General features: G+C 51.5%; 10 protein-coding genes across 15 annotated transcripts in view; 5 read left to right on the top strand and 5 right to left on the bottom strand.

Annotated features, from left to right (window-relative positions):
* Nucleotides 1–1,807, bottom strand: part of SLC13A2 (solute carrier family 13 member 2) — a 24,033-nt gene extending 22,226 nt beyond the window's left edge. The window contains exon 1 of the mRNA XM_058675663.1: nt 1,512–1,807. Within this exon, the coding sequence (XP_058531646.1) occupies nt 1,512–1,613 (102 nt within the window). The 5' untranslated portion in view covers nt 1,614–1,807. The remainder of the gene's footprint in view (nt 1–1,511) is intronic.
* A 46,558-nt stretch (nt 1,808–48,365) lies between these two features.
* On the top strand, nt 48,366–53,545 carry SLC46A1 (solute carrier family 46 member 1). Its single transcript, XM_004594012.2, has 5 exons — nt 48,366–48,620; nt 49,049–49,901; nt 50,904–50,987; nt 52,210–52,366; nt 52,905–53,545. Exons 1-5 carry the CDS (start codon nt 48,393–48,395, stop codon nt 53,002–53,004), a joined length of 1,422 nt encoding a protein of 473 aa, XP_004594069.2. The 5' UTR covers nt 48,366–48,392; the 3' UTR covers nt 53,005–53,545.
* Nucleotides 53,546–56,350: 2,805 nt separating this feature from the next.
* Nucleotides 56,351–81,157, bottom strand: SARM1 (sterile alpha and TIR motif containing 1). 3 transcript variants are annotated; one of them, XM_058675533.1, is made up of 10 exons: nt 81,041–81,157; nt 71,823–73,194; nt 67,884–68,502; nt 65,186–65,398; nt 64,764–64,855; nt 64,449–64,684; nt 62,271–62,373; nt 61,990–62,179; nt 56,653–56,774; nt 56,351–56,541 (listed from the first exon to the last, which is right to left on the bottom strand). In XM_058675533.1, exons 2-10 carry the CDS (start codon nt 72,290–72,292, stop codon nt 56,412–56,414), a joined length of 2,175 nt encoding a protein of 724 aa, XP_058531516.1. In that variant the 5' UTR covers nt 72,293–73,194; nt 81,041–81,157; the 3' UTR covers nt 56,351–56,411. The 3 variants fall into 3 exon arrangements, with proteins under 3 accessions (XP_058531516.1, XP_058531518.1, XP_058531517.1); XM_058675535.1 differs by having other exon boundaries at nt 71,823–72,994; nt 81,041–81,149; XM_058675534.1 differs by lacking the exon at nt 81,041–81,157 and adding an exon at nt 75,554–75,765 and having other exon boundaries at nt 71,823–72,994.
* On the top strand, nt 75,917–78,864 carry VTN (vitronectin). Its single transcript, XM_012929463.2, has 8 exons — nt 75,917–76,104; nt 76,214–76,333; nt 76,419–76,778; nt 76,869–77,008; nt 77,222–77,378; nt 77,501–77,653; nt 78,133–78,474; nt 78,677–78,864. The coding sequence occupies exons 1-8, from the start codon at nt 76,041–76,043 to the stop codon at nt 78,787–78,789; spliced, it is 1,449 nt and encodes a 482-aa protein (XP_012784917.2). The 5' UTR covers nt 75,917–76,040; the 3' UTR covers nt 78,790–78,864.
* SEBOX (SEBOX homeobox) lies at nt 80,303–81,613 on the top strand. Its single transcript, XM_058676444.1, has 3 exons — nt 80,303–80,312; nt 80,898–81,061; nt 81,233–81,613. The coding sequence occupies exons 1-3, from the start codon at nt 80,303–80,305 to the stop codon at nt 81,611–81,613; spliced, it is 555 nt and encodes a 184-aa protein (XP_058532427.1).
* Nucleotides 81,614–82,403: 790 nt separating this feature from the next.
* Nucleotides 82,404–89,362, bottom strand: TMEM199 (transmembrane protein 199). 2 transcript variants are annotated; one of them, XM_058675539.1, is made up of 6 exons: nt 89,096–89,362; nt 88,124–88,197; nt 87,720–87,809; nt 86,762–86,804; nt 86,442–86,554; nt 82,404–82,807 (listed from the first exon to the last, which is right to left on the bottom strand). In XM_058675539.1, the coding sequence occupies exons 1-6, from the start codon at nt 89,304–89,306 to the stop codon at nt 82,781–82,783; spliced, it is 558 nt and encodes a 185-aa protein (XP_058531522.1). In that variant the 5' UTR covers nt 89,307–89,362; the 3' UTR covers nt 82,404–82,780. The 2 variants fall into 2 exon arrangements, with proteins under 2 accessions (XP_058531522.1, XP_004594068.2); XM_004594011.2 differs by lacking the exon at nt 82,404–82,807 and adding an exon at nt 85,773–86,140 and having other exon boundaries at nt 89,096–89,359.
* A 70-nt stretch (nt 89,363–89,432) lies between these two features.
* On the top strand, nt 89,433–98,417 carry POLDIP2 (DNA polymerase delta interacting protein 2). Its single transcript, XM_058675538.1, has 11 exons — nt 89,433–89,676; nt 91,298–91,379; nt 93,061–93,158; nt 94,164–94,260; nt 94,425–94,500; nt 94,609–94,716; nt 95,486–95,622; nt 96,340–96,366; nt 96,588–96,713; nt 97,440–97,519; nt 97,963–98,417. Exons 1-11 carry the CDS (start codon nt 89,516–89,518, stop codon nt 98,075–98,077), a joined length of 1,107 nt encoding a protein of 368 aa, XP_058531521.1. The 5' UTR covers nt 89,433–89,515; the 3' UTR covers nt 98,078–98,417.
* A 2,299-nt stretch (nt 98,418–100,716) lies between these two features.
* Nucleotides 100,717–106,858, bottom strand: TNFAIP1 (TNF alpha induced protein 1). Its single transcript, XM_004593903.2, has 7 exons — nt 106,798–106,858; nt 103,945–104,263; nt 103,309–103,478; nt 102,832–102,921; nt 102,706–102,758; nt 101,819–102,014; nt 100,717–101,434 (listed from the first exon to the last, which is right to left on the bottom strand). The coding sequence occupies exons 2-7, from the start codon at nt 104,147–104,149 to the stop codon at nt 101,198–101,200; spliced, it is 951 nt and encodes a 316-aa protein (XP_004593960.1). The 5' UTR covers nt 104,150–104,263; nt 106,798–106,858; the 3' UTR covers nt 100,717–101,197.
* Nucleotides 106,859–107,080: 222 nt separating this feature from the next.
* IFT20 (intraflagellar transport 20) lies at nt 107,081–111,882 on the top strand. Of its 3 annotated transcripts, XM_004593901.4 has the most exons (5): nt 107,081–107,189; nt 109,118–109,246; nt 110,724–110,809; nt 111,127–111,230; nt 111,563–111,882. In XM_004593901.4, the coding sequence occupies exons 2-5, from the start codon at nt 109,120–109,122 to the stop codon at nt 111,642–111,644; spliced, it is 399 nt and encodes a 132-aa protein (XP_004593958.1). In that variant the 5' UTR covers nt 107,081–107,189; nt 109,118–109,119; the 3' UTR covers nt 111,645–111,882. The 3 variants fall into 3 exon arrangements, with proteins under 3 accessions (XP_004593958.1, XP_058531523.1, XP_058531524.1); XM_058675540.1 differs by lacking the exon at nt 107,081–107,189 and having other exon boundaries at nt 109,115–109,246; XM_058675541.1 differs by lacking the exon at nt 107,081–107,189 and having other exon boundaries at nt 110,724–110,813.
* A 704-nt stretch (nt 111,883–112,586) lies between these two features.
* On the bottom strand, nt 112,587–120,858 carry TMEM97 (transmembrane protein 97). Its single transcript, XM_004593900.3, has 3 exons — nt 120,462–120,858; nt 113,265–113,409; nt 112,587–112,904 (listed from the first exon to the last, which is right to left on the bottom strand). Exons 1-3 carry the CDS (start codon nt 120,732–120,734, stop codon nt 112,660–112,662), a joined length of 663 nt encoding a protein of 220 aa, XP_004593957.2. The 5' UTR covers nt 120,735–120,858; the 3' UTR covers nt 112,587–112,659.
* Between the last annotated feature and the right edge of the window lie 4,093 nt (nt 120,859–124,951).

Below are 124,951 nucleotides of genomic sequence, written 5' to 3'. Positions count from 1 at the left end.
CAATCACAGGCTGGTAGCAGAGAGCAAAGCAATGTCCTTCCCAGGGTCTAAGGCCCAGGGCCCTAGTGGAGGGGCTGGCCTCTCACAGAGGGAGACTGTCCACTGGGCGGGATGGGCCAGGCAGCCTGGGTGGGCCAGGGGCAAGCGTAGGACCAAGTGCAAGAAAGGCAAGGAAGGGCTGGGGCTTCTAGCACTGTCTCAGGTTCCTCTGCAGCCTTGGGCAAGAGATCCATATCTTTCTGGGCAGTGCTTCTCCAGGAGCTGAGGAGGTTGGGTGGGATGGGGGTGAGGGAGACAGAATTGTTAGTCCCACCTGGCTTTCCTCTCTGGTGTAACACACTTACCCCAGCCTACCTGAAAATCTGTTTGATGTGGCCCTGGTGCAGAGATGATACTAGCTTTGGTTTGAGACTAAGGTTATCTCGAAGATCAGGTGCACCTTGTCACTTACAGGGTGAGGGGCCGAGGGGGGCTTTGCCATTACCACCTCAGCACTTCAGTCTTTTGGGACGACATGAATGAGACTGATTCACTTTCCTACCTGTGACCACAGGCTGTAGGGGATGGGGGGAGGAGTCTGTGCCAGCCTCCAGGAGGTAGGGGTGGGGAGCAGGCAGTCCCAACACTGGAGCCAGCCCACACCTCTGACTGCCATGTTGGCAGAGGCAGATTTCCTGTAAGGCTTGATCTTCAAGTTCTAGACTTACAGCTTTGTGTTTTTTTTCCATAAAGGAGGCCCAAGGTTTATAAGATCCAAATTCTGTAAAATCGAGATCTGCAACTGTGAATAAATGACTTTGCCTCACTTTCCCTACCTGTTAAATGGGACTATCAGATATGCCTCAGGATATAGGGCAAATGGTTGCTGGGTGCACCAGGCAGGGGGTGCAGTTAGGGCTCACATGAATGAGGGATGAAGTTACTACTTCAGCTGTGGCTGGGAGAGAGGCAAGTAGGCATAGTTGGCCCATGCCCAGCTCTCTCTCCGTCCAGTGCAGAGTCTTGGCACTGACCATTAAGGGGTCCCGCAGTACCTCAGCATATTTAGCCTAGAGGTCATAGGTAGTACCTTCTCTATGCTTAAAGTCATAAATTTCTAGAAGCCATCTTTCTCTGCTCTCCTGCCACCTGTCTCCAAACCCTGCCACTCACCTCTCCCTCTCTGTGGCTCCCACTCCCTCTCAGCCCCCAGAAAACCCAGTCTAAGGCAGATCAACCTCACGGGTCCCATTTCTGCATCTCCTTTATGCGCCTGGCTTCCTGTTTCTCAAGTAGTGTATTTCAAATGCACCCAAGCCATTCCTACCACACTCCTATGCTGGTTGCAAAGCAAAAGTTACCTTTGATGTCTTAACCCTTAGCCCCCAAGAGACCCAGGAGCTTGTAAACCTCGATCTGGGGTGGGAGGATGAAGAGCTTGTGTGGTGTCCCAAGGATGCCCAATCCTGAACCCAATGGTCTTTCCTTTGTGCCCTTTGGAGTTATCCATACCCAGAACCATAAATCCTTACCTTTCTGGGAACCAGGAGGGGCAGAGGTAGCAGGAGAACAGGCAGAAGGAACACAAACAGGTACATGCGGTAGGCCCACAGGCCCTGCCAGCAGGTGGCCATCGTGAGGGCTGGGAGGCTGCAGTCCAGGAGCCAGCAGCTGCAGGACCAAAGACACAAGGAGGCAGTGGGTAGCCTGGGGCAGGCTTATATAAAGCCGGGCAGGTGTTAACCATTGACCCACCCTGGCAATCAAAGAGTTTTTGGAGATTGGGAGGTGAGAGCCAGGAGGAGGGACCAAAAGGCGGAGTAAAGATCGGGAAGACTTTGCAAAGAGAGGAGGAAATATCAGGGAATAAAAGCTTCAGATTCCTTGAAGAAGTTAAGCCCAGAATTAACTCTTTGCATGCAGGCTGCGGAGGGCAGCTACCAGGGAGCAGAGGCGGGGACTGGAGAGGGATGGGCACAGAGGCGTCCATCACAGGCCCTACAGGGCGGGAGTCCACACCCTCCTCTCAGCGCAGCTGACCTTTTGAAAGCCAAGTTCTCAGGAGAGCCCTTTGTACTGTGCTCTGGTGGGGTGAGGAGTGGGGGCGTGGTCCCTGCCCTGCCTACAGGGGCATCCAGCCCTTTAGGAATTTCTGATCTAAAATGGGGTCAGCAAGATTTCCTCTGCTCCCAGATATCAAGAAAACAGTTGGAGTCGCCTGTTCTGCCTGATTTGTGCTTGCTGGATCTGCTCACCCATGCACAGAGAGCCAGCCACTGAAAGGAGGTGCTTGTAGTGAAGAAGCAGCTACGGCTTCCTGCCTAGGCTCCCCGAGGAGTCAGGGGTGAAGGTTCTTATAGACTGAGATTGGGTCTGAGAGGGGCGTGATCAGCTCATGGCCAAGTTCCTGGTCGGTCAGTGGTGCTCGTGACCTTCCTTAGACTGGTCAGTGACACTGTGCTCCTTAGGGAATTTACAATGGCCGGGTGGGCTCCAGTTGGTCTGGGGCTTATGTGAAGGTGGTTGTGACCTTCTGCCAGGACCTACAATTTTCCTACACGTACATACAGTGTCATCCCAGGATGACACTGGCCATCAAGGTTCTTAACTGCTGGAGAAGCAAATGGCTGCTCGAGTTCAGTGGTGAGACACTTGCAGGAGAAGCTGTCTCACTCCCTTGAGTGAAGTCCTTGAGATAAGGATGGGCAAGGACACCTCCAGCTAAGGGAGACTGACAAGAGGCTAGGTTCTGCTTTTCCATTATGGGGTGCAGTGTCCGTCTTTTCCTGTTTCTTATTGCTACTCCTCAATCCTGAGGGAATAGGGATGGTGGCTGCTCTGCTTCATGCTGTTCATGGGACCACGTGAGAGTGTTTTCAGGATCAGGGGGGAGCAAGTTGTTAACAAATTTCTTAGTCCCAGGCTTAACTGTGGAGACACTCTGTGTCACCAGAGTTGGCCTGGCCAGTCTCTGCACAGCGTTGTCTTGCAGAGGCTTCCCCATTCCGCAGCAATAGTAAAGGCAACAATACACTAGCATTCTTAGGCCTATAAGGACAGCCAGCGAAATTCTGATTTCTCCCACTGGAAACTTTCAGTCCCAAACCAAGACGAGAGGTCTTCCATCCATTGCTTCCATCAAATTGCTGCAAGGGCCAGAGCTGAGCTGATCCTAAGCCAGGAGCCAGGAGCTTCTTCCTGGCCTCCCAGGTGGGTGCAAGGTTCCAAAGACTTGGGCTAGTCTCTGCTGCTTTCCCAGGTCACAAGCAGGGAGTGGATCAGAAGTGCAGCAGCCAAGGCTTGAACTGGCCATTCTCCACTGCTGAATTGGAGGTGGAGCAGTTGAGACACAAACTGGTGCCCATATGGGATGCCAGTGCTTGCAGGCAGAGGATTTGCCTGTTGAGCCACCACACCAGTCTTATGGAATAAAATCACCTACTTCTGTCCTATCTCAAGAATAAGGATAGCAAGTCAGCATACTGTTGAAGACAAACTTGACCTAGCTATAAAGCACATTTTGGAAAATGGTAGACTTTTGTATACTTTTTATATCTATTTGTCTTGGATCCAAGATATATCAAAAATACATCTCTGTACTCTATCTGGGGCAACCAAGGCTACCAACATTTCTTTGTTACATAGTCAGTGTTGGTGTTTTTTTTTTTCCCTCCGACCTCCGCTAAGGCATGAGGCTTGGGTAAGGACTTCTGAGCTCAACCTCCCGAGCTAAGACACCTGGTGGCAATGGTATGTCTCTGAATTTCCTGGGGGAGTAACCCCTGCATACTGAAGCCTTGGTTCCTCGGCCCATGAAGCTGTTTTCATTGATGAATGCCTCAGGTGCAGAGCCTCAGATCTAATTTGCTAGGATATACCTGTAATAATTTCTTATCAGCCAAGTACGGGTTCCTCAGAGGGAACAAGGTGGCTGGATTAAAAGATGACCAGGTTTAGAGTAACCGTTCAGTTCTTAAGTAATATGGCTTAGTGTCTCCTAAGCAGCCAGTCAGTCATCTTCCTTTTACTGTACGGGCAGCAGTGCTCCCTGATGTGAATGGACTGTGGTGGACTGAGCACACAGCAGCTGTCGCACCCTCTGCAGTACGTCTCGTGCAGCTGCTACTCTTAGGTGTCATTGGCCAGCTGTCAGTGGCAGAGTCCAGATCTAATACCATCTTTTTATTTTTTCAACTTTGGGGTCATTACTTCTAGTTTTTCTTTTAATGATCATCTCTGTTTTTTGAGGTTTGCATATATATATGCATGTATATGTACAGTCAAGATTCTTACACCAATTATGTATAATGAGACCATGTAAAGCAATTCAGGGTGTACAACAATCATTTCTTCGCTTCAGTTTTGCTTTATACAATAGTCTGAGACAAAGTTGGGTTGCATATACGTGGTTGGAAAATGTCATGTTTACAAAAAAAACAACATACAGGACAGTTTATACTTTGTGTGCAAGTCACTTTGCAATACATACTTCTGTGTTGTATATAGGAGGAATATAGAACTAAAAATTTGGGGCCCTGCACCTACCTGGGGGGCCAGGAAGAAGCTCTGAGATTCCATATGGGCGCTCTGGTTCTAATCCCGGCTGCTCCACTTCCCATCCACCTCCCTGCTTGTGGCCTGGGAAAGCAGTTGAGGATGGCCCAAAGCCTTGGGACCCTTCACCCATGTGGGAGACCTGGAGGAGGTTCCTGGCTCCTGGCTTTGGATCGGCGCAGTCCCGGCCGTTGTGTTCACTTGGGGGGTGAATCATCGGACGGAAGATCTTCCTCTCTGTCTCTCCTCCTCTCTATATATCTACTTTCCAATAAAAATAAAAAATAAATTTAAAAAATGACACTAAAAATTTTAGCAGTCCAAGTTTATTCAACTATCCCACAAAAAAGCACAGTGGACAGCCCCAGCTATGCAAACTCTGCAGGGCTGGGATAGTAGACACTATTGTTATTTTTAGTATTGTTATTTTTAGTATTTTTATTTTTATTGTTACTTTCAGTCTGAAAATGTTGGCTCTTTCTCCTGGCAGAAATAAATCTCCTTAGATTCTTTCCTCTGGTTTTGCTGGACTGGGTTCCAGAAAAGTTGGGTAGCACCCCTCCTGGGAAATTTGATGTATGGAAGCCATATTACAATTCTGTTGTATTAATTTCTTGCTAATTGCGTAAATTACAAACAGTTGATTTGCTAAATGGCACTGAAGTAAATCCTGACCCAAGTGGTACTATTAGTCCAAAGTTTCTGACTGAAGAAAATTATACAACAATATTTATAGGTTAATGTTAAAGAGATGGTTGAAATTAATACTGTACATGTTATACATGTCAAATACATAGTTGAGTTTATAAAATAAGACAATGCATTATTCCCTCTATGAATATCATTACAAGATCAAAACCCCCCAGTATTTGTGACAGCATTTCAGGTGGAAGCAGTTTTACATACCAAAGCAATCTAGTTTCTTGCTGTGTGAAGTGTATAACTTAAAGAAATTTCAGAAATCACTCAGAAAAAAAGAAGAGTCCACTGAAGAGTGATAAAGTCAGTTTGTGGGATTTAAAATATTTCTTTTGTAGGGTCTGGCAGTGTGGCCTAGCAGCTAAAGTTCTCACTGGGATGCGCTGGGATCCCATATGGGCGCTGGTTCTAATCCCAGCAGTTCCACTTTCCATCCAGCTCTCTGCTTGTGGCCTGGGAAAGCAGTCGAGGACGGCCCAAAGCTTTGGGACACTGCACCCACGTGGGAGACCTGGAGGAGGTTCCTGGTTCCTGGCTCCAGATCGGCACAACACCGGCCGTTGCGGTCACTTGGGGAGTGAATCATCGGACGGAAGATCTTCCTCTCTGTTTCTCCTCCTCTCTGTATATCTGACTTTGTAATAAAAATAAATAAATCTTTTAAAAAAATATTTCTTTTTTAAAAAACACCCAGAATACATAATCTCTGTGCAATGAATAATATAAAAATTCTGGATGATGTTTGATCACACTACATAATTTAGAATGAAGTATATTACTGGTTGCAAGTTTTTATTAACTTGGCATCAATTTGGAAGCTAATGTTTACATTGAACTTTGCTGCATTTAGGACACAAGATCTCATTTTGTGATGGCACCAATTTTACTTAAATGTAGGACTATTTTTAGCAGCAATTATATTTTAAGAGGTCCAACTTGTAGAGAAAATATTTCAAATATCCTTTTAATATCTTATACTCACCAGTTACTATATTTACAGAAGGCTAAAGTCTACATAGAAATGATCTTTCTCTCCCTTCTCCCCAGGCTTTTCCTCCCCTTGGATTTCTGAGTTGGTGGGGGAAGTGCGGGCGTCTCGGAGGACAAGGTACTCAGGTGTTCTAGATGGCATGCTTCAAGGGAGAATAAAGACAACTGAGCTCAGGTAGGTTCCAGTGCCACAAGTTAGTTGTATGTTAAATAGTACCCTTTGACAAGCTAGAAAAGACGAGATCTCCTGGGGTGCCTCAGCAGTCTTGGTGTGTGACAGCTGAACAGCAGGAAGGCCATTTTCTTGTGCAAGAGGAGCCTGCTATCCTTCTAGTAACCATGAAGAACTAACTGAAGGGAGGTTGCGGAACTTAAAAACTAAAACATGTTTAATAGCAATTTACACTTAGGGAAATGATAGTTTAGAGCTCCTCTGTTCAGAGGTTAAAAAGGGAAATGGTAACTGAGCATGCTAAGGGATCCAATCAATACTCTGTGATGCTGCAGTCACACAGGCTCCGATTCTGGAAAGTGATGCTCCATGTGGAACTGCCATTGAGTCAGATGGGAAGACAGATGAGTTGGCAAATTCCTCAGATTGGCCAATTTTGTCAAAAGTTAGTGGGCCAATCAAAAATAGCCCTAATATATGAATTAAAAGTTTTGAGCTCATGAAGCAAGCTTTGGGATGAATAGATTTCTTTAATATATATATTTAAAAAAAATAACTTTTGGACTCGGCACAGTAGCCCAGGAGCTAAAATCCTTGCAATGCACATGCCAGGATCCCATATGAGCACGTGTTCATATCCCGGCAGCCCCACTACCCATCTAGCTCCCTGCTTGTGGTCTGGGAAAGCAGTAGAGGACGGCACAAAGCCTTGGGACCCTGCACCCGCACGGGAGACCTGGAAGAGGCTCTGGGTTCTTGACTCCTGGCTTCGGATTGGTGCAGCTCTGGCCATCGCTGCTGCTTGGAGAGTGAATCAACTGATGGAAGAGCTTCCTCTCTGTATATCTGACTTTTCAATAAAAATAAATAAATCTTTAAAAAAAAGATTTAGCCACTAGGCCATGCCACCGGGCCCCAAAAATAAATAAATCTTTTTAAAAATTGTTTTGGGGCCCGGCAGCGTGGCCTAGCGGCTAAAGTCCTCGCCTTGAACGCCCCGGGATCCCATATGGGCGCCGGTTCTAATCCCGGCTGCTCCACTTCCCATCCAGCTCCCTGCTTGTGGCCTGGGAAAGCAGTTGAGGACGGCCCAATGCACTGGGACCCTGCACCCATGTGGGAGACCTGGAAGAGGTTCCTGGTTCCCGGCATTGGATCGGCGCGCACCGGCCCGTTGAGGCTCACTTGGGGAGTGAATCATCGGACGGAAGATCTTCCTCTCTGTCTCTCCTCCTCTCTCTGTATATCTGACTTTGTAATAAAAATAAATCTTTAAAAAAAAATTGTTTTGAGGGGCCCGGCAGCATGGCCTAGAGGCTAAAGTCCTCACCTTGAATGCACCAGGATCCCATATGGGCACCAGTTCTAATCGTGGCAGCTCCACTTTCCATCCAGCTCCCTGTTTGTGGCCTGGGAAAGCAGTTGAGGATGGCCCAAAGCCTTGGGACCCTTCACCCATGTGGGAGACCTGGAGGAGGTTCCTGGCTCCTGGCTCCAGACCAGCAAAGCACCGGCCATTGCGGTCACTTGGGGAGTGAATGATCAGACGCAAGATCTTCCTCTTTTTCTCCTCTCTCTGTATATCTGACTTTGCAATAAAAATAAATAGCTCTTTAAAAAATATTGTTTTGAATATGTTAATGCTTTGAATAAGAAGAAGGTGTAGGGGGAAGGTAATACACCTAGCATTACTTGTAGTTTTAATCTTTACTTCTTAGGTAGGAAGAGGGCACAGACCATCTTCAGCACCTTGCTGTGAGTGCCACATATCAATCCTAGCACTAGATGTAAGTAAATCTTATATATGTACTTAGCATCTCATTTTTAAAACGGGGACACGCTCTGGAGGGCATAGTTCTAACAGAATCACCAAAGACAGTACTGCAGTCACACATCAGAACCTTTTACAACCTCTTGGTTTTAAATAGTTTGGTCTAGGATTGACACCAGTAACCCCATCTTGTTCTCCTGCCCTCCTTGCTATCTAAATTCAGTTCCAAAGCTCTCAACTGCTCAATTGTGTTTGTTCCTCGTGGCCGGGTTCGATATGACCTGGTTGTTGGGCTAGTCCCCTGTCAGGAAGCAAATGTCTGAAGACAAGAAACCAGTGTCAGCAACCCCTCTAAGGCCACACTGCAACAGCAAAGAGATTTGAGAAGGAATGATCCTTATGCTAACTTTACCTGAAGCTTATTGTCAAATTTAGCCCTATCTGTTCTTCACGCATGAGTCATCATCCAAAAGTTCCAGACCAGCATTATCCGGCTGGGAACTGTGCTTCTGTAGAATCTGACAGACAGTAGGTATAGCTCAAAGAGAAAAAAATATGTATATTAAAGCCAGCAAGTCATAACAAATAACAAAGCATACATACATAGATACATATAAACAAAATAGCACATATAAAATATGTATATATAATAAAATAAATATACAAATAACAAAACATATACACAAAATCAAAGCTGAACCAATCTGAAGCCAAGAGCCAGGAGGCAGGAGTTTCTGGGTCTCTTATATGGGTATAGTGGCCCAAGGCCTTGGACCATTCTTCACTGCTTTCCCAAGCCATAAGCAGGGAGCTTCTTCTGGGCCTCCCATGTAGGTGCAGAGTCCCAAACTTTGGGCCATTCTCTGCTGCTTTCCCAAATCACATGCAAAGCTGGACTGGAAGTGGAGCAACTGGAACAGGAACTGCTGCCCATTTCGGATGCCAGCAATGTAGGCAGAAGGTCATCCTGCATACCATCTCAGCAGCCCCTAGATTTTTATTTGTATTTATTTATTCTTTTATAATTTATTTATTTTTGTTGGAAAGACAGATTTACAGAGAGGAGAGACAGAGAGAAAGATCTTCTAACCGCTGGGTCACTCCCCAAGTGGCCGCAATGGCTGGAGCTGAGCTGATCTGAAGCCAGGATCTGCGATGTGGATATGCAGGTGCAAGGACTTGAACCATCCTCTGCTGCTCTTATAGGCCATAAACAGAGAGCTGGATGGGAAAGGGAGCAGCCAGAACATGAACCAGTGCCCACAGGGGGTGCTGGCACTTGCAGACCAAGGATTAGACTATTGAGTCATCTCAACAGTTCCTAGATTTTTAACTACAGTACCTATCTTTAGGAAGTTTAGATCCTATTAAGAAGTGACACTGCCACTCACTTACTGCAAGGCTAAGAATCTTTGAAATCAGGTATCCTGTGTATAATTTTAGAGATACAATTGTCTTCAACTCCATCCTGTTATGACGGGAACAGGTTCTAACTGAACTTGTGCAATCATGTTGCCACAAAGAAGCCAAAATTCTCTGAAAACATTTTATATTTTAAAGGAAGCAGATAGAGGGAAAGATGAACAGTTTTTTTCTTTTTTAAAAGATTTACTTATTTTTACTTGAAAGGCAGGTTTATAGACAGTGAGAGAGACAGAGATACAGAGAGAGACAGAGAAAGATCTCTCTGCTGGTTCACTCCCCAAATGGCCACAGCAGCCAGAGCTGAGCCAAACCAAAGCCAGGAGCTTCTTCCAGGTCTCCCATGTGGGTGTAGGATTCCCAAGGACTTGGGCCGTCCTCCACTGCTCCCCAGGCCACAAGCAGGGAGCTGGATGGGAAGTGGGGCTGCCAGATACAAACCAGAACCCATATGGGATGTGGGCCCTTAAAGGTGGAGAGTTAGTTTGCTGAACCATACCATCAACCCCAGTTTCATTTTCAAAAACTTTCATTTTCAAAACTGAAAATGAGAGAAGTCCCAAGAAAACGCTGTTCTTAGAAATACAGAATCAGGACCTGGTGCCGTGGCCTAGTGGCTAAAGTCCTCGCCTTGAACGCCCCGGGATCCCATATGGGCACCGGTTCTAATCCCAGCCGCTCCACTTGCTTGTGGCCTGGGAAAGCAGTTGAGGCCGGCCCAAAGCCTTGGGACCCTTGCACCCACGTGGGAGACCTAGAAGAAGTTTCTGGCTCCTGGCTTCAGATTGGCTCAGCTCCAGTTGTTGTGGCCGCTTGGGGAGTGGGCCATCGGACAGAGGGTCTTTCTCTCTTTCTCTCCTCCTCTCTGTATATCTGACTTTTAAATAAAAATAAATAAATCATAAAAAAAAAGAAATCCACAGATTTAATGAGTTCATTCTGTCTGCTGTAACTAATTTCTGTTTGATCTCCGTGAGCAGTTTTGAAGATCTCATAGTCCTTTTCCTTTTTTTTTCAAGTTTCTAGAACTTCTTATCTAATCTGTTGATCTTAGAGTTATCAGAAACACGTATTCAAGAACACTTATTAGAGCCTTCCGCAAAAGTTTTTAGAGAAGGATACAAACCAGTGGATGACAAGGACTTTAAAAAAACCATGGTTAAAATTATAAAACTGATTACTTGGCAAGGAAAGCCTTGTATCTTCATTCCACACAGCATTCTAGTATGCACCAGAAGGATTTTACAGAACTTCAGTCCCTAGTAGGCCTCAGGACCTCCTTCTTGTTAAAATAACCCTTACGACTGATAGCAACACAACAGACCAACCTACTTTCACATCATTTCTATGCCTTTTATATCAAGAATATGTTGTATTAACTTAATGTTTAGCATCAATTCACACCATGACAATACTTTCCCTCTAATTGGAAAAGCCAGATTAGCTACCACCTCTGTAAGGTAAAAGCCATAGCCTTGACATTGCCAGGGACTCCACTGGAAATCTCAGAATTTACAATCTCGAATCTTAGAAAACCTGTCAAAGAGGCCAAGAGACCTTTAAAGGTCCCAATGACACTCCCCAACACAGAGAGATAACAGCTATTTTTCCGTCAGATTCATTCACGGCTATAAGATGCTCCTGCAAATAGTTCACAACAAGTGCATTTCCACAAACAACCTTCACCCCTAAAGCTCAGCTCTTCCCAACCAGCCACAATCTGACAAAGAGAGTAGAGAACACAGGAGCTTATCTTAATAAAACACAGAAAATAAGACTTGGTCAGTAGCTAAGAAGGAAAATAAGACCCTTGAGTAGAACTGGCCCATAAAAATAGTTCATAACCTGGAAAGCTAGAAAAGAGAAAGGAATGGGCTCGGCAGCGTGGCCTGGTGGCTAAGGTCCTCGCCTTGATCCCATATGACCGCTGGTTCTAATCCCGGCGGCTCCACTTCCTCTCTGTCTCTCCTCCTCTCAGTATATCTGACTTTGTAATAAAAATGGAATAAATCTTTAAAAAAAAAAAAAAAAGAAAAGAGAAGGGAAGAGATTGTCAGCTAGAAAACTGACAATTACCAGTTTTAAAAAAACCTATTAAAAGGAGGTGCTGCAGCTTTTTTTTTTTTTTTTTAATATTTACTTATTTTTATTGAAAAGGCAGAGGTACAAAAAGGAAGAGAGACAGAGAGGTCCCCAAGCAGCCACAACGACCGGAACTGTGCTGATCTGAATGAAGACAGGAGCCCCAAGCCTTCTTTAGGTCTCCCACATGGGTGCAGGGTCCCAAGGCTTTGGGCCATCCTCCACTGCTTTCCCAGGCCACAAGCAGGGAGCTGGATGGGAAGTAGGGCCACTGGGATTAGACCTGGTGCCCATATGGGATCCTGGTGTGTGTAAGGCGAGGACTTTAGCCGCTTGGCTACCGCACCGGGCCCGGAGTTGTTTTTTTTTTTTTTTTAAAGATTTCACAGATGAAGATGATTTCCAGATATTTACTAACATATGTATAACGTATGTATATGTACATTTATAAAACCTTGCTGCTTTTACAGAGCATTAGATTCTGTATCATTGTACTGATTCTTTTTTTTAGGAAACACCATAAACAATATTTGAGAGTTACAGTCAATTTTATCACATACACATCAATCCTCTTCCCTTCAATGACTTCCTTGCATCTTCTGTGATGTGCTTAACCCTTCAGGGGGGTGAGAGTCTTGTCCTTTCCGGTAGCCAGGCTCCTTTGGGACAAATATTTTTGCAAGCAATGCCCTTTCTTTAATTAAAAAATGTTCTTTCTTTCATAATCTTCTTTACCAATGGCACACTATCATGCTTGTGATTCTTTTCTTTTTCCCATTCATTGATTTTCTTGACTTACATTTTGAAACGATCCTTTAAAAAGTCTTCAAATTAAGACATTTTCTAAATAAAAGAAAATATTACATTTTATACTGAATTACTTTCTTTTTTTCTTTAAAGATTTATTCTATTTTTAAATTTTTATTAAAAAGTCAGATATACAGAGAGGAAAATCTTCCATCCATTGATTCACTCCCCAACCAGCCACAATGGCCGGGGCTGAGTCAATCTGACCAGGAGCCAGGAGCTCTTATGCGTCTCCCATGCGGGTGCAGGGTCCCAAGGCTTTGGGCCCTCCTCTACTGCATTCCCAGGCCACAAGCAGGGAGCTAGATGGGATGAGGTGCCGCCGGTATTAGAACTGGTGCCCATATGGGATCCTGGCGCGTTCAAGGCGAGGACCTTAACCATTACGCTCTTGCGCCGGGTCCCTATCTGCTTTCAAGTCCCTGTTCGGGTGACACTTGTTCACTGTCCACGCAGCAATGGACTTGGTGCAAGGAGCTGATAATCACACGCATAAACTACTGAATGATGGTCAGTAGCTTCTTTATCTTTAAAAAATTATATATTTTTATTGGAAAGGTAGATAGAGAAGAGAGACAGATATAAAGATCTTTCATCTGATAGTTTACTCCTCAAGGGGCTACCAATGGCCAGAGCTGGGCTCATCTGAAGCCAGAAGCCAGAAGCCTCCTCTGGGTCTTCTATGCTAGTTCAGGGTCCCAAGGACTTGGGCCATCCTGCTCTGCTTTCCCAGGCCACAGGCAGGGAGCTGGATGGGTGGAATAGCTGGGATATGATTCTGGCGCTTGGAGACTGAGGATTAGCTGCTTGAGCTATTGTATCCCTTTTTGTAAAAACAAATTTAAAGCAAATTATCTATCAAAGGTTTACCTAAGTCATTTGAACCAAATGGTATTTGGCCTAGCATAATTTTTTGGAACTACTCTGAGTTGACTGCATAACAGCACAAAAGCTTGCATATACAAAACCTATTCTTCTTTTCATAAAACAACACTAGTTGCAGAACAATGATCTACTAAAGATATTTCTCTTTCAGTCTCAGGGAGTCTGAGGCTAAGTAGTGATGTTGTAAAACACCACCTCTCTCTCTCTCTCTCTTTTTTTTCATAGAATAAAACCAAAATATCTTAACTTTTCAAAATACACCCTGGTGGACTTTAAGAATAGAGCTCTGATCACCCATTGTTATTTCGGTGGGATCTACGAAACCAAGTTGCAAAGCAAGATTGCAAGCTACAAAGCAATTTCTCAAGGCAGTGCTCTCTCTCTAGCTCCAAAAAAGGAGAAATCCCTTTCAACCTAATGTTCGGGTGCAGCTCAACCAATTAGCACGGGGGCTCTCACCCTGGGAACCGAGAGACATTACCTGTGGCATCATCTTGGTGGGATGACCACTCACCGGACATCGCTCTAGATCTTAGGCTGAATTTAATCCTAGTTTCTTCTGCCCAGCAAACACCTTAGGTCAGCGACACCTAGTCAACAGTCAGCTACTTGAGGCTGTCTCTGAAACAAACACAGGTTAACAAGAGTGGACTGTGGGCCAGGGGCCAGAGTGTCCTTGGTGAGAATCCCACTTGAGACTATAGTCCCTTCCTGGTCACCAACTGCTGCTCAGCAATATCTCAAATTTGTAGGAGGTATTGCAGAAAACCTATCATTGACATTGGGGTAGTGGAAGATAGTTGGTGCTTATTGCAAAGCGCGAACAAGGAGCCAAGGCAATCACGGCTTAATTCCTTGACTTCCCGAGGGGTGGGGCTGTTGCAGGGAGCAGACAAGATCACGCCAGACACATCTAAGGTTTATTAAGGAGTCTTTATTAGCCAAGCTTGGTGATAACAGGGCTCACTAGAAATACCAAGTCGCAAGTCCATATGGCAATCCAATCAATCATAACCCCAAGAGGAACAAATGGTCTTTACCCTGAAGTCCATCCGTTAAGCTGAAGACCTATGTCCCAGCTTCCTCAACAATAGAAGCTATCCTGAGAGACATGCAACAAATAACCTGGACACAAAGCTGCAAACATTCACCTCTCCCTGGCTTCTCTGCCCACATTCCACTACTGCTAGGCTCCACCTCTCCTGGAACTCCTGATACTACACAAATTAGAAATATAAAGCATCTTAGCATTGCTATCTTCATTGTCCCACCAAAGCAGTAAACAGAGGGTGAGGAATACAGACACCCAGGGGCCATGCTTAGGGGATACCTGTCCTGGGACAGCCAAGAGTCAGAGTGCCAGAGCAAAGGAAGCACAGAACCAAGAGAGAGTGAGCCCCTCCTTATCATGAGCGTTAATAGGGGCTTGTGAGGGGAGTGGTTACACAACAGTGCAATGACGACCCCTCTCAGGTGATAGGTGAGAGTCACAGGTGGGCAGGAGGGAACACCTAGGTGGTGGGGCAGTGACTTCCAAGCTAGTGACCTTGGATTGCTGACTACCTCACTACAGGGTAAAGGTTCTTATAGGTTGAAATTGGGGCTGAGAGCTGTATGATTCATGTCCAAGTTCCTGGTCAATGGAGCTTGTGACCTAATTGGTGATGCTATGCTCTTTAGAGAATGTATGATGACCGGATGGGCTCCAGTTGGTCTGGGAGTTATGTGAAGAGGGCAGTGACATTGTGCCAGGGCCTGATACTCCCCTATACAAACTGTCCCTGGACAACACTGGCCATTGAGGTTCTCATCTGCTGGAGCAGCAAGTGACTCTTTGAGTCTGGTGCATAGGGCTAATCTGATCACTCCCCCAAGTCAGTGAATTCTTTAAGATAAAGGACAGGTAAGAATATCATGAACTAAGGGGGACAGACAGGAGGGTGTATTCTGTTTACATTGTGGGGCCTTGGTTTCAACCTCTGTGTTCTGCAAGCTCTTACTCTTGTGAGGCTCAACTTCTACATATTAACTGTTAATATGTAGCAGGTGTAGGGTCAATATTGGCTTCTTTAACTCTTCCTGGTTTCCCCACCCTCCAAAGGTTGTCTTGTATTTGGAAATACTCTCCATCTATCCAACACCAAACAAGTATTTAGCATAATTCCATTCTCAGCTATGGGGCTCAGCATACAGAGATGAAGTTGTTGTTGCCATGTTGCTGCTGTTAACAGTCAAGTTTGTTTTGCATTTAGAACAAGCTAGCCAGAGTACTGTTTCATGGACTATACAGCTCTACCCATGAGTTAGTGCCACTATTCCATTATACAGATGGAAAATTGAGGCCCAAAGACACAGGGCCAGCCAGAATCCAAGCATATTTGTGAGTGCTCTGAGGGAGGTCCAAACCCAAATGGGTGCTCCAGGTAAAAGAATGGGAAGGTAACCCAACAGGGCCTCAAGGAGGAGGGTGCCTCCGACTGAAGCTAGGGCTTGGTGCCTATGTTTGGGCACCCCATGTGATGAGGAAGTGAACTGGAGCATGGAAGTGAGCTGCAACAAAGGTACACACAGTTACAGAGCAGCTTGTGGCATGTGCAAGACGTGTAGGCACCTTGCCTCGTAGGTGCATACAGCAGGAGGTTAATCCGTGCTTTGAGTGATCAACAGGAGCAGGAGGCAGGGAACCAGGGAGACAGTTTTCTTAATCTGACCAAGGAGACACAGTTTCCTTGTCTGGCCAAGACACAGTGCGGTTAAGTCTGGGAACAGAAGATTCTGTGTGACTGGGACATGGGTCTGTGGGTGGCAGGACTGAGGTCTGGTAACTACATTCCCAAGGGGCACAATAGAAAGACTTGAGCCGTTGTCCCACCAAGACACTCCTGGGGACCAGGGGGGTATATGTGAGCAAGACCCCGGTTCCCTCTTCAGGTCGCTGCCAGGCGGGTATGGATCGACTTTGTCCACAGGGCTCTTGGCTCCAAGCCAGGCTGGACAGGAGACTCCAGAAACTCCCACCCCATTCCAGGAGGAGGTTCCTCCACTCCCACACAGCCGACCTGCCGCCTCCTCAGGACAAGCTGAGCAGAGCCAGGAATCCCCAGGCAGACAAAAGGTTTCAGACACCCAGGACAATATCCTAATTCTGTCTCACTTGGAGAAGACTCTCCTGTGACCCACGGCTCTGGAAGAGCTGCAGAAGAGCCAGGCTGACCCCCAGCAACAGCAGTCAACGCCATGTGTAAATGGCGTTACTCTCCACCCTACACCTGTGATGTAGGCTCGGAGCAGTGAACTTCCTTGTGGAGGGTCACACAGCGTGTGCACAAGTGACAGAGATGCAGATTCCCTTCTGTGCCTTTGGTTCAGTTCTCTGCTCTGAGCTTTGGCAGAGCTGGGACAAAGTTCATTGTTTCCAAGTTAGATGGCTGCCACATAGCTTTGGGAACTTGAGAGATCTTTCTTTTCCGAGTCTCTCTTTGGAGGAGGGGGTCGGGATCTAATGCATCCCTAGCAGGCAGGGCCTGTCAGTGACAACTTCTCTCTCAACCAGTGTTCTGAGGCTGGGAAGACGCCCTCAGCCATCACACTCATTGCAAGAACTCCCCCTTTGCAGCAGTCACTGTCTGCCAGGCCCTGTCATCTTAGTGAGTGATGTAAAGAGCTGTGATTCAAGGTCCCTTGAGGACTGTGAACAACTCAAGGCAGAAATGGGAGTCCCTTGCTTGTGCCAGATCTGTTCCATCTCAGGGAAGAATCTCATCTGGGAAATAACAACTTTGTACTCTGCCCACTGAACCTCCTGCAACAGGCCATGGGAGCAACTGGAAAGTTACGGGGAGAGGTGTGCCAAGTTTGATGGAGTCAATGAGTTCTCTGTTTGGTTGGCTGATAAGCTGAGATACCGTCGTACCTGGGGCACAAAGGTGGTTTTAGGAAGTTCACATCTGGATATGTGGAGGCCGTTGGGGCAATTTGGGCCTGAGTGTTCCTGGAAAGGCAGGGATGACCGGCTGACCTCCGGAGCTCCACGAGTAACAGATGGAAGCCATAACTGTTCAGTCGCCGGGAACGAGGACAGGGTGGGGACAGGTGTTAAACCCAGGGTTGCAAAACTGGGCAGAGGTGTTCTCACCGACAGCAAGCACCACAGGAGAGCAGGACCAGAACAGCACATGGGGTTCTTTCCTCCCTCCAGGCGGCTGGTGGCCCCGGAGACCAGGCATGCTGCTCACGGCTCGGAATCTGACTCTAGGAGCCCCACTTCTCCCTCAGGCCTCTGCGTCCTCTGCAGCTGAGCCCGCACACTTGGTCTCACACAGATACCCTAGCTGGCAAACTGCTTGGAAGGTTAGGAAAAGCCCCTACAAGATCCATTCTCATTCACTCATCTCACACCCCTCCTGCCTTGCCCACAACTGTTTTTAGATCTTCAGTGGGGACCCAGCATCTGCTACAGCCTGGAAGTGACCACACTCTTGCTTCTCTTAGGGGTATTTTCCCTGCTACCTCCTCCCTCCTTTGTTGCTTAAATCTTGTTTATCCTCTGAGTCTTACCTAAGACTGTACTTTACATTCGTCATCACAAGAACCACTTCCGAGCCTCACCACGCAGCAAGCTTCCGCGGGTCTGTGCTCCACTCTTGCTACAAATTGCAATTAAACACTTAATACAAAATGGACCTCTTAAGTGTGCAAGTATACAGCTCAGTCCTATTAAATGCGTTTGCACTGTTGCACAACCAACTCCAGAATCTTTTCATCTTGCAAAACTGAAACTCAACACCCACTAAACAGTTCTCCATGCTTACGTCCCTGGGCCCTGGCAACTACCAGCTCACTTTCTGTTTCTGAGTTTAACATTATGAGTTTAACACAGAAAGACAAAGAGATCTTGCACTTGCTGATTCACTTCCCAAACATCAGCAATGATTTGGACTGGGCCAGGCAAAACCAGAAGGCAGGACCCAAGAAATCCATCTGGGGGATAGGAATCCAAGAACTTGGGTGCTGTTGCATTGAATTCCCAAGAATGTTAGCAGAGAGCTGGATGGGGAGTGGAACAGCCAGGACATGAATCCATGTAGTGATATGGGTTGCTGATGCTGCAAACAGCGGCTTATCTCACAGTGCCATTATATATGTGTGTGTGTGTGTGTAATAAACTTTAGCCCACCCAGCATTGTTTCTGGGCTCTGTGGATTAGAGGAACATCAGACAACAACATTGTGGATAAAGCATAGAAACACTCCTCTGCACATACCATCTCCCAAACTTGGGAGATTTGGACATGAACAGATGAAGCTTCATATATGCTTCTTTATATATAAAGATTTCTTTATATATAAGAAATCCTCACATTTATGGGTTTTCTTTAGTATTGTTGTTACTGTTTTTGGCTGATGTTGAGACATCTGGGTATGCTTATAACTCAGCTGTCAAAAGAACCATCTAAGGAGTCCTCAAAGATCAAGCAGAAAATACCAACAAGGCTGCTAAAAAACCCACAAAACAGAGCAAGAAACTAAAACGGATTTGGCAAAGATGACAACATCATGGTGGAAGCAGAAAATAAAAAAATCCAGTGGAAGATCAGACAAAGCCGAAGAGGATTTGGAAATGATGTGATTAGAATGAAGATGCAATCAGAGAGACTTTCCAAAGAACACAATCAACTCCTGAAAGAACACTCAGAACTTCAGAATCATTCAGAAAAAAACCAAGAACAGTCTGTGGCATTTATAAAAGAAGTTGATATGCTGTGTCAAGATCAATGCGTTATTGTGCAAGCATTCAGAAAATTTAAAGCTCAGAAGAATCCACTGTGACTGGCCAGCAGTATCTTTTTATTGCCATACCTGGCTATTAATACCAGCATTGCCAAAAGATTTGATGGTGTTTGGAGGTATTCCAGAATTCTAGCTCTTAGCAAAAATACCATGTTGAATACTCTATTCACCTATTGGCAGGAACACTGGTGTGATGGCTGTTTGCAAATAAAAGGAAAAATTCTTCAGTTATTTTCAAAATTAGATTTTAAAAATTACATGAATTTTTTTTTTTTTAAGATTTTATTGTTATTGGAAAGCCGGATATACAGAGAGGAGGAGAAACAGAGAGGAAGATCTTCCATCCGATGTTTCACTCCCCAAGTGAGCCGCAATGGGCCGGTACGCGCCAATCCGATGCTGGGAACCAGGAACCTCTTCTGGGTCTCCCACGTGGGTGCAGGGTTCCAAAGCTTTGGGCCGTCCTCGACTGCTTTCTCAGGCCACAAGCAGGGAGCTGGATGGGAAAGTGGAGCTGCTGGGATTAGAACCGGCGCCCATATGGGATCCCGGGGCTTTCAAGGCGAGGACCTTAGCCGCTAGGCCACGTCGCCGGGCCCTACATGAAGCTTTTAATAGCTTTGAGAGTGTGTATGCATTTTCAATAATCTGCTTAATCAGATGCTGATAATGTGTTTGAAAATAGTATCTATATCAACAAATATGTTTACTGGGAGATTAAATAAGGAGAAATTATGAGAATTAACCACTGTATGTATAGACAAAAATAACAAAATGATGAAAACAATGACCTTAGATTTAAAAAAAAAAAGATTTTTTTTTTTATTGCGAAGTCAGGTATATATATATATAGAGAGAGAGAGAGAGAGGAGGAAAGACAGAGAGGAAGATCCTCCGTCTGATGATTCACTCCCCAAGTGACCACAACAGCCAGAACTGCACCAATCTGAAGCCAGGAACCAGGAGCTCTTCCAGGTCTCCCATGCAGGTGCAGGGTCCCAAGGTTTTGGGTCATTGTCAACTGCTTTCCCAGGCCACAAGCAGGCAGCTGGGTGGAAAGTGGGGCAGCCGGGATTAGAACCTGCGCCCATATGGGATCCTGGCACATGCAAGGTGAGGACTTTAACCGCTAGACCACCATGCTGGGCCCAACCTTAGATTTTTTTAAGGCCTCATTTCTCTAATAATATAGCTATATTGTTCTATTTTTGCTATTGTCTTCTGTACTCTTTGGGCTGGGTTTTTGCTGCTGTTGACCTTTTTTGATATTAATAATGTAATTGGTAAGCATTTTTTTCTTTTTTAAAAAAAGATTTGTTTATTTTTTGGAGAGGCAGGTTTACAGAGAAGGAGAGATAGAAAGAAAAATCTTTTGTCTACTTGTTCACTCCCCAAATGGCCATAACAGCTAGAGCTGAGCTGATCCAATGCCGGATGGGTGCAGGTCCCAGGATTTGGGCCATCTTTCACTGCTTTCCCAGGCCACAAACTAGAAGCTGGATGGGAAGTGGAGCCTCTGGGACATGAGCTGGAGCCCATATGGAGTGCCAGCTCTTGCAGGTGGAGGAAGAGCCAGTTGAGCTATTGTGCCAGCCCCAGCATTCTATCTTTCTAAATTCATCTAATAAGAGAGCTTACGTTTCTTTGCATTAACTAAGACTATACTTTCAGTAGTCATTTCTGTAGTTCTATTTGCATTAACTGCTGTGACACTGAGCCCAACTGATTTTACAGCAATATGGGATTCTTGACTTAAAAGGTTGATGTTTAGCACACAAAAAAACAGTATTTCCTGCAGTTGGGAAAGTTATTGATTACACAAATATTATCTCAAAAATACATGCACTGGCATTTCAGGCGTTACTCAGATTTTCTGAAATGTTTCTATATTCTGAAAGCTTAACAATGAAATATTACTTTTGTACTCAAGTCTTCAAGTTTCCTTTAGAAAATAGTAATGATTATAATACTCATATGACTTAAATTGTTTTATTGTTTAGACAAGAAAATCACCCTCCTTGTCTTATCAAAGACTTTAAAGGAAAACAGAATATATGGGCCCAGCACAGTAGCCTAGCGGCTAAAGTCCTTGCCTTGCACGCTCTGGGATCTGATATGTGCGTCAGTTCTAATCCCGGCAGTCCCACTTCCCATCCAGCTCCCTGTTTGCGGCCTGGGAAAGCAGTCGAGGATGGCCCAAAGCCTTAGAATCCTGCACCCACGTGGCAGACCCAGAGGAAGTTCCTGGCTCCTGGCTTTGGATAGGCTCAGCTCAGCCATGGTGTCCACTTGAGGAGTGAATCAATGGATGGAAAATCTTTCTCTCTGTCTCTCTTCCTCTCTGTATATCTGACTTTCCAATAAAAATAAAATAAATCTTAAAAAAAAGAACAGAATATGTAAATAAAACATAGTTTAGAACAAAGTATTCATTCGAGGGACAGGCATTGTAGCATGGCAGGAAGCAGATAGGAGCCCAGGCAAGCACCCTGCTATGGGGCACGGGCTCCCCAAGTGGAGCTACTGCTCTGTAAAACACCGCCCTGCTCTTGATACCTCAGGTGAAGTGAAGTCACACAGTCTGTCTTTTTTGTGAAGTTGGTCCGGATTCCCTTCCTTCTTAAGGCTCAATAACCTTCCATCGAACACACACATCAACCTTTGTTTATCCACTCGAGGGTCAGTGGACCCCTGAGCTGCTTCTATCAAATCTTGTGAAAAATGCTCCTACCAGGGTAGGTGTACCAATACTCTTTGAGATCCTATTTTCAACTATTTTTTAAAAAATCATTAATTTTTATTTGAAAAGCAGGCTTACAGAATGCAGGAGAGACAAATAGAATCTTCCATCTGCTGGTTCACTCCACAAATGACCATAATTGCCAGAGCTGAACTGATTCAAAGCCAGGAGCTTTTTCTGGGTCTCCCACATAGGTACAGGGGCCCGAGGACCTAAGCCATCCTCCACTGCTTTTCCAGGCCACAAATAGGGAACCAGATTGGAAGTGGAACCGCTGGGGTACAAACCAGTGCCATGTGGTATGCCTACACCAGCAGGCGGAGAAATAGACTGTAGAACCATACCTGCCCCTGCCTTCAATTTGTTTGGATATACATCTAGAAAGAACTGCAGGATCGTAAGATGATTTTGTTTTTTAGCCTTTTGAGGCACTTCCATACTGTTTTCCATAGCGGCCATACCGTTTTACATTCCCGCCAATGGTGCAGAGGGGTTTTAGTTTCTCACCTTCTTTCAGTGCAGTGAGAGAGATCTTCCATCCACCAGGGTCCTCTCGAAATGCCCACACTAGCTAGGACCACGCCAGGCAGCATACAGGAGCTAGGAACTCCATCCATATCTCCAAGTGGCAGGCAAGGACTCAGACACTTTTTAGCTGTCATTTGCTGCTCCCAGGTGTGCTAGCAGGATGCAGGATTGGAAGGTGGATTTGAGATTTAAATACGTTGGGGTTCTTTGTTGTTGTTATGTATTTTGAATACTAATCCCTTCTCAGAAACACGACTTTTTCGTAAGATGATTTATTTAATGTTATTGAAAAGGAAGATTTACAGAAAGAAGGAGAGGCAGAGAGAAAGATTCTCCATCCACTGGCTCACTTCCCAAATGGCCACAAAAACTGGAAGTGAGCCCATTCCGCCTTGAATGCGCCAGGATCCCATATGGCACCAATTCTTTTTTTTTTTTTTTTTAAGATTTATTTATTTTATTACAAAGTCAGATATACAGAGAGGAGGAGAGACAGAGAGGAAGATCTTCCGTCCGATGATTCACTCCCCAAGTGAGCTGCAACGGCCGGTGCTGCGCCGATCCGAAGCCGGGAACCAGGAACCTCTTCTGGGTCTCCCAAACCGGTGCCCATATGAGATCCCGGCATGTTCAAGGCGAGGACTTTAACCACTAGGCCACGCCACCAGGATCCATTTGGGTGCCAGTTCTAATCCTAGCAGCTCCCCTTTCCATCCAGCTCCCTGCTTGTGGCCTGGGAAAGCAGTTAAGGACGGCCCAAAGCCTTGGGACTCTGCACCCATACAGAAGACCTGGAAGAGGCTCCTGGCTCCTGGCTTTGGATTGGCTCAGCTCCAGCCGTTGCGGCCTTTTGGGAAGTGAATCATTGGATGGAAGATCTTCCTCTCTGTCTCTCCTCCTCTCTGTATATCTGACTTTTCAATAAAAATAAACAAATCTTTAAAAAAAAAGACTGGAGGGGAGAAGAGTATGTGCAGGGGAGGGAACTTGGGTAGGGAGACCCCAGTGTCTATTAAATGGTGTCATAAAACAAACAACAACAATAATAAATAGATCCTTAAATACACACACACACATATATATGTATTTGTGTCTGTAACAGGAAAACCGTATCCTGTTAGACTACATTTAGATGGGAAAAAAAAAGAAAAAAGGATGGCTATGTCCACCTGGGAGACACAGATGCAGCTCCTTGCTCTGGCCCAGCACAGCCCTGGTTGTTGTGGTTGTCTTGAGAATGAACCAGCAGATGGAAGCTCTCTCTCTTTTTCCCTGTTTCTCTGTAAACCTAACGTTCAAATAAATAAAAGAATCTTTACAAAATTAAGTATCCTTGGATATTTATTTGAACCTGATTTCACAAAGATCCATGTGCGAGGCAGCAGGTGGTCAGATTAACACTGCCTCCCATTCCTGGAGCCTGATTCCATCCCACCGGTGCCTTCATCCATTTATTCATTCACAGAAGGGTACCTGCAGGAGCCTGGACAAGACATTCCTTCTGTAAAGCAGAGAAAGCACTGGTCAGAGGGGAGGACTTGAAACTTCCCTATTGGTTTGTGGGAAGGATTAGAAACTCTAGGGGGAAGTTGGATAAACAGCTTGGCTCTCTGTGGGAGGGGTCGGGACAACCGGTACAGCCCTTCCCCAGCGTCCTGGGGCCTCGGAGTTTAGAAACCAACTGCCTCTCTGGAGTTCATTTTCTGTTTATTTGCCCAAGGGATCACCAACTGTTGGCAAACCCAAACAGAACTCCCTGTGCTGGAGCCTTCCCCCACAAGGCCAGTGATAAAGTGGCCCTCCCAACATATAACACATGCACTGGGGGAGTGAAGACTTTTGTGACACCCTCCACCCCCCACAGCAGGATTTAATCAGATGACCGTGTGGGACGCGGTTAACGGAGCTGGGCACCATGTAGTCGGATGGGGGAATCTCAGGTAACAAAAGAGGCTGACACACTGCCTAAAAGAGGGTAAGGCTTTTTCTGGGAGAGAAATGGGGCCTCCCTGTCCTGCCATGGAATCCTCCTTCCCTGCGTGGTGAGGAGTAGCTGCTGCATGGACAAGGCAGGGAGAGAAGGCCTGGGGGCCTGCCTCCCCCATTCTAATCCCGGGTCTGCTTCTTTCCGGTTGTGCCACCTGCTCTTGAGCTTCCTGGGCCTCAGTCACGTCATCTGTAGACGGGCACAAGGAACCCACCTAGAAGACTTGCGGGTGAGAAGAGCCAATCTCAGGCGAGATGATAAGCAAAGAGCACCCAGCACTCACTCAGCATGTCCCTTCCCTCTCTAACTGCACCTGGGCAGGAACTGCTCCCTCCTCCGTGCTCAAGAACACCTCGACTTCTGAAACGTGCTGCCCACCCCTACCTCTCCAAGAAACTTTGCTCCATTCCTCAAGAACAGATGACACCTGCCGTACCTGCCACACCTGCTGCCCCTGCCTCACGTCTACGCCCACCTTCACTGTCCTGTGCTGGACCCCTTTAGGACAACTTGGCTGCTGTGATTTTAGATACTGATCATATTTTAGAGGGTAATATATGTCCATGGCATGTCCCTGACTTGACTGTGAAACCCGGGGTTGCAGAGTGGTTCCTGTTCACCCTCATGTATTGGCAGCTCAGTGTGTAGTGTGCCCTGCAGCCCAGCACTCTTCTTGGAGCAAGTGTGAATGACCATGCAGGCTGATGGACAGACCACACGTGACTGACACATAGACCTATTGGGTCCCCTTATCAAGCATCCACCCTGCACTCCACCCATTCTCATGGACCAGTCTACATCCTTCATATCAGTAGAGATGTCAACAGAGCCCCTTTACTCCTTAGTGTATAAACTGTATTTATTTTTATTTGTTTAAAATGTAGAGCAACAGAGACAGACACGCATATACACACGAAAAGAGAAAGATCTTCCATCCACTGATTCCACAACAGACAGGGCCAGGCAGGCCAAAGCCAGTAACCAGCAACTCAATCCAAGATTCCCATATGAGAGGCAGGGACCCAAGTCCTTGATCTATCACCTGCTGTCTCTCAGGATGCACATTAACAGGAAATGAGATCAGAAGCAGAGTGGAGACTGGGTCTCAGGCACTGGGATATGGTATGTGGGAATCTTCACCGCTGTGCCAAACGCCTGACTTACGCCCTTACCATTGAATTTGCAAGCATTCAGGTCCCTAGGGCAGAAAGGTGTCTGCTCCCGACCTGGACCCTGCTCCCTTCCATCTGTGGGTTCTTGAGGATGCCGGAGGGTTCCCATCACAGAGTCCCTGAGCGGCAGAGCTGACCGAGGTCACAGAGGAGCCTTTCTAAAGGTCTCATTCCTGTGGCACGCCCCTGGGCTCACGCTCAGCCATCCTGCCCTATTAATTTCACCATAGGCATTCAGTCAGTGCTGCAGGCAAGCCCTAGCGGAGTATAGCCACACTCGTTCCTTACATTAAACTCTTGCCTAATTGCCCAAGAGTGATATTGTCATTGAACATTGGGCAAACTCAGGTCTCAGAAAAGGGAAACAATTGACCCAAGGCCTCACCCTCATAAATGGCTTTGTTGGTACATGCAGCTAATCCTTCAACTGCCAGTTCAGCACCCTTTTCTACCCGCCCTGTCGTCCTCCTTCAGAACATCTGAAAGGCTATACCCACACCCAGTTGAGACGAAAGGGTCAAGGTGAAGGCCTATTGGAGATGGAGTGGCACAGATGGTGGCAAAGGGCCAGAAGAGCGGCCTCCTGGAAGAATATGATCCTGCTTTGCATAGCATGCAAATAAGGTGTCCAAGAATGCTTCAAGACAGCTCAGTGGGACGGAGACTAGGGGAGCCAGGCCACCTTCCAGCCGGGGTCTGTGACATACCCCCTGTTGCACACCTTCTGCAATGCGAGTGTCATCCATATTCAACACTTTCACTTTAAAAATGGTGGGTGTTTTTTTTTTATTATTTATTTTGTTTGGTGGGGTTGCTCAATGGCTCAACTGGTAATCCTCTGTCTACAAGTGCCGGCATCCAATGTAGGCATAATGGGTTGACACTGCCTGAAATGCCCACATCCTATATGGATGCTGGGTTAAGTCCCCAACTGCTCCACTTCTGATCCAGTTCCCTGTTAATGTGCCCTGCTAAACGATAGAAAGTAGCCAAGTGCGTGGGCTCCTGCACCCATGTGAAGACCTGAAGGTAGTTCTAGGCTCCTGGGATTGGCCTGCCCCAACCCAGGCTAGTGGGGCCTTTTCGAGAGTGAACCAGCAGGAAGAAGGTCTCTCTCTCTCTCCCCACTTATGAAGCTCATTTTAAAAGATTTATTTATTTATTTGAAAGGCAGAGTGACAGAAAGTCACCTTAGGACTCTCTGTTTGTATCTTTGGTATAGCTCTTATCAGTTGCACACATTGGACTTTTTCTTATGTTTCAAAACACAAACTTAGACTCTATCTGGTCACTGATCCACTTAGTCTCTATTTATTATGATTAATCATAATATTTTTAAGATTTACTTATTTTTATGGAAAAGGCTGATTTACTAAGAAAAGGAGAGACAAAGAGAATGACGTTCCATCCACAGGTTCATGCACCAAATGGCTATAATGACTGGAGCTGAGCTGATCTGAAGCCAGGAGTCAGGAGCTTCTTCTGGATCTTCCACAAGGATGCAGAGTCCCAAGGCTTTGGGTCCTTCTCCACTGCTTTTCCCAGATCGCAAGCATGGAGCTGAATGGGAAGTAGAGCAGCCAGGACATGAACCGGTGTCTATATAGGATCCCTGCACTTGCAGGGGGAGGATTAGTCAGTTAAGCTATCATGTTGGGTCCTACAAATAATTTTATCATGTATTTTTCTGTGCCTTGTTTTTTTTTTTTTTTTCCTTTTTTCTCTGCAGTTAAGTACAATTTACAAGTTAAATTTTCTTTTGTCAGGATAACCTATCTTTATGGTCAAATACAAAATAATCCATTCAAACATCTAAATACTTTAAAAGGCTTAAAATAAAATATGGTCATTTCCTGTCTCCCCTCTCCCCAGTATCTTTCTTCAGACATTTCTTTCTTTTTAAGGTTTATTTATTTTTATTTGAAAGGCAGATTTACAGAGAGAAGGAGAGACAGACAGAAAGAGAGAGAGAACCTTTCATTTGCTGATTCACTTCTTAAATGACCACAGTGGTCAGAGCTGAGTCTGTCTGAAGTCAGGAACCAAGAACTTCTGAGTCTTCCACGGACTTGAGCCACCTGCTGCTTTCTCGTGTCATAAGCAGGGAGTTGGATGGGAAGTGGAGTCGCTGGGACACGAACCAGCACCCAAATGGGGTACCAGCAACACAGGCAGAGGATTAGCTGGCTATGTCGGACATTTCTAACTCCATCATATATTTTAGCATTCACATTATTCCTTTTTTCTCCCCGGTGAATACATAGACTCATATTTTATGCATCAGTTTTGAACATTATTGAATTTGTGTTGGGATATGACAAATACAACTATAGTGGGAAGATTTAGCTCTTAAGTATGACTATATTAAATCAAGATTCAGTGTTTATGTCACACTGCTCATGCAAATATTCACGGTGGGTTGTTGTGGTGTATGATGATTATAATTATTCTCTTTTTTTTTTTCCTAAAGGTAATTATTACCTTGTATTTTTATTAGCGTGGTTTTCTTTGGACATTTACTAATTCTTCTGACAGCACCTAAAGCCTCTTGAGACAATTTTCCAGGTGACCCATTACTTCCACACCATTTCCTGGAGAGCTCTGTCCTCCATTCTGAAGGAGCCCAGTCTCCTTCCAGCCTGGCTAGTTGCCTGCCAGATGTGTCCCACCACTGTTGTCCCAGGGCCTCCCGTGGGGTCACCTCGGGATTCCATTGGCCAGCATGGCATGTGGTTAGGACCACCGTTAAGGCCCTCCTTACATCACATGCTCCAGTGCAGGGGGTTGAGTTCTGTAGCTGGCTCTTAGTTACCACCTTAGGATCACCAGTCATCCTACGGAGTGTTTCCTTCACATCTCTCCTAGGTTGGAGCCCATCTACTTATTTCTTGTGTTTGAGTTAAGTCTCGTTGAGGACATGTCCTCCTCCACCTCTTCGTCTTCGTCTTTGTCTTCGTCTTCTTCTCCTTCTCTTCCTCCTTCTCCTCCCCCTTCTTCTTCTTCACTAATTTATTTACTTTTATAAAAGGCAGAGGTCGAGATAGGCAGAGGCACTGCTTCATCCCCAAATGGCCACAATGGCTGGAATCATGCCAAGCTGAATCCAGGAGCCCAGAGCTGCTTCCTGGTGTCCGATGTGGGTACAAGGACTTAAACACCTGGGCGCACAGCCACTGCCTTCTCAGGTGGATTAGCAGGGAGCTGGATGGGAAGTGGAGCAGCTCAAACACTAACTGGCACTCCAGTATGGCGTGTTGGCATTGCGGGTGGGGGCCACTGTGCCGCAGCTGTCTGGAGCTTTTCATTTCCTCTGTGCCTTTTTGTTGTTACTGTTCTTTTTGTTGGTATCGTTTCTTGCTGCTTTTTTATTTTTCCTAATAGGATCCTGTCCTTCATTCAGGTATGCAGTATCTTATCTCTCTGCTGACATTGGTGACAATTTGTTGTTGTTTGTTGGCTTGTTGATTTTCTTTTTCCAGCAGTTTCCTGTAATTTTGTTTGTTTGCTTGTTTGTCTATTATAATCTCTAACTACCATGACAAATACTTTCCTCTGAGTCTAGTAATCCATGCTCATTTGTTTATGATTGAGGATATGGGACCAAAGAGCAAATGGGATGCTGAGTCATTAAAGTCACAATGAGTCACTGGATTGGCCATTTGTTTGGAAACTTCGAGTGCTTTTATCTTTAGGTCTTTCCCACTGGTCCTTATTTCTCAGAAAAGAGTCTTCTAAGCTTCCAGTTAGGGGATATATGTTTGAATTCTATCACCTGGAAGCCCTGTGAGAAGAAAGAAATTGGTTGGGGGGTTGTGCTCAACTGGAAGCATGCATGTGTGTTCTGTCGTGTAGTCCCTCCTGATGTGGTCCTTGACCAAGTGTGCAAGTCAGCCTCCTTCAACTACAAAGACCGGGCCCGGCGGCGTGGCCTAGCGGCTAAAGTCCTCGCCTTGAAAGCCCCGGGATCCCATGTGGGCGCCGGTTCTAATCCCGGCTGCTCCACTTCCCATCCAGCTCCCTGCTTGTGGCCTGGGAAAGCAGTTGAGGACGGCCCAATGCATTGGGACCCTGCACCCGTGTGGGAGACCCGGAAGAGGTTCCAGGTTCCCGGCATCGGATCGGCGCACATCGGCCCGTTGCGGCTCACTTGGGGAGTGAAACATCGGATGGAAGATCTTCCTCTCTGTCTCTCCTCCTCTCTGTATATCTGGCTGTAATAAAATGAATAAATTAAAAAAAAAAAAAGACTACAAAGACCTTCTATTGTTCCTTCTTAAGAATAACCTCCCAGGAGCAGGTGCTGTGGTGTAGCATGGGGCCACATGGGTGACAGTTCAAATGCTGATTGCTCTACTTCGGATCTAGTTCCCTCCTAATACACCTGGGAAAGAAGTAGCAGATGGCCCGGGTGTTTGGGCCCCTGCACCCACATAGGAGACTTGGATGGAGCTCCTGGCTTTGGCTCAGCAACAACTACTGCAGTCATTTAGGGTGTAAACCAGTGGATGCCAGACCTCTCTCTCTCTCTCTGTAATTCTGTTTCTTCTATGAATAAATAAGTAGATCTAAAAAAGTAAAAATAAATAACCTCCCAGTCCTCTTCTCAAGTAGAGGATGGGCAATCATTCCAGCGTGGACCTCGGGGACCTGGGATGGGTGGGAGACTGGGTCGGGCTTCTCCCTTTACCTCCCCCTTTACCCCAGAAATAGAAAAAAATATGTGTGGAAATGATAGTCTTACCCACTTTCCTGTAGCCTTTGAACCTTTGTGCCCTAATTAACTATGTAAAGATTGTCAAAATTATAATTAAAAAATGGAAAAAAAAGAATGTTAACCATTCACTGTGCATGCTTTACCTAAAGTCTAGAATTATCCAATTTCTCTCATTTTTTTTTTTTTTTGCATTTATTTGATTTGACAGGCAGACTTTCAGAAAGAGGGAGTGAGTGATGTTTTCCTGTGCTGGTTCACTCCCCAAATGGCTGCAATGGCTGGGGCTGGGCCAGGCCAAAACAAAGAGCGGGGATCCAGGAATTCTCCTGCAAGGCAGCGTTACAGAGAGAGAGAGAGAGAGAGAGAGAGAGAGAGAGAGAATATTTCATTTTCTGGTTTAATCTTCACAATAGCTGGAGTTGGGCCAGGCTGAGGCCAGGAGCCAGGAGTCTTTTTTTAATGATTTATTTATTTTTGTTGGAAAGACAGATTGATATCATGCCAACACTATCTCCCTTCTGTCTTACATGTGGTAAACTAAAAGCTAGAGAAATAAAATTTAGCAGCTTTTCATTTTCAGCCAAGAAACTACTGAGGCAGCACCTTGAATCATTAGAGGTTCACAGAGCGCCACCCAGTGGCTCCGCCAGGAAGTATTTAGAAAAAACGAAACAAGGGGACACACAGAAATAACCTACACAGCACCCACCAGCACACGCCAGACCTGGTGGGGAGCGGGGCAGTGCAAGCCTGGTAGGGGGAATGTGGGGACTCCCCTGATGGGTCACTGCTCCTGCTGGTGAGCATGAGAGCTGCGACCTGGGCAAGCCAGGTCAGGCAAGGCTACAACACTTGTTGGGTTAAATGTGAACGGAATTAGCGGGAGAGCCAGGCTGGGCTAAGTAACTGTATCCACTGGTACAGGCATGAGCCAAAGTACTGGCAGGCAGGTCGGGCTTTGCTGCAGTATCAACTGGCAAATGCTGGGACTGGGAGCAAACCCTGTTGAGCTAGACTGTAGAACCACCAGCTGAGTGCAAGATCTGGGGCAGGGAGTGAGTCCAGTAGGGAAACGATGGGCACTTCTCTGATGGGCTGCAGTTCCCACCAGTGAGCATGAGAACCAGGACTGGGGGCGGGCCTGGCTGGGCAGGCATGGCACCTGCTGGCATGAGTGAGGACTGGAGGGTGGAGTCAGTTGGGTTGAGTTAGGCTTCAGTGCCCAGTGATGTGTATGAGAGCTGAATGGGGTGTAGCATAAACCCGACCAGTACATTGTACATATGGCAGGCACAGGAACCAGGGTTGGGGGCTGGCCCAGTGGGGATTACTGGGGGTCACTCTGACTGGGCTGCAGCTCCAGTTGGTGCACATGAGGGCCAGGTGTGTGGCGGGCAGTATTGGGCTGAGCCACAGCACTCATTGTTTGGCGTTAAGAGATGGGGCTGAAGATAGATCTGACCCAAGCAATTGCAACTAGCAGTGGTGTGTGTAAGCTGATATGGGTGACAGAATGAGCTGGACCCTGTACTGGCAGGTACACATGAGAGTCAAGTCTGGGATCACCTCAGATGAAATTTCTTTGAGGGTCTCTCCAACTGAACCATTGGAGTCAGGACTCCAACTATGGGGAGAGTGGCAGGACCTGTGATCTGGCAGTGGAGTTCCTGTGTCATAGCTGGGCCTCCTCAGTTACCACAGATGATGCAGTGGTGTTACACTCAGATGCACATGGAGGATTTGGGAGGCTATTGGCACCTGTGGAGGGCATACAGTACCATAGCAGAGGAAGGAAGACAGAATGAGTTGGTCAACTACCGCAGCAAAGCTTGACAGCAAATTTCTGGGCAAATGGAGACTCTAAGGTAGACTGTGTCAGCCAATGGACTTTGGATTTCCTCTTCCTTGGATCTGCAAGATCAATACCATGTCAAAATCATAGAAATCACGTGAACAGAACCCTCAGAACATGCTCCACACTGGGGACCCTGGGATGACATTGGGTGTCTATTCCCCATGTCTGGGTACTGAGGCAGCTCGGGAGGCCCCTGGGTGTGGCTGGGTGAGGCTGGGGTAAGCTTGTCTCCCTGCTTACTCCAGACATAGGAAGCAATAAGGAAGATGTGGAAATAGTGGTCTCACCCACTTTTCCCTAATCCTTGACCCTTCCCACCCTAATCAATGTAAACATCATCAAAAATAAAATTAAAAAAAGAAGTAGCCTGACTGGTTAGAGTTCAACATTGGCCTAATGTGTTTATCTTTTGGCAGTCTTCAGGCTATGATTAGCTGAAAGTTTGGTTGATTTGTTTGAAAAGATTTAGTGACTTGGTAAAAGAATATACTCTCTAGGCCTGGTGTAACGGCCCAACTGGCTAATCCTCCACCTGCAAGTGCAGGGATCCCATATGGGTACTGGTTCGTGTTCCAACTGCTCCACTTCCCATCCAGCTCCCTGCTTGTGGTTTGGGAAAGCAGTCGAGGTCTGCCCAAAGCTTTGGGACCCTGCACCTGTGTGGGAGATCTGGAAGAAGTTCCTGGCTCCTGGCTTGGATTAGCTCAGTTCAAGGTATTGTAGTCATTTGGGGAGTAAACCAGCAGATGGAGCATCTTTCTCTGTCTCTCTTTTCTATAAATCTGTCTTTCCAATAAAAATAAATAAATAGTTTTAAAAATAGAAATAAGGATAAATTAATACACTCCCAACTTAGGTAACACTTCCTTTACCTATTCAACTAGGCTACAGTTCATTACATAGAGGCAGTTCTAAGCCGACTTTAATCTGAACACATATAATTATGGTCCATTATTTTATTTCCATCTAAATATTTTCTTTATAGCTCTTCCCAACTAAGCATTGCTACAACAGTGAGTTGAATGGTTCATGCATGCTTTGACATATGTACTAAGCTTGCCAATTTATTTTATTTTTAAAAAGATGTATTTATTTTATTGCAAAGTCAGATATACAGAGAGGAGAGAAAAAGAGGAAGATCTTTTGTCTGATGATTCACTCCCCAAGTGACTGCAGTGGCTGGTGCTGCGCTGATCTGAAGCCAGGAGCCAGGAACTTCCTCCAGGTCTCCCATGTGGGTGCAGGATCCCAAGGCTTTGGGCCTGCTTTTCCAGGCCACAAGCAGGGAGCTGGATGGGAAGCAGGGCCGCCGGGTTTAGAACTGGCACCCATATGGGATCCCGGCACGTTCAAGGTGAGGACTTTAGCCACTGGGCTACCGCACCAGGCCCTTGCCAATTTATTGATGTCCATGTGAGATGCTGACCCCAAAGGTAAAGGATTAGTTTGCTAAATCACTGTGCTAGCCCTCCCCTATCTAAAAATTATTTGTAAAAAGTGTATTTGAGGGCCTGGCGCAGTACCCTAGTGGCTAAGTAGCCTTGCATGTACCAGTTCATGTCCTGGCAGCCCTGCTTCCCATCCAGCTCCCTGCTTGTGACCTGGGAAAGCAGGAGAGGACGCCCCAAAGCCTTGGGACCCTGCACCTGCATGGGAGACCTGGAAGAAGCTCGTGGCTCCTGGCTTCAGATTGGCTCAGCTCCAGCCATTGCAGCTGCGTGAGGAGTGAATCAATGGATGGAAGATCTTTCTGTCTCTCCTTCACTCTGTATATTTGACTTTGCAATAAAATAAAAATAAAAAAGCTAAAAAAATGTGTTTGAAAGACACAGAGACAGAAGGAGAGATTTTCCAACTCTTGCCTTACTCCCCAAATATCTGCAACCAGCAGGGCTGGGCCAGGCGGAAGCCAGGAGCCTGGAGCTCGGCTAGGTTTCCCAGGTGGGTGGCAGGATCCAGCACCCCTAGTGTTACACGGGCAGGAAGGTGGACAAGAAACAGAGGGTCTGGGACTTTAGCCAGGCTTGCTGATACAGGGTGCAGGCATTCCAAACAGTCACTTCCCTCCCGCACCAAACCCCTCCATCTACTCCAGCCACCTGAGGCAGGAAGGTGTCCGGTGACATCCCACAGGGCTTGGTGAATCTTCAGGAGGGCCAGAGAGCTTAGCAGGAAGGCTAAGCTGCTAGTCCAAAGTAGTCAGGAAAACCATAGCCAGAAAAAAAAAAAAAAATCCACACCCCCATGGAAACATGCTGTGTCTCTCTCACCGTGGCTCACTGCCTAATCCCAACAACCAAGGTCTAGACCTGCAAGCTTATTCCCTTAGAACTAGAAACCCACAGCTCTGAGCTTTACAGAATGTCCGGCCTCACTGCCTGGGCTGCACGGACCAGGTTGCTTTCCTGTGGGTGCCTCTGTTTGGGGAAACAGGTGGTCACAGCAGCTGAGACAGAGGGAACCCACTCTTGCCTCTGTAATGTAGACCAGCCAGAACCGGCTTGAATGGCTGGGAAGCCGGAGGAAAGCACCTGCCACGTATTCAGTCTAGTGATGACAGAGGAAAGACCCCAGCCAGGGGATCAGTGTCCAGCGGTGATGGCAGAGTCCATGTCCACAAGCGTCCTGGCACAGGGATGACCCCGGGGGACCCCAGCAGACAGCTCTTGGGCAAGCTTTGGCTGTGCTTCTTGTTTGCACTCCCAACCTGGTTTCCAGTTTTTGAGTCAATTCTACAAATTCCTCAATGACCTTTGAGCACATTTTTGTTTGAGTTTAGATGACGTCACCGTCTACGGCTGCCAACAGAACCTTCGCTCCCACCCAAAACCTAACCTCAATCTATAAAGCGAAGTAGGAGTCAAGGAGAAGCCAAGAGGAGCAGGCACTTCCCCCGGGCCTCCCATGTGGGTGCAGGGGCCCAAGCATTTGGGCCATCCTTTGCTGCTTCCCCAGGTCATTAGTAGGGATCTGGGTGGCAGCCAGGACTCCACCCCATGCCCATACGGGATGGTTGCTACACCACACCACCAGCCCCTCCTTTCAATGTCTGTCGAGGAACCCGTTTCTCCTGACATGCCATTGGGGTGCAAGTGTCATCTGAACTCCACAGATCCCAGAGTGGGACTGACATGGGCCTGGCCTGTCAGAACATGTTCTCCTAGCCACAGTGGTCGATTCACAGCACAAAATGAAAGCCAGGCTCACAAGGTTTAATCCCAGCATAATATTTCTTGTTATTTGCTGTAGGACTGTGCTATAAAGTCACCACAAAGATCACATTAGTGAATGCAGTGACAGAGCTCCTGGGACAATTCCTGAGTTGCATTCCTGCAAGCCGGAGCAGAATAGAATTCCTGACTGTTGGCTGTCATCTGGTCTAGCCTGGCTGTTGTGGCCGTTCTGGGAGTGAGTCAGAAAATAGATGATTTCTTTCTGTCTCTCCTTCTTTCTCTATTGTTGTGTCTTTCAACTAAAGAAAGAAATGAATCCATTAAAAAAAAAAAAAAAAACCTTTGAACTGTCCTCGAACAGTTTTCATCAACTGACCGCTTACATGACCTTGTCCTGTGTGTCCTTCCATTTGAAGACAGCTCACTCAACACGCTGCTGATTCATCACCATTGGATTTGCGCCCAACAACCCTGTGCGCGTGCCTGAGTGAGGCTTCGCACATTCCCTTCCTGAGGCACATCTCGTCCTTCCCTCCCTTAGGAACCCACACAGCCCTTGGACACTGTGCTTGGTGACCTGTTTGAAACCACAAAACCACCACCCCAAAACAGCACAGGGAAAGACATTTGGGCTGAGACGCCACTGGGGACACCCCATGCTTGTCTCAGGGTGCCTGGATTTGAGCCTCGGCGCTGCATCAGGTTGCAGCTTCCTGCTGGTGATACAGCAAGTGCTTGCGTTTTGGGACACACAGCTGGAGTTCCTGGCTCCTGATATTGAGCCAGTTTCAGCTCTGGCAGTTGCGGGTTTTTAAGTCAGCAGATGGGAAGCTCTCTCTGCCTTTCAAATAAATGGCAAGCAATATTTAAACATATATATATATATGTTTATATATATACATATATATATATATGTTTAAATATATATGTTTATATATATATTTTTATATATATAACATATATAAATATATATATATATATGTTAAAAGTCACAAAAATGTGAAAAGCATGGCATTAACCATGCTCTGGAAAGGGCACCTCATTAGATTAGGAACTGAGATTGGAGGACAGAGGCAATGCCTTGCTGGCCCTCAGCTGGGCAGGTGTGTTTTCACTGCTCTGTGCCTGCCGCAGGATGGACCCACAATGCTAAGAAAGAGCCACAAGTGTGGATCTCCGGGGGAAGAGCTTACAAATACAGTTTAGCAAGTAAGAGGCAGTTTGCAAAACTAAGATGTGCAGCCTATGACGCCAGAAACACAACACCCTCGCCTCCAGCTTAAAACAGAAGGCAACTGGATACAGATGGGAAAGAGTTGACACACATGACCAAAACAGTACAACCGTTGAGCCGTTGCTCAAAAGCCCCCCAGCACAACGGTCTCTTCTCTCCACCTTCTGACCTGTGACGGGAACTGAAGGAGTCGGCAGGGAGGGCACCCAGGGCAAACACGGAGGGTGTTTGCAGGAGGGATGTGAGATTGGGTAGAATCCTGGGGAGAAACCGGGATTCACACGCTGGTGCCTGGTCTATACCTGTGTGATCTCGCCTCACTGCAGGTCTGTGCCAGCAAGAAGACATTTCCCATGAGCTTTTGGAAGCTCTCTCGCATGCAATGCATTTCACATTTCAGCATCCATCTAAGCATGATTCAATTCAATTTTTCAACAGTTTTGGAAGATCCTTCCTATGGTTGGGTCCCCTGCATACAGGCAGACTTGCGCTGACAGCCATGTAATACCACTTGGCGCCACCAGGAGGCAAGCAAGAGCAGCTTGAGCCAGAGGGGGGTGGGGAGGGGGGAAGTCTACCAGGACTGAGAAGACCTGGAAGAGGGAGTCAGACAGCGGCAGAACTTCCCAGGCCAGGGAGCTTGCAACTGAGTCCAGTCTCTGGCTATCTGGAGCGGTGATCACTAAGCCCTCACACACTCCGAAGTCCTAGCCGTTCCCCCGGCAGACCTGCCCTGAACTGACCAGTACCCTCCCGCTAGTCTCTGGCTGCATTAACTCCTTTGGTGTCACCTGCCCCAGGGAGCTGCTGCAGCCTGCGGAGCCTGACCCCAGGGGATTCTTAACACAGCGCCCTGATTATTCCCCATCCTGGCTTCCATCATCTCTGACATGTGTCCACGTTGTAAGAAAAAAAGAACAGGCTGGATGTCAGTGCATTCCCCTTCTCTCCCCCGCCCCAGCTGACAAGTCACCTGACTGATGTCCTCCAGGGAGCATCCTGGAGGGGGATGGGGGATGACCAACCTCCATCTCCAGGGTCGGGGAGGGGGGCTTGTGATACAAGAGTAACAGTTGTGATAGCAGTGTCTATTAGAGCACATGGTTGCCATGGTTCCAACCGCTTGGCCTCCCAGGACCATTCCTCTTGTGACCTGTTGGTTCAGTGTTTGTTCAGTTTGCTCAGTTACCCTTTCAGAGCCTTCAACAGCCAAAACTCTGCTTCTGGTTCTTGACACTAGAGGGCACCACGTGGTAGAGTTGGGCTGAGTCTAAGAAGCAGGCATCCCAGGTGAGGAACCCCGGTCTGGGCCTGCGGGCCAGGAGCAGAGCTGGAGCAAGCCTTGGGAGACTCCCAGCTCCCCGCTGCAGGTGCCAGCAAGGTTGGGAGAGCGCCCCTCGGACCCGCCACCGTGGTTCTGTCAGGGGAGTGACAGGCCGTGGGACATGTACAATGCTACCTGCAAGAGATGTATGGGGAGGTGTCTGCAGGCCCCATCAAAGCATGGGTAGCTGCAGGAGCTGGAGAGCTTCAGGCTGGAGAAAAGTGTGGCTGCCTCAGTATCACATTGTGAAGGCCAGCAGCAGAGTGCAGTAGGTTAAGCTTGTTACCTGTGACACTAGCATCATACATTGGTGTCCTTGGTTGGAATCCTGGCTACTCCCCTTCCGATCAAACTCCCTGCTAATGTGCATGGGAAAGCAGCAGAGATGGCCCAAGTGCTTGGGTCCCAGAATCCACATGGAGGGCTCAAATGAAGCTCCTGGATCCTAGATTCAGTCTGACCCAGCTCATCTTTGCAGCCATTTGGGGGAATGAAACCAATGACTGGAAAATATCTGTCTGTCTCTGTAATCCTATAAAATAAATATTTTTAAAAAGGCAGATAATAAAATGAATATTTTTAATTTAAAGGCAGATTTTCACACAGAGAGAAGGAGAGACAGAGAGGTCTTCCATCTACTGGTTTACTCTCTGAGTGGCTGCAATGGCCAGAGCTTAGCCAGGAGCTAGAAACTTCTAGGTCTCCCACGTGGGTGCAGGGACCCAAGGCCTTGCACCATACTCCACTGCTTCCCCAGGCCATAAACAGATTGCCGGGCGGGAAGCGGAATAGCTGAGACACGTACCTGTGTCCACATGGGATGCTGGCACTTTCCAGGCGTGCTAACAGGCAGTTGAATTGGAAGCAGAGCCGCCAGGACTCGACTCAGTGCTGTGAGGCTCAGTCACTGTGACACAAGACCTGCCCTCTTCCTATGTCAGACCCTCCCTTCAGGACCTGGAATTTCTGGAGCCCTCTAAGGGCTAGTGTTTCCCTGCGCCTCCTTGCAGCCCCAGTGGTCACCACCTCTGCTGTCAGGTTCTCTTATCGTACTTCCTCCATGCTCCTGCTGCCGCTCCTCCTCCCTTCCCGCCAGCTCCTCTCCTGAAAATGGCTGCCCCTGACTGGTCCCTGCCCTGCCCCGAATCCATGTCCACTAGGATGACTTGATGACAGGTAAGTGATAACCACCTACCCGCCCTTCCACCCGAGCTCTCAGCATAGCTTGCTACTGGAGTTCCCTCACCCAGAAATACTCTCCAAACAAAGCCGTGAGGATGGGTTGCCAGCAGACCTGCCCAGCAGCATCAGTGAGGAGGTCAGACGCTGCATGATCACACAGAAGAGCAGGGCAATACAGAACACTTTATCTATTTTTTTTAAGATTTATTTATTTCTCTTCGAAAGTCAGATATACAGAGAGGAGGAGAGACACAGGAAGATCTTTCATCCAATGATTCACTCCCCAAGTGGCTGCAACGGCCAGAGCTAAGCCAATCTGAAGCCAGGAGCCAGGAACTTCTGGGTTTCCCAAGCAAGTGCAGGGTCCCAAGGCTTTGGGCCGTCCTTGACTGCTTTCCCAGGCCACAAGCAGGGAGCTGGATGGGAAGTGGGTTGCTGGGATTAGAACCAGCGCCCATGTGGGATCCTGGTGTGCTCAAGCGAGGACCTTAACCACTACGCTATCGTGCTGGGTCCATTTCTGTTTTTTTTTTCTTTTTCTTTTTATTTGTTGATGATCTTTATATAGTTGATTAGGGCGTAAAGGGTCAAGGGCTACAGGAAAGTGGATAAGACCATTGTTTTCACATTCTCTTTTTTCCTTCCTGTATCTGGGGGACCGGGAGAAGTCACACCCAGCCTCCCACCTATCCCAGGGTCCCCGATGTGGGGCATGCTCCGAGGGTCCTGCTCAAGTGGTTTTGATAGTTCAGCAGTTCTGAATTGCTGCCAATCTCGCCACTCCAAGGGCAGTGAAATCTCCACAATCCACTGGCCGGCAGTCCACCTTAGCTTTTCACTGCCAACACGTGGCTGGGGCAGTGGGTCGATTTGTTCTGTCCTCTGTCTTCTGTGATGGTACTGAGTTGTTTCAATAAGCATAGTGGTTTCCAGTTGCATCTATTTAGTCCAAAAAATCGAGATTTCATTCTTTTTCATGAGTAGTATTGTTGCGGGGAGTGAGCAAGATCACGCCAGACACATCTAAGGTTTATTAAGGAGTCTTTATTAGTCAAGCTTGGTGATAACAGGGCTCACTAGAAATACCAAGTCGCAAGTCCATATGGCAATCCAATCAATCATAACCCCAAGAGGAACAAATGGTCTTTACCCTGAAGTCCATCCGTTAAGCTGAAGACCTATGTCCCAGCTTCCTCAACAATAGAAGCTATCCTGAGAGACATGCAACAAATAACCTGGACACAAAGCTGCAAACATTCACCTCTCCCTGGCTTCTCTGCCCACATTCCACTACTGCTAGGCTCCACCTCTCCTGGAACTCCTGATACTACACAAATCAGAAATACAAAGCATCTTAGCATTGCTATCTTCATTGTCCCACCCAAGCAGCAAACAGGGTGAGGAATACAGACACCCAGGGGCCATGCTTAGGGGATACCTGTCCTGGGACAGCCAAGAGTCAGAGTGCCAGAGCAATGGAAGCATAGGACCAAGAGAGAGTGAGCCCCTCCTTATCATGAGCTTTAATAGGGGCTTGTGAGGGGAGTGGTTACACGACAGTGCAATGCCGCCCCCCTCAGGTGATAGGTGAGAGTCACAGGTGGGCAGGAGGGAACACCCAGGTGGTGGGGCAGTGACTTTCAAGCTCCTGACCCTGAACTAGCCACCTATGTCACCGCACTATTTCTTTACCCAGTCATTGGTTGTTGGGGATCTGGATTGATTCCGCATTTTGACTATTGTGACTTGAGCTGTTTATAAACATGGTCCTACAGCTCCCGCCTGTGCTGACCTCATTGTATCTGGCTGAACTGCCTTTGGCTAAATCACAAAGGCATTCTTATTCACCAGTCACAGGGAACTCACAGATTTTTTTTAAAAAAAGATTTATTTATTTTGGGCTTTTGACCATCAGTCAGAGTCCACGCGTGTTATTATCGGCTCCGTGCACCAAGTCCACCACTGCAAGACAGTGACAAGTGGCGCCTGAACAGGGACTTGAAAGAAGAGAAAGTGCAGCGGAGACCCCCACAGAAAGTGGACCCCTAGATGCATCTCCTGGAGAATACCTGGCTGCTGTGGCCCCCTCTTCGCCCCTTTCTCAGCTTCAAGTAGCCAGAGTGATCACCAGCCCCAAACCCTGACACGCAGCCAAGGTTCGTTGTCTGGGGAAAAAAGGATGTTGAGGAGTTAGATGGGATGATAGGCAGTTAGGGTATGTGGTCCTTGGTGAAGTCATCTTTGTATAATATATAATATTGTTTCTCCCCATTTATCTGCTCTTGCAAGAACATGTTCCCCCGGCTACATCTTTCAGGCCTAATTTTACAAAACACAGAAGGGGGGATTTGTAGGAGGACATTGCGACCCTAGAAGGTCAGCGAGCACAGGATTACAATTGATTGGAAAATATTCTGCAAAAAAAAAAAAAAAAAGGAAAATATTAGTATGATAACAACTGAATGGATACCTTTTGTCTAACTGATTGGATGATATCCATCTGGGATCCTGGTGTGTGCAAAGTGGTAAGTTTAACGCTAGGCTACTGCTCTGGGCCCCAGATTAGTTTTTGTCATCCTGTGAAAAGGGAAGGGGAGACAACATCAGGATAGTTACACTGTTGCCCAGTTTTTCTCCTAATAAGCTGGAGATTTTCAGGGCATTATCAAGCATCTTGTACACTGTTGCAAGGACTTTTGCAACCATGCCTGGCCCTATGGACCTGTTGGTTTGCCTCGCTTCTTCCAGTAGGAACACCCTTGGCTGAGACATGGACACTGTTTCAAGGTTGGTGTGTGAGAAGCAATAACTCAAACAGGAAAATGCCTTTCTTCCACACTCCCTCTCCTCTTCCTCCTGACACCTGAAAGCACTTAGAGGGATGGGCCTCGTGGCACAGTGGGTGATGCTGCTGTTTGAGATAAGTGCATTCTCTATAGGAGTGATGGTTCCAGTCCTGTCTACTCCACTTCAGTCCGGCTCCCCGTTAATGTGCCTGGGAAGCAGCAGATGCCTCAACTAGGAGAGTTCCTATAACCCATGCGGGAGATATAGAAGAAACTCTTGGCTCCTGGTTCCAGTCTTGCCCAGCCCTGGTTGTTGTGTCCAACCGGGGAGTGAACCACCAGATGGGAGATTTCTTTTTGTCTCTGTCACTTTACCGTTTCAGAAACATAATCTTTAAAAAAAAAAAAAGATTTATTTATTTTTATTACAAAGTCAGATATACAGAGAGGAGGAAAGACAGAGAGGAAGATCTTCTGTCCGATGATTCACTCCCCAAGTGACCACAATGGCCGGTGTTGTGCTGATGCGGGAACCAGGAGCCAGGAACTTCCTCCAGGTCTCCCACACGGGTGCAGGGTCTCAAAGCTTTGGGCCGTCCTCGACTGCTTTCCCAGGCCACAAGCAGGGAGCTGGATGGGAAGCAGAACTACCGGGATTAGAACTGGGACAATGTGGGATCCCAGCAAATGCAAGGTGAGGACTTTAGCCACTAGGCTACCGCGCCAGGCCTTTGACATCACAATCTTTAAAACACACATTCATACATCAGTCTTTAAGACACACAGAGCTCTGCTTCTAGAACTGTGATTGGCCACTTGTGGAGAGAAACACAGGTTTTGGGTGGAGGCTGAGACATGAGGGCCAGTTGGGTGGGGAATCTCCTTTGCAGCCCTTCCTCCCGCAGGATTGTACAGTCTCTGATAGGCACTGTCCAGCTTGAGGGTAAAAACCCTCCCAGCTTCCAGGCCCTAGGCCAGGACCTCTCAAAGGTACTGAGCACACACCCCAGAGTGGGACAGTACACTTAGGAGTGCCATTTCCTGCCATCCCTGAGCCCATGACACAAGCTGTTCATAGATTACAGGACTCTTCTTCAACAAGCCAGAAGCAGCCCTGTTCAGTCAATCCACTGGAGCTGGTGCATACTTGTTCAGGCTTTCCTCTCACTGCAGGTGAAATCCAGGGCTGATACCGAGGGGACACAACATTGTCTCTGCCTCCCAGAGTGGAGGAAATGGGAGGAGACAGACCCGGGGGGAACTCATTGGTATCAGGGTTAAGGCTCAATCCAGGCTTGAGTATGTACACAGTATTGTGGAAGCACATGGGAGGCCATGACCCATTGTGCCTAGAGGTGTGGCACCCAGGTGATCTTGAAGGGTGCATAGCTGAGTCAGCCTAGAAAGCTGAGAAGAGTATTTCCAAAGAAGGGACCCACCCAGCTCAAGACTGGGGACTGTTTCTGACGAAACCGCGACGTAGCTGTAGGAACAAGGAAAACTGTCCCCGGAGGAGGAAGGACCACTTCCTTTGGTTATGCTAAGCCCCGGGGATGTCGTCAATGAAAGTAAGCACAGCGCCTACCTCCTCGGGCTGTGGTCAGGATTCAGGGAGATGACGCACGCAGCGCCCTCAGTGCTGCCCAGGCCACAAGACCGCCCCAGGGATGTCGGCAGAGCCAAGGCGCAGCGGGTACACCTCTGGCAATGCACTCCAGTAGGTTTGAAGGAGGGGAATGCAGATTTCTCAAAATGTTTTACTTTCCATGATAAATATTTACATCAGAAGAGTTGAAAACATTCTGAAAAGAATAGAGAACAATCTTATATCATCCCACCACTCAGCCTTGATTCTGTACAATTCTTCATACTGATGTTCCTCATAAACTACATGGCCTCTGATTTTTTTCGCCTACAAATCATTATGTAAGCAGTTCATCGTATTACAAGCTCTATGCATGTTTTTTTAAAGATTTATTTATTTATTGTTGGAAAGTCAGATTTACAGAGAAAAAGAGAGACAGAAAGATCTGGTTTACTCCTCAAGTGGCCACAATGACCAGAGCTGAGCCGATCTGAAGCCAGGAGCTTCTGGGTCTCCCACGCAGGTGCAGGGTCCCAAGGCTTTGGGCTGTCCTCGACTGCTTTCCCAGGCCACAAGCAGGGAGCTGGATGGGAAGCAGGGCAGCCGGGCTATGAACCAGCGTCCATATAGGATCCCAGCATGTGTAAGGCAAGGACATTGGCCACTAGGCTATCAAGCTGGGCCCTCTCTATTAATATTTAATGTCTCATTTCCTTTGAGTAGATTTATTATTATAATTTCCTGACTGTTGGACAAGTAGGTTTGTATGATTTTGGTTCATTTGTTGGTTTACTGTTTCCACTAATGCTAGGAAAAATGCTTAAGAATGCAAGGTTGTGTATTTTTTTTCCACATATTTTAAATCATTTTCTTTGGATACTACTAGTAAAATTTCTGGTACTGTAATGAAACCATGCCAGCAGCTTAACTATAGAAAAAAGAGGTTCATTTCAGTTTGGGCTCTGGAAGTACAAGATCCAAGGGCCTCATCTCGCCACAGCCACCGCCGCCTTCTTTTTTTTTTTTTTTAATTTATTTTTATTGGAAAGTCAGATTTACAGAGTGAAGGAGAGACACAGATCTCCATCTGCTGATTCACTCCAAGTGGCTGCAATGGTCAGAGCTGAGCTGATCTGAAGCCAGGAGCCAGGAACTTCTTCTGGGTCTCCCATTTGGGTGCAGGGTCCCAAGGGTTTGGGCCATCCTCTCCTGCTTTTCCAGGCTACAAACAGGGAGCTAGAAGGTAAATGGAGTAGGCAGTATACTAACCCATATTGGATCCTGGCACATGCAAGGTAAGGATTTTAACCACTAGGCTACTGCATCGGGCCCTGGTCACAGCCTTCTTATGGGTAGAGTATCCCATGGCCAAAATGTGGGAGCATGCCTGTGAATCTGCATTGCTGTGGCCTCTCCCCCTCCTTGTAGGACCACCAGAATTCACTTAAGGGGGGTCCACCCTCCTGAGCCACGTCATCTCATCACTTTGCTAGAGCCCTGCCTGTAATCTGCTCATCCTGAGCCTCCAGCCTCTGGGAGCCATCAACACTAAGACACTGGGGATGCAGCTGCCTTCAGGTCCAACCTATAGCAGATGCAGTTCCAAGTGATGAATCGGGGATGGAAGGGTGTGTTCACAGCCCTTGGGCAGTGTTCGTTCTGCTGTAGCCCTGCCTGTTGAGAACATCTTCATTCTCCCTTACAGTGACATTTTGAGAATGTGGTGGCCACAGAGCAATAGCGCAGGTGCAGAGTTCCCAGGAGCCGGGAGAGCTCCGTGTGCGTCCCGCACGTGCCTCTGTATCCCCCATCTCTCAGTGCTTGGCAAAAGCCAGTTTTTTGATGGGGTGAGGGAAGAGGTGGGGAGGAGCTTAAGGATCATATCAAATATAAACCCAATCCCTCCAGGGACCCTCGTCCTTACATTCCAAAACCAGTCCCAAAGCACGCCCTGCATTGTTGCTCCCGCTAGTCCCTGCATCCCTTTCAACTCCCTGATCCAGTGAGGAGCTAGCTCAGCTCTGGTCCCTTTCATCGTCCTTACCTGGGCTATGCTACACAAACTCAATCCATAACCCATATGCACACCCGCAGCTGGCCACCTCTGTGAATTTGTTTCTCTTTGATAAATTCACTCTGGCTGTGAGCTTGTATCCTGTCTCCTCTCCGTTCTACACCCCTTACACAGAAGGGATCACTTACTCATTTGGCTAACATCCTCTGAGCACCTGCCACATACCAGGCACCAGACTAGGTGTTGGGGACACAGCAGTGATGAAAAAGAGCTTTTGTCCTTGTGACCTCCCTCAAAGGGAGACAGCCAGCAAACTAGAATGTTCCAATAATTCAGATGGTGATAAAGACTACAGGGAAAAAATAATGAAACAGGATAAGAGGTTAGGGAGTGGCCACAGAGCTGCTATCCAACACGGACGGGTCAGGTGACATTTAAAATGATGTAATTAATTCCAAAGGCAGAGAGAGAGCCAATGACCTCCCATTTGTTGGTTCACTCCCTAGGTGCCCATGACAGCCAAAGCCAGGAGTCTAGAACCCCATCCAGATCTCCCCAGGTCCCTCAGCTCTTCTCACCTGCTGCCTTGGAGGTTGTGCGTTAGCAGAGGGTGTGAAGAAAGGCAGAGACAGGACTCAAACCCAGGCAGGCCACAAAAGACGGTGGGCAATGCGAGTTGTGGGCATTCCTAGTGGCAGCCGACCCACTCAGGTGAAATTTATTTGAAAGAAGTAAGGGGACAGGCCAGGTGGCCATCTTTGGGTGGATTGTTTTAATGCAAATAAGCCTGCTGGACAGATTGGGAAAGAACCGAGAAGACTAGCACGGCCAGAGCAAAGAGAACCAGGGAAGGGGCAGAGAAAGGGGCTGGGGCAGTATCCATGTGACTGATGGCTTTCCATCGCTGCACAGCTTGCAAGAGCAGTGAGCCTCAGATGGGAGGATATGTGTTCCAGGTTAGAGGCGGCCTCTCTTCTAGTTGACACTACTCGCTCTGGCTCTGTCCTGAGCCAGACCCTGTCCCACTGCCAACTGAGGGACCTTGGCCTCTCCTAGTTGCAGTCTTTTATCTAGGAAATAATTCCAAGGTTTTAGCCAGCTGATCCAACTGGGCTAAGCTTTTGCGTAGGTAGGGAGAAGGGAGAGGAAGGAAGAGAGAGCGAAGGGAGTCAGGCCAGAGACTGGAATGTTCACTGAGGCATTTACTACCTCAGAAAAGATCACATCCTACCCACCCGCGTGCAGCCAGCAGGTAAGAATAGCCAAGAAGCTCCAACAAGCCCAGACAGGCACAACAGCCCAGACCGAGGCAGCCTCCCCCAGGAAACAGGCCGAGGGCAGCTGCTGCAGCTGCTGGAGGGCCCACCTCAAGGAGCCCACTCAGATGCTCAGATCCACTGCAGGGCAGGCCTTGGCTGCTCCACTCCTCTCTCAGGACCTTGCTGAGCCCCCTTGGAGCTGTCGCCCTCCTCGGAAGCATTTCCCTTACTTGGACTAGTAGGGTTCTTGAACTGGCTCTTGGCCACACTCTAGGCACCACTGAGCTGGGGTCGGCTGTGCCATTTCCTTCTCTGCTGGGTTCCCAGAGCACCCTGGCCTGATGTCTGGCAGGAAAGAGGCACTGCGAGAGAAGCAAGGCAAGGCAGTGCTATTCCCTTAGACAGGCAACAAAACAGAAGTCCAGGGCCCGGCGTGGTAGCGTAGTGCTTAAAGTCCTCACCTTGAATGCGCTGGGATACCATATGGGCGCCGGTTCTAATCCTGGCAGCCTCGCTTCGCATCCAATTCTCTGTTTGTGGCCTGGGAAAGCAGCTGCGGATGGCCCAAAGCCTTGGGACCCTGCACCCATGTGGGAGACCCGGAAGAAGCTCCTGGCTCTTGCCTTTGGACTGGCTCAGCTCCAGCTGTTGCAGTCACTTGAGGAGTGAATTATCGGACGGAAGATCTTCCTCTCTGTCTCTTCTCCTCTCTGTATATCTGACTTTGCAATAAAGATAAGTAAATCTTAAAAAAAAAAAAAAAGAAGAAGAAGAAGAAGAAGAAGAAGAAGCCCAAGGAGTCGGCATGGTGGCTTAACAGGCTAATTCTGCTGCAAGAGCTGAGATCCCATATGGATGCCAGGCCGTGTCCTAGCTGCTCCACCACCCATCCAGCTCCCTGCTTATGACCTGGGAAAGTAATACAGGACAACCCAAAGCCTTGGGACCCTGCACCCACAAGGTAGACCCAGAATAGGTTCTTGGTTCGTGGCTTCAGATCAACTCAGCTCCAGCCCTGTGGCCAGTGAACCAGCAGATGGAAGACCTTTCTCCGTCTCTCCCTCACGCTGTAAATCTGCCTTTCCAAATAAATAAATAAATAAATACATAAATCTATCTTAAAATATATTCCAGAAAGCAGCACAAGAGGTAACTGTCTTCGGGCCTTATTCCTGTAGTGGGAGTCCCCCAGCACAGCTGGTTCTGCTGGCACACCCCAGTGCTCAGAAGAAACAGAGGCACAGACAGGCAGGCGCACAGCGTGGCAGCCTGGAACATCAGTTAGTGCATCAGGAGTCAGGTGCCCGCGGAGTGGCGGTTGACCTTTCGCATCTGCAGACTCAAGTCGTTGATACTGTCTAAGCCATAGGACTATCGGGAGATTAATGTACGCAAATAACTTCATACCAGCTCCAGCACACACTTAAGTGCTCAATAATTGTTAATTATTACTATGCTTGTTATTGTTCACAGTGTTTGTGGATCCAGAGCTGGTAGCGCAGTAGCTCTGCCCATGTTATACACACATGAGGTCACTCTGGGGGCCCCCAGCCGCTCCCCACCCGGTCAGGGAGAGCTGGAGGAGTGCGGCCGCCCCGCCCCCGCCAGTCTCAAAGAAGGCACGCCGGGCGCACGCGCACACAGCGCAGCCGGAGCAGCAGGCGCCGGTCCCGGCAGCCGCGCACGTGCATGGAGGGGCGCGCGAGCCCCCCGCGCGAGACCCGCGCCCGCCCGGCGGCGGCCGTGCTGTGCCGGGGGCCCGTGGAGCCGCTCGTCTTCATGGCTAACTTTGCCTTGGTCCTGCAGGGCCCGCTCACCACGCAGTACCTCTGGCACCGCTTCAGCACCGACCTCGGCTATAATGGCACCCGCGACAGGGGGGGCTGCGGTAACCACAGCGTGAACCCCACGATGCAGGTAGCGTGGTGGCGCCGGGGAGCCAGGGCAACGTGGCGATGTGTGGGGTCGGGGGAGGGAGGGTAGGCGGGCCCTGCGCGCGTGGAGGCGACCGAGGAGCGGGGAACGGAAGCGGAGACTGGGCTGCTGGGGAAGGTGGTGGTGGCGGTCGGGGCCTGGCTGGAAGGTTAACCTAAAGAAATGGGTCGCATTCCCTTCTCCCCCAACACCACGTGTCCCATCCAAGCATTAACCACTCCAGACCCTTCTTAGCTTCTGAGATCGGGCGCTTTCCGGGTCGTATGGCCATAAACTAACGCCCTCTCCCCGCCTGGCCTGATAGGCCGCTCCAGCCAGAACCCGCATTCCTCACGCCGGGAGTATGGCAGGGTGAGCCCCCAGCCCCACCCCAGGGAGCCACCACAGCCCACCAATGAATACCCCCACAGGAAGTGGAGACCCTCACCTCGCACTGGACACTCTACATGAACCTGGGCGGCTTCCTGGTGGGGTTCTTCACGTCCACCCTGCTGGGAGCCTGGAGCGACCGCGTGGGCCGCCGTCCCCTGCTCATCTTGACCTCACTCAGCCTGCTGGTCCAGGTCGTGGTGTCTATCCTCGTGGTGCAGCTGGAGCTGCACGTGGGCTTTTTCGTGCTGGGTCGCATCCTCTGCGCCTTCCTCGGGGACTTCAGTGGCCTCCTGGCCGCCAGTTTTGCCTCCGTGGCCGATGTCAGCTCCAGGCACAATCGCACCTTCCGGATGGCCGTGCTGGAGGCGTGCATTGGGGTGGCGGGGATGCTGGCCAGCCTCACTGGGGGCTACTGGCTCCGGGCCCAGGGCTATGCCAACCCCTTCTGGCTGGCTCTGGCTGTGCTGGTAGTCATGACGCTCTATGCAGCGTTCTGCTATGGGGAGACGCTGAAGGAGCCCAGGCCCACCCGGCTCTTCACACTGCATCACCACCGATCCGTCGTCCGGCTCTACGTGGCTCCCGCCCCGGAGAAGTCCCGGAAGCACCTGGCCCTGTACTCACTATCCATCTTCGTGGTGCTCGCAGTGCACTTTGGGGCTCAGGACATCCTGACGCTCTATGAACTGAGCGCACCCCTCTGCTGGGACTCCAGGCTCATTGGCTATGGCTCTGCGGCCCAGCAGCTTTCCTACCTCACCAGCCTGCTGGGCCTGCGGCTCCTACAGTGCTGCCTCTCTGACACGTGGGTGGCTGAGGTCGGCTTGGCCTTCAACATTGCGGGGATGGTGGTCTTTGCGTTTGCTACCATCACACCCATCATGTTCACAGGTAACGTGTGTGGGCTCACTGGGTGACAAGTGGGCATCAGCCCCTTGCTGCCCCTAAGTGTGGATCCTGTTGGTGTCTGGTGAACGTGGCTGTGGTTCCCCCACCCCCTGCCTGCAGCTGAAGGGCAGAGAGACACACCACCTGTGGTAGATGGAGCATGCAGGTTATCAATAGCCCAAGTAATTAATCCACATTATCAACTATAAATGTCAGTAATATGGAGCAAAAGACTTCAAAAACTTAGCTCAAAAGACTGATTGTTTCACCCCTTGGCCTCTCACAGCCAATTCACAGTGTTCTTAAACAAAGTCCACGCCATTAAATGCATGGTGCTTCTCTGATAAGAACCACAGGAACTACTTAGATACCCTTGGTTGTTACCTTTGGATTTTTTTTTCTAATGATTTATTTATTTGTTATTTTAAAAGTCAAAAGTTACAGAGAGAAGGAAGAGAGATAGGCCAAGTGAGCTTCTACCTGCTGGTTCACTCCCCAGATGGCCACAATGGCCAGGCCAAACCAGTCCCCATATGGGATGCCCAGTGTCACAGGCAGCAGCTTTACCTGCTTAGTCACAACACCAGCCCTGACTCTGGGAGTCTTTGAAAAGGCTGGTTTTCCTAACCCAGACATGAGATTTCTGCTATTTTAGTTCCTCTTCCTGGCAGTCTTCTCCTTTCCCTCTCCTCTTCCCCCTCTTCCTTTTTATAGAGGTTAGTGAGAGGGTAGGGTGGGGGCTGGGCAAGGAAGGAACTTTTTTTTTTTAAAGGGGCAGTTTTGGACCAAGCCCTGAACTATGTGTGCTGAGTCAGCCATCCAACAGTGTAACTTTTGTAACCAGGCTGTCAGAGAAGCCTAGTGGTCTCCATTCCTGCCTGGGCATGTGTCCCCTCCTGGGCCTGTCCTGAGTCCTGCACGGCTGGGTGAAAGCCACACTACCTGCCACATGGCCCCGCTTGCCCTGGCCCATCCTTCAGCTGATGAACCTTTCCCCTTCCCCAGGATACGGACTGCTCTTCCTGTCGCTGGTCATCACACCCATCATCCGGGCCAAGCTGTCCAGGCTGGTGGGCGAGTCGGAGCAGGGTGAGTGTTGGGAGTCAAGCCCAGGATCACCTGGACCAGGCAGCTGGGGCTGACCTTCCTCCCTCCTACCCTGGAGGAGGAACTGGATGAGACAGGCAGGCTTGTGTTTAGGTGCCCAGGGCAGGTGGTGGAGGACCACACTGCCTGGGGTTTGCAGACCACAGAGTTGCAGCTGCTATGCAGCCGTGTGTAGTGATGTCCCTTCGGGATAACCACAGTATTTGTTCTTGCCAAACCTCAGCTGTCCCATCTGTAAAATGGGCATGATGAGGCCCAGGGTTCCCTAATTCCTTAGGATCAGAGAAAATAAGGAACCTGATGACATACTCGTCATTGTTTCCAAGTAGCAGATGCAGAAAGAGGCCCAGAGGACAAAATTGATTCCCGCAAGGTGAATGGTGGTGCCAGGAGGCACGCCAAGGCTGTTTGTAAGGGCAGGGGTCTCAGGCTGTGTCAGCAACTTCACGTCCCTCGCTTGTGACCCGAATGGTTTGCCCGTGCTGCCATCTGCAGGCCCTTCTGCCAAGCTCCAGCACCAGCTTCTCTAGGGTCAGCACTCATTTGACCAGCTGTGTGTCCTGCCCTCCATCTGGACTCTGCCTGGGGCTCGCTGCATTTGGCCCATCTGTTGCTCATGAAGAGACCCTGGCGCCCTGCACAGCCCACCTCGGCCCAGTGGACCCGGAATGCCACACGTACCTCCATTATCCCTCTCAGTCAGCCCTTTCACTGTCTGGAGATGTCGTGGGGAGGAGGGTGGGCGTGGGAGATGAGAACAGCCCTCACCACCCAGCCATCTCCAGGGGGCCAGGCCCCAGAAACCAAATGTGGCCGACAGCCTGTGAAGTGGATGTTGGCCATGCAAGAGGCCAGATGTTCAGTGGTCACACAGCTCTAAGTGTCACATCTGGGCATTGAACCGCTGGCTAATCCCAACAGCAGGAGAGGGCTCCAAACAGGATAAGCCAAGGTGAGGGATTTGCATCATCAGACGAGACCACACATGATTTTAATGGGGATTGAACAGGAGCCATTTATTTGGCAGCTCTTCTGGGCCAGGTACCTGGAGGAATCCTTATCACAGCACGTGACTTGTGGGCGCACTTGTGGGCAAGATGCAAGATAGGTGACTGTACCTGGCCGTGCAGCCTCGAGGTCGCGGTGCCAGGCCTGAAAACTGGGTCTCTGAGATTGCACAGTGTGGTGGTGTGTTTCCTCACAGGTGCCCTCTTCTCCTCCGTGGCCTGTGTGAATAACCTGGCCATGCTGGCAGCCTCAGGCATCTTCAACTCACTCTACCCGGCCACTCTGAACATCATGAAGGGATTCCCTTTCCTCCTGGGAGCCATTCTCCTCTTCATCCCGTCCTCGCTGATTGGGTATGGTGGGGCCCTGCCTCCAGCCCATCCTAGAACCCTTTCTCCTCCACACGCCACCCCTCCTCCACACCCCAGAAGGCAGCTTCCGCCCCCCACCCCAGAGCCCATGCCTTATAGTGCTTCATTCTGGGTGGACAACCCCCTCACAGACAGAGCCATGCCCTACCGTCAGGACAGAGGGGCAGATCGGGGAAGGACCCGGCAGGGCTGAGATGTCGCCTCCAACCCTGTTTCCTTCATCCATCTTGGTCTTACCTTTGCAGCTGGTTCTGTGGTGGTAGGACTGTACTACAGAGAAGCTGGAAAGCTTCCTCTGCTGCCTGTGGCTGGGCCACAGGCTGGCCTGGCGCGTGTCTCATTCCCCTGTGGTCTGAAGAGGGCCTTTCCCAAGCTACTCGTGGCTGCCATTGTCCTCCACCTCACAGCTCAGGGGGGCAGGAGGGAGACTCGGGAGGAAGATACCTGAATCAGCCAACCAAGTAAACCCCCTGTCGTGTCGCCTTTGTCAGATCTGAACCCTCTCTCCATTCTCCCACAGGATCCTGGAAAAGGCTACTTCTCATCTTGAGTTCCAGCAGTTTCCTCAGAGCCCTGACCTGCCTGGACCAGAGGACAAGAGAGCCAAGGGGGCAGAGTAAATCCAAACCAATCGGAAGTCTGCACCTGGGCACCTAGCGCCCTGTACCGCACTGCTGGTAGCTCCCTTCAAAGGACGGTGCTGACCCTGGGCGAGGCGATCAGGGGTAGCTCATCCAGTCAAACCAGCCTCTGATTAGGATCCAGATTCATAACACAGACAGGGATGTGGCAGGGCATGGCAGGAGGTGGTCAACTCCCTGTGCCCGCCATCACTTACACCCCTCCAAGGAAGCAGGCAGGTCCTGCTGGAGGTGACACTTCAGGGACCAGGTGGAACATGAGGACTGGCCTCTCTTCCCATCACAGCCTGTATGGCCCTTGGGCTCAGGTCTTCCCATGTACCCAGTGGCCACCTGTCCCTCCTTAGGGACGACGACACAGTGCCTGACTAGTAGCCAGCCACCTACAGGGAGAGGTCAGCTGTGGGAGTGGCTCCGGGGAGGGGAGTGCCGCTGTCACCTGGTTAGGAATCAACCCTATGTGGTGCCTGCCCACCCCTGGCTGAACTGTCCCTCATCATAATAAATCAATTCAATCAGACATTCAAGCCCTCAGGGCAGTGGGCTTCTTTCCTTGCTCCTGGTCTGCCTGCTACATGTGAGACAGCAGGAGTTGCTGGGCTGGGCGGGAGTCCCTGGTTGCCCATGGGACCAGTGCTGGGCGTGGGCAGCCTGGGCATCTGACTCCATTACGTCAGTGATTGCAGGAGGGAAAAGCTGCCAGGCTCGCATCGTGGCTCTTGGCCGAGAGCCATGAGAGTCTCTTCCTGGGACTACCTGTGCAGGTCTCCCTGCCTCACGAGTCCAGGCGGGCAGAGTTTTTATGACCAGTCATCTCTCCCAACACCTGCCAGCCCTGGGCATTCCCGCAGAACCATGCACTGAGACCACCCATTGTGCCCCTACAGGAACCTGGGAGCTAGGCCCAATTTCCTGTAGCAGACAGGGCTCAGGTTCCCAAAGAATGGGAGGACCCATTTCCCTGGAGCTGAAAGGCAGAATCTTCATGAATATCAAGTCCCCATATACTACCCTTCTCTCTCTCACCTGCTCTGCCAGCTAGTGTTCTGGCTGGAAATCATGTGGGTGGAATAGGGGCAGCCCAAGGTAAACCAGAACCATCTCCCATCCTCTGCCCCACTGCCCACTTGCCCATAATTGGGAGACCTAGGCAACCACCAGAATTCTGTGGGGACACAGGGAAAGGCATGAACTGGCCTTGGCCAATCTCCTGCTGGTAGGACCCAGATCAGCAGCACCCCCAGTCACTATGGGGACCACACTTGCAGAAGGTAGGGAATGTGGTCAGCTGAGAGCTTCTGGCCTCATTCTGCGTGTCCTAAGGAAAGGATGAATGAACTGTGGCTGGACTTTTGTTCTTGAGTGTCCCAGGTGGGAAAGGGACCTAGCTGACTCAGCCCCAACCTGCAGGCAGCAGCTGTAATCCAGCCAAGCAGAAAATCCTGGCTTCATAGGCCTGTGTCAGCGGGCTTTGGGGGACAGGCAGCTGTTGAGTGCTGGGTCAACCACAAGGGGTCACGTACTTGCCCTGACTGATCCCAGCAGTGTTTGTCACAGCAGGAGTGGGGGTAGGGGAAGCAGGGAAGTCACACTGGAACACACTGGCCTGGCCAGGAGAGCCCTTTATTCAGCTGCTCCAGACTGAGGCAGAAGAGGCGGGGTAGAAAGCCACGGAGGGTGTACCATCCAGAAAAACAAGGGACCCAGATACTGCCCCTGGGAACCTCAGAACGGAGAGAGACCAGCTGGGGTGTGAGGACAACACTCAAAGAGCCTCATGAGCCTGGAGGCAGAGAGCTAGGAGTGATGCGACTAGCACTGGGATGTGGGGAACTCAGCCAGCTGTCCTGTGAGGCCCAGGCCCCCAGGAGGGAAGGCGCAGGGCAGGCTCCAGCCAACCCCACTGGAGGAGGGGCTACTTTCTGTCCTTGCCTCCCAGTGGAGGGAGGAAGAGAAGGTTACTGCTGCTCGGTTTACCCTAGGGCCCTGGGCAGTCTTCATGTGTCCAAACCCAAGCAAGCTCTCACAGCTCAATTCTTGAGGCGCAGGGAAAGCAGCTGATCTGCGTGGGGCATAGCCTTTGGGGTGATTCTCTGGAGGGCAGATCCTACTGGCCATGGACAGGAGACCAGATATGGACCTGCCTGGGAAACTGGGCTTATCACCCAAGCTTTCCTAAACGCGATTTCCTTACCTGTGCAATGGGTATGCTAATGCCAGATGGGGTTGCTGTGATGATTATAGAGTTCTGGAGGGGCTTACTGTCCAACTATTGTCCCAGGGACCAGCAGCATCAGGGTGTTCAAAGTGGAGAGGTGACTAGGTGGTCCTAGGTGATAACCCTAGGTTCTGCCCAGGCTACTGCATGGACTCCCTCCCCACTGAGCAAGCCAGTGGGCAGCCCTGGGTAGGTGAGGGTCTGGAGAAGCCAGCTGGGCCAAGGCAGGCAGGAGCCAGAGGGCACAGCACCAAGACATAGGGTAGGTGGGCTCTGAGATATGGCTTCCCCCTGCTGAGACCCAGCCCAAGCAGGAGGCTCCTGTGCACCAGCAAGTGCAGCCAAGCTGGCCGCAGTCACAGACATGCCAGTGTAAGGACAAGCCTTGACTCATGAGGCCAAGGAAGCTGCCGTCGTGGAAGACAGGAGATCTGGGGCCTTGCCTAGGCTGCGTGGGGACACTGAGTGCTTAGGATGCAAGGCCACAGGGCGGCAGGAAATAGCCCGAGAGCCAGGGACAGTCTGGCCTCCCATCTCCAGCTGCCTCCTGACCCAGCCCCTTGCTTGTGCCCAGGCCAAGAGGCACTTGCATGTCTTTGACAATGGTGGCAGATAGCTAGCGAGCCACGGGAGTTGAGGTCTGCCAACACTTAAGGTGTGGGCACAGCCCAAGGCCATGGTTTTGCCGGCCAACTCAACCTCACTGCAGGCTCCGCACACCCTCTCCTCACCCAGCTAAGTCTCAGGTTCCATCACACAGCAGACCCATGGCACCTGCCTAGAGGTGACTGAGTGTCCTGCAGCCCCCCACAAGGCCCTTTCCCCATGGAGTATTGAATCAGGCCCTGCCCCAGCACCAACCCTAACCTATAACAAGGACCACCCCAGCCAGAGCCAGGGCAGTTCTCCTGGGGTTGGCAGTGTGTATCCCTTTGCCTTTTGGTAGGTTCTGCTTTCCCACTCGCCTCTGTGTCTCCCAGGTCTACTGTCACACACAGCAAGGTGAGAACCTGGACTGACTAGCCAGCGGTCTCCCTGCTCGCCACAACACCTCCACCCTGCTCAAGCTGCCTGCTACCAGGGCAGGAGGAGGGAGACCATGAGGCTATTCCTTTAGGGAGGACGCTGGAAATGGGAGTCACAGCGGGGTTGGGAACCCAGGGACAGGCTAGACTGGGCCCATTGGTGCAGCACCCTCTAAACTGGTGTCGGAGCCCGCAGACGAATCCCGGGAAGAGCGGCCCTGCAGGAAGCGGATAATCTTCTCAATAGTGGCCTCTTGATATTCGTGGGACCACCTGTGAACACACAGAGGCCATCTGGTCAGAGGGAGGGGCCGGGGAGGAGCAGGGACTTGTCCCACCCTCTCGCTCAGGACCTGCTCCCCCTCCCCCGGGGGAGCAGCTCACTTGATGCCATTGAAGGTGAGCACAGCCTGCATGTCCTCTGGCAGGGCCTGTGGCTCAGGCCACTCGAAGCCATCGATGACCGGGACAATGTTCTTCCCGCAGCTCAGAGCAGTCACAATCTCCTGGAAAAAGAGGAGAGGGGAGGAGACCCTCGTTCCTGTCCAGCATCACTGGGGTCAGGCAGCTGCTGGGAAGCCCACTGGCCCTGAAGTGCACTTTATTTAGGTTTAGGTTTTTTTTCTTAATATTTATTTTATTATTTTTTTATTGGAAAGTCAGATATACAGAGAGGAGGAGAAAGATCTTCCATCCATTGATTCACTCCCTAAGTGACCACAATGGCCAGAGCTACGCTGATCCGGGAACCAGGAGCCCCGAGCCTCTTCTGGGTCTCCCATGCGGGTGCAAGGTCCCAAGGCTTTGGGCCATCCTCGACTGCTTTCCCAGGCCACAGGCAGGGAGCTGAATGGGAAGCAGGGCTGCTGGGATTAGAACCAGCACCCATATGGGATGCTAGCGCATGCAAGGCAAGGAATTTAGCTGCTAGGCCCTCTTTCTTTAATTTTAATAAAACATTAATATTGGGCATTTGCTCCACTTTCCTGACACAAAACTCCTAAAACCCTTGGGATCTCCTGGGTGACGAGTGTCATGTTAATGAGGTGACACCTTGCTGGGGTGGGCAAGTGGATGGTGGGCAGGGAGAGTGGTCTGTCTAGTGATCAAAGCCTGATTAGAGGGCTGGAGCTTTCTGAGGTCAGGTTCAAGTACCGATGGTCAATAATTTCATCAACATGTGCGGATCATGAAACTAGAATGAAAGCCCCTGAACAATGACATTTGAACTTCCAGGCCAGGGTACACATTTAGGTACTGGAAAGGAGGGGGTCAGTCACCCACAGCATGGATGTGCCATGGCCCCCCTTTCTGTACTATGCAACTTCCATATGGCTGCGCCTGTGTACCCTAATACACTGAACATGGTAAAATCCTTACCCAAGTTCTGTAAAACAGAATCAGCATTAAAAATGGAATCACATATGTCAAACCCCAACGAAAGGGCCATGAAGGTGGTGCCCATGGGCAGGTATGCCTAAGAAAGTACCCATCCAATCCTAAAGACTGCTCCAGCCATAGCATTCCAAAGAAGCTGCTTGCCCAAGGACACTCAGAGGGGCTCTTTCTCCACCCATGAGCTGGCATCAGCTCCTGCAACAAGCTCCATAAGCAGTGGTCTCTATTCTCAGTCAAACTGTGAGGACTCCATCCTTTCATAGTAAAAGCTTCCTCTCACCCCAAGCTCTTTGGATGTGCCCATGGTCAAACAGATTGCACCTTCTTTCTAGTTTTGCATAAATTTGATTTTGGACAGTAGTTTTGTCATTTAATTTAGGATGACAGTTCTGTTTGTGAAAATTTATTTGAAAGGCCAAAATGTGTGTGAGACAGACGTGTATGAGAGGGGGCGAAATCTGTCTGCTGGCTCCCTCCCCAAATGGCTGCAACAGTGGGACTGAAGTCAGGAGCTCAGAACTCCAGCTGGGTCCACAGGGTGCAGGAGCCCAGGTACTTAGACCATTTTCCACTGCTTTCCCTGGCCACTTCAGGGAGTGGGGCTGGAGGTGAATTAGCCAGGACTTGAACTAGAGCTACACTATTGGATGTCAGTGTTGCAAACAACAGCTAAACCATCAGTACCACAACGCTTGCCTCTAAACTGACAGTTCTGTGAGCTGTTCTAACAAACCACTAAACCTGGGAGTGAGATGCCCCGAGGACTCCCACATTTGCAGCCAAGACAGTCAGAAATGAGGGGCCTGGGGGCTCAAGGCCTTGGACCTGGCAAGGCCGCAGGGACAGCAGTCTCATGGGAGCATTGAGACCTTTTTAGTCCTACATGTAGGCACTGAGCAGCCTTATAGGGTGCCCAGGAGCTGCTGGGGAGAATGAGTTGCTGCTGTTGGGAAAACACAAGCTAATGTCAGAAGGAAAACACGGCCCCCTGCCTCCAGACTACCTGGCTGGGAGCCCCACTAGCAGCCCCGCCAACCACATGTCTCCCTTGGTGCCCACTCCATTGTCTTTCCCTATATCCACCCCACCTGCACCACCTCTACACCGCCCGGGTCCCTCCTTGTTCACTCCTGCTCCCTCACATGTGTTCTCCAAACTGCTGTTTCACCTCACACACCTTTACAAGTCAGATCATGTCACTTCCTAGTTCAAACTCAGGACCCTGCATGGCTCTCAGAAGAGAGTTCAAAGTCCTGGGGGGGTCCTCCCAGCTGCCCTTCCTGGAGCCCCGCAGCATCCTCCCTGTATGCACTGGGCCTTTGCACCTGCTATCCCCTCTGCCTAGCACCCATTTGCCTGCCCCCTCCTGCAGGTCCATTCATTTCTCTGAGCTGAGCCCTGGCTCTTCCCTGGGGGAGTCATCTGCCACCTTCCTCCTAAGGGCTGTCCTGAGGCCCTCAGAACACAATGCTGTTGCACATTTCAGTTTACTCCTAGGTCATTGCTACTTTCCTTCTCCCCCAGGCACAAGGGCAGGGGGCTGGTATGTTTCTCACTCACCTGATGGGTCTGGGTCTCTTGCACAGCCCTGCTCTTGCTAAGTGTTTAACTGATGGGCACAGGAAGCAAGGGAAAGCATGGCACAGTGTTAGGTGCGGCACCCAGAGCTGGGGTCTCATCGGATCTCTGACAGAGACTCTGACACGAGGCTCTGCACATTGGTGTCTGGATACAGGAATGCAGCCAGGGGGTCACCAGAGGTTAGGGCGGCACCTGGCATATACAGGGTGCTTTCCAAAGTGCATGGAAAATGGAGTAAAAAAAAGAACACATTCTTTCCACAAGCCTAAAAGCAAACCAGGCACTGTCGTCCGCTCTGTGAGGGGAGCCTGGACGGCAGGCCCTGCGGCGAGCCTGGTGCTGAGGCTGCTGGGTTAATGGTGCTGGGACGTGCCTCTCGAAGCTTTTTGGCTTCCCTCTCACGAGGAGCTCCAGGGACCAGATTTGGCTGAGCTCGGCTCGCTTGTGGGCATCCATACGGATTACCGCTAAATGTGGCTTCTGGGAAAGGAGTATTAAATCTTGGGGCAATTAAGCACTAAAAACAAGCCAGAGGGATGATGCCATGGTGGGCAGGATCCAAGGACAGGGCTTCACCAGCCCCCACCACCCACTTTCTCGTGCCCTCCTGGTTGCTGGGACTATTTGTAGAGTGGAGTGGAGCCTTCCTCTGTCCTCACCTGGCCTCCTGGGGAGCTTTTACTGGTGAAGAGGAGGCTCTGGGAGGGGAGGAAACTTCCTGCTCACATCTTGGTGGGGCCAGGCCTCCAGCCCAAGCCCTGTGCCTCTGGGCTGAGTGATTGGATGGAGTCTGCCCCTGAAATAATTTCCTTGGGGAGAGTGAGCATTTGTTTCCTCCAGAAGCAAGTCAATACAGATCGCTCAGTGCCCAGATATAGTGGGTGGCTCATGGCAGGCCTCTCACTGGGGCACTGGTCTGGGCGGGCAACAGTAAGGCTGAGGACGAGAAACTGCGTTTTTCACAATGGCTAGGAGGGAGGATTTTGAATGTTCCCATCAAAAAGAAATGATAAAAGTCTGAAATGATGGCTGTGGCAACTGTCCTGAACTGATGCCTACACATTACTTTTCACTACTGAGATACCACTCTGTACTCAATGTGTCCATTAAAATTAAAATATATGTTGGCAAGTTAAGCTACCACCTGCTCCCCCAGTTTCCCATGTTGGAGCTCTGGTTTGAGCCACAGCTGCTCTGTTTCTGACTCAGACCTGTCTTGACATCTTCCTCATCCCTTAGCTCATGGTGTTCTGTCTGGGACACCTCTCCCATCTGCCTAAACTCTTAAGACTCTTCTCAAGTCCTGCTTCCTCCAGGAAGCCTTCCCTGATTTCTCCAGGGCTCAGCACCCTCTTGGTTCTCCCTGTCTCTGCAGCACATAAGGGGTCCACCTCTCCAACAACAACAATGACCCCAACCTATGTACGATCCACCTTGGTGAGCACCGATTTGTCTCCTCAGCTGCTTGAGGACAAAAGCCTTCTCTCAGACCACTGCTGCATCCCTCCATGCCTACTGATAAGAGTCAGCAACCTGGAGATGTGATGGGGAGCCAACCTGCCCTCTAGCCTGTAAGTCCTTATGCAGTACAGGAGTGCCTCTTTATCCACAGGGACACATGCTAAGAACCCCAGTGTGAGGGGCTAGCTGCGGCACAGAGGGTAAAGCCAGCACTTGGGATGTCAACAAATGATATCAGAGCACCAGCTCAAGTCCCAGATGCTCCACTTTCCATCCAGTTCCATGCTAACTTGCCTGGAAAAGCAGTGGAAGATGGCCCAATCACTTGGGCCTTTGCACCCTTGGGAAACCCTGAGGAAGCCCCTGGCTCCTGGCTTTTGTCTGGCTCAGCTCTGGCTATTACAGGCATTTGGGGAGCGAACCAGCAGGTGGAGGCTATCTCTCCCTTTTTCTCTGTCACTCTGCCTTTGAAATAAGTAAGTAAAGCTTAAAAATCCCCAGCGGATGTCTGAAACTACAGGTAGTACAGAATGTGCATTCTGATTTTTTTTCTGAAACATAATTCATGTGAAGTTCAAATCTATACATCGGGAGAAAAGAAATAAGAGGATAGCAACAACTAAGAGTAGCATGGAGCAATGATAACAGCATGCTATGATCAAGGCTACTTCAAACATAGGAATTGTTTTCCTCTAGAATGTTCCATTTAGCATTTTTGAACCCCTGTTGAACACAGGTTAGCTGCAGCTTTGGAAAGGACCAGTGCGTCATCCTAACTAGCTTACCGCAGTCTCTTGTGACTGGGCAGCTACTATGCATCAAGCATTCAGCAAAGCAGTTCACAAAGCTCAGCTCTCTGACTCCTTCTAACACTGCCCTTGGTAGTTAGCAACCATGAACATAATCCTGCCTTCTCGGGATTAGGCAGTTCACCCAAGGCCAGAGCTAGGACTTGATCTCACACTTGTGCGCTCTTAACAATGGCTCCAGTCTGTCCCTCACGGTGCCCTCCTGCACCTCACGGCAGTTACTCTTCAGAGCACTGCCACCTCTCTGTGGCCCTAACAACAATCTTAGCAGGTAAATGATGAACAAATTGAGACTCAAAGGGTCCATATTGCTGGCCAACATCCTGTTACAATCAGAGCTATGGCTCCTGACCTTCCACTGGGCCAGAGAGGTTCTCTGGGGGCTAAATGTTCCTAGGATGCCCAGAAAAGGAGGAAGGGTCTGTCCTCAGGATCACAGGGACTGCAGAGGTCCTGGCTGGCACCTACCTACCTTGTGCACCCAGTCCTTGCAGTCATGGTCCTGCATGCACTTGTCCAGTGCCCCTGCTGACAGCACCAGCACAAAGTTGCGGGCTCCCATGACACTCTGGATGAGTTTGTCCTCGAACTTGCCCGCTTCCAGCTTCTCCACATCAATGAAGACGCTGAAGCCATGGAGCTGCAGGTGCACCTTCAGGAGGCTGCCAAGAGGCCAAGTGTCAATGCCATGGCCTCGCCTAAAGGCCCCAGCTGCCTGCTGGCCCACCCGCCTGCCTGCCTTTTCTGCTTTACCTGGCCAGCTGGGAACCCGAGCTCCGGCGGTAGCTGATGAAGACATCTGGGGTGTCCCCACTGGGCTTGCAGCTGGTGCAGGGAAGCGGGGAGTGCAGCATTTCTAAGGCAGATGAGAGGCAGTATGGGGAAGCTAGCCACCACAAGGCACATCATTCCCCTGTCCACCCAGCTCTCTGCCACCACAAAAGGTCACTGGGGTGGAGAGATGGGGCCCCTAGGGAGAAAGGCTACAACTAATGGTGGGTTCTAACTACCAGATTCTTCAGCTCCAGGTTCCTCTCTTTGTTTTGGCCCCCAGGACAGCCTTCTCCCCATTATCCCGATCTGATCACTGTGCCACAGCTACTACTGAGGCGCTTCCTCAAGGCCAGAGTCGCCATGTGAAAATGGTCAACACTGACTGACTTGTGTTGAGACTGAAGAACAGGACCAAAGCCCAGTGTCTGTGCCATGGGCACGTTTGCTATGCGCTTGCTGAATGAATGAATAAAATGAATTATCTCCATACAGTATTCAGACTTAACACTCACATACAACATTTGTCTCTTTATGAAATAGAAAGGCTTAGGCTCAAATCCCAGTTCTTTCATCTAATGACTTTTGGAACCCTGGGAAATATCTCTAAATCCTTTAAACCTCAGCTTCTCTATTTTTAAAACTAACACCCAAGGGGCCTGTGTTGTGGCATAGTGGGTTGAGCTGATATTGACGATGCCAGCATCCCATATCAAAGTGTGAGGTTGGAGTCCTGCCTTCTTTGTTTCCAGTTCCTTCTAACACTCCTGGAAGAACAGTTCTTGGGCCCCTGCCACCCATGTGGCAGATCAGATGGAGCTTCAGACCCCTGGCGCTAGCCTGACCCAGGCCTGGCCACTGCGGCCATCTGGGGAGTGAATCAGTAGGTGATAGATCTCCCTGTACATTCCTGTCTCCATTTCTCTCTCTGTAACTCTGCCTTTTAAATAATTTTTTAAAGCTTTATTTATTTTTATTGGAAAGGCAGAGTTACAGAGAAAAGGAGAGACAGAAAAAAAGTTCTTCCATCCACTAGTTCACTCCTCAGATGGCCACAATGGCTGGAGCTGAGCTGACTGAAAGCCAGGAGCCAGGGACGTCTAGGTCCATCCTCTGCTGCTTTCCCAGGCCACAAGCATGGAGCTGGGTGGGAAGTGGAACAGCCAGGACATAAATGCCAGCATCCATATGGGATAGCAGGAGAATTAGCCAATCAAGTCATTGCTCTGGGCCCTCTCTAAAATGTTTTTAATGTTGATTTTTTAAGATGCTGCTTGGAACAACCATATCCCATGTCAGGGTCTTCAGGGTTCCAGTCTCCCATCTAGCTTCCTGCTAATGCATGCCCTGGCAGCAGGTGGTGCCCCAAGTAGCTGGGCCCCTGCCACTCCAGTGGGAGACCTGGATTGAGTATCTAAGCAGCTCCTGGCCTCCACCTGGTTCAGACCCAGCTTCAGCAGGCTTTTGGGGAGGAAACCAAGGAGGGGACGTCTCTTTCTGCCTGTCACTATCTCTCTGCTTTGTAGATAAATAAAATGAGAAGTGAACACTGCCTGGGATGGATGCAGAGATTAATAAGAGAATACTTTCATGCAGTGCCTGGCACGTAGTAATGAACAATAAATTAGATAAACTGTAAATTAGTGAAGGAAACCATGTGAGCACACGCAGGGGATGCTAAGGCCTGCAATCCACTCCAAAGCCTGCCCAGATTCACATGATGTGAGCTCTAGGCATTACCACCTATACCTCAGGTGTGCAACCCTGCTCTGCCCCACCTTCACACATGCCTGTGCCTTGGAGACTTGGGCAGGCATCCACACCTCCCCACAGCCTAGACCTCGGTAGACTAGGCAGGGGCCACTGGAATCCTGGTCAAGCTTCCTGCTGGGGCCGCATGTCTATTCCTACACCTGCTACTTCTTGAGGGGAGAACTCAGCATATTCATCTTTGCAACCTCAGCTTCATCTTCCAAACGCCAGTGAAAAAGCCCGTTCGTGGATTTAAGCATGGGGTTTCATCAAAGTAAATTCATCCTTTAATTGCTTTCCCCGCCCCTCCCCAAACCTTTGCAAGCGCCCTGGAATACGCTCACTCTCCACCCCTCCTGGACTGGGATTGAAGCGGTGTCCCCAGGAGCCTCAGGTGCAGAGACTGACCTCTGGCGGCCGTGAGGATGCGCGCGCGGTGCACTCCCAGGCGGATGCCGCAGTCTTCCAAGAGCTGCTGTTCCGACACTCGGTGCAGCAGCGAGCGGTCCAGGCCGCAGCTGACCAAGCCGTAGGTGTACTGGCGGAAGCGAGGGTCCAGGCTACCCAGCCAGTCTGCTAGGTTGCTTCGGTCACACGTAGCATAGTTGGCAAAAGTCTTGAGCTCTGTGAGCTCCCGGAAGAACCTGCGACCCCGGGAGAAGCTGCTGAGGTCGAGCTGGGGGGCAGTTAGACCCAGCGGAGTGGGGCGTTTAAACTGAGTACCTCTTGCGGGTGATGCCTGATTTCATGCCCAGGTCGTGCAGGAGCTCCTCCTCCGTGAGCCGCAGCAACAGGTCACCGTCAACTTGCTGCTCCTGGGGCAGGAAGGGTTGCAGGTAAGGAAAGGAATGGCTGGCTCCTCACCCTCAACCCAGGGACTGCGAGAACTGCGCCACCGCGCGAAGGCCACCAGTGCCAGGTGCATGGAATTGTCCAGAGCTACGGAGGCGGTGGAAAGGACCTGAATGGGATGCTGAGGGACCCAAGGGTAGCTAAGTGTAAGCCCCTCAGTCCCAGAGAGACCACCCCGGTGCCAAGGGCGTGTGTATGTATGGGGAGGGGTGTGTGTGTGTGTGTGTGTGTGTGTGTGTGTGGCGATTGTGGTCTGTGCCCTGAGGAGGCACCCTCCTCCCCCTCGGCCATACCCGGAAGCTCTGGCAGTACTGGGAGAAGCCGATGTGCTGCAGCCACGTCTGGACCTCGGCCTCCTTCCAGCTGGCCACACAGGGCAGGATGGGCCGAGGCACCTCCTCACCCAGCAAGCGCAGAGCGCGCTTGGCTAGGGCTGAGGTGGTGCCATTGGTGGAGTAGGAAACAAGGCGTTTCAGGCTTTGGATGGCCCCAATGTCGCTGAACACCTAGGGAGGGGATGGGGAGAGGGCGTTGAAGAACCTAAGTGTTTTCTGCTTTTGTGATTTCTACCTTACTTGCTTGGCTGGGGGCTGTGTGAACTCTGGGCCTGACAGTCTATATGACACCCGCAGAGCACCTGGCAGGTCATGTGGGCAGAGCACTCCTCAGGAAGACCCACTGCCCTATAACTCATCAGTTTGTATTTTTGAAAGTTGCTTACTTCAGAACCACCAACAGAAGCCTGCCAACTTGTTCTTTTTGAAAGTTAACAGATAAACTGACTAATCATGACTGTATAATTACATGGAATTGGCCTGAAATGTATAAGAACCCTGTGCTGTTCAACCTCGCTCTCTTCTTCTGCCCCTTCTGTTGCAGTTTTTCCTGCTTTGGCCACCTTAGCGGCTTCTGCTGCTCCTCCATCCTTCTGGGCTGGGAGCCTAGGTTAGTTTTGAATAAACCACCTTTATGCACTTGCATTGACTTCAGACTCCTGTTGATTTTCTGGGGATCACAAAATCTGGCACAACTGTGTCTCGGGTCCAACTGCTCCACAGCAACCCCCCACAGTAGACTATCTCACAGCTGGCCTAGCCTTCATCAGCTCAGTCGCCCAGGCCCATGTTTTTTTGGTTCCTCAACGTGTCCCTTCTAACAGTTTCCATCGCCCTGGGGTGGTCTGACCTGTCTCTCTGACTGCTAAGCCCCGCACAGTGCAGTCCTGGCCCACCACTCCTAGCTTACTTTGCTTTCCTCCAGCCCATGAGGGACTAGCATCACTCCTGCACGCACCTGCCCTTTGGGACTTGGCCTATGGAGTTTCCAAATGCTTAGTTCTTCCAGGCTGCTTGAGGGTATCCTAGTCACTCACCAGAACCCACACTGATTGGCACCTCCTTTGTGTAGCCTGCTCTGATTCTCCCCTGCACGGCCTCCATCTCCATTCTGCGTGTCACTGTTACCAGCTGGTGACACAACTTCTACTAGATGATAAGCTGATGACATGTCCTGGCCAGCCCTGAAGTCCTATACCCAGCATGGTGAAAGACATGAGGTTGGGGCAGAGGTCTCAATATGTCTGTTGAACTGCACTTTTTTAGCCTTGATGGTGGATGGGGGTGATCAGATTTAATCCTTGGGGGCCCTCCCTCCCTACTGCCCTGCTTCCACAGCCCAAGTTGAGGATGCAGAGAGAGGAATCAGGAATTCCTAGGACACCCAGCACTGGAAGAAACCTTGCAGGCCCCTCCCAGAGAAGTCCTTCTCCATCTACAGGAACATACATGACAGTGACAATCACCTGTGACAAACACCTCACTGAGGGCCCCACCTGATAGCCAGCTAGCTGTAGACAAACTGGGTCATAGGGTGTGTCTCATGACCTGTGTGTCAGCTGCCCTTGGACCCCCACTACTCAGAGAAATGCAAAGGAGAGAGAGGGTAACATTACAGAGATCATCTAAAATTGGTAAGATTTTAAAAGTAAAATGAATTAACTTTAGGAAGTGAAGCTGTCATCCCACATCTAGGATAAGAACTGATGCTCTGGTCCAACTCTGTCAGGTTCCAAGAGGATAACAAGAAGGTCCAGAGGTGGGAAGACAGGTGCCTAAGGCCACATAGCCAGTTAAAGCAGCGAACTAAAGCTGTAGATAAGACCCTGGGCATGGGGACCTCCTGGGACTCCAGTGGGGGTTACTGGTGACAGCCTTCCAGACTCCACATCCAAGCTGATGAACTGCCCCTTGATGCCTTCCCACTGGTTCTCTCTTGGGCCCCGGGAACTCCATATGTCCCATTAAACTCACCCTCTTCCCATACTCACTCCAACCTGCCTCACTCAGTCCACCTTCTCCTCTGGGTTGCCCATGTTTATGGCCAGGAGTCACCCTCAGCTCCTCTCTGTCCCACCACATCCCAATCCCACCTCTTAAACTCCTCTTGAACCTGTCTGCTTCTCTCTGCCTCTTCTGACACCCCTGCCTCCACTGTCTTCATTGCCCCCTCCTTCTGGGTCCCTTGTCTGCAATCTAAACCTCTGACCACCCCTTTTCCACACAGTAGCCAGGGTGACCTTGGTAAAATACACAAGTGTTGGTTGCTTTAAAACCAACCAACCAGGGCTCAGCAGTGTGGCCTAGTGGCTAAGGTCCTCGCCTTGATCCCATATGGCCACTGGTTCTAATCCTGGCAGCTCCACTTCCTCTCTGTCTCTCCTCCTCTCAGTATATCTGACTTTGTAATAAAAAATAAAATAAATCTAAAAAAAAAAAATTAAAGCTAAATCAGCCTTTAAAAAAAAAAACCAACCAACCAAACAAACATCTCTGTTTCTTATTCTCACCCCCCAAAGACCAAATTTTGTATCCAAGGCCACAATGACTAGCCTCTCATTCTTGTTTCACCTGATGCCAGTGTGTCCCTCAAGTCCCATCTCTCTCGGAAGCCCTCCCAGAGGCTCTTAAACCCAGAGGCCGCACCTGCACCCACCTTGGTCTTGCCCTGCAGGCTCTTGATGGCCGCCTCTGCGCAGAGGTAGAAAGCCCCGATGCACTGCGCCTCCAAGCGCGACGAGTCCAGCAGTGGCACGAGGCGCTGCAGGTCGTCGGGTCCTCGGCCCTGACTTGTGTCGCTGGCGTCCACCAGGCAGCGGGCGAAGCGGCCAGGGTCCAGCGAGGCCACAAGTGGCTCCACGAGGGCCAGCGTGCCCGAGCGCTCCACCTCACGCTCTACTTCCTTGTTGGTCGCCAACACCGCCACAGCGAGGCAGGCGTGCAGCCGCAGCAGCTCGTCCTCCTTGGAGAAGGCCAGTGGGAAGAGCCACTCTGCCGCGCGCTTCTCCACCATGCGCCGCTGCGCCGCCTGGCCCCCGTGCAACGCGCAGTTGGCCAGCGCCAGCGCGCAGTGGCGAAGCAGCGCTGGGTCGGTGCGGCGGCACCAGAATAGCACCGCGTCCAGGCCACCGGCCGCCACCAGCCGCTGGCATGTCTCCTCCGAGTGCTTGAACATGTGCTCCAAGATGCCTGCCACGCTCCGTGCCAGCTCCACGGGCTCCCGCTCCTTCGCCAGGTTCAGGATCACGCCCATTCCAATGCGAGCCACGCGGTCCCTGCCGGAACACAGTGGAAAGGATGGTGGAGATGCCACGTCCTGACTTGCCTGCTTAGTGCCTCGCTAGTGTTAGGTGAGGCACGGAGGAGCCTGACCCGCCCTCTCTTTAAATCTTTAAAAATATTTATTTATTTTTATTTGGAAAGCAGATTTACAAAAAGAAGGGGAGACAGACAGATCTTCCACCCTCTGGCTCACTCCCCCAATGATCTCAACAGCCAGAGCTAGGCTGATCTGAAATTAAGAGCTTCTTCCAGGTCTCCTGCATAAGTGCAGGGACCCAAGGCTTTGGGCAGTGCTCTGCCTCTTTTTCAGGCCATCAAAACAGAGCTGGATCAGAAGCAGAGAAGCCAGGACTCAAACCAGCACCCATATGAGATGCCAGGGTCATGGGTGGAGGATTAGCCTTCTATGCCACCATATTGGCTCCTCTTGTAATTCTCTAACTGTGAGGCGCTGGCATCTCCCTGTATTTCTCTTTCTCAGTTTTTACACGGCATTAATAGGAATTTAAGAATACCAAACTCATAGAATTGTTATCAAGATAAATGAAATCACTCCTACCTGGCACATACACCAAACGCTCTACAAATATGAATTTGTTTTTTTAAAGATTTATTTATTTTATTGCAAAGTCAGATATACAGAGAGAAGGAGAGACAGAGAGGAAGATCTTCTGTCTGATGATTCACTCCCCAAGTGACCACAAAGGCAGGTGCTGCGCCAATCTGAAGCCAGGAGCCAGGAACTTCCTCCAGGTCTCCCACGCTGGTGCAGGGTCCCAAGGCTTTGGGCTGTCCTCGACTGCTTTCCCTGACCAAGCAGGGTATTGGATGGGAAGCGGGGCAACCGGAATTAGAACCAGCCCCATATGGGATCCTGGCATGTTCAAGGTGAGGACTTTAGCCACTAGGCCCATGAACTTATTTTTGAAGTGTCACTTGAAGTACACCACTCTTGGCCTTGCCTTCAAGGTTTTCCTCATACCATACTCCATGACTGGATCACATTTATTCAAGAATTCAATAGATGAATCTGTGCCAGACATCAGGGTAGAGGCTGAGACTAGACAAATGACAGATACCGAGCAGAGCTTATCTCCATCGAATGCAGATGCAGAGGAAGTGAAAAGCAAGTGAGCCGTGAGTGGACAAGACAGCAGCGACGTGGCCATGATGCCAGAGAACCAGATGATGCATGGAGCATGCCTGGTGGAGGACGTGTCTGGGACACTGACTTAGGACAGCTAACTGTTTAGAAAACCCAGCCTGACACTGTCTGAGAGAGCAGCATATCAGGAAGAGCGAAGCCCCAAGGCCAAGCCCTGGCACTGATAAGCTAGCATGTTGGAGGAAGAGAAAGATGGTGGCCAGTGATACCACAAGGTCTGAAGGAAAGATAGGAGACCAACTTGGAAAATGTATACGTGAATATTCAAAGCAACAAGACAAAGCAGCGAATTTAACAGCAAGTGGGTGAAGGATGCAAATGGGAAATTGATGAAGGAGGAACTCTAAACGTGAAAAAACAGGTGAAGAGTTGCTCCGGCTCATCATTAAGCAAAGAAGTAAACATTGAAGTGAGGGTTCTCTACACCTACTGGCCAAGCAAAGCTGGAAGCTAGATGTCACAGTGGGATGGGGGGTATGGGGCCGTGAGCACCCTGGAGCCCTGTGGAAGAAAGTGCAGGCTGAGGCTGGTGACCTGTGCCCAAGAAACCTGCCTCACAGACCAACAAGGGCTTGTGGAGGAGGGTGTGAGAGGCTGGTGGCAGCAAGGGTATCAAGCCTGCAACGGCAGAGGTAACTTGGGCAGCTGCCCACTCTGCAGGTTTGGGGGCACAATTATAAGAGCCTGAGAAGAAGAAATCAGCAATAGGAATGGTCTTTAAAAACCTGACACTCAAAGTAGGGAAAAATAAGAATGTGCTGACACAGTCCCTCGGGGAGCTGCAAGAAGGGGAAAGCAGAAAAGGGGGTGAGTGCACCAAAAGAAAGACCTTCAAGAGGAGGCAGTTGGAGCTGGTTAATGGAGGAGGAGACAAGTTTCATAAATTTAAATTTTCGGTGCTTTGGCCTATCTCCTCCTCCAGCCCTGTCCCCTAGTCTGGAGGGGTGGAGACAGGATTTTCACACCAGGTGTGATGTACTCTGTCCTTGGTCCTGAAGTGAAATAGACATCACTACAGGCTTTTCTTGGGACTGGGGATACTGGTTAGTGACTCCTCTCTTTAAAGCAACTCTGAGTCTAGATTGTTGTTCCCACCCTGGAAAAATATCACCCCCATCTGCACCTTGCAGCCTGCTTCTCCTGGGGTGCTAGGGCACCCCCCCTCTCCAGGGGTTTTATTACAGCCGCTCATCCCACATACAAAGGCAACAGAGCACGCCCTCCAGCAAAGCCTCACCACACCCAGTGAGCACCCTCCCAAGTTCATGGCTCATCTTCACGAAGGCACCTGATGTCCGACAGATGAGTGTCCTATGGAATCAACAGAACCCTATCTCAGTTTCCCAAACTAAATTGCTTCATCCATGTATTTTTACCAGTTGTATAATTTCCACCAATCACAATGATTTTGTTTCCTTTTTTGAAAATGGCAAGGAAAACCCCTCTAACCCATCCCTCCAACCCTGTGAGAACTACATGAGTGGAATGTGATCCTTGCCAATTGTCTGAGCCTGAGGAGCCTAAGAAATCTGTCAAGACTGAGCTGTACCGGCCTGGCCTGCTCTGTCCTCAGTGGAGAGAGAGTGAGATCCTGAGGGTCTTTCGACTCCAGGGAGACCCTGAGGGGGCAGGGCAACAGAGTGGCAACCCTGCTCAGTCCAGTCGGGGCCACTTCTACTCAGGGCTAGGTGAAGAAGGGGGGAAGAACACAGACTCCCTAAGGGCCCTGCTGGGTTCTCAATTTTCTCATTCCTCCCAGCAGCAAACTTCCTGTTCCCTGACAAGCAATCCCAGGATGAGCTCATGCCTGTCTGTAAGAGATGGGAGCCAGAAAGGAGGTGCCCTGGGGCAGCACCATCTCTGCACCCTCCCCAACACACACACACACACACACACACACACACACACACGGGAAAGAAAGCCCTCCCACCCCTCCTTGGCTCTGGGATGGAGTCCTGGCTGAGTGACATCGGAAGTCACAAACTTTGTGGGGCCTCCTCCTTTATACCACCACCAGGAAGGGGTAGGGAGGCAAAGGCACAATACCAGGTACTCGGCAGGCCCGGACTACCCAACACCATGCGGAGCACTTCCCTTCCACTCTCCCCACCCCCACTCCCTCCACCCTGCCTAGCCGCAAGGCCTCACCGGTTCTCAGCCACCAGGATCTGCTCCAGCAAGCGCGCCGCCTGCACGCGTGTCTCTAGCTCCGATGCCTGCAGCAGCCGCAACAGCAGGTCGAGGCCGCCGTCCAGGCGGATGGCATCGCACAGTCCCTGGGCCACCTCGCGACCCACGGCCGGCAATAACCAGGCCTCCTCCACTAGCTGAAAAACCTCGGCCAGGCCAGCGCCCACAGCCCTTGCGCTGCCGGCCTGCTTCAGCTCCGACAGCGCCTGCTGCAGCTCGGGCAGTGCGCGCTCCAGGGCGCCCTGCACTTCGGCGCCCACCCCAGGCGACACCTCCCGGGGCCCCCGGCCGCCCGCTGCCCACCACGGGCCGGCGCTGCAGCCCCCCTCCGGCCCAGGCACCGCCAGCCGCTCGGCTCCTGCCCGTGGGCTTGACATGGCGAAGAAGCGGCACAGCTTGTAGGCGGAGAGGAGCAGCGTCAGGACCATGGGCTCTGGGCCACTGTGGACATCCCCGTCCAGGGGGCGGGGCGGGGCCTGGCGGAGCGCCCCGACCTTGGGAAAAAGGGGATCTGAAAGCGGACAGGGCGAGAGGATGCACAAGGGAGGAAGAGAGAGAACGATACCACACCAGGAAGCCCGCGGGAAGTTTGGGGGAGGGGACAGGTCAGGATCCGGGGCGCAGCGTAGAAGAATCGGAAGCGATTTCAGATGCAGGGACTGAGTGGAAAGAGCTAGAAGATAGGCAAGGGATAGACCCGGGACGCAAAGGCGGCCTCGGCCAGAACAAAGCGCGTCTCCCGCTGGCTCCGGGATGCTCTGCAGCAGCCACGCCCCTGAACACCCGCCGCCCAGAGCTGGGCTCCGCCTCTGCCGCCTGCGTAGCTCCACCCCAGCCACTTCCACTCCAGCCTTCTCCAGCCACGTCCACTCCCTGGCGCACCCTCCTGGCCCAAGGGGTAGCACTTTCTACCTGTGCAGAACCAGAGGGAAGCAGGTGGAGAGTGATGTGGGAGCATCGCTGCCCAGTGTCCCCCTCCTCTCCCCATAACGATTTTGTTGCGGCTGTTAAAGCCCTTTTCATCGGTTTCAACCCTACCTCTAAGTAGAGTTTCACAGCCCAGATGATCGAGTCCAGTAGAGAATGGCTCAAGTGACACATCTCTCTGATGATAACACAGGACAAAGTCACTGAAGACTCAGAGTCCTTCCCACCGGATGGCTAGAGAACTTCAGAGGGCCTGCAGATGCCTGAACCTGCCCAACATCAGCTGCTGGGTGTTATTTTATGGGGCTGCACTGTGCAGGAATCAGCTGGCCAGGGTGGGTGCATTGGTGGAACGCTTGGGTCAAGTTGGTTCAGTGGGTGGGCATTCACGCAGTGTCCCCTGCTGTGAAGCCCAGATTAGGGAGATCTGTCATGGACAGGGAAATGATAGCTTGTTGTCTTCACTTCATCTTAGCCAAAAGGCTGAGAAGTCATAGCTTGTTGTCTTATGAGAGGAGTTTAAGGCAGGGGTGAGGGGCTGCCCTGGTACTTGGAGCCCTTTGTGGAAGGGCTAGACCCAAGTCCCCACTGGTTTCCCATGTGGGCAGCCTGCTCCTGTGTGTCTGGGGAGGCAGCAGATGATAGCTCAACAGGTTGGGTCCCTGCCACCCGTGTGGGAGACCCAGGTTGAGTTCTGGGCTCCTGGCATCAGCCTGGCACAGCCCTGGCTGTTGCAGGTATTTGGAGGAGTGAACGAGCAGATGGAATTACCTGTCTTATCATGACTTTCTCTTTCAAATAAGTAAAACTAAATACTAAAAATTTGCCAGGGTCCGTGCAGTAGGTGTGAATGACACAAAGGTGTGAAGAGAACAGCTCCCTGCATGGCAGGGCCCAGGGAGCTTCCAGCTACTTGGCAGGGCCTAGCGGATTCATCTCTGACCACCTTGACGCAGTTTTCACTCCCTTTCGCATGGGCACTCAACCACCCCACTAAGAATTTTGTATTGAGGCATTGTCTGTCCCTGTGAGATGGCTTTTACAACCAACATGAGCTTAAGAGTTAATGTTACTGATAATGTCCTGGTGAGTGGGCCTTTAACTACACACAGGAGTACAATCAAGCCCATGCTGTTTCCAGACACCTTATTGTGTACCTACCCATTGCCATAAAATCTGGCACGGACATTTAGCATGCTTCCTGGGAAATGGCTTGATAAGAATTTTACAAACTAATGGAAATGATGGGAGTATGGGTTAAGGCTGTCAGGACAAAAAATATAGCTACTGGGACCCTAAAAGCTATCTTGTTACTGGGACCCTAAAAGTTATTTTGTTACTGTGACCCTAAAGGCTATCCTGTTACTGGGACCCTAAAGGCTATCCTGCTAAGGCAAAAAATATAGTTACTGTGACCTTAAGGGTTAGCCTGTCCTTGCAACTCTTTAGAACATAGAAACTGTAGTTGCTTTAGCTGCTTTCATAATTTCTAACTAGAGGAAATATAGGCTGATTTCACTAACATCATAAAGATATACTTTTGATTATTGTTTGATCACTTATGAGGTTGTAGAACCTGCAGTTGTAGAGGAACTTAATGTTTGAAACCTTTAGTCTCAGATCTTTGTTTTTTTCTCTTTTGATGTATTCCTCACATTAAGTGATGGTTAAGTTGTAGAATAAGAATTGTAGCAAGAGTGTATTACTGAATAAGATGTGTTGCCTACTGAGAAATTCTTGGCTGCAATGTTGGAATGGATAATGCCCTGTCTTAAGGTGAAACAATTTGTAGAATTATCTTTGGAAACACTCACTTGTCCATTGTAGAATTGAAACATAAATGGAGTAAACTTGGCTCATTGCTAATTACAATTCTTTCCGCCGTTATAACTCTTGCTTTACTTGTTCAGATAACAAACTGTGTGAGCTTGCTGACCTAATGGCCTTTAGTGCCAATGGCCCGTAATCCCCATAGACCAAGACCCCGGACTTAACTAACCCATACATAATTCAAGGTAGGGGTCTGGTTGTCACAGGTGGCGCCAAGGTTAGAGCCCAGACCTGAGGAGAGCGGATGAAGACTGGCAAACCAAGATAAGCAAGGAATGTGGGATCCTTCCTCAATCATTTCTCAAGAAGTTGTAAATTGTGCCCCCCTGAAGCTATGTCAAAATGCCCCTAAAAGAAAACTTTGTACTGCTTCTGTATAAATAAAGCAGACAGCCTTCTTGCAATGTCCACAATGATCAAGGAATCCTAGTGGTCCTTCTCTCCTTTTTTTCTCTCTTCTTGCTACGCCTATCTCACGCACCCTTCCCGAGCTCCGAACTCTCGGCTGGAGCTGGACTCCGGCAAAAATTTTTTTTAATTGGAAAGTCAGATTTTACAGAGAAAAACAAAACAAAACAGAAAGCTCTTCCATCTGCTAATTCACTCCTCAAATGGCCACAATGACCAGAGCTGAGCTGATCCAAAGCCAGGAGCCAGGATCTTCTTCTGAATCTTCATGTGGGTACAGGGTCCCAGGGCACCCATATGGGGATCCTGGCACATCAAGGCGAGGATTTTGCCACTAGGCTACTGTGCTGGGCCCAATACTAAAAATTTTGAACGATAAGAAAAGCCCCCCTGCCCTCAAGTGCTTACCATCTTTTCTCACCCTGCTTCTCACTGTCCTAAGTCCACACTGGGTGAATGAGCACCCAGCCAGGGCTGTGCCTTATCAAGCGAATCACGAATCAATAACCCCTAGTGGGACTTACCTTTGAAGCCGCTCCAGGTGCCATTTTGTCTATTCTAACTTATGCAATCCTCAGCATGGTACAAGGCAAGGTCTTGCTAGTCCCACTTTCTTGAAAAGAGACCCAAGACTCGTAGAGAAGAAACAGTCACCCTGAGAGGCCTCACTGGCCCTCTTTCTACCCGCTAGACCTACCACACTGCTCCCCCACCTCACGACTTGGCGACCCATTCTTGGCAAGGGTTCTATTTCCCAGCTCTCCCAGGCCCAGGGTGCTGGGAAGGTGACCCTTCACTGCAGTGGCCTCTGAAGTCCAGGAAGTGGGCTGGGATGGGGCTGGGAGTTGAGCAAACAGAGCGAGCAGCAGAATGGGCGGCTCTGCTTCTCCAGCTCCACCCTAGCCCTTCCCTTCCCTCCTCCCTGCCTTCCTCAAGCCACATCAGCACTGGGACCCCAGGAAGAGCTCAGAACCGTGGAAGCCAGGCCCTCAGCCAGAGGCTCCGTCCGCCATGGCACCCCTGAGGCCCTTGCTCGTGCTGGCTCTGCTGGCATGGGTTGTTGTGGCTGACCAAGGTATCAGAGGGTGTTGGTATCAGGGTCAGCAATGGGTGGGCACGGGGCTGGGGCCAGGGTGGAGATGGGGAGTGTTTCGGCGGCGCCAGCTGACACCGCTTCCCTACAGATTCCTGCAAGGGCCGCTGTACAGAGGGCTTCAACGCTGACCGCAAGTGTCAGTGTGATGAACTCTGCTCCTACTACCAGAGTTGCTGCGCTGACTACAAAATTGAATGCGAACCACAAGGTGCGTGGAACCTGGGGCTGGGATGGGGAGTGGGTCTGGGGTCCTCTGTATGGTTGGAGACATGACCCACCCCGTCGGCTTGCAGTAACCCGTGGAGATGTGTTCACTATGCCGGAAGATGACTACATTTATGAGTTTACCAAGGAGACCAAAGACAATGCCAGCGTGAATGCAGAGCCCCAGAGCCCCAGAGAGGACCAGAAGAACTCCTCCCTGACCCCTAACCAGCAGACGGAGCAAGGCCCTGTCTTCATCCCTGAGACAGAGACTACCCCACTCAAGGAGACTCAAATGCCAGAGGTGGGGGCCTCGGAGTCGGAGGCGACTGGCCAAAGTCCACAAACCACGGATCAGGGGATGTTACTAGCAGAGGAGGAGCTGTGCAGCGGCAAGCCCTTTGATGCCTTCACCGACCTCAAGAATGGTTCCCTCTTTGCTTTCCGAGGTGACCCAAGGGGCTGGGCTTGGCAGTCGGGCATCTGTCCCAGGGGTATCTCCTCCCTCACGTAGTAGCCCCTTTCTGCCCCGACTCTAGGACAGTACTGTTATGAGTTGGATGAAACTGCAGTGCGGCCTGGGTACCCCAAGCTCATCCGAGACGTCTGGGGCATTGAGGGCCCCATCGATGCTGCCTTCACACGCATCAACTGTCAGGGGAAGACATACCTCTTCAAGGTGCCTGGCCTGGGGTGTGCGTTAGGGTCTTGGCAGGGTTGACTGCTGGTGCGTCCAGGCTAGAAGGCTGGATCACAGGTTCTGTGGGGGCTGGGCTGGGACTCTGTTAGGACAGGGCTATGGGAGGATATTGGTTCTTGGCAGCAAACCTGCAGCAAAGGGTTGTGCCCAGGCAGTCCCCTCCTCATGCCCTTTCACTTGCCTGTCACATAGGGTAGTCAGTACTGGCGCTTCGAGGATGGAGTCCTGGACCCTGACTATCCTCGCAACATCTCTGACGGCTTTGACGGCATCCCGAATGATGTGGATGCAGCCTTTGCCCTCCCTGCCCACAGCTTCAGCGGCCGGGAGCGGGTCTACTTCTTCAAGGGTACTTGGTGGGGGTGGGAGAGAGGAACACCTGGGCAGTGCCACTCCCTGGGGAACCGGCCTCAGTGGGTGCTCAGCCTCACACCAGGAGCCCCTTTCTGATGCCCATCACCTTGCCCCCAGGGAAGAAGTACTGGGAGTACCAGTTCCAGCAGCAGCCCAGCCAGGAGGAGTGTGAGGGCATCTCCCGGTCGGCCGTGTTTGAGCACTTTGCCCTGATGCACCGGGACATCTGGAAGGATCTCTTCAAGCTTCTCTTCTGGGGGGAAATGTCTGGTACAGAGCAGGGAGCATGTCCCCCTTCCATCTCAGCAGGGCTGGGTCCCCCTGGGAACGGTGAGGACTGGTTGGCTGGCTGGTTGGCTGACCAGCTGGCTGGCTGACCAGCTGGAGAGGACTGTGACTGTGGGTTTATTGATCACGAGCTGTTTGCTTGGGTCAGACTTTGCTTCTGTTGACCTTTGTGGGAGAAGCCTGGCTCTGCCCGGACCCCACACCTTGGACTTTGCCTAGCACAGCCAGCAGAGGGAGGGGCTGTGATTGAGGGTCTGGACCTTTAGGCACCTACTGTGCCTTGTCCAAGAAAACAAGGTGGCAGAGCCCAGCACCCGGGCCTGTGGCTTGTGGTATAGGGTGCAGATGCCAGGTGTCTGGTAGAGGGAGAGTAGGGGAAAGAGTAGGAAGCCACAGGCCCGGGTGCTGGGGTAGGTCCTAGGCTCCTAAAATCCCCCGCGTTAATTCCTTCCCTGTCACAGGTGGCACCAGCCAGCCCCAGTTCATCAGCCAGGACTGGCATGGTGTGCCTGGGAAAGTGGATGCAGCCATGGCTGGCCGCATATACATCTCGGGCTCGGCACCCAGCTCCAGCTGGGCCAAGAAGCAGAAGTCCAGGCGTCGCAGTCGCAAACGCTACCGTTCCCACCGTGGCCGCAGCCAGAGCCCTCGCAGATCATCCCGGTCATCCTTTTGGGCTTTGCAGTCCTGGTTCTCCAGCGAGGAGATCGGCCTGGGACCTGACAACTATGATGAATATGAAATGAACATGCGTGTGCCTGCCACCTGTGAGCCCATCCAGAGCGTCTACTTCTTTTCAGGAGGTGGGAACTGCTGTTGGCCTTGAGGCTGATTTAGCTTGGGGCTTCCCTGTTGCCCACCCTACAACCTTCAATGGGTCCCAATGAACTGAACACCGGGTTGCACAGGCGTGACCCCATAAAGCCAGGCTGGGAGTCCCTAGTGCATTGTGGACATCGCCTTCTCTTCTGGGAGAGGACTCAGACTATCTTTCTTCTCTTGCAGACAAGTACTACCGGGTCAACCTGCGTACCCAGAGAGTGGACACCGCGGATCCTCCCTATCCACGTTCCATTGCCCAGTACTGGCTGGGCTGCCCCGCCCCTGACAGCCTGTAGCAGTCAGGGCCCACCCTGCTGCTCCCCACTTGCACCTCAATAAAGGTCCTGTGGCCCTCAGCTGGGAGACTACTGTTCTGACTGGGGTGGACAGATGGTGGGCTGCAGGGAGCAGCAAAAGCTGGGGTGCCAGGATGGCAGGCTGGGGGCATAGTACAGTCTTACTGCTTCCAGCCCACGCTGAGCTCAGCCTTCCTCTGTGAGGTGGAAAAGCAGTGGGCTGGGGAGGTCCTCAGGAGAGCTTCTCTCGCTCCACTGAGCCCAGCAGCCCCAGCATCCCACCGGCAGCTAGACGGGACCTTGAAGGCCACGGATGACAACAGAAGGTACCGAGCCACCCTGTCCCTGGGTGAGGTTTGCTTTGCCCCTGGGGGCCTAGGGTCTTGAGAGAGATGCAGAGGGTAAAGAAAGTGGTGAGGTTTTAGCTCAGCTTCTCTCTGCCCACTCTGAAATGGAAATCCAGGTTGAGCACCTGGGGAATCGAACCCTACTCCCCCAAAAATCTCCCTTAGGGGGCCTGGCGCAATAGCATAATGGTTAAAGTCCTCACCTTGAATGCAGCGGGATCCCTTATGGGTGCCGGTTCGAATCCCTGCAGCCCTGCTTCCCATTCAGTTCCCTGCTTGTGGCCTGGCAAAACAGTCGAGAACGGCCCAAAGCCTTGGGACCCTGCGCCTGTGTGGGAGACCCAGAGGCAGCTCCTGGCTCCTGGCTTCGGATTGGCTCAGCTCCAGCCATTGCGGCCATTTGGGGAGTGAACCATCGGACAGAAGATCTTCCTCTCTCTCCTCCTCTGTGTAATTTTGCCTTTCCAATAAAAATAAATCTCAAAAAAAAAAAAAAAAAAAAACCCTCTCCTAGCGTGGGCTTTTCTTTGAAGGCTCTGCGAAGTCTAATGTGGGAACGGGCAGAGAAGTCAGGAGAGAAGGAACACAAAGGAAATTTGAGTATGTTCCCTTATCTCAGAAAAGCAGCCCAGAGGGCCCAGCGCAGTAGCCTAGTGACTAAAGTCCTAGCCTTGCGTATGCTGGGATCCCATATTGGTACTGGTTTGTGTCTCGGCTGCTCCATTTCCAGTTCCCTGCTCGTGGCCTGGGAAAGCAGTCGAGGATGGCCTAAGGCCTCGGGACCCTGCACCTGCGTGGGAGACCCAGAAGCTCCTGGCTCCTGGCTTTGGATCGGCTCAGCTCAGCTCTAGCCATTGCAGCCACTTAGGGAGTGAACCGGTGGATGGAGGATCTTTCTCTTTGTCTCTCCTTCTCCCTGTAAATCTGACTTTCCAACAAAAAATAAATAGATCTTAAAAAAAAAAAAAGTGGCCCAGAAGATTCCCAAGGAAGAGAACAAATAAACCTCTTCTTTAAAGTTCCTCAATTGCACCTGTGTAACCTTCCCTTGCATCCTGGGCTCCAGGAAGCCTGATTTTTCCAGGGACCATGAAGGCTTAGCTAGAGCCAAAGCTCTCCAACAGCCTGGGGCCATCCAGTGGTAACAGGGTCTCAGCGCTGCCAAGATGAGAGCAGGTACTGGAGCCCACTTCCTGTGGCCTGGTTATCCCACCCAGCCCAGTCAGAGGTGGGACAAGACTCCACTCACTCCTCCCTGAGGGCAGCCCCAACCCTGGGGCTCCAGTGAAGCCTGGAGTTTCCAGAAAGAGCAGGCTTCAGGCACTGAGTGTCAAAGTTTGAGCTGAGAGGTGAAGGATCTGGGATCAACTTCCTCTGTGAAGCCTGCAGAATTTGCCCTACCCCTGCCTCCTCCACAAACACCAGCTGCCTCTCCCAACCTGAACTCCAAGCCTCCTCCCCCTGGAGGCGGGGCCAGGCATTCAGCAGGATAAAACTCCCAGTGGGGGAGTCTGGTGTGGGCACAGCCTGGCGTGGCTTTCACGTTTCTTTCGTCTCTGCTGGTCCCATGGCCAGCCCTGTGGAGGCTCCTGTGACAGGTGAAGTGGTGGGGAAAAGAGTGGCCTGAGCATGATGGGGGGCGGTGGGTAGGCAGAAGGTTGGGGCTGTGGAGGAGGTGGTTCTAGCAGGGGCTTGAGGGCCTATTCGGGTTTCTGAGGCTGGGAGGGAGGCTCTTGCTGGGACCTCTGGCTTTATTCACAGCAGGCCGTGCCAGTGCGTTGGGTCCTCCCCGCAGAAAGCGGACCACCTTCAGCCGAGGGCAGCTGCTGGAGCTGGAGCGTGTGTTCGCAGCATGGCCCTACCCGGACATCAGCACCCGGGAACACCTGGCCCAGGTCACTCACCTTCCTGAGGCCAAGATTCAGGTGAGCTGTCACCACCTCCACCAAACTAAGGATCCTGTCAGATGGCCAACCTCTGGGCTTGACCCATAGCTCTTCTTTCTGCAAGTCCTGATTTCAGGCTCTGGCCTCTCTGTGGCTAGGGGGAGGGGAGGCAGTGAGAGCTGGAATAGACCCCTTCGTCTTCCCCACCAGGTGTGGTTCCAGAATCGCCGTGCCAAGCGAATCAAGGACAGGAAACCAGGAGACTTTAGTCCCAGGCTCGAGTCCCCTCAGAGCTCCTACTTTCTTTCTGATACCCCCCTGCAGCCCAGTGAGCCCCAAACAGGGGGCCAGCCTCCTCCCATTACCGGCACAGCTGTTTGCACTCCCGCATGCCTGCCTGCCTCCTGTGCAGCTCCTCTCTCGAGTCTGGGCCAGAGCTGGGCAGGGGCTAAGGCTGCAGCCCCAAGGGGACTGGTTGGGGCTTCAGTGATCTGCCCTTCTTTGGAGTGTGCTACTCCTCAGACCTCACTAGGCAGCTTGTCCGACCTCATCTACACCTCAGCCATTATTACCAACGTGGACCATTCCTAACCCAAGGCCCAGCTCATTGCAAAGCTCCTATGGCTTACCTGGCCTCTCGTAAGACTGAACAGAAGAGAAATGGCTCCTTTGCCCCCTATTTTTACATAGGAGGTTTAGCTCAGGAATTCTCCCCTTCCTCACCTGCCTCCAGGCCAGCCCAGCTGCAAGTAGTAACGGGGCCCGATTCCTGCTCCCCAGCACACTGCCCCTCCTGACCTCTATGCCTATTCCTAGTTCGAGGTACAGAGGATGAGGCAGGGGACCATGTTTGCCAGCTCTCCTGTCAGATCTGGTCTTCAGCCCTCGCCCTCAATGCCGACTTCCAGTCTCTGAAGTAGGAGTCCTGTCTGTCTTCAGGCTATTACCCTATCACCGAGGGAGCTGGGAGACTGCTGAGGCTCCTCCCCTGCTGACCTCCTAGCCCACTGAGCAAATGACTCACAACCATGGATCTGAAGAGGGAGTGACATCAACAAACACAGAACGAGCTTGGCGTTTATGTTGCTCTAATTTTCACCAAGACGAGACTGGTCCATGTTCTGATGGGAGGCTGTGAAGACAACCTGACAGATTTGAGGTGAAGTGTGTATGGGGGAGGTAAAGCAGCATTGGCTTTTGGTATCACTGTCATCTGTAATACCAACTAATCCTCAAATAAAACCCCATCTCTGCACCTTAATCTGGATTGTTGTGTGCTGTGAATGAATAGGGGCAAGGGCCGTTTGCTTTAGAAATGTATCTCCATAATGTAATCCCTAAATAGGCCAGGTTTCACATGGATTCTGGTGAATTGCAGGGAGTTCCCTGGAGGGCTTAGGACCCTGCTGGTGGGCCATCTCTGAGGTGATGGGAGCTTAAGCTGGCACCTCCTGCACATTCTAAGTGCTTCCCCTCCTGGGGCTGCTCTGCTCTGGAAGGAAAAGTATGGAGCTTGCAACTGCTTTGCACTGGGTTCAAACCCTGGCACTGCTACAGAACCATAGCATCTCTTGGATACTCTGTCTCAAAAGCAGGGATGGCAACATTTGCTTCCTTCCCTTGGGAATAAGAAACCATAGAGGAAAAGGGCGTCCTGTGGTGACACTTTGTAAAAACCCAAAGAATGCTACTTCCTTCTGTGTGCAGCAGGCCATGACAAACTTGGAGCCCCAAACTTCTCCAGCCTCTGACCTCCTGTCAAGCACTTCGCTGGACAGACTGCACCTCAGAAAGCACAGGGTAAGAAGACAGAGGGGTGGAGGGTTGGCAGAGCTCATTCTTCTGTGCTAAGAACTGGTGCACAGGCCACCAGATTCCTATTCCTAAATCCACCCTTGCAGATGGAGTCCAGCTTGTGCAGCAGCCATTGGCTCCTTGTACAAGACTGGGTCTTTTTTTGTTTGTTTGTTTGTTTTTTAAAGATTTATTTTTATTACAAAGTCAGATATACAGAGAGAGGAGGAGAGACAGAGAGGAAGATCTTCCGTCTGATGATTCACTCCCCAAGTGAGCCGCAACAGGCCGGTGAGCGCCAATCCGATGCCGGGAACCAGGAACCTCTTCCAGGTCTCCCTCACGGGTGCAGTGTCCCAATGCATTAGGCTGTCCTTGACTGCTTTCCCAGGCTACAGGCAGGGAGCTGGATGGGAAGTGGAGCTGCCGGGATTAGAACTGGCGCCCATATGGGATTCAGGGGCGTTCAAGGCGAGGACTTTAGCTGCTAGGCCACGCCGCCGGGCCCAAGACTGGGTCTTGTACCTCACTATCCCAGAAGCAGGCACAGTGCCTGGGCCCCGAAGCAGTTTTCCATGTGTGCTTAGTGTCAACAGCCTGGGAACTGGGGCCAGGGATCCAATGGAGAATCCATTCTAATGGCTGGCTGGCAGATGAAATGATCCTGCTTCAACCGTTTGAAGTCCTTGGGTTAGAATCTTTTTGAGGAGGCCCACCTGTCTCCCATTCAGATGTCTTCCAGTCTAGATCCAGGTAGCTGGTGGATGTGCAAATACACCTGTGGTGACATCCTGTCACAGGGAATGAAGACACAAATACAGCCACAGAATCTCCACAAACCCTGTGTAGTTTTTTTTTTTAACCTTTTTTTTCCGCTGAAGATTTATTTATTTATTTGAAAGTTACAATGGGAGGGGGAGACAGAGATCTTTCATCTGTTGGCTCACTCCCCAAATGGCATCAATGGCCATAGCAGGGCTGGTTGGTCTGAAACCAGGAGCCAGGAGCTTCTTCTAGGTCTCCTACGTGGGTGACAGAGGTCCAAGGACTTGAGCCATCCTCTGCTGCTTGACAGGAGCATTAACAGAGAGCTTGATCAGAACTGAAGAGCTGGGACTCACACTGGCGCCTATATGAGAATGCCAGCACTGCAGAGGGCAGCTTTTGCTTGTTACACCACAGTGCTGGTCCCTGGTGTAGCTTCTTCACCCAATCTCCTCATAGCTGACGCCTCTCCCAACTGATAAAACCGGCAAACACCATAGAGGAAAGCATTTACTTAGCTAATGAACATAATTCGTAAGAACAGAAAGAGCTTTGGAAAAAAAAAGAAAAAAAGTGGAGGTGTGTGCATAGGAGCACATACTCTGAACAGAAAGAGCTGCCGTTCGGTGCAGACCACTGATAATCATCACAGCTTTGGAAATCTCCGCTTTATCTTGTTTGTCACAAACTGGCAGTAAGAACATGCTGGACACGACAAATATGTATTATATAAATAAAATAACTAAGGTTGATACATTTCCTTTCCTTATTATTTAAGAGGCAGAAAGAGAAACAGACTGAAAACCAGAGTGCCCATCTATCTGTTGGTTGACTCCTAAACGCTTGGGGTGGCAGGACCTGGCTTACCTGAAACTGGGTGACAGACAAGTACCCAGTCATTTCAGCCATAACTTGCTGACTTCCAGGGTCTGCATTAGCTGGAAGCTGGAATCAGAAGCTGGACGTGGGAGCTGAACCAGGTACTCCAACATGAGGCATGGGCATCTTAAATGGTATCTTTTTTTTTTTTTTTTTTTTTTTTTAAAGATTTATTCATTTTTTATTACAGCCAGATATACAGAGAGGAGGAGAGACAGAGAGGAAGATCTTCCGTCCGATGTTTCACTCCCCAAGTGAGCCGCAACAGGCCGGTGCGCGCTGATCCAAAGCCGGGAACCAGGAACCTCTTCTGGGTCTCCCACGCGGGTGCAGGGTCCCAAATCCTTGGGCCGTCCTCGACTGCTTTCCCAGGCCACAAGCAGGGAGCTGGATGGGAAGTGGAGCTGCCGGGATTAGAACCGGCGCCCATATGGGATCCCGGGGCTTTCAAGGCGAGGACTTTAGCCGCTAGGCCATGCCGCCAGGCCCTCTTAAATGGTATCTTAACAATAGGGGCAAAAGCCTGTCCCGGACTACTATTATGCGCTCCATACAGATTCTATTGCCATACCAACTCATCTAAGTTTGCAGTAGCTTAAGAGTACATACAAACAGCAGGACAACATAGGGGTTTTTGGTTCCATTAAACAGCGAAGAACCACAGAGCTGCCCATTTGCCTTTCCATTCTGTCTTCTGGAAAAAGGGCCTAATGTCATTTCCTTTTCCACAAGAGAGCTGCTTTGCTTCCAGCTCCATCAGTCTATCCCAACCCATCTTGCTGTGGCTTGATGTCAGTGTTCTGATCAGCTCTTCTTCCAGCATAAACTGGGGACAACATATCCTTTCTGCTTCCTTGGAAGCTTCTGATCTCAAAATTACAGGTCTGCATTATAGATGTGTGGGTCAGAGAAGGCGACAAGTTTAAGGCAGCATGGCTTCTACCTGGGCCGGCCTGGATTCCATTTACTTCTTTTTTTTTTTTTTTTAAGATTTATTTATTTTATTACAAAGTCAGATATACAGAGAGGAGGAGAGACAGAGAGGAAGATCTTCCATCCAATGATTCACTCCCCAAGTGAGCCGCAACGGCCAGTGCTGCGCCAATCCGAAGCCGGGAACCTGGAACCTCTTCCAGGTCTCCCACGCGGGTGCAGGGTCCCAATGCATTGGGCTGTCCTCTACTGCTTTCCCAGGCCACAAGCAGGGAGCTGGATGGGAAGTGGAGCTGCTGGGATTAGAACCGGTGCTGATATGGGATCCTGGTGTGTTCAAGGCGAGGACTTTAGCTGCTAGGCCACGCCGCCGGGCCCGGATTCCATTTACTTCTGATGGAAAAAACCCAGTGCCCAGAATGACTGGAGAAGGTATGGACAGACCAGCTCTCTTAAAGATGTGGTGGGGCTTGGATCTTCTTCTTGGAAATTCACAGAAGATAGAACTTCCTGGAGGAATCATGTGTGGCCTGGCTTGGTCCCTTGACTCGATGGAACTACGAACAAGGAGCCTGGCGGATTGGCTGAGGTCATGATGGGCGGTCAGGAGCCCCTGGGCACCTTCTCCAGACTGTGACAATGAGGCACTGGTTATAGCTCTCCCAACTCGCCTTCCATGGCACGCACCATGACATACAGCTCAGCCAGCCCCACCACCGAGGCGACGATCAGGGCAGCCAACACCCGCTGGGGAGGAGAGTGAGGGTTAGGGGACACATACAAGCACCCAGCTTTGCAGTTCCTGGCACCTCTAAGAATGAAGAGCCCCCAGCCCAGTTCTTAAGTTTGGGAAGGAGAAAACAGGATCCAACTTCTCTTAGAACTATGTCCTCCCGTCCATATGACTGCTGGAAGGCCCAAATGCTCCGTGTGTTTATTAAATAAACATGTCCAATACCTCATTTGTGTGGGACAACTTCCCATGTGTCCTCCCCTTCCCTCTAATACCCTCACCTGGGGCACCTAGCTTTACCCAATGCCTACTTACCGAGGTCATTTCTGTGAAGATATACTGGCTTCCAAGATAGGTGCAGACGAAGGCGGCTACCACCGTGACAATGAAGTTGAAGATGGTGATGACCAAAGCCTTCACTGACCTCACTTTGGGGAAGAACCCAGAAGAGAAACCTTCAGGTCAGCATTCTCCAGGAGACCGTTATCATCTGGCTACCTCCCTCATCAATTGGGTTCTCCTCAAACCACAAGTCTGAATGACTCTGACTCAACATCAGAATGCTGGGATGGGAAGGGGTGCCATGACCCCATCCTAGGAAGAGGCGTTAATGGCTTGGCTTCCTAGTACCTCACCTTGTTTTCCCAGGTCACTGAGAGTCCCACCATGTCTTGGATCCTAGGGGGAAACAAAGCAGATGATTCTTGAATGCGAGTAGCTTGAGGGCAGTACAGGCAACGCTCATGGTTCAGTCTCGGCCCAACCTTCCCTATTCCCTGACACATTCACCCTGTCTTCTCCACGGATTAGTTCGTCCAGGACCAGTGTCTCTTCTAGACCATAGAGCAAGAGGGAGAGGACACAGACCAACAGTGCCCATTCAATCCTGTGTTGCTCCAGGTCAAGAACATGCCAGAGAGCAGTGAGAGTCCTGGCAGAAGGTGCACAGGCTTACCCCCCTGCCCTCCATAGCCACCATCTAAGAACTGACCCCCACCTCTATAGTGCATAAGAATTAGTCATCAAATTCGGAGGGAGGGGAGGGACGAGGGGACATGTGGCCCACAGGCCACATAAAGCCTACAGTATCATTTGGTTTGGTCCTGCAATGGCAACTGCAGGTGGGACTTGAAATTCCGTAAACTTACAGCAGGCTAATTTTTTTTTTCTTTCAATTTTGTATGACTCAGTTCCCTAGACGCACAGATTTCCCCTTCCCCCCTCTCCCACTATTTTCCCCTGTACTGTTACAATAGCAGAGTCCTTCAACAACAGTCACAAGTCCAACATTCTACTATTTAAGTATACCATGATATGGTAGGTAATAGACAATGATAAAAGTCCAGCATTCTACTGTGAAGCTATATTATTTAGCAGCAGGCTAATTTTTTTAAGTCGATCATTTCAGAGGTTTCCCACCCTGAAAGTGAATGAGTGGAAAGTTGTTGTAGTTTACAAGATGTACAGAGCGCCTATGGTCTCTGAACAGTATTCACACCACATTTTCATGTTGGTTTTTTTTTTTTTTTTTCTCTGTGCCTCTTTCCAGCACAGGGTCCTTTTTTCACACACTTATATTGAAGAGGGTGTTACCTGACAGGTGACATTGCGAGTGATCCGCTTATACTCCTCATTGGCTAGCTGTATCTTAATCTTTTCTAGCCGTGCAACCAGCTCTGGGTTCTGAAAGAAAAATCAAACGAGAATTACACTCTTAGTTTGCTGGAAAATACATCATTATCCTTCGCTCCCAGGAGACCCATATACCAGTTATACCTCCACTAATTTGGGAACTATTTTTTTTTTTTCTGCAGGGGGCTGAAATGATCTTAGTTTTCCAATCTGTCAAATACAGAAGGCTATATGGTTCCTCCACCCCAGATACCCATAACACAAAAGGCAAATTTTGAACCCCAAAGTCAATTTCTGTATTCAAAGTGTCAAGAAGCAGTTCAACTCCACCAACAGCCACCCTCACACCTATGTGCCTTACATACCCGTGGGGGCTTCACCACCTCTGGGAGGTAGATCTCGCTGCCTTCTAGGAGCTCATGAAGGTACAGTGTGCCATCTGGGAAGAAAAGGTTTGCCCAGACATAATGATGCGGAGAGCTGGAGCTGAAGGGTTAAGCTCAAGGAGGGTGGCCCTCTCTACTAAAACAAAACAGTTACCTCCAGGATCGTGTTCAACAGAATCTACAAAAGTCCACCCAAGAACATTCTTGTGTTCCCCAGTCCACTTAAACTGCCAGCTCCCAACTGTCCTGCTCATGTTACAACCAAAGCATCTTTGCATTTGCCTGTGGGTTACGTCATTTCATTGCTGCCAGAGATCTGCAGCAAAGATCACAGTGATACTAGACAACCAGACAGTCTTCTTCTAGTTCATCTAAGATCCTCTCTAGTTCTTATAGGGGAAAAGTTTATCTTTTGTACTTCTGGCGAGGCTATGCTAAGTAGAGCCGAGTATATGCTGGTGTGTTTTATGGCCTCTCCTCACATCTACCTGAGGTGGAGAAAAGAAAAATTTGTCTGCAACAGAACTCAGACCCCCAATCTCAGACTGCATCTTTCAACACAACCTGCCTTATCCTATCTTAAAAAAAAAAAAAATCAGATTTCACTTAAGATGGGAAGAAATCCGGATTCCTAAACTGCAAAGACTCACTAGGCTGCACTAGTTCCGACTGCGGAAAAAAGGCAAACAGGGAGATGCTGTTGTTAGAACTTGGACTTCCTCAAGGGTCCGGCAGGTCCAAGGATCCATCTGCCAAAGGCGGTTCTCAAGAAACCAGAAAATGAACAAAATCTGTCATCCACAAGGAATTGCCACGGGAACTGAGAAGGGAGCGGGTCTGAGGTGATTCGTGTGTTGGCTGGCCGAGTGCTCCGCAGGTGGAAAACGAGGGGGGTGAAACGAGACCTTTGAAGGGGGTACACCTGGCAGCCGGGAGGCGCCCGGGGCTCACCCCTTTCTCTCAGGTGCTGGTGCAGATCCCGGAGCAGACGGAAGGGAATCAAGCATCGAGGGCTACCGGGACGATCAGCGCCCGCGTGCTTAGGGCTGAGCACGGCTTCAAGCTCAGCCCGGAGCTTCCGGGGCAGCTTCTCCGGCTCCAGCTCTCCGCCGGGGCCCAAAGCGCGCAGCAGTCGCTCTCCGGCAACCAGAGAAGACGCCATAGCCCGTCCACTCCACAGTCAGGTGACCTGCCCGACTCCCCCAGCAGCACTTCCGCCCGCCGTGCGCCGGAAGCCGCGGCGCGGCCGGGCGGAGGGCCCCGGGGGCGGGGCCGCGCGCGGGGCAGTGTGGGGCGGGGGCGGGACGTCGCCCGGCCGCGGCTCGGGCCTTGGGTCAGCAGCCACCGGGTTGGCCGGCGTCCGGGCGGGACATGGCGAGTTGTGCAGCCCGGCGGGCCCTGGCTGTGGGCAGTCGCTGCTGGTCCCGGTCGTTGACAGGAGCCCGCGGGCCGAAGCCGTTCTGTGCGGCGCGGGGAGCAGGGGCCTTCCTTCCAGCGGCGACCACGACGGCGCAGAGGCATCTCTCGTCCCGGTGAGGGACCGAGCGAGCGAAGGGACGCTGGGGCCGGGCCCGGAGCCCCCCGGGAGCGTGTTTTCGGGCCAGCGAGGAGGCTTAAGGAAGCCGGGCCTGCGGACCGTGACAGGAGTTTGTCCTGGGAAAAGGGTCCTGAGTGGGGATCCGACCTGCGCTACCTGGGTCCGTGCCAGGAGTCGGGGAGGGAGCGCGCGGCCCGCAGCGCTGGCCGCGCAGGCTGGGCTGGCTCTGAGGAGAACCGGTCACCCTCCTGCCTCCCCGGCCGTGGTCCCAAGCAGAGAGCCTTCTAATCCAGTCCCGGGGCTTCGAACTGGAGCTCCCAACTTCCCCCTCCATTCCCCTCGCCCAATCAGGTTTCCCTCAGAAAGATGCTAGGTGGGCTCTCGTGGGTCCCCGGGAAGAGAGCATGCGCACATGAAGCCACGCGTGTTTGGGGATGGGACGGGCAAATCAGAGGGGCCCCCGGGGATCGTTGGTGATGAAGCACAAAGTCCACGCGTGCCAAGCACCGCGCCTGACGGTGCTGTGAGGCACTGGGACACAGCCCCGGCCGGAGAGGCAGCTGACAGAGCTGACCTTCAGGGACTGCACGGAGATGCTGCTCCTTGGGAGCGGTGATAACTTCCTGCAGATGAAGACCCTTGTGTAAACTGATGTGAATCTGAACAAAAAAGTCTTGAGAGATCTTAGGACTAAGAGTAATAATGGGAATAAGGTAGGAAATTTCTAGATAATTTAGCCTTTCAAGGGAGAGGTGTGGACTATTGCTTATGTGGGGGAGGTGGACATGGAAGTATGTGGAAAGAATGTGTTGAGTACCTCTGATATGCTAATCTCTGAGGGAAGCACAGGCTAATCAGGAAATTCCTAGGGGACCTGCGAGTCTATGATGGACATGTAACTGCGATGCATTGCTGGGGTGCAGAGCTAAAATGCTGTGAGGGGTCAGGAGGGTGGATATGGGGTCCACCTAAGCAAAGAGTGAGAGCATGATAAGAATGCTGAATGAAGACAGAAGAAAGTTGGGACTGATGCTATGGCTCAGCATGCTAATCCTCCACCTACAAGTGTCAGCATCCCTGATAGGTGCTGGTTTTTAGTCCCAGTTGCTCCACTTCTGAGCCAGCTTCCTGCTTACAGTCTGGGAAAGCAGTGGAGGATGGTCCAAGTCCTTGGGCCCCTGCACCCACATGGGAAACCAGGAAGAGACTGCTGGCTGCTGGCTGTTTGCTTCTGGTCAGCTCAGCTCTAGTCATTGTGGTCATTTGGGGAGTGAACCAGTGGACGAAAGACCTCTCTCGTCTCTCTGTAAATCCGCCATTCAAAAAAAATATGAATGATTCTTTAAAAAAGAAGAAGAAAGTGATGTGAGAGCAGTCACATTGAACACTGGATGATGGGTCAGACTTTCCCCAGAGAGGGGCCCAATGCTGGGCCTTAGGAAGGGCACTAGGTAGCTCTTTGGTGTGGGGACTTGGCAGGGATGTGCAGAGCCTTTTCCAGCCCAGCAATCCGAACACTTCTCTTATTTTTCACTGCCCTAGTAGCTTTTTCCTGATGGACAAGTACCATCTCCTTTTCAGCTTCATAGTTACTCGTTCTTTTCCTTCTTCCTCAGAAACCGACCAGAGGGCAAAGTGCTGGAAACAGTAGGTGTGTTTGAGGTGCCGAAACAGAATGGCAAATATGAGACTGGGCAGGTGAGTAGCAAGCTGCGTCATCATTCTCTTTCGTGGAGTTTTCTGCTTCCCAACAGAAGTAGACATGATCACAGGCCTTGAATGGTGTGGTTTTCCATCTTGGTGTGTGGTGGCTGACCAGAATCACAAGCTACATCTTAAAAAAAGAAACAAAAAAAAAAAACTATCTTTCTGGGAGAGAGAGAAAACACTACCATAACTGGCTCAGCTTCCCGGATGCTGGCAGGGGTGGGCTGGGGATGAAGCCAGGAGGAACCAAGGAGCTTCATCCACGTTTCCCACGTGAGTGCCAAGAACCTACTTATGGGAGCCATCCCTGCTGCCTCCTGGGCCCCGCCTGAGCAGGAGGCTGACGTCAGGAGCAGAGCCAAGAACTGAAGCTGGCTACTCCAGTGTGGGATGTGGCTGTATTAAAATCGCAAGGAGAGTTCTGGGTTTGAAAGCATTTGTGTGTCTATGGGCAGATTAGTGTGGCCTGAGGAGAAGCGAGGGGACTGGAGCTTCCTCTGCCATGGTGGATGGTGGGGACCTTTAGTGTTCTTTTCTCTGATCAGAGTAGGGTGAGCTGTGGGTATGAGGCTCTGTTTCTGTCAGATTTAGTTTATGTCCACTGAAATAGATTTAGGGGCCTGGCACGGTGGCCTAGCGGCTAAAGTCCTCACCTTGAATGCGCCGGGATTCCATATGGGTGCCGGTTCTAATCCCGGCAGCTCCACTTCCCATCCAGCTCCCTGCTTGTGGCCTGGGAAAGCAGTAGAGGACAGCCCAAAGCCTTGAGACCCTGTACCCGCATGGGAGACCTGGAAGAGCTCTTGGATCCTGGCTTCGGATCAGCGCAGCACTGGCTGTTGCGGTCACTTGGGGAGTGAATCATTGGATGGAAGATCTTCCTCTGTGTCTGTCCTCCTCTCTGTATATCTGACTTTGTAATAAAAATAAATAAGTCTTTATATATATATATATATATATATGTATGTATATTTAGGATCTTACATAAGACAGACTTTTTCAGTAGTTCAGTAGTTTTTTCTTCTTCTTTTTTAATTGGAAAGTCACATTAGTAGAGAAGAGACAGAGATCTTCCATCCACTGGTTCACTCCCAAAATGGTTGCAATGATCAGAGTTGAGCCAGTCTGAAGCCAGGAGCCAGAAGCTTCTTCTGGGTCCCCCACGCAGTTGCAGGGTCCCAAGGCTTTGGGCCATCCTCAAGCAGGGAGCTGGGTGAGAAATGGAGCAGCTGGGTCATAAACAAGTCCCATATGGGATCCTGGTGTGTGGAAGTGAAGGATTTGCATATTGAGCCATTGCACCAAGCCCCCATGTTTGTATTTATATGCCTAGAATGGACCAGGCCTTGGACTTAAATCACAAAGTACAGTGCATGTGGTTCCTGCCTTCTCATTGTTGAGAAAGGAATGAATGATGTGCAGGTGGCTGCTGGCCTGCAGTGTGCTGATGGCGAAGAGAGGGAAGGCTCCCTGTGGGCTCATGCTGAGCAGTGCAGGGTGGTTGCAATCAGATGGGTGAAGAGCCCGAGAGTATTCCAGAGTTGATATGGTTCGCCCACAGTGTGGTGGGGCCACATGCTGGAGGGGCTGCTTCCAGGACTGCTTTGTGGTTCGGCCCCACTGCATGGATTTGCTGAGCTATGGGCTCACTGAGGCCTCCCTCTCCTCCCAGCTTTTCCTTCACAGTGTTTTTGGCTACCGAGGCGTTGTCCTGTTTCCCTGGCAGGCCCGACTCTATGACCGCGATGTGGCTTCTGCAGCTCCAGAAAAGTAAGTTTCCCTGTTGTTGTGTCTCAGGGCCTTCGCAGGAGGCCTGTTGCATGGTGCATATCTATAACCAGGGTCTCGGGGGAGAAGACATTGTCCTTGTAGGCCATACAGACAGCCCCACAGTGCTTCTCTGACACTAACGCCTGTGAAGACAGTGTTCTGAGTGCCAGGACCGTCTTAATTCAAGAAGGGTCCTTTAGAACCCCCAGAGCATGCTTGCTTTTTTTCCTGAAGATTTATGTATTTTTATTTGAAAGGCAGAGTTAGAGAGAGTGAGAGAGAGCAAGAGAGCGCTTCTACCTGTTGGTTCACTCCCCAAATGGCTGCAAAAGCTGGAGCTGGGTTGATCCAAAGCCAGAAGCTTCTTTTGGGTCTCCCATGTGGGTGTAGAGTCCCAAGGACTTGGGCCATCTTCTGCTGCTTTCCCAGGCACATTAGCAGGGAGCTGGATTGGAAGTGGAGCATCTGGGACTTGAACCAGCACCCATATGGGATGCTGGTGCTGCAGGTGGAAGATTAACCCATTATGCCATGGTGCCGGCGCTGAGCAGTCTTGTGAGCTACCCTTGATTTTCATTGTTGGTGGCTGAAAGGCACCTGGGAGGCCAGTTGTTTTTATTTCTTGGTGTTCAGTGGAGTCTTTCTCCTCCTTTCACATCACCACCAGGATATATTACAAAAGCAAAGGGCCAGCGCCTGGGTTGTGAGAAGAGTAGGCTGCTATGGGCCCTGGGGACTGACTTGCAAGGTGGGTTTTCCCAGCATGGCCTGCTTCTTCCAGGTGCCATCAGAGAGGAAGACGAAAGATGATATTGTGCTGGGTGGTGGGTCCTCCGGCTGCACTGTGTGTTGCTGACAGGGGAGCAGTTGGGCTTGGGTGTGGTGGGCAGGTGCTGCAGCCTCTCAGCCCAGAGGCCTGTTGAGGCGAGGAGGTGGGAGGAAGTGTGGTCAGTACGGCTTCCATTTCACTCCAGGTGATCTTGCTTATCCTGTCCCACCCCACAGAGCAGAGAACCCTGCTGGCCACGGCTCTAAGGAGGTGAAAGGCAAAACCCATACTTACTACCAGGTGCTGATTGACGCCCGTGACTGTCCACATATAGTAAGTCAGTAAATGGGCTGGCCTGCAGGCTCTGGGAGAAGCCTGCACCCCTATGGGAGCAAAGTGAGGCAGGGTGGGCAGATACAGCCCAGATGTGCCCTGGCGCCAAAGCATCAGGATGGGTCACGATTCATGAAAGCTGTTAACCAAGTTTCCTGCCTTAGTCCCAGAGATCTCAGACAGAAGCTGTGACCTTCTTGGCCAACCATGATGACAGCCGGGCCCTCTATGCTATCCCTGGTGAGTAGAGTTTCTGACTGGTGTCTGTGACGGAGGGGAGGCTAATGTGCGATCACCTGCTGGGCGGGGTCTTGGTACCAGCAGTCCTGTCCCTCTCCTGTCTGCCAGGCCTGGACTATGTCAGTCACGAGGACATCCTCCCCTACACCTCCACCGACCAGGTTCCCATCCAACACGAGCTCTTTGAAAGGTTTCTCCTGTATGACCAGACTAAAGGTAATTTCTCAGACAGGGAAGTTGAAATGGGGCCAGCCACGGGGGGAGCATGGCATGGAGAGGTTTCCAGAGCTCTATTTTTTTTTTTATAAAGATTTATTTTTATTACAAAGTCAGATATACAGAGTGGAGGAGAGACAGAGGAAGATCTTCCATCCAATGATTCACTCCCCAAGTGACCCGCAACGGGCTGGTGCGCGCCAATCCGATGCCGGGAACCAGGAACCTCTTCCAGGTCTCCCATGCGGGTGCAGGGTCCCAATGCATTGGGCCGTCCTCGACTGCTTTCCCAGGCCACAAGCAGGGAGCTGGATGGGAAGTGGAGCTGCCGGGATTAGAACCGGCGCCCATATGGGATCCCGGTGCATTCAAGGTGAGGACTTTAGCCGCTAGGCCATGCCGCCGGGCCCCAGAGCTCTATTTTCATAACCCTTTCAGCATCCTGCTGGGCCTGTCAGGGAAGTGGAAGTTACATCCTTGTTGATGTGGATATAAAGGCAGTGCCCGTGTCTTTTCCACATAGGGCGCCGAGGCTCAGGGTGATGAGGAGTGACTCACGAGGTCTGCCTTCCCTGTTAGCTTCCGCCATCTACTCCTCCCCAGGGCCAGCTTGGCGCCAGCTCTGTGTCTCCTCCCCGCAGTTCTCTTGCTTCACTGCTGTGTCCTGCTCACCTCTGTGCCCCTAGAAGGGCTTCCTGGGAGGTGCAGTTGAAGAGTGGATACAATGCCCTGGGGTCTGGGTGTGCTCACCAGCTCCCTCTTGCCCCAGCGCCCCCCTTTGTGGCTCGGGAGACACTGCGGGCCTGGCAAGAGAAGAATCACCCCTGGCTGGAGCTTTCTGACGTCCACCGGGAAACAACGGAGAATATCCGTGTCACGGTCATCCCATTCTACATGGGCATGAGGGTATGCGCCTGATTTACGCCCTTTCCTGCAGTGTTAGACTCAGGTTTTATGGCCTGCTCCCGGTGGGGCTGCTCTAAACGTGCACCTTGTCCCCTTAGTTTGACCCCCATGTGCTTCCTGTGTTAGGGGTGGGGGGTTGAGTGGCCTCTGGGCAGAGGCTGACAGAGCCGGAACCCCTGGGTCCCAGGAAGGAGTCTGGCACAGAAGGAGCGTGTCTGTGCAGAATGGCCACACGCTTGTGATGATCAGTAACACAGTCTGATCACATGTCCCCTACGGTAGCCACAATGATGTGGAGCTGTGTCTTGCTTGGCTGCAAGCTGGGCTCTGGGGGTACAAATATGGATAAGTACCGTCCTGTCCTCCAGGTTGTCAGGGAGGCCTACCTAGAACGTGCAGTGAATTGCAGTAGGGAGACCTGAGAGAGCACGAGCCCAGGCAGCAGTGAGGAGGACAGGGCCAGCCGGGACCCTGTAGCTGACTTCCGTTGATGTCCAGCTCTGTGGCAGTGGGACGAGCAGAGTGGGACCAGGAGGGATGTCTTCCTGGGTTTGGGGAGCATATCTGGGTCATCCTCACCAACCCGATATTCACAGCTGGTTTGTTACTCAGCTGCCTGGACTGCTTCTCTGTGGGAAAGATGTTGATTGGAACAGGATTGTTTTGCCCCTTGGGACTTGACTTTGTGTTTTTTTTGTTTTTTTTTTTTTCTCCCAGGAAGCTCAGAATTCCCATGTCTACTGGGTGAGTGTCTCCCTTGGGAGGAGAGGAGCCTGCCGTGGCCTGGGGATCAGCTGAGGAGCTGGGGTGTTCTCTGGGATGGGAGGGTGTGGGGAGGCTGGAGCCAGTGCAGTGCAGGAAGTAGCTGTTGTTGCCTTTTGCTGTCCATAGAATTTGAGGTGTAGCTGACTAGCCCAAGATTGTTCTTTCTCAAAATGAACTCTGTCCCCCGCCATGCCCTGCAGTGGCGCTATTGCATCCGCCTGGAGAACCTTGACAGTGACGTGGTGCAGCTCCGGGAGCGGCACTGGAGGATATTCAGCCTCTCTGGCACTTTGGAAACAGTGCGAGGCCGAGGCGTGGTGGGCAGGGTGAGTGTCGCTGGGCAGGCTTGTGGCTTTGAGTGGGACTTCCTCCTCTCTGGTTACAGATGGAAGCTCACTTTGATATGTTGGGTGGGTTTGGGTTAGAAATGTTACAGTTACCTTGTGGGATAGGGTCCTTATGACCCATTTCGTAGATGGAAGATAGTAAGATTGAAAAGCCAAAGAACTAGCCTGTAACTGGTAGTAACAGGACCTGGCTTTATTATTTATTTATTTATTTATTTATTAAGATCTATTGGAAAGGCAGATTTACAGAAGAAAATAGAGAGAAAGATCTTTCATCCATTGGTTCACTCCCCACATGGCCACAATGACCAGAGCTGAACCGATCCAGTTAGGAGCCAAGAGCTTCTTCCAGGTCTCCCACATGGGTTCAGGATCCCAAGGCTTTGGGCTGTTCTCTGCAAGGGAGGTGGATGGAAAGCGGGGCAGCCAGGACACAAACCGGCACTCATATGGGATGTTGGCAGTTACAAGGTGAGCTTTTAGCTACTGAGCCAGCTCAGTGTCCTCACATTCATTCTTGAGATTATCTTTCAGAGTCAGAATAAAAGGCCCAGGTTAGTGGCCCTGCTGTGTGAGTAGGTCCTGGCAGGTTATCCCTGTGGGGCGAGCATGCAGTCCTGGTGACATGGCTGTCAGTGCGTGGCTCCGGGGCAGAAGGACCATGTCCCAAGGGCTTGGCCTACCCCATTTCCTGCACCTTTACAGGAACCAGTGCTATCCAAGGAGCAGCCGGCATTCCAGTATAGCAGCCACGTCTCCCTGCAAGCTTCCAGTGGGCACATGTGGTAAGCGAGCTGTGCTGGGGTGGGGAGCATATCTGGGTCATGCTTTCAGCTCCCGTCTGAAAGTGAGAGCTCATGTGTGCAGTGTTGGGTCAGGTGTTCATTGCTGTGTGGGACTTGCACGATCACCAGGACTCCTTAGGATTTGTGGACTGAGGTCTGATGGTTTGATATTACACTGAGGTGTTCATGTAATTCCCCCTTCCCAGTGTTTCTCTCCTAACTTGAGCATGCAGCTGGGTAGTTTTCAGCAGTGTGTGTGCAAGGACCAGAATATGGGACAACTGTGCTTTTTCTGCTTAGGACCAAGGGAGGTGCTTGGGTCTCTGGGTCAGTCAGCCCGCCATGGATTAGTTGGGAGCACACAGGCCTCTTCGTGCTGTGGCTGTAGAACTGAGGGCTTGGGGGTACCCCTCAGCCCTGAACCCTACTTCTCTGACCCACAGGGGCACGTTTCGCTTTGAGAGACCTGATGGTTCCCACTTTGATGTCCGGATCCCACCCTTCTCCCTGGAAAGCAATAAAGATGAGAAGACACCACCCTCAGGCCTTCACTGGTAGGCCAGCTGAGGCCGAGAGCCTGGCCCAGCCCAGCTCACCAGAGGAACAGATCTCATCCCACACTTGCTGCAGACTCTTCCTCCTGGTTGCGGGGCCACACTGAGTCACTTAATCTTTTGCACCATTTGATCATGGGGCCCTTTGGGGATGCAGTTGTTTTCTTTGGAAAACCCATGTAGGACTCCTCCAAGGCTGGCCTGTTTATAAACGCTGTCTGCACTGTGTTCCAGTAAACTTTCCACCATGGAACTGTTGAGCTGCCATAGGCCTGTAGGAGCTTCCTGGCCTATCACAAGTTGTCTGGAACATTAAGTTTGGTCAATAAACCAGTGCACGCTTGGCCACCCTTGCGGTTTGTGCCCCTAGGGCCCAGGGCTGCCTCATGGCTCAGTGGAGGCTCTTGGTTCTTTTCATGTTGCCCTTCCAGGGAGCTGTGCCCTCTGTGGGGTTGTGTCGGTTTCCTTGACGCTGGCTGGTCACCTCCCAGGGGCACTAGGAGCTGTCCGGGATGCTCTTGTTCTTCACCTCTGCAAGGACACAGGGAGGCCAGCATCAGGGCCAGATATTCAGCCTCTCTGGCACCTTGGAAACAGTGTGAGGTTTTGGCTCTGACAACCCACAGGCCTCTCAGCCTCGCTGGGCCTGAGAGGAGTGCAGCCAGCCAGCGGGCTTCATGAAGCAGTGTCTGTCCAGCATCCAGGCCAAAAATGTGGGAATTCAGCCAAGGACAGTGACTGAGCCAAGCTGCTGTCATATCTTCAAGAGCCAGAGAATTGTGCTACATTTTTGTTCTGATTCTTAGAAGTCCTACTCTGCAGTGATTGTTAAAGAGAGAGTTTTATTCTTGAAATTAAACTGGTTCTAGCCCTTGCTAGTGTTGTCCTCAATCCTCCACCAGGTGAGCTTGGGATGCAGGGCAACTGAGCTAGGTGGGTTCATGACCTAACCAGAACACATGGTCTGCGAGGAGCAGAAATACACCAAGCCCACAGCAGCAAGCTGCTCAAGCTCTCCCCTTGCTGTAAACATCACTCGGTACCACTGTGGTGCAACACAATTTTATTATAAAGTAGTGTTTACATTACCTGTGCTGTTCAGAAAATTTTGAGTTATATGATAAAGGATACTCCTGCCCGGAGCTGTGCCGGCCTTTAGACAGGCTGGGGTCACATCCCACATTTAGTAAAACCTGGTCCTGGTCTGCGTTAATTGCAGATGTCCAGTTTCCTCAGAAACACAAGCTGTGGCCTGTGCCTGTACTTTTAGGGCCACTTCCCCATGGGCTGTTTGGAGCTAGGAAATTTACACAGCCAAAGCTCCTTCCTGAATGGGGCTGGGAACCCTTCAGGGCAAATTTCCCAAGACCTTTATACCCTAGATCCTGGTTAAAGAAGCTAAGATCACATCAAGTTCAATGTTAGTGTTTTCCTTAAGATCAAACAGGTATTTTCAGTGGGAGAAGTGCCAGTCCCCGCACTAGTGTTCTCTAGGGAAGAAATTCAGTCACCAGCGAGACAGCTGAGCACCTCAATGTTAGCAGTGAGTGGAGGCTGCAGGAGACCAGTGGTCCAAGGAAAGGCATGAAAAGATCTCTGGGGAAGGAGGCTTCATGAGGGCAGCTGAGACAACAGGCCAGTGGCCTCCCAGTCCTTGTGGGCAAAGCCTGAATTTGGGTAAAGAAACGGCTTCGTCTTCTGGCTCTAGTTGAGGGCTGGAAGAACTCCCATATAACAGCAGGTGACCTCAAGAGTCTCAGAGCTGCTTGTATGTTCTGTGTAACATGCAAAATGCCTGATCCAAGTCACAGTTGCCCTGCTCCATCCTGTCATTTGCTCATAGCTTCCTCCTTGGAGTCAACTGTGAGCAGCCACGTCAGTGAGCCATAGTAATCAAGAGGATGAGTCTGACAACCTGCACTTCTGCGGGGGTGAGGGGACTGTTCCCAGCTGTTCTGTGAGGCTGGCAGAAGTGTGCTCCTCAGCAGCATTCCTTCGCAGAGGAATTCAGATAAGCTGCTTCTCCAGGGCCAAGTCAAACAGAACAAGGGAGAACCCAAGCCTGGAAGAGGAGCTTGCCCTCCAGCTGGCGCTTCACCCCTCTGGTTAAACTACCCAAGATGGGTAGGTGGCATCCAAGGTGTTCGGGCTGCTTCCCTCATCTCGGGTCCAGAGACTAACCTCTGGGCAGAATCGCTGTCCCAGCTGGGACACAGAACAGCAGCACGGCTGTGGGGGGAGTGGGTGGCTGGCCAAGCACAAGGCTGCAGGACAAGGGCTGTTGGTCCTTAGCCGACAGGCTTGCAAGCCAGCACCCACATGCTTCAGGCCTTCCTGCTGTCCCTGGGATGGCACTTGGCTTTACCCTGTGAGGACAGCATGTCCTGGAGCTGATGGCACCCAAGGGTGAGAGAATCACAAACAGCAAGCAGGAGTGACTGTTACAGGCATGTCACAGGGCAGCTGTGACCACAGGGTCCAGCCATGTGTCTGGGCCAGGCTGGCCAAGCCACAGCCACTCAAATCTGCTTTATTGCCTCTGAATGCCCTCCCCTAGGCAGGCTGTGCAGGGAAGAAGAGATCAGGACAGAATGTCACTCTCCTGAATAACAGTACAAAGTGCTTCAGAGACAGAGCCCAAAGGCTCTGTCTTATTTGGGGTCTTGGCACCCTGGAAGGTCACAGATGCCCAGTCCTTGGCTGCTAGATTTAGAATTAGGCATTTCCTAGTTTTTTTTAAAAACCAAACTCATCAAGCCTGTGTTTAGATGCCTTAGGGAAAAAGGAGCCCCCCCTTCTGTTAGGAAAACGGGGCCCCCACAGCACCAGAAGCTGCCTGTCCCCTGGCATGACCCCACTCCCTAGAGTCCTGCAACAGAGGAAAGGGGTACTCAGTGGGGCGCCGAGTGCTATGTCCTTAGCAGGCGGGGGGCAGGGTGTCCTTCCCAGAGTAGAAGTGGGGCAGGAAGACGCACGTGTTTAAAGTCCTCAGGGAAGAGGGCTAAGAGAGTCCCTCTGACCTCCCAGGCAGGGCCTGTCGTGGGTGCTGGAGCAGACCCAGCCAGCAGCAGTATGGCAGTGGGGTTCCCCAGAATGGGAGTGCCCTGATTCCCCAAGGTGCTTGTCAGTCACGATGGTTTGATTGGTGGCTGAGCTGTCGGTCATCATAAGTGCTATAGCGTTTGACGTGGATGCGGCGCACCCGGTCCCGCAGTTCAAAGGTCTCCTCGTCTTCACTCGGGGAAGCCTGGCTGCGGCTGCGGCTGGTGGCCTCCAGCAGGGAGTTGTCAGGGACTCGGGGGGTCTCGTAGAGTAGGACGTTGAGTGTCTCTTCATATATTCGAGCCTCTGGGAACTCCACCTAGGGTGAAGTGGTAAGAAAACAGAGGACTGGCCTTGTGCTGGCTCCAGAAGGTCTCCCAACACTCAGGAGACAGGCGCTGTCTCGGGAGTGAGGGCAGGTCTCTAAGAGAACTTTCCCACAGCCCACCCTAATCTACCAGAGGGGCTGGTGTGCATGCAGGGTGGGTCTAGAACTTCCCGTAACCTGCAGGGTTAGCTGGTCAAAAGCCTCTGCTCCTTGGCCGTCAAGAACCCATGGTTCCCATTCTCTCCTCCCCACCACCACGGGGTCTTAGGGAAAGAGCTGATGCAGGGCCCCTTGGCTGCATGCGGTGGAAGACTCAGCTGACAGCACTGGCTGTGTCCGACCACCCCCACTGCCAGGCCGAGGGAGGCCCCACACCTTGGTCTGTTTCTTCTCTGTGGCGTACACGATGGAGGTGCAGCAAACCTCTGCCAGCTTGCGGCCCTGACCGTAGAAGGACCAACAGCAGATCTCGTCACCAATGACGTCCTTGATGAAGAGCACGCGGCCGTTGAAGCGCAGAGAGAGCTTGTCAAACAGCTCGATGTTTTTCAGCAGGTGGTCATCAGAGTTGCTGAAAAACCCAGGAGGGCCGGCAGGCCTGAGAGTGAGGTTTCAGCCGGGGGCAGGGGCAGGGGCAGGGGGAGTTGCTGGGCATGCTGGGCCCTTCCCACGCTCCCTTGTCAAGCTCAAATGAGCCATGTCAGGGTGTAGGAGGGCAAGAAGGGTCACAAGGCACCCTCTGGATTTGAGGGCTTGTGAGGAAGGGGAATGGAGCTGCTCTTGAGATAAAGCAGAACTGAGAGAAGTTTCCTGTCCTTAAGCCCAGAAGGAAAGTGACACCCAGCTATTTCAGTGGCAGGTGGTCATTCCTTGCTGGGGTGGCGCTGGCACATGTGTGTCCACAAGACTCAGCCTGCAACCACCTGGATATACCTAACTGGGCTGTTCAGGACAAGGGAACAAGGGACAGTGAGCCTGGGGAAAGGTCCAAAGGCTGCAGGAAGCTTAGGAGGCGCTAAGCTTCCCAGCCCCACTCTTCCACCTTGTGCCAAGGTGGGGCTTATGTCACCCTGGCCATGGCCCAGCAGGGCCTGGTTGCAGGTGCCTCCTCTGTTCTCTGTTCCTGGCTCTCCCACTTCCTTCAACAGGTGCTGAGAATTCCCAGCCCACAGTCAGTGCTAGGATTGCAGGCGGCACCCCAGGTGCCTTTAGCGACTTCTGTATCCCTGCTCCAGGCTCCGCAGCACAGACGCCAGGCCTACCTGGTGTAGGAGTACTTGTTGTTGCTTCTGTTGTACAGCAGCTTCACCACGGGCTGCAAGGGAAGGGGGAGTGAGGCCTGGCCAGGTGCCTGGCACCCCTGCCGGCCACCCTCGGGGTCTCATTACCTTGGTGGATGACTCAATGAGCCTCTCCTCCTCCTTCAGAGATGTGATGACGGGGATGTTACACACAGGCTCGTAGGAGTCCTTCTTGTCCTGGGTGAGGGACACACAGAGTGCAGAGCTTGTCAGTTGGAGCCGGGTCCTCCTGCAACCCCTCTGCCATAGCCACCCCTGGCTGGGTGAGGGGCATCAGACTAACATCACGAGGCCCACGGGAGATAGAAGCTGCCAGGCAGTAAGCAAGCCCATTTCCAGAAAGCCTGAAGTCCAGCTATCCAGGTAAGGATAACAGGAAGCCAGGCCTGTTGGCATGGCAGAGTGTGAGTCCCTGGGCCCAGGCAGCACTCGCCTTGCCACATGTAACCAGTTTTGGACTCATCAGCTGTTTCTGCCACGCAGGTCACTGGGAGCTGGACCCTTGTGTCCCCGAGGGAGCGGTGCGGCCCGGGCTCAGCCACCGCCTCCACCTCTGCCACGTACCTGCAGGGCTGTCTGGCACATGTTCACTAGCCCCTGAATGAGGTAATATTTTGCTTCAGCCATCAGTTCCTTGATTTCTTGCCGGTTCTGAGGGAGGGTGATGGTGTCATCGCGGAGGTAATTCAAAATGGTGCCGAAGTGCTTCCCACATCGATCTATGAGGATCCAGCCTAGGGATGCAAATGCCCCCAAGATCACCACTGGCCTCCAGGGACCTCCAGACAGGCACAGGCCACCCGGCAGGCTGGAGGCCAGCAGTGAGGAGGGGAACGTGGAGCTCAGGGTGCTCAAGTCCCTCCTTCCCCCTCCCTGAGTTCAACAGCTGGCACAGCATCCAGCAGAGGGAGGCCCACAGAGGCCTCCACCAGCTACCCAGAAGCCACTGCTCCCTGGCCATTCCCTGTAGTTACTGGGGAGCATCTGCAGGAATGTCTAGTCCTATTTTAAATATTTAAAAGGGATGGATCTTCTCCCCGAACAGTCACCATTCTACAAATAATTTCCAAGAACTCAGAAGCCTTACCGAAGACTCCAAGTGAAAAGGAGAAGCGAGTCTAGTTCTATATGTGCCAGGCTTTTAGATTGAGTCCCACCCCGGTGCCATCTCCCCAGGCCTGGCCCTGCCCTGCAACTCACCTTCTTTGTCGGTCAGCACCTCCATGCGTCCACTGAACATGGCCTTGAGCATGGTGTCGTGCCGGGTGAGCGCCCGCACAGTGGTGTAGTGCAGGGAGCCGCCCACGTTGAGCTGCACATACTTGTTGCCCAGCCCTCCTCCCTTGAAGCTGCTTAGCTTGGGCTTGGCCCCGGAGGCTGGGCACAGACAGGTGTCCCCCGACATCTCCCGCTGCAGGTAGATCACCACACGGCAGGAGGTGGGCTTGGAAGGCTCCGCCGTGGTGGACGTGGTCACAGGTAAGCAGCCAGTGGAGGCCTGAGCCTCATACTCTCCGTCCTGGGAGCAGGAGACAGGTGAGGACATGGAGGTTAGAACAGAGGCCTCAATCAAGGAGGGGACAACAGCAGGGCCCTGACCACACTGCTCTCCCTGGCACAGCCTTACCGTGAGGACATGGGTGGACTTTCCTGCTGTGCTTTACGGCTCCAGGGCGCTCCCCACCGCATCCCTCCGGGCTCTCTGGGCCTGAGGGACACCCCCGCCCCGGATCTACCAGGCAGATTCCATTTATTCTCTTCTCAAGACGCCCAGGCTCCTCAGCCAGCCCGAGAGTTCTCCAGGAGCAGAGGCACCAGGTGCAAGTGTGGTCTGGGCCTGCGCTCACTGCGGGAAGTAACAGCAACTTCAGGCTGGGGCCCTTGGCAGGAGTTACCTGGTCCCAGTGGGCTTTCTGACCAACCTTTTTCTTGGCAACAGCCATGCCTCAAGCTCCTAAAATTGCTGCCATTGGCCAGGGCCGGAGGCCAGATAACTACAGGATGGCTGTTTTCACTTCTTTTTCCTAAGTGGAAGTCTAGCCCTGTCCCTTCCTCTCTACCTTTCCAAAAAGAAGATAAAAAACTGACAAAAAAACCAAACAACAGAACATCTGATGACACATCTAAATGCACTTCAGGGCCTGGTGCAGTAGCCTAGTGGCTAAAGTCCTTGCCCCATAATGTGCCAGGATCCCATATGGGTGCCAGTTCTAATATCAGCAGCCCCGCTTCCCATCCAGCTCCCTGCTTGTGGCCTGGGAAAGCAGTCGAGGACAGCCCAGAGCCTTGGGACCCTGCACCCGTGTGGGAGAGCTGGAAGATGTTCTGAGCTCCTGGCTTCAGACTGGCTCGGCTCTAGCCATTGCAGTCACTTGGGGAGTGAATCAACCGACAGAAGCTCTTTCTGTCTCTCCTTTTCTCTGTAAATCTGCCTTTCCAATAGGGAAAGATAAATCTTTTCAGAAAACAAAGACAGACACAGTGATGTGTGGATGAGAACACTGACAGGAGCGCAGGGAGGGAGGAGCACGGGCAGACCGCCCCTGTGGTTCAGCTTCTACATGATGTTTCTGACTTCTAGGAAACAAATCACTCAACTTCATTTACTAAAAAACCTCACAGCTAACATTCAGGGCATGTTTACTACGTGCCAGGAACGACTCTAGTCATTTAAAGTCTATTGGCTCATTTAATTCATTCAGCAGTGAAACTACCGAGTGCCAACTCTGAAGCAGGAAGAAACCATGAAAAGCACGGTCTTTGCTTTCAAGCAGTTCAAAGCAGCATCTCGATGTAGCAAGAATCTAAAAAGGAGGGTAAGGGTTGGCATTGAGGTGGGGTCCATGTAAGGCCAAGGAAGGAATTAGGGGGTCTGGGTTTGATACTAGCTATAACACAGACCAGGGGTCCCCTGGAAGGTTCTAAGCAGGCGAGTGAGATCACCTGACCTATCTATTCTGAAAAGACACCTCCGGCTGCCGCAGAGACGGACAGGGAGGGTGCGGATGAGACGGGAGGACCCAGGGGGCAGTGGATGATGGGGGGCTGGACTCCGCAGAAATCCAGGCCCAACGGCAGCAGAATCGTCTCACTCCACGCACCCACTGTGCACCTGCCATTCCTGTCACCTGGGCACAGCCCCCAGGCGGGCGCCGTCTCCCCGTTCCCTGCCCCACTCCCCAGTGTCTGACACGGTGTCCTGCACTTTCACCTGCAGCTCAACGGGTGTAATTCACACCAAAAATGTTTTCTTAATGAGATATTCTCTGTACCTTTTGAAATCAAGGTTAGTGTTAGCCTGCAACTTGTCCCTGCAGCTTTAGGTGGGTGCTTGGGAAGAGGGTCCCCAAGGGACCAGCGCGGGTCAGAGGGTATGTGTGAAGTCATGACCCGGACATCAGGGATGTGGTAGGGTCCAGAGGAGACCTCGCCAGGAGTCTGCCCAGACCCTGCCCTCTGCCACCGACTCCACACCCACCAGCTGTCCCTCGACACGTGGTGAATACGGTTCACATGTTTCCCCGGACCAAAGAAAGCACGCATGCATTTTTGCCACAGCAAAGGCACCGAAATGCCAAGGTTTGCCAGGACAGGAAATCGGACCCACAGCTAATCTCTTCCTGCAAAGCTCCCGCTGACGTCAGCTCAGATTCCATTCAGACCAATGGGTTCCCGGAATCCCGCAGCAGGTGACGCCCCAGAAAGCAATTCCTGCGCCGATGAAGTTTCCACTCGGCTCTCTTCCTTCCGGACTCAGCGAATGGGCTCTGGGGATGCGTGGAACTAGGGGCGGGTCCGTTCCCCACGCAGCAAGGCTAAGCAGAACAAAGGGCCCACAACCGCCGCGGGGGAAGGGGCTGGGTTCTAAAGGAAGCGGGACCTGGAAATCCGCCACACGCAAGGGCCGCGGGGCGGGAGGGCACGGCGAGCTCCCCTCGCCCGAGAGGCGGGTCCCGGGGAATGCGGCCGCGCAGCCTGCCCACCAGCCGGCGCCCAGCTCTCCGTCTCCCCGGAGACGTGCCACCCCCTTCCCCAGCAGGACCCGGTTCTCACCGTCCCTGGGGGCGCTTCTCCCAGCCTGGGGGCGAGCGCACTCCGTCCGGTCCCCGACCTGTGGCTGCCTGCCCGCCAGCGATCCGCAGCTGTGAGCTCACATCCTGCGCGGGCCGACTCCTCCCGGGGCAGCGGGCCGGCCCCTCCGGGGCAGGAGCCCGAAACTACACATCCCGGCATGCACAGGGTGCGGAGGCAGGAGTTGGGTAAGAGCGCGGCCACTTCCGGTAACCCTTGCCGGCGCAAAGGCCTCTGGGTCTTGTAGGCAATCATGCTCCCCTCGCGCCTCTGTGGTGCCCGGAAGTGACGTCGCGCACACAGGTCCGGTATCCGTGGCAGCGGCCGCGGTCGGCGTCGGCCCGGGGCGCAGTGCACGGCGGCCAGGAGGGCAGGTAGGCCGTGGGTGGCTCCCCTCTCCCGGGGTGCTGCGCTCCGTTAGGCCTGGCGCTGGCGGTGTCGTTGTGGGGGTTCACTCGGGCCAGGCCGGCGCGTCGCCTCGTGGCCCCGCGGCCCCCAGCCCGGCCCCTCCGGGCCCCGAGTTGGTAAACCGCTGCTGCAGCCTGCCGGTCGGCCGCGCCAGGGCCGTGGGTTCGCGCCCAGCGCCAGGCCTGACAGCTGCTTGAGAGGCGGCTCCCGCTGCTCGCGGCCCTGACGGCCTCAGGCATGAACACAAACAGATGTCCGTGTACCTGCCCTTTTGTTCCTCTGATATATATATTCTTAAGATTTATTTTTATTGGAAAGGCAGATATATAGAGAGGAGGACGGACACAGAGGAAGATTTTCCGTCCGCTGGTTCACTCACCGTGCGAGACAACCAAGGCTGGAGCTGAGCATTTGGAGAGTGAACCAGAAGCATGGGAGGTGTCTCTCCATTTGTCTCTTTATAAAAACAAAGTTTCTGAAAGAAGACGCTGGCTTCCTTCAGGGTGTTCTAGTGAGCCCAGAGGCTTGGGGTGTGCAGATGGCCCCTGGTTGGCCCCCTGCGGCTGGTTAATCAGGTGTGCAGCTCTAATCCTCTAGTCAGAGGTTCTGGCGACCTCTCCGCTGACCACTGCGCCTCCCATGGGACACCTCGGGATGGCTACTCCCAGCGTCACCCCCTTTCAGGGCAGGTAGAAGGGAGACAGGGAGGCTTAAGGGAGGGCAGCACGGAGGGTTGGGGTGGCCGTAGGGCCACTGTTCTAGCCTTCCAGTTTTAAACAGGGTCAGTGCTGTAATTAAGCCAGCATGAGGGTGGACTTTCCTCTTGAGCCATGAATGCAGGGTGCCCAGGAGGGAAGGCATCTTTGGTGATTCTCTGCTATGTGTGAAAAAAACCAACCCAGCCTGTCGCTTGCCCGTGAAGCTCGGTGGCCTGGTCTGGCTGCAGTCTCCCCTTTCCTCTCCTCCAGGCAGCCTGGGCCTGTCGGGCTTGCTGTGCTCTCTGCTTGGAACGCCTGGCCCCGGCTCTCTCCCTGGTATGTTCCTGCTGACACTCCACTCATTCCTTTTTGTATTTTCTGTTAGAAAAAGTTCAGCCCAACTTTGGTTCCCAATTCAGGCAAGTATATAGTATTTCATAGTGCACCTTTTGCTAGCATTCTCCTAATTTAAAAACTTTTTAACCCCAATTGTCTAGAAAAGATTCATTTTTTCACTGGCTTGTTTACTATAAGGCTGGTCTAGGCCATCTTCCCCAGCCTTCCCAGGCACATCAGCAGGGAGTTGGACGGGAAATGGAGCAGGCGGGATTTGAACCAGTGTTGCAGTATGGGATGCTAGCGCTGTGGACAGTAGCTCAGCTTCCTGTGCCACAAAGCTGACCTCCACTCTAATTTATAATTCATATTTCTTGCTTCATTTGTTCTTGTGTGTTTTCATTCAGTGTCTTTGAAAAGCCTGTGTCCTCTGGAACACAGCTGGGGACATGTAAATAGGGCTGTCACTCCGTCCCCATCTCTCTTGTGATATTTCTGTAAAGCACCTAAGTCGGTACCTATGCTCAGTTCATGTGTGTGTCCTCCAGGGCAGGCACCATGTTGCAGTCAGCTCTCTACCCCCAGCATCTAGCGATGTGGGCACGTAGTAGGCATTCGAGGTGCGTGTTGAGTGGACGATGCCCGTGACAAGCACCTGGACTTTATTCTTTCCTGACCCTTGCTCCTGCGACACGCTTCCTACCGACTGCCACTGTCACGCTTGCAGGCAGAGCTTCTCTAGGGCCTTGGAAGGGAAGCAGGTGAGGCCAGGCGGTGTGGGCTAAGGGAGAGGTGAGCCTGTGGATTGCTGGGCTCCATGGCACTGACAGCTGGCGGGTCTGAGACTGGTTTCTTTGCAGCTATGGCCAAGGATGTCCTGGGGGAGGCGGGGCTGCACTTCGACGAGCTCAACAAGCTGCGTGTGTTGGACCCGGAGGTTATGCAGCAGACCACAGAGCTCAAGGAGGAGTGCAAGGACTTTGTGGGCAGTGAGTAGCAGCGCCCGAGCCCGGGTGGCACACCTGTCTTCCCGCCTTCTCGTGCCAAGTCCCCCATGTCTGTCAAACCAGCTCGGGATGGGAGGGTGTTTCTGAGAAAGAGGGAGAATTGTTCCATCTGCTGGTGAACTCCCCAAAGGACCAGGCCAAAGCCAGGAGCCTAGAACTCCCTTCAAGTTTTCCGCATGGCTGGCAGGGTTCAAGCTTTTGGGCCCTCTTCTGTTCCGTTGTGTTATCAGGGAGCTGGATGAGAAATGCAGCAGCCAGGACTTGAAGCAACGCCAGAATGGAATACCACATCACAGGTGGTGACTAAACCCACTGTACAAGGCCGACCCCCTTATTTAAAGAAAATTTTAGCTGCAGGCCAGCATTGTGGCCTAGTGAGTAAAGCTGCCACTGTGGTAACAGCATCTCATGCGGGCACTGGTTCAAGTCCTGGCTATCTCACTTCTGATCCACTTCCCTGTTAATGTGCCTGAGGAAAGCAGTGGAAGATGGCCCAAGTGCTTGAGCCCCTGCACCCATATGGGAGACCTGGAAGAAGCTCTTAGCTTCAGACTAGCCCAGCCCCAGCCATTGCAACCAGCTTCCAACGAAGATTATGTGTGTATGTCTTCGAAATACATAAAAATTTGAAAGGTAAAGCAAAAGAAAGAGGAAGAGATCTTCCACTACTTTTTACTCCTGGAACAGTTGCAATGGCCAGGTCAGAGACAGGCCAAAGCTAGGAACGTGGAACTCCTAGGTCTCCCACGAGAGTGGCAGGGTGGGTCCCCATGCACCTGGGCTAAGCAGCAGCCCGGGAGGGTATTTCTAGATACACCGTTTTTTGAGGTTGTCTCCCCACCCCCCAACCCCCTGGAAACCATCAAGCAGAATCATGCATGGCTTGGTGGTAGCAAATGGAATTATCCTCATGGTTTTCACCTGCAGCTGTTAGAGGCTGTAACTGCAGTCTAGAAGCAGCCCACTGACCAAGTCCTGCTTGGCTTGGAATCTCCAGGAATCTTGTGTCCAGGCCGCCATGCCACCAGGGCCACAGATCTACGCCCTTTGGGGACCCCGTGAGCTGGAATGCTTGGCTGGCAGCAGCTGGCTTGGGTTCTAGTACGAGTCTTCGTTCATGCTGTTCCACTCCACTGAGGGAAGTAAACTGGAGATTCAGTCTCTGGGCAATCTTCTGAAATCTGTGCTCTCCCCACGGCCAGACCGGAGGCGCTGTGCTGTCCTGAGGTCTTGCTACAGCAGCCCTGTGCGGTCACGTGCAGGGAGGCAGGAGAGGGGCGTCCACTAGAGGCCCGGTGCCTTTGTAGCCCGAGATGACAACTGGCTGGTTCAGTGGGCACTCAGGATCTAAGTGTGACCTAGCTGGTAGGCTCCAAACTGTCCTTTAGTCCCAGAAACGCTGAGGGGAAATGGTGATGCTGAGGAAAGGAAACATTTTATTTTTTGTTCTTTCTTCAAGAGATTGGCCAGTTTCAGAAAATAGTTGGTGGTCTAATTGAGCTGGTGGACCAACTTGCAAAGGAAGCTGAAAATGAGAAGATGAAGGTAGGTGAGCACGCCTCCATCCCCGCTGCCCCCGCTCTCCCCCGGCTCCTTGGGAAACAACTTGATGGCTCGTTTCTGGTCCAGGTGACCCACTGAACTGACACCACCAGCAGGCTCTGTCATTTCTTTTTCTTCATGTTAGTGCTCTAGTCAATTTCCTGTAAATGAAGGCTGAGGAAGCGCACCAGCAGGCAGGCCACGGGGTGCTGTGTGCCTCTCCCCCAAAGCTGTGGGGTTCCACTTTCCCTTTTCTCTCCCTCCTGCTGTGTCCCAGCTCCCCAAGGGCCTGCCCTGTTGATGCTGTTTGCTCCTCCTAGGCCATTGGCTCTCGGAACTTGCTCAAATCTATAGCAAAACAACGAGAAGCCCAGCAGCAGCAACTCCAGGCTCTCATAGCAGAGAAGAAGATGCAGCTGGAGAGGTGAGAAGCCGCGCTGCACATCCGTTCTTCACCCAGACGCCACAGCTCCTGTGGTCACCCACCCGTCCTGCTCACTGCTGCTGTTTTCCCAAAAACAGCATCTCACTTGTCATTCGCTAGGAAGGTTACTAGACCGCGTCACAGCCAACAGCCTTTCAGCTCAGAGTGGGAAGCTGAGGCGGTAGGGCTGGCTGGTGGCTGGGGCCAGGTGGGATGGCTTTCTTAGGCTTAGGGTTTGCTTGTGGGGGCTTGTCCCTAGTTAACTTTCCTAGGACCCACTGCATGTCCCATGTCTTGCTCCTCGCTGAGTGCTTCTGTCGCTGTCGTTTCAGGTATCGTGTTGAATACGAAGCTTTGTGTAAAGTAGAAGCAGAACAAAATGAATTTATCGACCAATTTATTTTTCAGAAATGAACTGAAGATTTCCCTTTTGTAGGACAAAGGTAGAAAGAAAAAAGTCCCCTAAACAAAAAAAAAAAAACCTCCTCTGTCCCATTAGAGTGACTGGACCAGGTCCCGGGAGCCAGTAGCCCCACAGGCATGTGTTCACAATCCCGTGTCTTCGCCCCTGCCATCCACCTGAACTGAGCAGGCCACACACCTTGACTCTTGTAAACTCAGCTTTGGAAAGCAATAAATTATTTTCATGTGGTTTGAGTTACCTTTTTAACTGGCATCACTGAACAAATACCCCAGAACAGACCAGGCAGGGGGCCGCAGCTACCTTTATTTGGACCAGAAACACGCGCGTCAGCAGTCCCAGCTGGCAGACAGGTGGGCTCAGCAGCTCAGTGGGCTAGGGCAGAGGGGTTTGCGGGCACCCGGGGTCCACTAGCCTCCAGGGCAAGCGAGCAGGATGCTTAGCAGTGCAGGCACGTCCTTGGCTGGGACTGGACCTGAGTCCAGGGAGCCATCTCAGGTGGTGGTCTGCTGATGGGGGAGGTGAGGACCAGCACCTCGGTGTGACCCGCTTCTGACTGAGCTGCACTGGCCGAGCCTGCAGGGGGACACAGTTAAATCAATTCTGGTGGATTTTCTTCCTTCCCCCTAGGGTTGGGAAAGCAAGAAAATATGAGAGCTTTTATTGAATTGCAAAGGCCTGATTTCAAAGTTGAAGATGCCAGAGACATCCCGTCTCCACTTGGCAGGTGGCGACAAGCTAAAGACCAAGCTCCGGGAGTACAGTGACGAGACCCTGCCATGGGCAGCCCGCGGGGGTTCTGAGGCACGTGAGGTGGTCTTGGCACTACTGGCCAGAATCCAGCCCACCCCTCTGCCCATCCTGGCACCCACCACCCCCTCAGTGTTGTGCACTGCCACTGCTTGGCATGGTTCAAAAGCAACTGCAGACACGGGTTCTGGGGAGTTTTGTATTGAGTCTAAAAGGCAGCTGCCCATGGCCATGTCCCCTGGGCCGGGAGGGGTTCCCTCATCTCTTCTTTCTCTTCTCCTCAGACTTGTAGTAGGGATTCCGCAACATGAAGAGGAGCAGGACGAGAGGGATGAGCAAGTAGGGCAGGTAGACAGAAATAAGGATGAGTTTTTCAGAGAAAGTCCCGGGTCCTTGTCCTTTGGGGAAGTCGTCAAACAGCAGTGTGGCGAGGATTGGGATCACGGTGGTCACGGTGTGAGCAGAGTAGATGATGGCCGGAGTGCGGACCCACTTGCAGCTTCCTGTGGAGGTGGGGAGCAGAGCGGCTCAGGGCCAGTCCGTGCTCGAGCCCAGCACGCAGTGTGACAGCTGCGACCCCTGCTCCTTCCCTGAGTTCTGAGAACCAGGGGTGTTTGTGGGAACACAGAAACCCCATAAACTGGCACAATACCATTCAAAATGGAAATAAAATCCAGCAATAAATCAGTGGTTGTGGGGAGGGCACAGCAGCTCTGTGAGAGCTGTAGATGATGACCAGGTGACAAGAAGCCAGGGCCACACTGCCTTTTTTAAAGGATCTGTCCTGTGGGCCTTCCCGCTCCAGGGACTGCCCACTGTCCTTGGAGACACTTTAAGCAAGAATGGGAACCATTTTCACTAACCTTTGAAGAAGGCATATGCTGCGAATGGAAAGAAGGGCAGCTGAAACACAAGCTCACAGAACACGAAGGACTTGAACCACTCGGGGGGATCCTGCAGCAGAGGGTCTTTGAACTCCCTGGCGTACCACTGCAGCAGGTTTCTGAGCTGAAAAAGAACGAGTGTGGTGAAGTGCAGCCACCGGCCTGGGCAGGTGCAGGGCTCCCAGGCTCCAGATGGCTTGTCCCCCGGCGTCACATGCAGCCCAAGAGGTCCATATCAAGTGTCGCCTCCTTACCTCTGCCCACCGCCAGAATCATCCCTTTCACAACAGCAAGTGGGCACAGCACCCCAAAGCTTTCTCCACATCCGGGAGGCAGGTGGTGAGAGAGCCAGCCTATCCCCCGGGGAGACAGTGGGGGCTACTTTAACTCCAATACCACAAAGAAGTCTGCTCGAACTCCCTCAGGGTTCACTTTTCTCAGGAACCGAGCAGCACATTAATAGAACACACTGCCCCAGAGCAAGAGCTTCTGGGCCCCTGCCAGGTTCGAGAATAAGTGGTCTCATGGCTGGCTAGGGCCCCAGCCTCCTAGCCATTGTGTGACACAGATACAGGTGCCGGTGGACACAGCTGTGGGAGCAGATGCACAGGCTGCCCAGAGGGAGCACTGTCCTGATAAACGGGCTGTCAAAGCCAAACAAGGCTTAGTATGAATAAAGGCAGCTGGGGGAGGGGGCAGCACTGCAGCCTAGAGGGTGAAGCTTATCAGTGACACTGACATCCCATAGGGGCACTGGCTCAAGTTCAACTGCTCCGTTTCTGATCCACCTCCCTGGGAAATCAGTGGAGGACAGACCAAGTGCTTGGGCCCTATACCCACGCGGGAGACTAACCTCAGGTTAAAAAAATAAAAATCGGGCCCAGTGGCGTGGCCTAGTGGCTAAAGTCCTCGCCTTGAAAGCCCTGGGGTCCCATATGGGCACCGGTTCTAATCCCGGCAGCTCCACTTCCCATCCAGCTCCCTGCTTGTGGCCTGGGAAAGCAGTTGAGGACAGTCCAATGCATTGGGACCCTGCACCCGCGTGGGAGACCTGGAAGAGGTTCCTGGTTCCCGGCTTCGGATAGGCGCGCATCGGCCCGTTGCGGCTCACTTGGGGAGTGAATCATCGGACGGAAGATCTTCCTCTCTGTCTCTCCTCCTCTGTGTATATCTGGCTGTAATAAAAAGAATAAATCTTTAAAAAAAAGAATAAATCTTTAAAAAAATAATAATAATAAAAATCATAATCTGAAAGGCAGTTACAGAGAGAGGGAGCCAGAGATCTTCCATGTGCTGGTTCATTCCCCAAATGGCCCCATGGCCAAAGTGATGCAGATCTAAAGCTGGGAGCTGGGAGCTTCTTTGGGTCTGCGTGTGGGTGCAGGGGCCCGAGGACTTGACCCATCTTCCACTGCTTTCCCAGGCCATAGCAGGGAGCTGGACTGGAAGTGGAGCAACCGGTCTCAACTCAGTACCCTTAAGGGATGCCAGCACTGTAGGCAGAGGCTTAACGCGCTAAGTCCTGGCTCTGGTCTGGCCCTGCCCTGGTCATTGTGGCCATCTGGGCTGTGAAGTAACTGCCTTAAAAAAGAAAAAAAACCTCCAAGGTAAGAATATCTCATAATGGAAAAATCCAAGGATACTGTTCCTGTTAATTTTCAACCAAAAGATAAGCCCTTTATATTATGAAATAGAGGCCCCATTCTGCAAGTAAATTGGAAGCAAACACCCAGAAACAAACATTCTTTTAGCAGAATGCCTCTGGCTGGGTTTGCTGACCATGTGATCTCTGATTTGCACTTGATTTGAAGTCTGAATTTCTGGCACTGCTCAGGATGGTGAGGTGGAAGGAAACACGGAAGGGTACGTCACTTTCCCCTCCAGGGCTGGACCTTATCTGTAAAATGAACACCTGGGGTTAAAAGTTTGATCCAGATGGCTCAGTGGCTAAATCCTCACCTTGCAAGTGCCAGGATCCCATAAGGGTGCCAGTTCACATCCTAGCTGCTCCACTTCCCATCTGGCTCCTGCTTGTGGCCTGGGAAAGCAGTGGAGGACGGCCCAAAGCCTTGGGACCCCGTACCTGTGGGGCTGGGGGCGGTCCAGAAGCTCCTGGTTTCAGATTGGCTTAGCTCCGGCTATTGCAGCCATTTGGGGATTGAACCAATGGACAGAACATCTTTGTTTCTTCTCTGTAAAATTTTGCCTTTTCAATAAAAATAAATTCTGCATCCCACATGGGTGCCAGCTGAAGACTCAGCTGTTGCAGTAATGATCAGCTCTTTGCTGATGGCCTGGGAGAGCAGTGGAAGGGTGCCCCAAGTGCTTGGGCCCCTGCACGCATGTGCGCGGCCCAGAGGAAGCTCCTGGCTCCAGGCTTCAGTGTGTTGGGGCCATTCGGGCATAAACCAGCAGATGGAAGGTCTGTGTCTACTCTTGCTTTCACAGAAACATCCAACTCCCTGCAACACCAACATCCAATATTTGAGCATCAGTTTAAGTCCCAGTGGCTTCAGTTCTGATCCAGCTCCTTGTTTGTGCACTTGAGAAACCAGCAGAAGATGGTTCAAGTGCCTGGGTCCCTGCCAGCCCACGGGAGACCTGGGTTAGAGCTCCAGGCTCCTGGCTTAAGCTGCTGGGAGGGAAATACCCGGGGAAGACTCCCTGCAGCGCCGACAGCCTTTGAGCCTCACTTTGTATGCCACTGGTACGCAGCCCTGCACACTGCAGCAGGCTGCGAAGCACTGTGCTGTTTGGGCGACGCAGGGTGAGATTAGCCACATTTAAGTAAATATCCTCATCAGCCCGCTCTCCTAATTAGGATTCAGCCACAGGAACCAGGCCTGGACCCAGGGTGGGTGGAGAAGGCCTGCACTGTCGCCGTGCCCACCTCCCCGTCTGTAAGCAGGGCTGACTACTGTTCCCACTGCACAAAGGGAGCTGGCATCCCTCAAATCCAGCCATGCACAGATGCCTTCATGTGACTGATGACACATCTGGAGATGTTCACTACCTATTAGCCTACACTGCCCAAGGAGATAATGAATGGCCTCCATTTCTACCTCACAGATGACACACTGCCATCCATGAGTGGCCATGCACACAGCTCCCGAGAAGCAGGGGCTGCTGCTCAATAACCTGCACTTCTCTAACGCACACTGATGGTCCAGCCTGACGCTCGCCTTTTTGCAGAAAACGTCACTTAACCACAAACCATCCTACAAAATGCTTCCCGCCCTCCTGTGCAAATTGAAGTCTCTGTAACCTAGGAAGGTTTTCCATCTGTTGATTTAGTTAATTTGTAATTTTCAGCACAACCACTAAATGCCCTCCCACAGGCATTTAAGTTCAAAGGGAAAATTCATTCATTCTTTTTTTTTTATTTTATTTTATTGGAAAGCTGGATATACAAAGAGGTGGAGAGACAGAGAGGAAGATCTTCCGTCCGATGGTTTACTCCCCAGGTGGCCGCAATGGCTGGAGCTGAGCCAATCCAAAGCCAGGAGCTAGGAGCTCTTCTGGGTCTCCCATGCTGATGCAGGGTCCCAAGGCTTTGGACTGTCCTCAACTGCTTTCCCAGGCCACAAACAGGGAGCTGGAAGGGAGCGGGGCCACTGGGATTAGAACTGGCACCCATATGGGATCCCGGCTCGTGCAAGGCGAGGACTTTAATCACTACGCTATCGTGCCGGGCCTGAAAATTTATTCTTTTAGGGAGGAAAAAGAATGGATGTTAAAATCTGGCGTGGTCTTCTGTGGCTAAGGTGGTGGTGTGGCAAGCTAAGTCTCCACCTAGTAGCACTGGCATCCCATGTGGATGCCAGCTTATGTCCTGGCTGTTCCATTTCGATCCAGCTTCCCTGCTTATGGCTTGGGGAGGCGGTGGAAGATGGCCCAAGTCCTTGGCACCCACACCTGCGTGGGAGACCTGAAGAAGCTCCTGGTTCCCTGATATGCTCAGCCATTTGGGGAGTTAACCAGTGAAGGAAGCTCTCTCGCTCTCCTCTTGTGTAAACTTGGCCTTTCCAATAAGAAGAAAATCTTAAAAATTAAACTGGCATTTTCCTAAGAGAATCTGACAGTTTTATCTTCTTCACAAAGAAACAACAAAATCAGCATTCCTAACCTAGAGCACATGCCTCCCCAGCCAGGATGCCTCTTGGCTATTTAATGCCAGTCGCCTTTTGGCCAGAGCCTGCCTGCATTGGGCCAAAGCTGAACTGCAAGTGCTGTGGCTTGCAGGTAAGACCACCACCTTTGGCATCAACATCCCTTATAGGTGCCAGTACCCACAAGGGACACCAGGAAGAAGCTCCTGGCTTCAGGTGAGCCCACCTGGGGAGTGAATCAGTGGATGGAAGAGCTTGTTGTCAACTTGCCTTTCAGATAAATGAGTAAATCTTAAAATTTTCATCAAGGAGACAAATGGGGTCACCATGTCACTGAGCACGTTTTACAGCATGATGGGAGTTAGGACGTGGAGCAGGCTCACCCAGAAGGGAGAAATCAGCAGCTGCCAAGTCTCTTCAGAAATCCAGGCAGGTTTCATGACAAGCAGTGGACATGTTCATGAACTTTCTGCACTGACTTCAAAAATTTTGCACCAAAATAAGGCTATCTTTTAATTCTATTTCCCATAAACAGATGGCAGAGTTACAGAGAGAACTCTCCTGCCTGTGGTTCACTCCCCACATGGCTGCGAAGGCTGGAACTGGACTGGTCTGAAGCCAGGAGTTCTTCCAGGTCTCCCACGTGGGTTGCAGAGATTCAACGACTTGGGCCATCTTCCACTGCCTTCTCAGGCCATTAGTAGGGAAGTGGAGCAGCCGGGACATGAAATGAACACCCACAGGCAGAGGCTTAACGTGCGGCATCACAGCCTTGATCCTCCTAAATCCCATCATCCCACCTGGTCCTGTGCAGTAGGCTGAACTGCTCTCCAAGATGTCCACATCATAATCTCCGGCACCTGTGACTGTTCCTACGTCAAAAAGGGACCCTACAGATCCGTGTAAAGATCTTGAAATGGGAATATTTCCCTGGGTTTTGTGGTGTGCCCTTCACGTTGCAAGTGTCCCTGGAGAAGCGGAGCACAGGGAGACTTAACCAAGTGGCAACATGATGACCGCACAGACTGCAGTGATGCGGCCCCCCAGCCAGGGGGCGCTGGCAACCTCCTGCAGAGCCACAGGCTCTCCTGGGGCCTGGGAAGGAACCAGCCCATCAAGAGCTGCTCAATCTTGGGAGCTCTCCAACTGTACACTAAATCCCGTGGGCTGCAGTTAAAAGTGCCACTTGGGACACCTGCGTCACTCCTAGGTGTCGACTGGTTCACCTCGCAGCTCCTCTGCTTCTGATTCAGCCCTCTAAAATCACACACACCCAGCACTGGCTCAAGTCCTTGGGTCCTTGCCACCCACACACCGGAGACCCAGCTGATGTCCTGGGTTCCTGGCTTGGGCCTGGCCCAGCTAGCCCTGACTGTTGAGGGCATGTGGGATGCGAATCAAGGGATGGAACACTTCTTTGTCTCTGTCTTACAAATAAAATGAAAATAAAACATTACAAACAAGCTTGGGGGACCTGGATAGCCTAGTGGTTAAATTTTTGTCTTGCTTGCCTGGGATCCCACATGGGCTTAGGCTCATGTCCTGGCTGCTCCACTTCCCATCCAGCTCTCTGCTTGTGGCCTGGGAGACCCAGAAGAAGCTCCTGGCTCTTGGTTTTAGATCAGCTCAGCTTTGGCCATTGCGGCCACTTGGGAAGTGAACTAGTAGAGAGATCTTTCTCCGTCTCTCCTTCTCTCTGTAGATCTGCCTTTGCAATAAAAATAAATCTTTAAGTAAATAGATGTATAAAGTTGGGATAAGTCCCTATGTGTGTGATTGTTTGTTATGGTAGCAACAGGAAACGAACAGAACCTGTGTCTGGGCATATAGCTTAACACAATTCTCTTATTAAAAAAAAATTATTGGAAAAACAATTTATGGAAAGAAGGAGGCAGAGAGAGGGGTCTTCCATCCGCTGGTTCACTCACTCCCCAAGTGGCCACAACATCTGGAGCTGAGCTGATTTGCAGCCAGGAGCCAGGAGCTTCTGACTCCCATGCAGGTGCAGGGTCCCAAGAACTTGAGCCATTATTTGCTGCTCTCCCAGGTGCATTAGCAGGGAGCAGGATGGGAAGTGGAGCAGCCAGGACATGAACCTAAGCCCATATGGGATGCTGGGGCTTGCAGGTGTTAGATTAGCTTAAGACACGGCGTTGTGCCTCCCCAATCCCCAGTTCTCCGGAGGTAAGGATCAGAGCCCTGCCTTGCCCTGACTCTCAGCCAGCCTTGGAAGAGCCAAGAAACCCAGACTACAGCCCAGCGCATTGGCCACACACTACCTATGCCTCCCCCAGGGAGAATACGAGCCAGGTCCTGCCGGTTACACTCGCTTCTAGAAGCTACTCAAGTGGAGATCTGCAGGAGTGGGCGTTGCACCGTGAAGCCTTGGTTCTTAACCTCTGGAGGAGGGTGATGGGCGCTCCAGTTGGCTCCTGGGACCCGCAAGGCACACACCACTGGGAAACAGCCCTGCTCTGAGGGGGAAAATTGTGGCAGGAAGAACAGGAGGCAAATCGCGAACTCCAGGCGGGCAGGTCCGTGCCGCCCTCGGTTCCACACACAGGCGGGAGGAGGGCAGAGGGCAGGAGTGCCAGGGATGAAGGGAAGGCCCGAAGTCTCCTCCGCATACACACCCTCACACACCCTGGGGTCAGGAGGCGAGGCGTCCCGCTTCCACGGGCCAAGTGCCAGCTGTGGGTCCTGCCTGCAGCCGCCCTCGACGGGGTCTAGTCCTCGGCGGGTTTCAGGGCGTGAGTTCAGACCCTCGGCCAGTCCCGGCCGCTGGCCGCAGACCCCGCCAACCGACCCGAGGAGAACCGCGGGGACCCCGCACGGACCCCGCACGGACCCAGGGCAGGACGGCACCTCCCGAGGGGAACGACGCGTCTGTGCCCCCGGCAGCCGGGAGCGCGAGGAAGATGGCGAGTGGGAGTTAGAGAACGCGGGGCCCCGGAGCACCGGCACAAACCGACGAAGCGCAAGGGGCGAAGGCCGACGCAAGTTTGGGAGGCGTCGCGGGGCGCCAGGGGGCCTCCCCAGCTTCGCCACCCATCCCGGCGCCGCTCACCTCCACCGCGAAGAGTTCGCGCGGCAGCACCATCTGCAGGTCCAGGCACAGGGTGATGGGGATGTGGGCGACGAAGTAGAGGCCCAGCAGGCACTCGAGGAAGCGTCTGACGGCCGGGGACCTCATGGTCGGGCGGTTGGGCGCGCTCGAGGCCACTCGGCGCTCCGCGGCGCACGCCGACACGGGCAGGAGGCCGCAGTCCGCGCGCCTCGTCGGGACGCGCCGCCTCAGCTGCCGCTCCGCCCCTCGGAGGGTCGCGCAGGCGCCTCCCATTGGCTGCCAGGGAGGCGGATGAGGCGCGCTGTGGGGCGGAACCCACCTCAGGACTTGTCCATTGGCTCGAGTGCGCCTGGAGTGGGCGCCCGGCGGCTGGTTGCCATTGGTCACCGCGAACGCCGCGTGACAGGGGCGGAGCCCTAAGCCGGCCACGTTGCTCGGAGCGCGGCCAGCCGCGGCCAGGGAGCCGGGACACCGAGGGTGGCCGGGGATGGCCGTGGGGAGCCGGGGGTGGCCGAGGTGGGCGAGGGTGGTCGTGGGGCGCTGGGGTTGGCGGGGGTGGCCGTGGGGCGCTGGGGTTGGCCGAGGGTGGCCGTGGGGCGCCGAGGGTGGCCGTGGGGCGCCGGGGAGCCGAGGGTGGACGCCAGGCCTCGACCCGGATCTTGCAGTCCGCTGGGTGCTGGCCAGACGGGCGCCTTGGTTCGCTGCGGGCAGGACAAGACAGGAACAGTGCGGGACTCGTGGCCCGGGCGCTCCGTGTGGGATAGTGGGAGAAAGCAGATGGGACCAACTGGACGGCCATAGCAGGAGCTAAGATAGTGAGGGAGGAGCCAGGATTCATTTATTCATTCAACAAATTAGGATCTTTATGGGTCTGGTCTGGGACAGGAGAAATGGGGCCGCCATTGGCCTGTTAGGACACTAAGCGAGTTCGCAGCGGGTCATGTCCATGAGCCTCCTCGGCGGCAGTTGGGAATGGCGGCGGTTACTCTGCACTTGGATGAACCCTCTGGAGATGAAGTTTTGAGAGGTGAGGGCCTGGAAGGAGGGGTCGAGGTGGAGGCGATGTCATAGGAAGGAGGGTCAGCCGTGTCAAGGGCCACAAGGAATGGTGAGAAGAGTCATGCCGTGGGGGCTGGCAGTGTAGTCCTCTGAGCATGAAGAGCAGTAGCTGGAGGGAGACGCACCATGGATGTGTTTATCTTATCTTTCAGATGGGAGAATTGCATCCAAGGAGTGAGGGATAGAATTAGGGACGATTTTGGCACTGTGAGTCTAGGGCAATGTGGATGGGTAGCTGTTCCCTGGAGGCCATGTGCTCCTGGGTGCTGTCTGCTCTGGAAAAAGCAGCTGGCCTCACCTAAAGTTTGGATTCAGAAGACAAAGGCGATTTTGAAGGGTTGAAATGGTGGGAGAGATGTGAGGCCAGAATGGTTGGTGACTGGGAGGGAGAAAGTATGTGTGTGTTGGGGTGTTAGGACAAGAGAGGCAGGGTCTGAATTCCTGGTGTCTGCCCAAGGGAGGGTGTGGCAGAAATGGTGTAGGGGAGAAAGCCTGGCAAGATAAGGGCAAGGGACAGAAAGTCCCAAAGCCACCTAGGATGGTGGTGACTGGCAATCAGGTGGAAAGAAGGCTGACTCTAAGGGGAGTGTTCAGGGTTGGGTGTTGTGGCACTGCAGGTTACACTGCCACTTGGGTTGCCCATATCTGATTTCAGAGTGCTAGGATGGACTCCCACCTGTGTCTCCTACCCATCGCTGCATTAATGTACATCCTTAGCTCAAGTTCTTGCATCTCTGCCACTCCGATGGGACATCCAGATGTTTTGGGATCCTGGTTTAGATCCAACCCAGCCTTAGCAGTTGTGTTTGGGAGAGTGAATCAGTGGATATGAATTTTCTCTCTGCTACTCCACTTTGCAGGAAAGCATTTTTGTAAAAGGGGGATGAACAGTGGGAAGGTGAGATGGGATATGATTTAAACCTCCAGAGGGGGGGAGGCGTAGACATGGCCTTGGGGGCAGGGAGACTGGTGCCTGGGGAACCTGAGCTGCGGGAGGGACTGGTTTGTGGACAAAGTAAAGCTTTAAAGGAAAGTTGCCAGGCCAGTTGTGGCACACAAGTTAAGTGTCCCCGTGACACCAGCATGCCTTGTAGGCACCAGTTCGTGTCCCACCTGCTCCACTTCCGATCCAGCTCCTTGCGGATGGCCTGACAGAAGCAGATGGCTCAAGTGCTTGAGCACCTAGCGCTCACACTGGAGACCCAGAAATAACACCTGGTTCTCGGCTCTGGCCTAGCTCAGCCTCCAATGGCCATTTGGGGAGCAAACCAGTGGATGGGAGAATTCTGCCTTTCAAACACACACATAAATGAATATTATTATTATTTTAAGGGGGGTTGCTCCTTTCTGGCTTCTAGTTGTGAATGAACCAGTGGATGCAAGATCTTGTCTTTCTGTAAATCTGCCTTTCCAATAAAAATAAACCAAAAGAAAAACATCTACGGATGACAAACTTAACTGGGTAAAATTTTTTTTGTACTTTTTAAAGATTTATTTATTTTTGGGGCCCGGCACGAAAGCATAGTTAAAGTCCTCGCCTTGCACATGTCAGGATCCTAAATGGTCGCCGGTTCTAATCCCAGCAGCTCCACTTCCCATCCAGCTCCCTGCTTGTGGCCTGGGAAAGCAGTCGAGGACGGCCCAAAGCCTTGGGACCCTGCACCCGTGTGGGAGACCCAGAAGAGCTTCTGGCTCCTGGCTTTGGATTGGCTCAGCTTCAGCTGTTGTGGTCACTTGGGGAGTAAACCATTGGATGGAAGATCTTCCCCTCTGTCTTCCTCCTCTGTATATCTGCCTTTCCAATAAAAAATAAATCTTTGAAAAAAAAAGATTTATTTATTTTTCATTGGAAAGGCAGATCTTGGAGAAGGAGAGACAGAAAGATTTTCCAAGGCCTGGTGTGATGGCCCAGTGACTGAATTCTTGCTTTGAGTGTGCCAAGATCCCATATGGGCATGGTTTCCCATCCAGCTGAGTGCACAGTTTCTGCTCCTCTGTAGAACATTCACTTGAACACCCCAGAGAGCTTGGGGAGTTGGGGGAAGCACACACTTCCTGAGGAAATTTCCCAGAGGCCCTAGTATCAAAGCTGATCTGCCCACTGAAGTCTCCAGACCCGCCAGGGACTAGGCAGAAGCCTGGGCAGCAAAAACAGTTTAGAGCTGTATTCAGGGCAGGGTCTGTCAACCAAGCCCTCCCCTAAACCTAGGATGGTTTAAGGGCAAAGTAGTACCCTTTGAAGTACATGGATGATTGGTTCCACTTGCTGCAGAGAAGGTGTGTGGTTCCTTAGCTGGCTTAAGTGAAGTTGCCTGCCTTATTGCTTCACAAAAGTCATTTCCAGGCCTGGTGCCATGGCTCAGTTGACTAATCCTCCCCTTACAAGTGCCAGCATCCCATTTGGCACCAGTTCCCATCCAGTTCTGTGTGGCTGGGGAAGGCAGTGGAAGATGGTCTAAGGCCTTGGGATCCTGGACCTGCATAGGAGACCCAGAGGGGGCTCCTACCTCCTAATCAGCTCAGCTCCAGCCATAGCAGCCATTTGGGGAGTGAACCAGCAGATGGAAGATCATTCTTTTTTTGTTTTTAAAGATTGCATATTTATCTTTTCAAATGTTTTAATTGTAAAGACAGATTTATAGAAAAGAATGTTAAAAGTTTTGTTTGATTTTAAAGCCATAAACTAGCTTTCTGGAAAAAAAAAGATTTATAGACATCTTCCATCTGCTGGTTCACTCCCCAAATGGCCTCAACAGCTGGAGCTGAGCTGATCTGAAACCAGGAGTCAGGAGCTTCTTCGAGGTCTCCCATGTGGGTGCAGGGTGGTTCCAAGGCTTTGGACTGTTCTCAACTGCTTTCCCAGCCCACAAGCAGGGAGCTGAATGGGAAGTGGAGCAGCTGGGACAAGAACCAATGCCCATATGGGATCCTTGGAGGTTGCAAGGTGAGGACTTAGCCCTAGGCTATTGCTCTGGGCCCCAAAGGTAGAATTTTTTTTTCTTTTTTTAAAGACTTATTATTTTTATTAGGCAGATTTACAGAGTGCAGGAGAGACAGAAGATCTTCCATTCACTGATTTACTCCTTAAGCGGCCACAATGACTGGAGCTGAGCTGATCTGAAGCCAGGAGCCAAGAGTTTCTTCTGGGGTCTTCCACTTGGGTGTGGGATTCCTAGGCTTTGAGCCATGTTCCACTGCTTTCCCAAGCCACAGGCAGGGAGCAGGATGGACAGTGGAGCAGCTGGGACACAAAGCAGCGCCCCCATATGGGATCCTGCAGCATGCAGTGAGGTTTTTTTTTTTTTTTTAATTTATTTTTATTACAGCCAGATATACAGAGGAGGAGAGACAGAGAGGAAGATCTTCCGTCCGATGATTCACTCCCCAAGTGAGCCGCAACGGGCCGATGCGCGCCGATCCGAAGCCGGGAA

Source organism: Ochotona princeps, chromosome 17 (genome assembly GCF_030435755.1).
Source record: "Ochotona princeps isolate mOchPri1 chromosome 17, mOchPri1.hap1, whole genome shotgun sequence".
Lineage (NCBI taxonomy): Eukaryota > Metazoa > Chordata > Mammalia > Lagomorpha > Ochotonidae > Ochotona > Ochotona princeps.
This window is presented reverse-complemented; position numbering and strand designations above follow the sequence as displayed.

Excerpts from the sequence above, each read along its gene's own strand:
- TNFAIP1 (XM_004593903.2), bottom strand. The coding sequence starts at position 104,149 with ATGTCGGGGGACACCTGTCTGTGCCCAGCCTCCGGGGCCAAGCCCAAG. Across the intron at positions 102,922-103,308 it reads TGTGCCAGACAGCCCTGCAG|GACAAGAAGGACTCCTACGA; the intron begins GTACGTGGCAGA and ends TCCCTCACCCAG. Across the intron at positions 101,435-101,818 it reads CAGAGAAGAAACAGACCAAG|GTGGAGTTCCCAGAGGCTCG; the intron begins GTGTGGGGCCTC and ends ACTTCACCCTAG.
- POLDIP2 (XM_058675538.1), top strand. The coding sequence starts at position 89,516 with ATGGCGAGTTGTGCAGCCCGGCGGGCCCTGGCTGTGGGCAGTCGCTGC. Across the intron at positions 94,717-95,485 it reads CCTGTATGACCAGACTAAAG|CGCCCCCCTTTGTGGCTCGG; the intron begins GTAATTTCTCAG and ends CTCTTGCCCCAG. Across the intron at positions 96,367-96,587 it reads AGAATTCCCATGTCTACTGG|TGGCGCTATTGCATCCGCCT; the intron begins GTGAGTGTCTCC and ends CATGCCCTGCAG.
- VTN (XM_012929463.2), top strand. The coding sequence starts at position 76,041 with ATGGCACCCCTGAGGCCCTTGCTCGTGCTGGCTCTGCTGGCATGGGTT. Across the intron at positions 77,379-77,500 it reads GCGGGTCTACTTCTTCAAGG|GGAAGAAGTACTGGGAGTAC; the intron begins GTACTTGGTGGG and ends CCTTGCCCCCAG. Across the intron at positions 78,475-78,676 it reads CGTCTACTTCTTTTCAGGAG|ACAAGTACTACCGGGTCAAC; the intron begins GTGGGAACTGCT and ends CTTCTCTTGCAG.
- SEBOX (XM_058676444.1), top strand. Across the intron at positions 81,062-81,232 it reads TTCCTGAGGCCAAGATTCAG|GTGTGGTTCCAGAATCGCCG; the intron begins GTGAGCTGTCAC and ends CTTCCCCACCAG.
- TMEM97 (XM_004593900.3), bottom strand. The coding sequence starts at position 120,734 with ATGGGAGGCGCCTGCGCGACCCTCCGAGGGGCGGAGCGGCAGCTGAGG. Across the intron at positions 113,410-120,461 it reads GCGAACTCTTCGCGGTGGAG|CTCAGAAACCTGCTGCAGTG; the intron begins GTGAGCGGCGCC and ends GTTCTTTTTCAG. Across the intron at positions 112,905-113,264 it reads AGCATATGCCTTCTTCAAAG|GAAGCTGCAAGTGGGTCCGC; the intron begins GTTAGTGAAAAT and ends CCACCTCCACAG.
- TMEM199 (XM_004594011.2), bottom strand. The coding sequence starts at position 89,306 with ATGGCGTCTTCTCTGGTTGCCGGAGAGCGACTGCTGCGCGCTTTGGGC. Across the intron at positions 88,198-89,095 it reads CCAGCACCTGAGAGAAAGGG|ATGGCACACTGTACCTTCAT; the intron begins GTGAGCCCCGGG and ends TTTTCTTCCCAG. Across the intron at positions 86,141-86,441 it reads TCTTCACAGAAATGACCTCG|CGGGTGTTGGCTGCCCTGAT; the intron begins GTAAGTAGGCAT and ends TCTCCTCCCCAG.
- SARM1 (XM_058675533.1), bottom strand. The coding sequence starts at position 72,292 with ATGGTCCTGACGCTGCTCCTCTCCGCCTACAAGCTGTGCCGCTTCTTC. Across the intron at positions 68,503-71,822 it reads ATCCTGGTGGCTGAGAACCG|GGACCGCGTGGCTCGCATTG; the intron begins GTGAGGCCTTGC and ends GTGTTCCGGCAG. Across the intron at positions 56,775-61,989 it reads GCAAGGACTGGGTGCACAAG|GAGATTGTGACTGCTCTGAG; the intron begins GTAGGTAGGTGC and ends CTCTTTTTCCAG.
- SLC46A1 (XM_004594012.2), top strand. The coding sequence starts at position 48,393 with ATGGAGGGGCGCGCGAGCCCCCCGCGCGAGACCCGCGCCCGCCCGGCG. Across the intron at positions 48,621-49,048 it reads GCGTGAACCCCACGATGCAG|GAAGTGGAGACCCTCACCTC; the intron begins GTAGCGTGGTGG and ends ATACCCCCACAG. Across the intron at positions 49,902-50,903 it reads CACACCCATCATGTTCACAG|GATACGGACTGCTCTTCCTG; the intron begins GTAACGTGTGTG and ends CCCCTTCCCCAG.
- IFT20 (XM_004593901.4), top strand. The coding sequence starts at position 109,120 with ATGGCCAAGGATGTCCTGGGGGAGGCGGGGCTGCACTTCGACGAGCTC. Across the intron at positions 109,247-110,723 it reads GTGCAAGGACTTTGTGGGCA|AGATTGGCCAGTTTCAGAAA; the intron begins GTGAGTAGCAGC and ends TCTTTCTTCAAG. Across the intron at positions 111,231-111,562 it reads AAGAAGATGCAGCTGGAGAG|GTATCGTGTTGAATACGAAG; the intron begins GTGAGAAGCCGC and ends CTGTCGTTTCAG.